The 144,179-nt window shown below is 45.2% G+C and overlaps 4 protein-coding genes across 7 annotated transcripts in view; 1 reads left to right on the forward strand and 3 right to left on the reverse strand.

The window, feature by feature from the left end:
* The first annotated feature begins 6,148 nt into the window (after positions 1–6,148).
* On the forward strand, positions 6,149–27,053 carry LOC144683628 (uncharacterized). Its single transcript, XM_078546841.1, has 4 exons — positions 6,149–6,490; positions 15,893–16,014; positions 23,345–23,569; positions 25,703–27,053. Exons 1-4 carry the CDS (start codon positions 6,400–6,402, stop codon positions 25,715–25,717), a joined length of 453 nt encoding a protein of 150 aa, XP_078402967.1. The 5' UTR covers positions 6,149–6,399; the 3' UTR covers positions 25,718–27,053.
* Positions 27,054–27,767: 714 nt separating this feature from the next.
* On the reverse strand, positions 27,768–80,363 carry klhl12 (kelch-like family member 12). 3 transcript variants are annotated; one of them, XM_078546837.1, is made up of 13 exons: positions 80,304–80,363; positions 74,203–74,382; positions 72,409–72,636; positions 64,679–64,832; positions 63,725–63,942; positions 61,942–62,091; positions 55,244–55,358; positions 44,759–44,865; positions 42,882–43,077; positions 39,712–39,870; positions 38,826–38,924; positions 36,386–36,572; positions 27,768–28,752 (listed from the first exon to the last, which is right to left on the reverse strand). In XM_078546837.1, the coding sequence occupies exons 3-13, from the start codon at positions 72,589–72,591 to the stop codon at positions 28,626–28,628; spliced, it is 1,695 nt and encodes a 564-aa protein (XP_078402963.1). In that variant the 5' UTR covers positions 72,592–72,636; positions 74,203–74,382; positions 80,304–80,363; the 3' UTR covers positions 27,768–28,625. The 3 variants fall into 3 exon arrangements, with proteins under 3 accessions (XP_078402963.1, XP_078402964.1, XP_078402966.1); XM_078546838.1 differs by lacking the exon at positions 80,304–80,363 and adding an exon at positions 80,129–80,282; XM_078546840.1 differs by lacking the exon at positions 80,304–80,363 and having other exon boundaries at positions 74,179–74,320.
* Positions 80,364–86,480: 6,117 nt separating this feature from the next.
* On the reverse strand, positions 86,481–112,735 carry LOC144683629 (adiponectin receptor protein 1-like). 2 transcript variants are annotated; one of them, XM_078546843.1, is made up of 8 exons: positions 112,612–112,735; positions 107,839–108,001; positions 102,264–102,383; positions 101,153–101,324; positions 100,126–100,312; positions 99,057–99,244; positions 90,846–91,039; positions 86,481–87,425 (listed from the first exon to the last, which is right to left on the reverse strand). In XM_078546843.1, the coding sequence occupies exons 1-8, from the start codon at positions 112,686–112,688 to the stop codon at positions 87,297–87,299; spliced, it is 1,230 nt and encodes a 409-aa protein (XP_078402969.1). In that variant the 5' UTR covers positions 112,689–112,735; the 3' UTR covers positions 86,481–87,296. The 2 variants fall into 2 exon arrangements, with proteins under 2 accessions (XP_078402969.1, XP_078402968.1); XM_078546842.1 differs by having other exon boundaries at positions 107,839–108,019; positions 112,612–112,733.
* Positions 112,736–132,016: 19,281 nt separating this feature from the next.
* Positions 132,017–144,179, reverse strand: part of mrpl16 (mitochondrial ribosomal protein L16) — a 12,557-nt gene continuing 394 nt past the window's right edge. Inside the window, exons 2-4 of the mRNA XM_078546885.1 lie at positions 140,403–140,474; positions 133,874–134,022; positions 132,017–132,525 (exon numbers count right to left, since the gene is read on the reverse strand). Coding sequence (XP_078403011.1) covers positions 132,040–132,525; positions 133,874–134,022; positions 140,403–140,474 — 707 coding nt within the window. The 3' untranslated portion in view covers positions 132,017–132,039. The remainder of the gene's footprint in view (positions 132,526–133,873; positions 134,023–140,402; positions 140,475–144,179) is intronic.

A 144,179-nucleotide genomic window follows, 5' to 3' on the forward strand; every position in this document is an offset into this window, starting at 1 on the left:
GAAATCAAACTGTCTTACATACAAAGATAAAAACAAAAAGCTAAAAGCTACTGCGGATGCTGGAAATCCAAAACAAAAATAGAATTACCTGGAAAAACTCAGCAGGTCTGGCAGCATTGGCGGAGAAGAAATCAGTTAACGTTTCGAGCCTTCATGGCCCTTCGGCAGAACTGAAGCATAGTTAGAAGAAGGGAGAAATATAAATTGGTTTAAGGTGGGTGGGGGGGGTGGGGGGGAGAGAGAGAGAGACATTGAGGGTGTGGTGATTGTGGAGATCGTTCCCTCCGGGACACCCTGGTCCACTCCTCCATCACCCCCTACTCCTCAACCCCCACTTATGGCACCTCCCCATGCCCACGCAGAAGATGCAACACCTGCCCCTTCACTTCCTCTCTCCTCACCGTCCAAGGGCCCAAACACTCCTTTCAAGTGAAGCAGCATTTCACTTGCATTTCCCCTAACTTAGTCTACTGCATTCGTTGCTCCCAATGCGGTCTCCTCTACATTGGAGAGACCAAACGCAAACTGGGCGACCGTTTTGCGGAACACCTGCGGTCTGTCCGCAAGAAAGACCCAAACCTTCCTGTCGCTTGCCATTTTAACACTCCACCCTGTTCTCTTGCCCACATGTCTGTCCTTGGCTTGCTGCATTGTTCCAGTGAAGCCCAACGCAAACTGGAGGAACAGCACCTCATCTTCCGACTAGGCACTTTACAGCCTTCCAGGCTGAATATTGAATTCAACAACTTTAGATCTTAAACTCCCCCTCCCCCCATCCCCACACCATTTCTTCCACCCCTCCCCCCTTTTTTTTTCAATAATTTATATAGATTCTTCTTTCCCCACCTATTTCCATTATTTTTAAATCTAAACTAAAACCTTGTTAGTCTTTCCACCCCACCCCCACTAGAGCTGTACTTTGAATATCCTGTCTTCCATTCTTAATTAGCACTTTTCTCAGACAAATATCACCACCTTCGACACCTCTTTGACCCTTTTGTCTGTGACATCTTTTGATTATCTGCTCATCTCCACAATCACCACACCCTCAATGTCTCTCTCTCTCCCCCCCCACCCCCCTCCACCCACCTTAAACCAATTTATATTTCTCCCTTCTTCTAACTATGCTTCAGTTCTGCCGAAGGGCCATGAAGGCTCGAAACGTTAACTGATTTCTTCTCCGCCGATGCTGCCAGACCTGCTGAGTTTTTCCAGGTAATTCTATTTTTGTTTTGTCTTACATACATATCAGTACATAGGATATACAGCATAGGAAACAGGCCATTCGGCCCAACCAGTCCCTGCCAGTGTGTATCCTGCACTCAAGTCTCCTCCCAACTTTCCTCATCAATCTTCGTAACCCTTTTCCCTCATATGCTTGCCTAACTTCCCCTTAAATGCATCTATACTATTTGCTTCAACCACTCTCTGTGGTAGCAAGTTCCACATTCTTAGCATTCTTTGAGTAAAGAAGTTTCTTCTGAATTCACAAGAGAAAACATTCTCTCTGTATCAACTCTAGCAAAACATTTCGTCAGTTTTAAGACGTCTATTAGGTAGACAGAAAAGAGATCCAGTCTGTCAATCCTTTCCTGCTATGTTTTGGAGCTCCTGGACTGTCTGCAATGCTACCTCTGATGGCAGTGGCTGTTACCAAATCTTTGCTTCACTTAAATCTTCAAGCTGAACCCATACAGATGCTGTGTGGGTTGCAAAGTTGGACAGGATGTCTTGACTAGCTCGGCTGAATTAAAGATATTAATGTGGGTTTCTACAATGTTACTGCTGCAGTGCTGTCTGTTCATCTATTCACCAGCAGAGAGTGCTGCAACTGCTTAGAAATGATACTGTTGTCTCTCCTGATGACACATTCCCCTGTGACACCCTATAGTGCAGTATCTCAAAGTAGGTTTCTATACGTGCTGACATGAATGAACATACTGAGAACAAGAACCTTGTCAAATCGAGATACAAGGCTGGCAGCCACCACGAAACATAATGGTTCGGTGAGCAAGGTACTCATCAATTATAAATAGAGATGCCACAGTGGCAGCTGTCACCAGTCACCAGAGACACATTGGAGATCTCTACCATTAGTGAGTTTCTGTATAATGTAGTGTAATTTGTAACATTCAGTGATGAAAAATTGCCAGAGAAAATGGAAGGTTTTTCCATGAGTAAAACTCAAGCAGACAGGAATCTTTACACCACTAATTGATTAATGATTCTCTGGGAAATGTGCAGGCCCTGGAAGAAGTCCTTTAATCATAGGGAAGGCAACCATAGTGGTAATGTCACTGGGCTAGTAATCCAGAGGCCCAGGCTAATGCTTTAGGGAAAACTGGTTTAAATCCCACAATGGCCACTAATAGAATTTAAATTCAATTAATAAATCTAGAATTAAAAGCTAGTCTCAGTAATAGTGACCATGGAATTATCGATTGTTGTAAAGTTCCCTAATGCCTTTAGGGAAGGAAACTGCTACCCCTTACCAAGCCTGGTCTGGCCTACATGTGACTCCAGACCCACAGCAATGTGGTTGATTCTTAAATGGCCTAGTAAGCCATTTAGTTGTGCTAAAAAGCCTAAAAAAGGAAATGAAACTGGATGGACCACCTAGGCATCAGAAAGGACAATGGCACACCCAGCCTGCTGACCCTGAAAAGTTAACTATATTAACATCTTGAGGCTTGTGACAAATTGGAAGAGCTGTCCCACAGAATAATCAAGCAACAGGCTGGTTGACATAGTCATTTGCACAGAATCATACCTTACAGACAATGTCTCAGACACCACCATCATCATCCCAGAAGTGGCGGCACAGTGGTACACAATCGGTAGGAAGTTGCCCTGCGAGTCCTCAACATTGACTCTAGACCCCATGAAGACTCATGGTAGCAGGACAAACATGGACAAAGAAATATCGTGCTGGTTCCCCCAAGTTGACGAATCAGTGCTCTTCCATGTTAAACACCACTTGGAGGAAGCACTGAGGGTGGCAAGGGCAGAGAATGTACTCTGGGTGGGGGACTTCAATGTCCATCACCAAGAGTGGCTCAGCAGCACCAGTGCTGGCTGAGTCCTAAAGGATATAGCTGCCACACTGGTCTGCAGCAGGTGATGAGAGAGCCAAGAAGAGGGAAAACCTACTTAACCTCATCCTCACCAACCTGCCTGCCGCAGATGCATCTGTCCATGACAGTATCGGCAGGAGTGACTACCACACAGTCGTTGTGGAGACAAAGTCCCATCTTCACATTGAGGTTACCCTCCATTGTGTTGTGTGGCACCACCACTGTGCTAAATGATAGATATATTTTGAACAGATCTAGCAACTCAAAACTGGGCATCCATGAGGCACTGTGGGCAGCAGATTCGCTGTAACCTCATGGCCTGGCATATTCCCCACTCTACCATTACCATCAAGCCAGGGGATCAACCCTGGTTCAATGAAGAGTTCAGGAGGGCATGCCAGGAGCAGTACCACGCATACCTAAAAATGAGGTGTTAACCTGGTGAAGCTACAACAGGACTACTTGCGTGCCAAACAGCAAAAGCAGCAAGAGATAGACAGAGCTAAGCGATCCCACAACCAACGGGTAGGATCTAAGCTCTGCAATTCAGTCACATCCAGTCGTGAATGGTGGTGGACAATTAGACACCAAATTGGAGGAGGAGGCTCCACAAATATCCCCATCCTCAGTGATGGGGGAGCCCAGCACAGCAGTACAAACGACAAGGCTGAAGCATTTGCAACCATCTTTAGCCAGAAGTGCTGAGAGGATGATCCATCTCAGCCTCCTCCTCGGGTACCCAGCATCACAGATGCTGGTCTTCAGCCAATTTGATTCATTCTACGTGATATCAAGAAATGGTTGAAGGCACTGCATAATGCAAAGGCTATGGGCCCTGACAACATTCTAGCAATAGTACTGAAGACTTGTGCTCCTGAACTAGCTGTGCTCCTATCCAGCTGTTCCAGTACAACAATAACACTGGCATCTACCCAACAATATCAAAAATCGCCCAGGTATGGCCTGTACACAAAAGGCAGGACAAATCTAACCCGGCTAATTACCGCCCCATCAGTCTATTCTTGATCATCAGGAAAGTGATGGAAGGTGTTGGCAACAGTGCCGTCAAGCAGCACTTACTCAAAAATAACCTGCTCACTGATGCCCAGTTTGGGTTCCACCAGGGCCCCTCAGCTCCTGACCTCAGTACAGCCTTGGTCCAAACATGGACAAAAGAGCTGAACTCCCGAGGTGAGGTGAGAGTGACTGCCCTTGACATCAAGGCAGCATTTGACCGCGTGTCAAATAGCCCTAGCAAAACTGGAGTCAATGGGGGTCAGGGAGAAAATCTTTCACAGTTTGGAGTCATACTTAGCACAAAGGAAGATGGCTGTGGTTGTTGGAGGTCAATCATCTCAGTCCCAGGACATCACTGTAGGAGTTCCTCAGGGTAGCATCCTCAGCCCAACCATCTTCAGCTGCTTCATCAATTACCTTCCCTTCATCATAAGGTCAGAAGTGGGGATGTTCGCTGATGATTGCACAATGTTCAACACCATTCGTGACTCCTCAGATACTGAAGCAGTCAGTATCCATTATGCAGCAAGACCTGGACAACATTCAGGCTTGTGCTGATAAGTGGCAAGTTACATTTGAGCCACACAAGTGCCAGGCAATGACCTTTTCCAACAAGAGAGAATCTAACCATCTCCCCTTGTCATTCTATGGCATTACCATCACTGAATCCCACTATTAACATCCTGGGGGTTACCACAGACCAAAAACTGAACTGGACTAGCCATATAAATACTGTGGCTACAAGAGCAGGTCCGAGGCTGGGAATTCTGCAATAAGTAACTCATCTCCTGACTCCCCAAAGCATGTCCACCATCAACAAGGCACAAGTCAGGCATGTGATGAATACTCTCCACTTGCCTGGATGAGTACAGCTCCAACAACACTCAAGAAGTTTGACACCATCCAGGACAAAGTAGCCTGCTAAACTGGCATCCCATCCACCACCTTCAACATTCACTCCCTCCACCACTGAGGCACAGTAGCAGCAGTGTGTACCATCTACAAGATGCATTGCAGCAACTCACCAAGGCTTCTTCGACAGTCCCTTCCAAACCCGTGACCTCTACCATCTAGAAGGACAGGGGCAGTAGATGCATGAGAACACCACCACCTCAAAGTTTCCTTCCAAGCCACACACCATCCCAACTTGGAAATATATCGGCTGTTCCTTCACTGTCGCTGGGTCAAAATCCATGAACTCCCTCCCTAATAGCACTATGTGTGTGCCTTCGCCACATGAACTACAGCCATTCATGAAGGTGGCTCACCACCACCTTCTCAAGGGCAATTAGGAATGGCCAATATATGCCGGCCTAGCCAGTTACATCCCACATCCTGTGAAAGAATAAATAAAACACCACAAATCCTGGGGCGAACTCGGTGAGGGGTGCGCTAAGAGAGCACTGGTTCCCTCTGACACTCTCCCTCTGGGATCGCAGACCATTCCCCTGGGATTCCTCTGACCCAGCCCCCTCCCTGCAGATCCTTCTGACCCTCCCCCTGGGATTCCACTGACCCTCCCCCTGATATCTCACTGACCTTCCCCCTGGGATCCCACTGAACCTCCCCCCTGATAGCTCACTGACTCTCCCCCCTGGGATCCCACTGTACCTCCGCCCCAGGATCCCCCTGTACCTCCCCCCTGGGATCCCACTGACCATCCCCCTGGGATCACACTGTACCTCCCCCTGCGATCGCCCTGTCCCCTCCCCCACCCCAGGATCCCACTGACCTTCCCCCCTGGGATCCCACTGTCCCTCCCCCCTGGGATCCCACTGTCCCTCCCCCCTGGGATCCCACTGACCCTCCCCCCGCCCCCCCCCCCACCCCAGGATCCCACTGTCCCTCCCCCCTGGGATCCCACTGTCCCTCCCCCCGGGATCCCACTGACCCTCCCCCCCCCCCCCCCCCAAGGATCCCACTGTCCCCCCCCCAAGGATCCCACTGACCCTCCCCCCGCCCCCCCGCCCCCCCCTGGGATCCCACTGTCCCTCCCCCCGGAATCCCACTGACCCTCCTCCCCCCCCCCCCCCCCAAGGATCCCACTGTTCCCCCCCCCCCGGGATCCCACTGTCCCTCCCCCCGGGATCTCACTGTCCCTCTCCCTGGGATCACACTGACCTCTACCCGGGATCTCTTCTGCCCCCCGTCCCCGGGCCCTGCGGCCTGTAGGCGGGGCGGAGGCGGCTCTGGGCCTGGGCTCGGGGCGCGGGGCGCGGCCTTGGTGCCGAGTTCCGGCCGGGAGGCGGCGGCAGGTTTTAGCTTCCTCGGGCGGTGCTGAGCGGCAGCTCCGGGACCGGGAGACACTATGAGGAACCTGGAGGCGAAAACCGCGGCCATCGTGGACAGACTGTTCGAGGAGGAGGAGAACTCACTGGAGACCGACTGCAGCAGCTCAGGTACCGGCCCAACCGAGCCCGGGGCCCCCGGGGGCTGGAGGGGGGAACCAGCCGGGAGAGAGTTCACCTTCCCGGGGCATCAGTGACCCGACCCGGGGCCAGAGACTGTCTCCGGATACCCCCCGGGGCGGGTCTCCGGATACCCCCCGGGGCGGGTCTCCGGATACCCCCATACCCTGGGGAGAGCCTCTAAATACCCCAGGGAGTGTATCTAAATACCCTGATAACCCCAGGATCATCTCTAAATTCCCCCAAATACCCCCATACCCCCTGACAAGCATCTCTCAATACCCCCATACACCCACGAGCATCTCTACATGCCCCCATATTCCCAGGGAGCATCTCTACATGCCCCCATATTCCCAGGGAGCATCTCTACATGCCCCCATATTCCCAGGGAGCATCTCTACATGCCCCCATATTCCCAGGGAGCATCTCTACATGCCCCCATATTCCCAGGGAGCATCTCTACATGCCCCCATATTCCCAGGGAGCATCTCTACATGCCCCCATATTCCCAGGGAGCATCTCTACATGCCCCCATATTCCCAGGGAGCATCTCTACATGCCCCCATATTCCCAGGGAGCATCTCTACATGCCCCCATGTTCCCAGGGAGCATCTCTACATGCCCCCATGTTCCCAGGGAGCATCTCTACATGCCCCCATGTTCCCAGGGAGCATCTCTACATGCCCCCATGTTCCCAGGGAGCATCTCTACATGCCCCCATGTTCCCAGGGAGCATCTCTACATGCCCCCATGTTCCCAGGGAGCATCTCTACATGCCCCCATATTCCCAGGGAGCATCTCTACATGCCCCCATATTCCCAGGGAGCATCTCTAAGTACCCCCATGTCCCCTTGCCCTTGGGGAGAGTCTCTAAATACGCCCATACCCCTGGGAGCGACTCTAAATACCCCCGTACTCCTGGGAGTGTCTCTAAATTCCCTCATATGTCTTGGAGCATCTCTAAATACACCCATACCCCATGATGAGCATCTTTAAATACCCGTATACACCCACGAGTATCTCTACATGCCCCCATATCCACAGGGAGCATCTCTAAATATCTCCCTATCCCTGAGTAGCATTTCTAAATACCCCATGCCTCCAGGGCATTTTTAAATACCCCATGCCTTCGGGGCATCTCCAAACACCCCCGTACCCCCAGGCGAGTGCCTCTAAACGCCCCCATACCTCCGGGGAATGCCTCTAAACTCACCCATACCCCCGGGGAGTGCCTCTAAACTCCCCCATACCCGCGGGGAGTGCCTCTAAACGCCCCCATACCCCCGGGGAGTGCCTCTAAGCACCCCCGTACCCCCAGGCGAGTGCCTCTAAACTCACCCATACCCCCGGGGAGTGCCTCTAAACGCCCCCATACCCCCGGGGAGTGCCTCTAAACGCCCCTGTACCCCCGGGGAGTGCCTCTAAACACCCCCATACCCCCGGGGAGTGCCTCTAAATGCCCCCGTACCCCCGGGGAGTGCCTCTAAACGCCCCCGTACCCCCGGCGAGTGCCTCTAAACGCTCCCGTACCCCCGGGGAGTGCCTCTAAACACCCCCATATCCCTGAGCAGCGTATCTAAATACCCCCATGCCTCCAAAGCATCTCTAAATACCCCCGTACCCTCAAGCGAGAGTCTTCAAGTACCCTGTACCCACAGGGAGTGTCTCTAAATACCTTCCTACTCCTGGGGAGTGTCTCCAAATAACCCCATCCCCCATGGGTGCTTCTCCAAATACATAAGAACTAGGAGCAGGAGTATGCAATTCAGCCCCTCGAGCCTGCCCCGCCATTCAATACGATCATGGCTGATCTCATTTCAGCCTCAACTCCAATTTCCCGCCCTCTCCCATAACCTTTCAACCCGTTACTAATTAAAAATCTGTCTACCTCCTCCTTAAATTTATTCAGTGTCCCGGCATCCACTGCATGCTGAGGTAGTGAATTCCACAGATTCACGACCCTTTGAGAAAAGTAATTTCTCTTCATCTCTGATTTAAATCTACCACCCCTTAGCCTAAAACTATGGCCTCTCGTTCTAGAATGCCCCACAAGGGGAAAGATCCGCTCCACATCTACTTTGTCTATCCCCTTTAGCATCTTATATACGTCAATTAGATCTCCTCTCATCCTTCTAAACTCCAGCGAGTATAGGCCTAAACTGCTCAATCTGTCCTCATAAGACAAGCCCTGCATCTCTGGAATCAATCTAGTAAACCTCCTCTGATCCGCCTCCAATGCAACTACATCCTTCCTCAAGTAAGGGGACCAAAACTGTGCACAGTACTCCAGGTGCGGTCTCACCAATGCCTTGTACAGTTGCAACAACACTTCTCTATTTTTATACTCTATTCCTTTAGCAATAAATGCCAAAATTCCATTTGCCTTCCTTATTACTTGCTGTACCTGCATACTGGCTTTCACCGATTCATGCACGAGGACACCCAGATCCCTCTGCATTGAAGCATTCTGAAGTTTCTCTCCATTTAAATAATAATCCGCCTTTTTATTCTTCCGACCAAAATGGATAACCTCACACTTATCCACGTTAAACTCCATCTGCCATATTTTGGCCCATTCACCTAACATGTCCCATTCCACCTAACCTGTGATTCTGTTCATATCCATTTGTAAATTTCTTATTTCTTCATTGCAACTTACTTTCCTACCTATTTTGGTGTCATTTGCAAATTTAGCTATAGTACCTTCTATCCCTGAATCCAAGTCATTAATCTAGATTGTAAATAGTTGGGGCCCAAGGACCGAACCCTGTGGCACCCCACTAGTTACAGCTTGCCATCCAGAAAAAGACCCATTTATCCCGACTCTATGCTTTCTGTTGGTTAGCCAATCCTCTACCCAAGCTAATATATTATCCCTAACTCCGTGTGATCTTATCTTGTGTATTAATCTTTTGTGCGGCACCTTATCAAAGGCCTTCTGGAAGTCCAGATATACTACATCTACAGGATCCCCATTACCCACTTTGCTTGTCACATCTTCAAAGAACTCTAGCAAATTAGTCAAACACGATTTACTCTTCATAAAACCATGCTGACTCTGATGGATTGCATTTTGACTTTCCAAATGCCCCGTTACTACTTCCTTAATAATGGATTCCAACAATTTCCCAACGACAGACGTTAAACTAGCTGGTCTATAGTTTCCTACTTGCTGCCTCCCCCCATTTATAAATACCCCCATACTCCCCAGAGAGTGTCTTTAAATACCCCCATACCCCCAGACAGTGTCTGTAAATACCCCTATACCCCCAGAGAGTGTCTCTAAACCTCCCTCCTTCTCGCCCTGCGGCGAGTCTCGAAACCACCTGCATTGGTTTCGGAAAATTGTGGGTTTTCAGAACCAACCTAACTGCAGAGCAGAGTTTCTGCCATATTTGGTTGCTACCACTTCCACCTTCAAGAGAAAATGTTATGCAGCATAATGAAAGAGTATCTGCAGAAAGACTGTATAGAGTGCAAATACTATCTCTTATGTTCAAGGAGGCCCGTAATCAAAATGGAACAGTTACCTTACCTTGCATGATTCTCAGTTCACTCCTTTTGCACAAGCACCTTCATGGAGCTGGCCCATGCATTGAGGTTAGTGTCAAATAAGGCCACCCTCCCTTGATGTCCTTCATTGTAGCAGGACCTCCAGTCAGTATCAAAGTGAGCAAATGTTCATATGTCTCTGCTTTGCCATTATGGATAATCAGCCTGCTCCTTATGACTGCATTCCACTATTATTGGAACAACAGCTCTTTAAGTGCTGCTTCCTCTGACAAAAGGAAATGTTTATATATATATATCACAGACTATACTGCACTATTTGTACATACAGACTCTACTGTGTGTGCATTTCTGCATGTGTGCTTGCGCTAACCGTTTTCTATTTGCGCTGCATTATTCATTCTGAAAAATAACTATTGTAAACATACAATGGGGGCAGAATAATTTGAAACTGGTCTGCAGTTCTGAATAATAGAAGGCAAGGCAGAATCCAGAGACCCAGAGAACCTACAAAAGTTAGTCACCACTGCCATTGACCGCTTCCTCCCAATCCCCTGATGCATTGTTGTTATAAACGTCTCAAGAGGACAGTTGATATTCTCAGGCTCACCAGCACTGGTCACTCTGTGCTCTTAAAGCAATAGCCCCAGTGAAACGAAGGCACCATCTGAGAGCTACCACTGTCACTAGGAATGCTGGACTTGTCCTGTGTACCTTTCTAGTCAGGGGAAGGAAAAACAAACCTTTGCAGGTCCCATGGCTAGGTGTGCTGTGAGTGAAACATGGCCAAAAAAAATGCAGTCTAGAAGGAGAAGACCAAGGCAGGAGAATAAGGCTGAAGACAGAGAGTACAGTGAAATTACCAGGGCTCTTGCCTCTTGTATCCATTATTTATGCCTTTCTGTGATTGGATACCTCAGAAATATGGCTCTTAACTGAGGAATTTTCTCAAGGGCCCATCCAATTAAGGTAACACTGCTTTCAGCCCTTTGAGCCTTGAGACTGCACGTGAAGGATGTAGAAAGTCATACAGCACATTGCGCCTCTCCCCCTGCTCAAACACTCTGTTTTTAAAGCACTCATATCCCTTGTTTCTCAGTGGCACTGATAGTTCCAGTGTGGATTCTAGTTCCAGCATGGGACAAGCATAGTTAAGATCTTAAGGGCAACTTGTGATGTGCAAACGTTCACCTCCCACGAACAAAAAAAAAATCTCCATGGTTCCTTTTGGCAAATCAGTTCAGTGATTGAAATCCCAAGACTGGTTTCGTGTATGGTTGCCTGGCAATTATTTTGGAGATTGCAGTCTGAGCGTCCAGACCCTGGCTTTCCCCTGTACTGGGAGAGGCTTCGCTTTACACAAACAGAAACATTTAATGTAGCAACCTGGAGCTGGAAATTACAAGGGATTCAAGATGTGGATTGGGAAGGATTCAAGAGTGAGAGCTGAGCAGTACCACAGATGAGTGACTGAGGTGGTCTTGCACAGTGGGGGCAAGATTCTCTTGGGTAACGCTACTTCGTGGGAAAGCCATAAGATTATGGAAAAGAGCTTGATTTAGGCACTTATACAGAGAAAGCTGGAAACAGAGAATTTGATTTTTGACGCATTAGAATATAATGTGGTATGAATACTTCCTGCTGTACAAACTGTTTATGCCATTTCTCCAAGGTCTCCCCAGATGTTACGGCAGACAGTTGCCTGAAGTGTTGTGTAGCCACATCTTTCCATATCCCATGATGCCCCTTTCCTTCAATCACCTATCCAACCTGTTCTTAAATGTTGATGTGATCTCCAATGCATTCCATAGTCTCATAGCCCTGCATACAACTGTTTCTTTAGCTCTCTTTCATTTATATCGAGATCCCATTTGAGCTAGACCACTTGGTCACTGGAAACAGTCTATATCTGTCAACTTTCCCATCCCTTCAAAATGAGGAGCAAACTCAAATATTTGAAATGGGCACTTGCCATCAGCACAGCAACACCAAGAGCAGGTCTTCTTTCTCCTTTCCAAAGGAGTCCACTCCTGATCAAGATGCCCAACTTCTGGAGAGTCTTAAGTGTCCTCCTGTGAGAGACTGGAGTTAGGAACTACCCCAGGGAACAACATAATGGATAGACATCTTGCCATAAAATGCAGTATTTCATTATCAGAGAGACTTTTATCCTATTGGAACAGAAACTCTGAAAAGGTGGCATGGTGTCTCACTGGAAATCTAAAGGTTCTGTCTTTTAAAATTAAAATCTTCTAATTGAAAACGATAAAAGAAATTAAAGTTAACCACCATGTATCATCTTTAATGTGAAGAATCAATAGAAATGTCCCTCGAGCCCTTGTAGAAATGTCTTCAACACCTGGACTTTTTTTATATTCATCCTTGGGATGAGCTTTGCTGCCAAGGTCAGTGTTTATTGCCCATCCCTAATTGCCCTTGAACCGCTGCAGCCCCTGTGGTGTAGGTACACACAGTGCTGTTAGTGAGGGAGTTCCAGGATTTTGACCCAGCGATAGTGAAGGAACAACGATATAGTTCCAATTCAGAATGGTGTGTGACTTGGAGGGGAACTTCCAGGTGGTGGTGTTCCCATGTATCTGCTGTCCTTGTCCTTCTAGATGGTAGTGGTCGTGGGTTTGGAAGGTGCTACCTAAGGAGCCTTGTTGAGTTGCTGCAGTGCATCTTGTAGATGGTACACACTGTCGCTACTGTGCATCAATAGTGGACTGAGTTAATGTTTAAGGCAGTGATCAAGCAGGCTGCTTTGTCCTGGATGACCTGTCACGACCACATGAGGAGGAGTAAAAATGACTCCCCTAACCTACCACTTCAAGTCTGGCCATAACAGGGATTTTTGTGAATTTAGCAAGGATGTGCTTTGCCAATACTGCAGGAGCCTCACTATATATGCTTTATAAAGAATTAGCCAAACAGATTTTCTGAGCTTAAACAAAGAATAAGATAAGTTTATTGATCCTACTTCCTGAATTTAAAAAAACTAGGTAAATCACAGCCACTATTCATACACCACATGCATTCTCTGGGCCCACACACACAATAGTACAGATGGTAAATAAGAGGATAGGCTTAAAGATGCTTTACATTTGTGAAGAAGATAAACAGTCGAAGAAATATATGGTTAACTGTCCTTTGGCTGATCTCGATGCAGTGATTCCATATTGCAACCATTTTGTTCAGTTCTCTTCCTGGGTGTAGTTGTACGGAGCAGACTTCGATGTTTTTATTCCCAGAAAACCTCAGTTTGCAGCAGATTTCTCTTCTCAGGGTGGTTACTTTGCAAATCCAGACACAATACTTTATAGAGAAAGATAGAGAGAAACAGATTCCTTGTAGCATTTCAGTTCAGCATTCTGATCTTTGCTTGTGATCTGGTTTGGTAAAACGGTTCTTAAAAGTGTTGCTGGCTGTTTATTCCAGAGGAATTCGATTACCATGTCTGCTATAGTCATTGTTTTGTAGAATAGCTAATTGCATTCTGATGTCTCAGAAACTTTTGAAGAGCTTCAAGATAGTGTGAAAGACAACAGGAGTTGGGGTCTTTTACACTCCTCAGGGGTATTTGGGTGTCTGTTCCCTTTTCATCCCATTTGGGTAGAATGCAAGTTGTATATTTTAGCTGGTTAGCAGCCCTCCATTGTCTTAATAGGATTACAGTATATTGTTTTTTTAAATCCAGCCACAAAAAGGAGAATTAGAATTTTTTTTTAAAAAGCACGTCCTCACCGAGGTGCCGAGCTTCTTGAGTGTTGCTGGAGCTGCACTCATCCAGGCAAATGGAGAATGTTCCATCACGTTCTTGACTTGGGCCTTGTGGATGGTAGCGAGGCTTTGGGGAGTCAGGAGGTGAGTTACTCGCCACAGAACTCCCAGCCTTTGATCTGATCTTGTTTACATGGCTTGTCCAGTTCAGTTCTGCTCAATGGTTATCCCCAGAATATTGATGGTGGGGGATTCAGTAGAGGTAATGCCGTTGAATGTCATGGGGAGGTTCTCCCTAGGCAGAGATGCTCATTGATTTCCTCGCACTTGTGTGCCATGAATATTATTAGCAATTTGTCAGTCCAAGCATGAATGTTGTCCAGGTCTTGCTGCATGTAGGCACGAACTGCTTCAGTGTTAGATGACTTGTTATTGGTACCGAACATTGTGCAATCATTAATCAACAGCCCCATTTCTGACCTTATGATGGAGGGAAGATCATTAAAGCAGCTGAAGATGGTTGGGCCGAGGACACTACCCTGAGGAACTCCTTCAGTGATGTCCTGGGGCAGAGCTGATTGACCTCCAACAACCACAACCATCTTCCTTTGTGCTAGGTATGACTCCCAGCCAATGGAAAGTTTTCCCCCTGATTCTCTGACTCGTTTTGCTCCTTGATGCCACACTCTGTCAAATGCAGTCTTGATGTCAAGAGTAGTCACTCTCGCCTCACATCTTGAGTTCAGCTCTTTTGTTCATGTTTGAACCAAGGCTGTAATAAGGTCAGCAGCTGAGTGGCTCTGGTGGAACCCAAACTGAGCATCAGTGAGCAGGTTTTTACTGAGTAAGTGCCACTTGACAGCACTGTAAATGACATCTTCCATCACTTTGCTGATGATTGAGTAGATGAGTGGAGAAGTAATTGGACGGATATTTGTCCTGGATAGATGCCAGTGTTATATCCATACTGGACCAGCTTGGCTAGGGATTGCAGCTAGTTCTGGAATACAAAACTTCAGCACTATAGCGAGATGATGGCCCATAGCCATTGCTATACCCAGTGCCTTCAGCCAATTCTTTTATGAAGTGAAGCAAATTGGCTGAAGATTGGAATCTAGGTTCCTGATCTCAGAAAGAGGCCAAGATGGATCGTCCACTCGGTACTTCTGGCTGAAGATGGTTGCAAATGCTTCAGCCTTGTCTTTTGCACTGAGGTGCTGGGCTCCCCCATCATTGAGGATGGGGATATTTGTGGAACCTCCACCTTCAGTGAGTTGTTTAATTGTCCACCACCATTCACGACTAATGTGGCAGGACTGCAGAGCTTAGATCTGATTCATTCGTTGTGGGATTGCTTGGCTCTGTCTATCGCTTGCTGCTTCTGCTTGGCATGCGTTGTAGCTTCACCAGGTTGACACCTCATTTCTAGGTATGCCTGGTGCTGCTCCTGGCATGCCCTCCTGCACTCTTCATTGAACCAGCTTTATGGTAATGGTAGAGTGGGGGATATTCTGGATCAGTAAGTTACAGATTGTGGTTGAGTACAATTCTGCTACTGCTGCTGATGGCCCACAGCATCTCATGGATACCCAGATTTTAGCTGCTAGATCTGTCCGAATCTATCCCATTTAGCACAGTGGTAGTGCCACACAATATGATGGACGTTATCCTCAATGTAAAAAAGGGACTTTGTCTTCACAAGGCCTGTGTGGAGGTCACTCCTACGTATACTGTCACAGACAAATGTATTTACAACTGATAGATTGGTGAGGACGAGCTCAAGTAGATCTTTTCCTCTTGTTGGTTCCCTCACGTGCCACAGACCCAGTCTAGCAACTATGTCCTTTAGGACTCGGTCAGTGGTGCTACTGAGCCACTCTTTGTGATGAACATTGAAGTCCATCACCCGGAGTACATTCTGTGCCCTTGCCATCCACAGTGCTTCTTCTAGTTGGTGCTCAACAAGAAGGAGCACTGATTCATCAGCTGAGTGAGGACAGTAGGTGGTAATCAGCACGAGGTTTCCTTGTCCATGTTTGATCCCATTTCTCTTCAGCTTTTCATGTTTTTATGTTCGTCTTTGCTCCAATGAATAACATAAGTAAACAGAGGAGGATTGTGTTTCTGGTTCATTTATAAGACATTTTGTACTTTGCATTCCAGAGGATGAGGATGTCCTCAACATAGCTCGCTGTCTGCGGAAACTCGGCGATGAGTACAATGAAGTGATTCAGTCACATGTGAAAGATCTTAAGCCAGAGTTTAATCAGCTGGTAACGGACCAGGTATGTCAGACTTCTTTAGAAATGCATGTTGAACCTTGATAGATGCAGTACATTTTGATGTTTTGCACACACAAGATACAAGCTACCACTGAAAGCTTGTTAAACTGGGATACAGTGTGTCAGAGAGGGTGGGGAGTTGGATGGGGTACAGTGTGTGTGTGTCAGAGAGGATGGGGAGTTTAACAAGCTTTCAGTGGTAGCTTATTTGTAGACTACTCGGCAGGTCCAAGTGCCATTTCGTCAGCATTAAATAGGTGTTACTTTCGTTCCTTCCCACTGACCACTTTCAATAATACAGAGCCCTCATACTAAACCCAATTATAAACCTCCGACTGAGTGTGAGCAGATGACAAACATTGTGTAACTACTTAACAAACCACCATCACCTCATTGATAGGAGAAGAAAGAAACATGAGAACAAGAAAATCTCAAGGAAAATTCTGAGAAAGAATTGGTGCTGCTTTCTATATCAACGAAAATTATTTTTTACATTAAAAGTAATGGATAATTGTTTAAACTAAGCAGTTAAAAGAAAATAATTTTTAAAATCGATACCATTTTGAATTTCTCTCACACCCCATCCAAATCCTCACCCTCTCTCACACACTGTACCCCATCAAACTCCCCACCCTCTCACACACACACTGTACCCCATCCAACTCCACACCCCCTCACACACATACGCACTGTACCACATCCAACTCCCCACCACCTCACACACACACTGTACCCCATCCAACTCCCCACCCTCTCACACACACTGTACCCCATCCAACTTCCCACACTCTCACACACACCGTACCCCATCCAACTCCCCACCCTCTCACACACACTGTACCCCATCCAACTCCCCACCCTCTCACACACACTGTACCCCATCCAACTCCCCACCCTCTCACACACACTGTACCCCATCCAACTCCCCACCCTCTCACACACACTGTACCCCATCCAACTCCCCACCCCCTCACACACACACTGTACACCATCCAACTCCCCACCCTCTCACACACACTGTACCCCATCCAACTCCCCACCCTCTCTCACACACTGTACCCCATCCAACTCCCCACCCTCTCTCACACACACTGTACCCCATCCAACTCCCCACCCTCTCACACACACTGTACCCCATCCAACTCCCCACCCTCTCGCACACACTGTACCCAATCCAACTCCCCACCCCATCTCACACACACTGTACCCTGTCCAACACCTCATCTTCTCACAAACACTGAACCCCATCCAACCCCCCACCCACTCTCTCTCACACACACTGTACTCAATCCAACACTCCATCCTCTCACATACACACTGCACCCCATCCAAGTCCCCACCCTCTCTCACACACACTGTACCCCATCCAACTCCTCGCCATCTCTCGCACACACTGTACCCCATCCAACTCCCCACCCTCTCTCTCACACACACACACGTGCACACACTGCACCCCATCCAACTCACCAACCCCTCTCACAAATACTGTACCCCATCCAAATCCCCCACCCTCTCACACACTGTACCCCATCCAAGCCCCCACGCTCTTTCTCACATGCTGTGTCCCACAGAACTCCCCACCCTCTCTCTCACACACTGTACCCCATCCAATTACTCCACACTCTCTCTCATACACACGCGGTACCCATTCCACACTGCACCCTCCCTCACTCACGCGGGCACACACACGCATTTATCCCATCCAACTCCCCAACGTGTCTCTCACACTGTACCCCATCCAACACCCCACCCTCTCTCTCTCACACTATACCCCATCCAACTCCCCACCCTCTCACACACACTGTACCCCATCCAACTCCCCACCCTGCCACACACTCCTTACACCATCCAACTCCCCAACATCTCTCACACATACTGTACCCCATCCAACTCCCCACCCTCTCACACACACTGTACCCCATCCAACTCCCCACCCCCTCTCGCACACACTGTACCCCATCCAACTCCCTACCCTCTCACACACACTGTATCCCATCCAACTCCCCACCCTCTCTCGCACACACAATCCAACACCCCACCCTCTCACACACACTGTACCCCATCCGATTCCTCCACACTCTCTCTTACACACACGCTGTACCCATCCCACACCGCACCCTCCCTCACTCACATGGGCACACACACGCATTTACCCCATCCAACTCCCCAACGTCTCTCACACACACTGTACCACATCTAACTCCCCACCCTCTCTCACACACTGTACCCCATCCAACTCCCTACCCGCTCTCTCTCACTGTACCCCATCCAACTCTCCACCCTCTCTCTCACACTGTACCCCATCCAACTCCCCACCCTCTCTCACACTGTACCCCATCCAACTCCCTACCCGCTCTCACACACTGTACCCCATCCAACTCCCCACCCTCTCACGCACACTGTATCCCATTCAACTCCCCACCCTCGCTCTCAGACACTAGACCCCATTCATCTCACCACACTATCACATCCAACCCCATCCAACTCATCACTCTGTCACACACACTGTACCCCATCCAACTCCCCACCCTCTCTTACACGCTGTACCCCATCCAACTCCCCACCCTTTCTCACACACACTGTACCCCATCCAACTCCCCATCCTCTCTCACACACTGTACCCCATCCAACTCCCTACCCTCTTTCTCACATTCTGTACCCCATACAAAACCCCAACCTATCTCACACACTGTACCCCATCCAATGTAACCCACCCAACTCCCCACCCTCTTAAACACACTGTGCCCCATTCATCTCCCCACCCTCTCTCTCACACTGTACCCCATCCAACTCCCCATCTTGTCACACACACTGTTCCCCATCCAACTCCCCATCCTCTCACACATACTGTACTCCATCCAACTCCCCACCCTCTCTGACACACACACACACACACACACTGTACCCCATCCAACTCCCCATCCTCTCTGACACACACACACACACACACACACACACACAGTACCCCATCCAACTCCCCAGCCTCTCTCACACACTGTACCCCATCCAACTCCCCACCCTCTCTGACACACTGTACCCCATCCATCTCCCCACCCTCTCTCTCACATTGTACCCCTTCCAACTCCCCACCCTCTCTGACATACACACACACACTGTACCCCATCCAACTCCCCACCCTCTCTGACACACACACACACACACTGTACCCCATCCAACTCCCCACCCTCTCTGACACACACACACACACACTGTATCCCATCCAACTCCCCACCCTCTCACACACACTATATCCCATCCAACTCCCCACCCTCTCTGACACACACACACACACACACACACACTGTACCCCATCCAACTCCCCACCCTCTCTGACACACACACACACACACACACACTGTACCCCATCCAACTCCCCACCCTCTCTGACACACACACACACACACTGTATCCCATCCAACTCCCCACCCTCTCTGACACACACACACACACTGTATCCCATCCAACTCCCCACCCTCTCTGACACACACACACACACTGTACCCCATCCAACTCCCCACCCTCTCTGACACACACACACACTGAACCCCATCCTGCTCCCCATCCTCTCTGACACACTGTACCCCATCCAACTCCCCACCCTCTCACACACACTGTACCCCATCCAACTCCCTACCCTCTCTGACACACTGTACCCCATCCAACTCCCCACCCTCTTTCTCACATACTGTACCCCATCCAACTCCCCACCCTCTCTGACACACTGTACCCCATCCATCTCCCCACCTTCTCTCTCACACTGTACCCCATCCAACTCCCCACCCTCTCTCTCACACTGTACCCCATCCAACTCCCCACCCTCTCTCACACTGTACCCCATCCAACTCCCTACCCGCTCTCACACACTGTACCCCATCCAACTCCCCACCCTCTCGCGCACACTGTATCCCATTCAACTCCCCACAGTCTCTCTCAGACACTAGACCCCATTCATCTCACCACACTATCACATCCAACCCCATCCAACTCATCACTCTCTCACACACACTGTACCCCATCCAACTCCCCACCCTCTCTCACACGCTGTACCCCATCCAACTCCCCACCCTTTCTCGCACACACTGTACCCCATCCAACTCCCCATCCTCTCTCACACACTGTACCCCATCCAACTCCCTACCCTCTTTCTCACATTCTGTACCCCATACAAAACCCCAACCTATCTCACACACTGTACCCCATCCAATGTAATCCACCCAACTCCCCACCCTCTTAAACACACTGTGCCCCATTCATCTCCCCACCCTCTCTCTCACACTGTACCCCTTCCAACTCCCCATCTTGTCACACACACTGTTCCCCATCCAACTCCCCATCCTCTCACACATACTGTACTCCATCCAACTCCCCACCCTCTCTGACACACACACACACACTGTACCCCATCCAACTCCCCATCCTCTCTGACACACACACACACACACACACACACACAGTACCCCATCCAACTCCCCAGCCTCTCTCACACACTGTACCCCATCCAACTCCCCACCCTCTCTGACACACTGTACCTCATCCAACTCCCCACCCTCTCTGACACACACACACACACACACACACACACTGTACCCCATCCAACTCCCCACCCTCTCTGACACACTGTATTCCATCCAACTCCCCACCCTCTCTGACACACACACACACACTGTACCCCATCCAACTCCCCATCCTCTCTGACACACACACACACACACACACACAGTACCCCATCCATCTCCCCACCCTCTCTCTCACATTGTACCCCATCCAACTCCCCACCCTCTCACACACACTGTACCTCATCCAACTCCCCACCCTCTCTGACACACACACACTGTACCCCATCCAACTCCCCACCCTCTCTGACACACACACACACACACACACACACACACTGTACCTCATTCAACTCCCCACCCTCTCTAACACACACACACACTGTACTCCATCCAACTCCCCAGCCTCTCTCTCACACTGTACCCCATCCAACTCCCCACCCTCTCTGACACACACACACACTGCACCCCATCCAACTCCCCACCCTCTCTCACACACTGTACCCCATCCAACTCCCCACCCTCTCTGACACACACACACACACTGTACCCGATCCAGCTCCCTGCCCTCTCTCACACTGTAACCCATCCAACTCCCCAGCCCCTCTCACACACTGTACCCCATCCAACTCTCCACCCTCTCTCACACACTGTACCCCATCCAACTCCCCAGCCTCTCTCACACACTGTACCCCATCCAACTCCCCAGCCTCTCTCACACACTGTACCCCATCCAACTCCCCAGCCTCTCTCACACACTGTACCCCATCCAACTCCCCAGCCTCTCTCACTCATTGTACCCCATCCAGCTCCGCATCCTCTCTGACACACACACACACACACACCGTACCCCATCCAGCTCCGCATCCTCTCTGACACACACACACACACATTGTACCCCATCCAACTCCTCATCCTTTTAAACACACTGTATCCCATCCAACTCCCCACCCTCTCACACACACACTGTACCATCCAACTCCCGAGCCTCGCAGAGACTCTGTACCCTCTCCATCTGCCCACTATGACAAAGACATACTCTTCTTAGAGTCAGATCATTTCAGCACAGGCAGCAAATGTAATGTATTTGATGGTAGTTATTGGACATTTGTCCCCATTGCTCCTTCACTTAGAGCAATTGATTTGCTCTTGATCAGAGACTGACATTTCATCGTCTTTGGAACTTGAACTTTATGGCTCTGGCTTTGCAAGCTGCTAGATACATCATGAGCTAATCATGTCATTCCTTATTCGGCCGTGTTGGTGAGACGAAGGGGGAATTAGCCTGTTATGATATTGCACAGTGGGGGTGAGGAGGAAGTGGCACACTGTTTTACGACATACAATTGGACTGTTCAATTCGACTGTGGAACATTAACCTCCTTCATTGGTACAGATTTTTGGATCTTTTAGGCAGATACTGTCCCATGCTTGGTGTTACCAGTCACTCCTGTACGGAAACCTTCTGTCCTCTATGGATCGCAGTTCTCTTTTATTGCTCAATATCTGTCAAACTTTAGCATGGACCAGGGATTATAACAGAGAACTCATGCCCCATATGCTGGCTGGTGTAATCTAGCACATCCCATCATGTGCATTCTCTGCTCTTTATAATTGGTGAACTGAAAAACATTCCAAATGAGAGATGACATCAAACCAACAACTGGTTTATTTCACTTTAAATACATGAATAATCAGAATACTGTTTTCTATGGTTCAGCAGTTCCTATGACTCCATGTCTCATGATAAAAATAGCAAGGCTGTAACTGTACTGATATTCTAGGTAAAGGTCAGCTATTTCCAAGCTAACTGGCTCCACATGTTCCTTGGATTAACACAGCCATTGTGGTATCTGTCTTCTGAGCCTGTTCTCAGGTCGGTATGTTTGGGATGGAGCCGGGTTGGTAGAAGGTGGTCTCTCAACCTGTTCCAAATTTGATCCATCCTTAGAACTATGACATGGTCCTTCGTTAGTCAATAAAGCTAGAAAGGTTGGCGTTTCTCAGAATGACCAGAGACTGGTATAAATGAGCAGTGTGCTTCTGGCCACTCCTAGGAACCATTCTATCACAGTGTGAAATGCTTGAGATTATGGGCAATGATCTTCCTTTTGTTTACCCATTAACATTTCAAATTACTATGGCGACAAAGTCAGAATCCATCTCCGATTGCAACAAGGTTGTCAAAAAAAATGGTGTATTTAACGTTGCAAGAATATTTTAAGAGAACAGCATTTAGTGTAGGCCATGCACTAAATGTAAAACCCAAGTATTACAGCCTTCTACAGGCTAATGATGATTACTTGAATGCAGGCTGCCCAGGCCCCATATCAAGAATGCTGTCCATCAGTCTCTCTCTCTTTCTCAAACACAAGTTCTTTTCAAAACTTTCCCCATTTCTTTCTCCTGCATACAGTAGATAGTCTCCCTGTGCATCCATTCTGTACTCATCACCCCGGGTGCACCAAACCCTCACAGCCCCTTTAGTCAAGATTTTATGTTTCATTTTGATGTGAAAGCAAAGCAAACAACACAAGACTGCATCAATTGAAAAAACAATGGGCAAAATGTGTCAAAAGAGCATGGAAAGAAGCATTGAAATAAAACTGGAGAGCTTAATTAAGGTGAAGGCAGGTCTACCTTTCAGGAATAGAATAGCTAGTTAGATTATCAAGAAATTATTCTAGATATCTCTTCATATCCAGGATGGATTTAGCTGTGCGGAGACCACCTGTTTGTTTTGATAACTCTTTAAAGGCAATTTCTAATGTTTCTTCAAGGGTGTTGAAGTGTTTTCCAGCATGGTCAGTCGGCTGAATAGCAATCCTGAACTGCAGACACATCTTCAACAGCTGGGTTCCGAGATGAACCTCCTGAGAATTGCTGTCGTTCTGGGTATGCATATTACTAAGGAAGTACCGGGATTGATTCCCAAGGTCAAGGCTGCCATGGTAACCTTCATCAATACAAAACTGCTGAGCTGGGTTCAAAGTTCAGGAGGATGGGTAAGTACAGTGTCCCAATATAGTGTTGGGTCACTTTTTCAATAGAGGTTGTTTTGCAATTTCAACACGTGTTTCCTCTTTTTGTGCCTGATCCTTTAGTTTGTCAAAAATCTGTTTGAGTTTCAGCTTTGGCTGAATGGTTCAATCCTTACGGACCAAGAACACAAGAAACAGGAGCAGGAGTAGAGCATTCAGCCCATCAAGCCAGCTCTGCTATTCAATACAATCATGGCTGATCTTGGATTTCAACTGTACTTCCCTGCTCGTTCCACATATCTCTTGATTCCCTGAAAGACCAAAAATCTGCCTATCCCAGCCTTAAATGTATTGAATAATGAAGCAAACACAACCCTGTGGGGTAGAGAATTCCAAAGATTCACAACGCTTTGAGTGAAGTAATTTCTCCTCAACTCAGTCCTAAATAATCGGCCCCTTATCCTTATCCTGTTTTAGATTCCCCCGACCAGCCGAATCAATCTATCAGCATCTACCCTATCGAGCCCTTTCAAAATCTTGTAAGTTTCAATGAGATTGCTCTCACTCTTCTAAACTCAAGAGAAAAAGGACCCAATTTCCTCCGCCTAACCATAGGACAGCCCCCTCATCCTTGGGACCAATGTAGTGAATATTTGCTGTGCCGCCTCCAATGTGAGTGTATCTTTTCTCCTGTATGGGGACCAGAACTGCGCACAGTACTCCATATGTGGAATCCTGAATCATCCTCTCTTGAACAGGTTATCTAGGCAGACACATTTGTGCCATATTGAGTGAGCACTGCACTATCAGAGGTGATATCTTTTGGATGAGATGTTAAACCTCTTGGAAAGACATTCCAGATTGGCACTATTCAAGTAAAAGCAAGGAGTTTTCTTGGTGACCTGGCTGACATTAATTCGTCAGTGAACATCACCCATAATAGGTTTTCTAGTCTTTACTTCAAGTTTATGGAAATTGGCTCTTCATTTCCCGATGGCAGTGACTGTGCTTCAAAAGTAATGAATTGGCTGTGCATGCTTTGGAACTTCCTAAAGCCAGCGGAGGACGAGTGCTATCATTGAATGCAACCTAATGTTCAGCTTCCATCAGTTAAACACCCAGTTAATGTGTACCTGCTTTTAAATAAAGACCAGTTCTACTGGTGTGTTGGGTTTGTATAGGCAGCATGTAACAGCCATACAGACAAGGTGGTCCCAGTCTGTGTCATGTTAGATATTATGAAATGGAGATAAAAGATGCTTCATTGTCTCAGGATTAGAGAAAAGGGAGGCGCTCACTCCTGAGGACTATCCACTCACTCACTCCTGGAATGGACAGGATTAATCCAGTTATGATGGCCCATGATGGTTCAATAACCTGTTTCTATTCACAGAATAAGAGCTATTTCTTGGGTGAGGTATCTGAAGGCAGTCAGCAGCTAGGGATTATATCCCAGCAAGAGGCAGTGAAGGAGATAAAACTAGAAGAAAAAAGCACCAGGGATTGGCTTTGAAACCCAAACAGTGTCAGCCATTCCCTAATTCACTCAATACCAAGTGATTGGACAAGAAGGCTATGAGGAGAGAGTGGGACAGTGGAATTAGTTTGAGATTAATACAGAGCTATGGGAGAGGGAGGACAGTGGGATTAGTTTGAGATTGATACAGGGTTATGGGGAGAGAGTGGGACAGTAAGCAGAGAACAACAAACTGGAGGCCAGCATTCTGGTTGCTGTCAGGTTTGTACTTGGAATTATTTGCTGAAGGGCTGAAACACAGCTGGGGTGAGGAAGGATTGGAGAAGGAAAGGCTAGAAGAGACCTGGACAGGTTACGGGTAAGATTTGGAGACCAAGAAGCTGTAATATTCTGGATGCTGGTGAATCATTCTGCTCTCTGCCCAACCTAAACTGGGGTGCAGTTAGTCTCTGATTCCTATCTGCAACAAGAACAAGACCATGCCTCATCCTGCAACCACATAGCTGGCTGACAGTGCAGAAGTTAAATACCAAACATTTCATTTCTACTCTGTAATTAGAGAGAAATGGGGCTGATTCATGTTGCAACAGATACAGGACTACCCAAGTTTGAACTAGAAAACTTGACTGGAATCTCTTGTGCTTTGTATCTGTAATTAGTTTTTTTATATTTCCTTTTAGGAGAAACTCTTATGAGCTGTGCCCACCCATCGCAATGGGTGAGGGAATGTCTGAGACAGATGAAAATTAAAATACTCCAAATACGATTTGACAATCAAGCTTGACAATGAAGAACATTCTACATCCCAAATGCCACCCTCCATTTTCAGTACAATCTCCCTGGAGTTAAATGGCTACCAAGCAATTTCACAACCTCCTGCTAAGAGCCTTGTGATGAGCAGATAGTTAGTCCGATGAGAGATTATGATGCCTTTCCCTTGGGGTAAGAGTAATGCACCTGCTGTATGTGCATGAGAGTAAAAAGGAAATTGTGAGTCAGCCCAGGAGTGAAAGTCACAGCATCTGCTAAACTGCAGCTACTGAAGGAAAGAAAACAAGTGACTGGGAGGAGTGAGAGCAACAAAATTGAATAACTGATTTTTAGCTTCTGTTCACATGGAGCCATTCAATGGATGACTTGGCATGTTTAGTGTTTGAACGGGTTAGTTAGATTTGGTAATGGTAAAGAATGGGTTTCGTTTGCTTTCAAATGCATAAAAGTAGTTGATGAAATTGTTTTTTCTCACAAAATGGGCTAGCTGACGTAAATTGACACTTTGTTTATGGTAAGAATTAGTCATCAGACTTCTGGTTTCTTCCAGATATCTCAAAATCTCAACCAATTTGGTTTTGGCATATCAAAAGCCACTGCCAATGTCAAACATTTTATTTGAATATCACGGTTGAAAGGTTCAGGGTTAGCCACCAAGAGTGAGAGCTATGATAGATTTAAGATATCAAGCTTTAGTTTTTATAAACCAATTCATCAAAGAAACCCATCTCACTTGCCACATTAATTGGAAACTTAATAGTGTCACCGTCTTGAGGCGGGGGAAGAGGCCACAGTACTGTCATGTGGGGAGGTGTGGGGAACTTAACATTATTACAGCTATCAAACCAATTTTCAATGTACCTCAAGGAAGTGTGCATCTTAGACCCCTCACATTAAAGACTCTACGTATTGCTATTTGAGGATGCCTGGTTAGGAAACCTGCAGTCTAGTGCTAGTTCAGTTTTCTGTGCACAGCCTTTTACAGTTCTACAGTGTTCTTGTCCCACTTCTCACTCAGTGTTTCTTAATTCAATATATAAACGTGAAGGGGCCTTGGCTTCCTCCCAGTTGAAACCATGCAGTGTTAATGGACTTGTTGCACATTAGAAGGCAGTGTAATCATGCTGAAAATTATTTGTAAGGAATGATCATGAATGTACCAGAGAGGATTAAACACTTTACCATGCACCTTGTCATTTTACAGAATTGAATGTGCAGACTGAACGCTGATGGCAGGAATAAAATGTTGCTGGATTGTTACTTGTAGGCGTGGTGTCAAAATCATTTAAATACCAGAAAACCAGTTTCTTTTCACCATTTATGTATGTGCAGTTCCTGTGTATTACTCAGCAGTTTTTCTATATTTTTTCCTTATTTAAAATTGTGGTTAGAAAGTAGAACTTGCTACCACGGGGAGTGACTGAAGCAAACATCATTTAAGGGGAAGCTAGATAAGCACATGATGGAAAAATGAATAGACCATGCTGGTACATTTAGATAAAGGGTTGGGACGAGGCTTGTGTGCAGCACAAACACCAGCAATGGACCTTTCGGGTTGGTGACCTTTCTGTGCTGTGCATTTTGTGATTCTATATAAAATTCCTTCCCTTAGTTTAAGGACAGGACAGACATCTTTGTACTGCACCTTGTACTCACATGGGTGTTGTTGCAAAAATTGTGCTTAGTGGTTTTTCCTATACCCCTCTCTCCAAGACTACAAGCATATCTCTGGTGGGGTCTAGGCTATATAATTGAGAAATGCTGCATAAATGCACTACCCTTGGGGTTATGCACAGGCTCTATCCTCTCTCACTGTCAGCAATGACTGAGGGAATTGGGCAAACAGAATGTGGAGGCACAGCAGCAAGTGGCTTCATAGTGTGAAGGAAGATAACACTCACATATGAGGAAAAGTGCTGGCACTGTATAGTCAGCTGCAATATGTCAAAGAATTAAAGAAAACATCACCTGAGCAAAAAATGTAGTTTTAATATTAAACACTTCCAATATCATTCTATTCTTCCTCTCAGGTACAAATTGCCATTAAAATACCCTTTCTGCCACAAGTTGTCTTATCAGTGACAGGCACAGGAGGGTGTATTAGTTCACTTTATCTGTACACAACTGTGGAAAATCACTTTATAAATAAAACACTGTCACTCAATGCTGGAAACATGCAAACTGGACAGTGCTCCCCATTGCTGAATCAGTAACACAGTAAAAATCAATGCTTCCATGTCAGTGCTGTCACTAGAATCAGTTAAAAATTTGAATGTCAGTCTTGGCTGGTGTTTGCAGAAAGCATTTTGATTTGCACAATGTTAGGCTGTTATTAATTGGTCTGTCACTAATATCGGAAGCAAGTCGAGGCGCTGAATTGACTGTAATATGCTAAAGCATACTAGTCTTCAGTGTTCTGGTACCTATATACTGGACGAGCCCAATCAAAACACATCAAAATCCTTTGGAAAGTTCAGGTTTGCAGTGACAGGATGACGTGGTACATCGGACAGTCACTCTTCCCATTTATACAAACAGTAAACACAGGTCATTCCTGTCCACACTGCTCTCTCTGTCTCTTTAGTGGGGACTGATGTAGAATTCAAACCCAATAAAATTTTTGAAATGTCTATTTCATTTAATCCAGGTTCTCAGCTGCAGAGCTTCAACTGTTTCTGTGCAAATTGTTGCTTGTTTACTAAAAGATTTACGTTTAGCTCCAAATATTGCACTTCAAGGAAAAGAGAAACAAACACCACAGCTGAAGGTAAAGATAAAGCAATGTTGAGACGCTTGGGTTTCGTTCTACGCTCTGTTCACAGCTGCTCCTCTTCACTTCTCGCGAAGCACACACACCCCAGCATCACAACGTTGAGTTCCCATTGAAGTGACCACATCCCAGCTGTCAATGATCGGGTCGTAGCACTCTATGCTGCTCAGCAACGAATTCCCATCATATCTGTCAATAATAAACCAGAGAACCTGAGAGATCCACTTCTAATCAACAGGATTTTTCTGTCAGGCCACTTAAAGACTGCTTTATGTTTCAGTTTTTTTCCATAAGACTCCAGTTAGGTGTGTAAGGTAGCCCAGACAGAGTCAAGTACTTTCCCAAGTAGCTGTCTGGCAGAAAGCCAATAGAATCACAGAATGATTACAGTACAGAAGGCCATTCACCATGTCATGTCTGCTGGCTCCCAAAGAGCAATTCACCTAGTCCCTTTTCCCAACTACCCCTGCAAATTCTCCCTTTTCAGATAATGATCCAATTCTATTTTGAATGCCTCAGTTGATCCTGTCTCTACCACACACTCAGGCAGTGCATTCCAGATCTAACCACTCGTTACGATAAGTTAAGCCAAGAACATCTGCCAACAGTAAATGGTACACTGTGATGCTGATGTCTTGGATTAGTAGCTGGCAGCAACTGCCATTTATACAGACCTTTATTTACAGCAGAAAACACATCCCTAAGTGCTTCACAGAGGAATAAATAAAACATTCACCAAGCCAAAGGAGGAGGTATTGGAAGGGGTGACCAAATTGCTTAAAGAGGTGGTTGAATGGGATTTAGTGCAGGATAGGATACAGGCAGCAGAGTTTTGGATGATCTGAAGTTTATGGAGGATGGCAGGCTGGCCAAAAGAGCTCTGTAAGAGTCGAATCTGGAGGGGAAAACAGCATGGCTGCGGATTTCATTAGCAGATGAATTGAAGTAAGGGCAGGGAAGGGTGATATTATGGAGGTGGAAGTAAGGCTGTCTTAAGTGATCGTAAGAAAGTATGAATTAGGAGGAGTAGGCCACTTGGCCCCTTGAGCCTTGAGCTATTCAATAAGATCATGGCTGATCTAATTTTAACCTCAACTCCATATTCCCACCTACCCCCAATAACCTTTCATCCCCTTGCTTATCAAGAATCTATCTACTTATATCTTAAAAGATATTCAAAGACTGTGTCTGAACAACCTTTCAAGGAAGAGAATTCCAAAGACTCACAACCTTAGAAGAAATTTTTCCTCATCTCTGTCTTAAATGGGAGGCCCCTTATTTTCAAACAGCGACCCCTAGTACTCGATTCTTCCACAAGAGGAAACATCCTCTCCACATCCACCCTGTCAAGTCCCCTCAGGATCTTATATGTTTCAATCAAGTCACCTCTTACTCTTCTAAACTCCAGCGGTTACAAGCCTAGCCTGTCCAGCCATTCATCATAAGACAACCCGCCCATTTCAGGTATTAGTCTAGTAAACCTTCTCTGAACTGCTTCCAATGCATTTATATCTTTTTTTAACTAAGGAGACCAATACCGTACACAGTACTCCAGATGTGGTCTCGCCAATGCTCTGTATAACTGAAGCATAACCTCCCTCTTGGATTCAATTCCTCTCACAATAAACAATAACATTCTATTACCTTTCCTAATTATTTGCTGTACCTGCATAATAACCTTTTGTGATTCATGCACTAGGACACCCAGATCCCTCTGCATCTCAGAGCTCTGCAATCTCTCACCATTTAGATAGTATGCTTCTTTTTCATTCTTTCTGCCAAAATGGACAATTTCATATTTTCCCACATTATACTCCATTTGCCAGATTTTTGCCCACTCTCCTAACCTATCTAAATCCTTTTGTAGCCTCCTTATGTCCTCTTCACAACTTACTTTCCTACCTATCTTTGAATCATCAGCAAGTTTAGCAACCATACCATTGATCCCTTCATCCAAATTGTAAAGAGCTGAGGCCCCTGCACTGATCCCTGTGGTACACCACTCGTCACATCGCCAACCAGAAAATGATCCATTAATGCCTACTCTGTTTCCTTTTAGCTAGCCAGTCTTCTATCCATGCCAATGTTACCCCATACGCCAAGAGTTTTTATTTTCCACAACAACCTTTGATGAGGCACCTTATCAAATACCTTCCGAAAATCTAAGTACAGTGCATCCAATACAGTTAACCCCCTTTATCCACAGCACCTGCTACTTCAAAGAACTCCAATAAATTGGTTAAACATAATTTCTCTTTCACAAAACCATGCTGAGTCTCCATAATTACCTTGAATTTTTCTAAGTGCCCTGTTATAATGTCTTTAATAATAGCTTCTAACATTTTCTCCATGACAGATGTTAAGCCATCTGGCCTGTAGTTTCCTGCTTTCTGTCTCCCTTTTTGAATAAAGGAGTTACATCTGCTATTTTCCAATCTAATGGAACCTTCCCAGAATCTAGTGAATTTTGGAAAATTAAAACCAACACATCAACTATCTCACTAGCCACTTCTTTTAAGACCCTAGGATGAAATCCATCAGGACCCGGGGATTTGTCAACCCACAGTTCCAATAATTTGCTAAGTACCACTTCCCTGGTGATTGTAATTTTCTTGAGTTTTATCCCTCCCTTCCATTTCTGACTTACAGCCATTTTTGGGATGTTACTTGTATCCTCTATAGTGAAGACCAATGCAAAATACCTGTTCAATTCATCTGCCATCTCCATATTTTCCATTATTAACTCCCTAGACTCACTTTCTATAGGACCTTATTAACTCTTCTTTTTAAAATATCTACAGAAACTCTTAATATCGATCTTTATATTTCTAGCTAGCTTTCTCTCATACTCTAATTTTTCCCTCCTTATTAATCTGTTAGTCATTCTTTGCTGTTTAATATACTCTGTCCAATCTTCTGACCTGCCACCCATCTTTGCACAATTATATGCTTTTTCTTTAAGTTTCATACTATATTTAACTTTTTTAGTTGACCACGGACAGCGGGTCCTCTCCTTGGAATTTTTCTTTCTTGTTGGAATGTATCTATTCTGAGTATTCTGAAATATCCCTGTAAATGTCTGCCACTGCATCTCTACTGACCTATCCTTTAACTTAAATTGCCAGTTCACTTTTGCTAGCTCTGCTTTCATGCCCTCATAATTGCCCTTATTTAAGTTGTCTTAACTTGTCTTAGACCCACTCTTCTATCCCTCAAACTGGACGTAAAATTCAATTATATAATGATCACTGCTACCTGGGGGCGCCTTCACCATGACTCATTAATTAATCCTACCTCATTGCACAACACCGAGTCTGGTATAGCCTGCTCCCTGGTTGGCTCCAGAATATGCTGTTCTAAGAAATTATCCCAAAAACAATCTATGACTTCATCATCTACGCTACCTTTGCCTATCTGATTATTCCAGTCTATATGTAAATTAAAATACCCTAAGATAATCGCCGTACCTTTCTGACAAGCTCCCACTATTTTTCTTTGATAACCCGTCCTACTGTGCGATTACTGTTAGGGGGCCTGTACACCACTCCCACAAGTGACTTCTTGCTGAGAGTATATGGAGTCAGAAGCTCAGCTCAAATAAGGTTTTAACCAATATGGTTCAGTCTGAAACAATGACTGGGGAGCAAGATGAAATGGTGGCTGAGGAACAGAATATGTGGAGTGAGCTGATAACAATGGAACCCTGTGAAGTGGTTGTTCACTGTATCATACAATGATTTCTGTACTAGGTTAGCTTGGTTAAACTCCAAATAGTGAGATAAAATAATGTCTGTATCTTACACAATACAGTCTGTAACCAAACACAAAATTTAAAAAATGCAAGACTTTTGATGATATGCAGATAGTGCAATTAATGTGTATATGGGCATTCATAAGGCGTTTGACAAAGTATCACATAATAAACTTGTTAGGGGGTCTTAGGGATGATGCAGATATGTAGCCAACAACTTAACTTGCAGTCAAATATGACATCAAGGGCGCAATTAGTCTGGTTCAGCCTCAGACAATTGCCCAGGGACAGAGATGGTGATGTTGGCTAGGGAACGGAGTTTGAGTGAGGGCCTAAGTCAATGGCTTCGGTCTCCCCAATATTTAGCTGGGACCCAATGACTAACCAACTAAGCAACAGTAACTAACTGTCACTAGCCAATAATTGTAATGGTAAAGAATTGTATGACACTGCAGTATTGATATACAGAATCCTAGGTTGAACTTCAATGATCCAGTGTCTTATGAAACAGCAACAAAGTTAGTGAGCCCGAGGTATTAAATGAAAGCATTCCTGACTTCATGCTATTCTTCAAATAGTAATCCTTCAGTGATAATGAAGCAAACGTCATTGAAAAAAAAAAGTAGAATAATTGCACAGAATTTACATGGTTCGGTAACATTGTGGTTTCACAGATTGCACAAGATTTTTTGGAAAAATACATGATTCAGTCAGGTTCCGCAATGTTTGAATCATTTGTTATTTAGTACTTAGCTTCAAAAAGTTTGTTATTTTGCACTGTATCACCTATGTGAGGCTAGGAATCCTGCAGCGAGTAACACACCCCCTGACTCCCCAAAGCCTGTCCACCATCTACAAGGCACAAGTCAGGAGTGTGATGGAATACTCTCCACTTGTCTGGATGAGTGCAGCTCCAGCATCACTCATGAAGCTTGACACCATCCAGGACAAATCAGTCTGCTTGATTGGCACCCCATCCACAAACATTCACTCCCTCCACCTCCTACACACAGTGGCAGCAGTGTGGACCATCTACAAGATGTACTGCAGCAACTCACCAAGGCTTCTTAGACAGCACCTTCCAAACCCACAACCACTACCATCTAGGACAAGGGCAGCAGACACATGGGAACACCACCACCTGGAAGTTCCCATCCAAGCCACTCACCATCCTGACTTAGAAATACATCGCCGTTACTTCACTGTCGCTGGGTCAAAATTCTGGAACTCCCTCCCTAACAGCCCTGTGGGTGTACCTACACCACACAGACTGCAGCGGTTCAAGAAGGCAGCTCATCACCACCTTCTCAAGGATAATTAGGGATATACAATAAATGTTAGCCTAGCCAGTGACACTCATCCTGTGAATGAACAATAAGAAAAACAATTTCAGGGATATAACTGAGTTACATTTCTCCCTACCCGAGAGCAAAAACTCAGCAATGATCTCTCCAGATATGTTGATGTGATTTGCATCTCATGGTTTCTATTACCAAGCTGTTTCATGGATCACAGGCCCAAATCATCCAATCAAGGTCAGAAACCCCGGTTCCAAAACTGATCAGACAAAAAAAATACCCACTTGACTTCCTCTCATTTACCTGAACAATCTTCCTGTGGAGGTCCTTCTAAACTGACTCAATGCAGGGAACCTCGGAGACATCAGCGAAGGAAATCCACGCAGAAGCCACACCCCTTTTTAAGGCACTAGCACCCGTATTCTTGTAAGTAAAGTGTCTAAATGTCCCAAAGCTTCTTTGAAAAGCTTCAGAGAGAAGGCAAGTGTGTGAGGAGATAGGGTGGGTAAGGAGATAGAGTAGGTATTGGGGAAATGGGTAAGGTGGGTGAGGTAAGTGGGTAAGGAGGTAGGGTGGGTAAGGTAAGGAGGTGGCTTGGTTAGGTAAGGGGAATGGGGTAGGGTAAGGTAGGTGGGTAAGGGGGTAGGGTGGTGATGTTGGGCCAGGTCAAGTTGGTGGAGTCGGTGGGGGATGGGACTCGGGTGGGGGAAGTTGGGAGGGTCAGTGTCAGTGATTGGGGTCAGTTGTACAACCCAGGTGTTGGACTAGGATTTTTGTTTCTAAACATTTCCTGGGTGACTCTCCAGGTAAGTCAGAACCATCCAAAATCTCCAACTCTAACTGAGGGTTGGAGACATTTTCAGAGGACTCTGGGAAGCAGATGAATTGCCCGTCGGAAGTTCAAGCTTACCAGGAAATTCCCAGAGTCAGTGCATTGGGACTTCTGAGGGATCCCATGGTGTATCTTGGGGTACGTCTGGTCTCCAACGATCTGGAGGCCAGAAGATCTGACCCTAGCGAATGCTCCTACAGTACATAATCTCAATACAGGCTGCAATGTTTTCTTCATAAAATGCAGGAAAACTATCTTTAAGAGCTAACTCGGTCACAGATTTTCCTGTGTTAAACATAACCACCAATACCCCACAACCTTCAGCCCCACTTCCACCTCATAACATTCATCGTTACTGTCTTTGCAAGTGGCTCAGCAGCATTACTGCGGGCTTGGTCCAATTAGCACTTCATTTGTGCTCAACTCAAAAACCCATCAAGGTGGTGCCTTGTGAGAGTTACAGCTTACTGTAAACAGGAATGTATAGCTGTTAGTTGGCTAGTGCTAGGAAACAGATAAAGCAGAAATATTCAATGTATTAAATCTGCTTAATTTGGAGTTTTCCTTCGATTAGAAAAAAACTCGGAGAAATGGAATAGCATCCATTATATGTATTTGATGATATTCTATTATTTTGTTTGACGCTTTATTATTTGCAGTTTGTCCATTCTGATCATTGCTGATTAAGTGCAGTTTATGATGGGATGAAAAGGACTTTTAACACCCTTTTTATTCTTTCATGGGATGTGGACATCACTGGCAAGGCCAGCATTTGTTGCCCATCCCTAATTGCCCTTGAACTGAGTGACTTGCTAAGCTGTTGCAGAGGACAGTTAAGAGTCAACCAGATTGCTGTGGGTCTGGGGTCACATGTACACCAGGCTGGGTAAGGACGGCAGATTTCCTTCTTTAGAGAACTTTAGTGAACCAGATGGGTTTTTACAACAATCGATGATAATCACCATTACTGAGACTAGCTTTATATTCCAGGTTTATTACTTGAATTTAAATTCCACCAGCTGCTATGCTGGAATTTGAACACATGTCCCTAGAACATTAGCCTGGCTTCTCACTAGTCCAGTGACATTATCACTATGCTACTATCTCCCCTGACCTACAAATGTTGCGGTGCTGCAGAACAGTAAAACAATGATCTGCACTTGATTCCATATGTGAGCTTCCAACCTTGCTGGACTCTCACAAATGGCAGTTAGGGTCTTCCTTGGAGCAAAGGAAGTGAAGTGCAAAGTGGAGCCAACCCAATCCATTGTTAAGCACTTCTGAGTGATGGCATTTCCAACAAAAGCAACAGTTGCATTTATACCTTGCAAGTAGCAAAATGCCTCAAAGGTGCTTCAAAGCAGTGTAATCAGACAAACATTAACTGAGCTAAGGGAGGAGATGGCAGCTAGAAAGTCAGAGAGGCTTAATGAAGGAATTCCAGAGTGTAGGGGCTAGACTGAAGCTGAAAGCACAGCCACCAATGGTGGGAGGGAGTGGGGAGAGACAAGAGGTCAGAATTTGAGGAATCCAGAGTTCTTAGATGATTGTGGAGTTGAGAAGGTTCCAGAATGAGGGAGGGGCGAAGCCAGAGGAATTTAAATATGATGTTACAGTTGCCAATGGTGGGGCAAAGGGACTGAGGGATGGATAAAAGGTCAGAAATGGAGGAACATAGATCTACTCATAAGGTGATACAAAGGCTGATGTATTTTCACATTCACAGATGCCATTAAATTGTATGGGCAGAAATCTGTGAGCTGACGAGTACAGAAGTGAGCAACCTTAGTTTATGTCCTCATTCAAAGTTACTTAATGCAATTTAGTATATTCATTCAATGTATTAATTACATCTTTCAGGAATTTGGCAAGAGCTGGTGGCTGATAAACAAAGTAGACTATATATAGAAAATGCAACGCTTTAATTGCAATCTGACATACCCAGCGATGGCATACAACCTCCCACGAAGCACTGCTGCTCCCACGTAGCATCGAGGAGTTGTCATGTTAGTTATCGTTACCCAAGAGTCTGTGCGAATGTTATAAGCTTCAACCGAGGCAAGGTGGGCGGTTCCATCAAAGCCTCCAACAACATAAATATGATCATTCAGCAAAGCCACCCCAGCTCCTATGTAAGAGTGAAGGAAAGATGTAAAATACATTTAAATTCTGCCCATTTCAGTTCTGTTCAACAGAAAAAGGATCAGAACAACTTCACAGAATTCTAAAAAAAAATTTAGCTCAGAATACAAGACACTAGATATTCAAAAAAAGACCACCAGCTCGGAATCACAATTCAGTTAGATTTCACATTCTATTGAAAAGGACAAAAAGTAAAAGTTTTAAATTAGGGAAAGGCCAAGTTTGCTAAACTGAGATGTGATTTGGTAAAAGTGGACTGGAAACAGATACTTGAAGGTAAATCATGTCAGGGCAGTGGGAGGTATTCAAAGAGCAGACAGAGAAGGTTTCCACAAAAAGGGTGGGACTGCCAAATCTAGACATAACCTCCCCTTCCCTACCTGTAGGACAGGTAGATAAGGTGATTAAGAAGTCATACATGTTAGTTTCCTTTATTGCCTGAGGCACAGACTAAAGAGCAGGGAGGTTATGGTAGAAATGTATAAAACACTAGTTAGAGCAGCTGGAGTACTGCATATAGTTCTGGTCACTGCAAGAGAGAGGGTATAGAGATTTACGAGCATGCTGACAGGAATGGAGAATTTTAGTTGAGGAAACACAGGATTGTTTTGTTGTGGGGTTGTGTTATAGGAACAGAGGAGGCTGAAAACAAATTTAATGGAGGTGTATAAAATTATGAGGGACCCAGATCGAGTGGATAAGTAGGAGATGAATACCCACGGAACATACATTTAAAGTAATTGGTGGAAGGATTAGAGGATCGATGAGAATTTTTTTCTAGATGGAGAGCATAAATTTTTTCCAGGGAGCCTGGAGCTCACTATCTGAAAGGATGGTGGAGGCAGAAACCTCAAAATGTTAAAAACAAATCTTAGCTATGCACTTAAAATCTAACCTATAGGCTACAGACTAAGAGCTGCAAAATGGGATTAAACCAGATAACTCTTTTATGGCTGGCACAGACTGATGGGCAGAATGTCCTTTCTGTATAGTAAATTTTCGGTTTCAGAAGACCATTATATAGGCTATGTATAACCCTTTTTCCCAACCCATGTTATTTCCTTAATAAGTTCTGCAAAGTTTCTCTTTGCTACTCCCAAAGGCCAATCAACAGGAGTACATAGTCTATATTACCATTCATCCTCAATTGGCTGTCATCCCAGATATAACACCAAGTTGTCCCAGCAGTAAGGTATTATCATGTTTCATTTAATGCTCTCCATCTGGGCCGATCTTGATTATACCATTTCTAACTAGATATTCATTCACTGTATTGTCTGACACAATGTTAGCTGTTTTAGCTGGAGGTCTGTGCCACTTATCTATTGCTATGGGGAGAAGGGGCAACCTCATCTCAAGTCTTGCATGACCAAGGCAGCTAAAGGCAGGTCTGCCAATGGTGAACTGAATAATTTGTTTCGATAAAGCTGTCAAATGTCCTTCAGATTTGTTCCCCTACATTTAGCTAGGTTATCTGACCGAGAACTTTCAGTAAGTGAGGTGAGTAAACACACTTCCAACTGTACTAACAGAGATAATACAGGTTTGAATACCTCATTTGGCAAGACTAGTGTGGCTACAACAGGTTGACATACACTATTCTTTCTCTGAGAAATAGGTTCAATCCTACTTTATGTACACATCTTTAATGAGATGTTCTTGGACAGTCTCAACCAAGGTAAAGATGAGATTAACCAAGCAATCTTACAGAGACACCAGAAGAATGGCAGAGTGGGAAAGAGAAATATGATCCCAATTGTGAATAGTAAGTGTTTAATCAGACATAGCTTCCCCCTTTTGATACCATTCAGTGACCACTCCTTGAAAGCATGCATGTAAATCAAGAGAACAGCTGTGATGCCCTCTGCAGTCTGATAGCCAGGTGATTCTCACCGTCAAGGCTCGTTTATGGACAGTACCAGAGAGATGCTACTGCCTGTGAAACTAAACCTACAGGACAAGACCTTTGGGAAAAAGAGAGAAAAACCCTAGAAGCTTTAGCTCAGGGTTCTGCTAAAGTGTCGACATTAATGTGCACTGGGACAGGGGCACAAAGCAAAACTTTTAAAAGGAGAGTATCTTGGCAACTCAATAACTGATCACTTACTGCACTTTGGAGAGGGGGACAAAATAGGAGATAGCTGTGCTGAAACCTTCAAGAGGCAAAACAATGTTTTACACAGTTACCCATAGTTAAACCAAGTATTCGAGCAGACTCCAGCCGCACATTCTTACCTACCTGAACGTTTGGTAGCCATCGGTGTGACATGTGTCCAGTGTCCAGTGTGTGGGTCATACCTCTCCACAGAGCTCAGGATATTAATCCCATCATAGCCACCTGGAATAAAATCAAGAGGATTGCAAAACCCAACTATAGGCAGAGTATCAAACTACATCCTTAAGTAAGCACAGAATCGTTTGAAGACAGGCTGCTAAAAGCATTGGGAAAAGGTTCTGAAATTCTAAAATTTAAGATGACAAAGAAGCTAAATTATTTTAAAGAAGGTGATCCCAACTATGAGCAAATAACCAATAGGGGAAGAGTGAGCAATATAAATGGCACTCAGGGAGTTAGGAGAGAGAAGAGGAGGATTTTACCTGACTAGCCTTCTTGAATTATGACAACATCACTAGTTGGCTCTGTTAGGCCCTACAGTGTGCTTTACCTTAACTTCCAAAAGTCTTTTGACAAGGTTCCACCTGAAAGGCTAAATTTGAAGTTGTGGGCAGCAGGGTTAACCCTGGAAGTGCATAGGAAAATGGCTGAAGGGTAGGCAACATGCTACAGTTATAGGAGTTACATTGGTGCATGGCAGGGGTGGGATGGAAAAGTGGGGAGATGAGTGAGGAGGAGGCATCAGGATTGCTGAGGTAGTTGGTTTCAGTCTGGGCAGGAACACTATAATTCATTTCAACGCTCTGGATCCAACTAAAACAAATAATTGGTTCCCAAAATCGCTACGTGACATTCAGATGAAGACTGAAGCTCACTGACAATGTTAAGGCTTACACATGGCTAATTGTCTCAGTGGACAATTTTAGTGAATATCTTGAACAAACAATGCATGACATAAAGAATAATTCTGATTAATGCAAGGGAAGCACAGTTAAGGATGTTCACCTACCAAGACAGTAGATGACTCCATTGGCCACAACAAGACCAGCCCCTTCTCGTGCAGTCTGCATGTCACCCAGCATACTCCACTGGTCAATATTTGGGTCATACCGCTCCATACTAGTGTGTCGTCTGCTCCCATCAAATCCACCTGCTACGTAGATCATCTCTGAAAACAGAAACATGACAGGGTTAGCAACAGAAGGAGGAGGCACTGACAGCCACCACTGAACGAACATTTGAAAACACTTATTAATCTTGCACAGTGTAACACAAGGATGGCGGGGGGGGTGGGGGGGTGGAGGTCAAGGCCAAGAGATGAAAGGGAGGTGGGGTGGGGGAGCAAGAGAGATGGGGGGAGAGAGAGAGAGATGGGGGGGGGGAAAGAGGGAGAGAGGAAAGAGGGAGGGGGGAAAGAGGGAGTGGGGAAAGAGGGAGTGGGGAAAGAGGGAAAGCAGGGGAGAGGGAAAGAGGGAGAGAGATTGAGAGGGAGAGAGTGAGCAGGAGAGGGCAAGAGGGAGAGGGCGAGAGGGAGAGAGCGAGAGGGAGAGAGAGAAAGAAAGACCGGATAGAGAGAGAAAAAAAGGCAGAAGAGTGAAGAGGAGAAAATGAGAGCGAAAGAGAGAGCAAAAGAGAGAGGGACAGAAAGAGAGAAACGGAGAGAAAGAGAAAAAAGAGAAAAAGGGAGAAGGGGAAAGAGAGAGAGGGAGAAAGGGGAGAGGGGGAGTGAGGGAGAGAAGGGAAAAGGGCCAAGAGGGAGGGAGTAGGAAAGAGGAAAGGGGAGGGAAAGAGGGAGGGGGAGGGAAAGAGGGAGGGGGAGGGAAAGAGAAAGAGGGAGGGCGAGTAAGAGGGAAAGGGAGAGGGTGTAAGATGGAGAGACAGAGAAAGTGAGAGAGAGAGAGAGAAGAGAGAGAAAGGGAGAGAGAGAGAGAAAGGGAGAGAGAGAGAGAAAGGGAGAGAGAGAGAGAAAGGGAGAGAGAGAGAGAAAGGGAGAGAGAGAGAGAAAGGGAGAGAGAGAGAGAAAGGGAGAGAGAGAGAGAGAAAGGGAGAGAGAGAAAGAAAGGGAGAGAGAGAGAGAAAGGGACAGAGAGAGAAAGGAAGAGAGAGAGAAAGGGGGGAGGGGGGGTGCAGTGGACAGAGTGACTGAGGTGGGGGAGGGAGTGAAGGAGGGTGGGGAGTGAAAGACTGAGAGAGAAAGCAGAGCAGGGAGAGAAAGAAGGGGAGAGAGAGAGAGAGAAAGAGGGAGAGACATAGAGAGGGGGAGTGATAGGGAGGTTGCAAGAGGAAGAAGAGTGATGGGACAGGAGTGACTCAATAGAATGGCAGTGAGGGGGCCAACAAAATGGGAGAGGGGTGGCAGGGAGTGCTACAGCCATTGTGGGTGCACGGGGAGGGGTGTGAAAGTGGGAAAAGAGGAACATGAATCATATGGACTGAACTAGCCATATAAATACTGTGGCTACACGAGCAGTCATAGGCTAGGAATCCTGCGCTGAGTAACTCTCCTCCTGACACCCAAAGCCTATCCGCCATCTACAAGGCACAAGTCAGAAGTGTGATGGAATGCTCTCCACTTGCCTGGATGAGTGCAGCTCCCACAACACTCAAGAAGCTCAACACCATCCAGGATAAAGCAGCCTGCAGATTGGCACCACGTCCACAAGCATTTGCTCCCTCCACCACCAAAACACAGTAGCAGCAGCGTGTACCATCTACAAGATGCACTGCAGGAACTCACCAAGGCTCCTTCGACAGCATCTTCCAAACCCACGATCACTACCGTCTAGAAGGACAAGGGCAGCAGATAGATGGGAACACCACCATCTGGAAGTTCCCCTCCAAGTCACTCACCATCCTGACTTGGAAATATATCGCCGTTCCTTCACTGTCACTGGGTCAAAATCCTGGAACTCCCTTCCTAACAGGACTGTGGGTGTGCCTACACCACATGGACAGCAGTGATTCAAGAGGGCAGCTCACCACTACCTTCTCAAGGGTAACTAGGGATGGGCAATAAATGCTGGCCCAGCCAGCGAAGCCCACATCCCCTGAATGAATTTATAAAAAAGTACTCCAATCTGAGACTCCAGCCTGTGCGATGAATTCTCATGGGCAGAGGATGGACAGCAGCCATTTGTTAAGGGGGTTTCCTTCCCAGTTGGGGAAGACAGGACGTTGATTCCTTTCTGTCAAGCTACATGAATCATGGCTTACGCGATGGAAAACTACTGCCAACCACCAGTGCTTTATGGAGCTGGTCAGGCACATTTGTCACCAATGTTTCACACGGCACTTATGCTCACACACTGGAAGTACAGATGGGAAAAATGGACCATGCATCTGCCACGGTGGGCAAGAGTGAGGCGGGAATCAAAAAGCGATTCATGAAAGCACAGGGTCAGATGACAAGATATTTTTATTCTTTCATGGAATGTGGACTTTTCAGGCAAGGCCAGCATATGTTCCCCATTCCTAATTGCGCTTTAACTGAGTGGCTTGCTAGGCTAATTTTAGAAGGCATTTAAGAGTCAACCACATCACTGTGGGTCTGGAGTCACAAGTAGGCCAGACCAGGTAAGGATGACAGGTTTCCTTCCCTAAGGAACATCAGTGAACCAGATGGGTTTTTATGACAACCGATGATAGTTTCATGGTCACCATTACTGAGACTAGCTTTCAATTCCAGATTTATTAATTGAATTCAAATTTCACCAGCTGTCATGGTGGGAGGTAAACCCTGTCCCCAGAGCATTAGCCTGAGCCTCCAGTGGCATTACCATTACACCACTGTCTCCCCTCAATAACGGTCTTGTAAATATTCTTGGTATGGTGCTTTGTGAGGGTATGTACCTCAGTATTGCCTGGACAGGGAGTGAGCCAATTACTTATTCACCAGTCATATTAACAATGGCTCACTTAATGGCCCACTGATTATTCTGAATGGCGAAGCCTAATTTCTACATTGTCAAGTGAGGAATTGTTCCCATTACAAATCTCTGACCTTTCAGCAAACCCCATTTCCCATCCCTTTCCCACATGGTGCACTGAAGTTATTGGGAAACCTTCCATCCCAGCCACCTCGTACATACATTCTGTGGTCCTTTTAATCAAGGCTGAAGTTTGCAAGCTATTGTTATTTTTAAATACTGTTTCCAGGCCAACACTGAAGCTGCCCCTCACCTCCAAGCGTTGTAGCTCCAGCCAGGCCTCGGCGCACATTCATCGGGGCTACCGAGTACCAGACACCATCTTCATCGGATGTGTAGTCCAGGCATTCTACCGAGCTGAGTCTGGAACGGCCATCATATCCTCCAATCACGTAAATCCGATCATTCAGCGACACCGTGGCCACATACCTCCGCTTCCGGGTGATACTCTGCAGGAAAAGGAGCAGGTGAAGTAAAACAGGAGTTGAAAATACTGCCACAGACGGCAGGTCAGTCAGCATCTATGGATAGGACAGTCAGACATTTCCATCGCTTACCCTTCTTCAGAGCACAAGTTCAAAAGGTTTACGCCTGTTCTCTCCCCAGATGCTGACTGATTGTTCTCCAGCATTTTTCATAGTTGTTTCAGATTTGAAACTTTATCTCTTGATTTTGTTATTGGTCATTTAAAAAAAAATCGCTGGTTTAAGCCTTTTTTGTACATCAAGAGCTGAAGAATGGAACTCTTTCCATTTCACACACTCAATATCAGCATTAAGTGTGCCCAAGTCAGTTATGGCACAGCCAGATAGGAAGTAAAGCTATCCTCTACTCTGTCTCAACCCCAGAATGCCACCAATTTTACATAACTTTCTGGGGAATTGCAAAGTCTCACCAAATTAGGCAAAGTATTGTGTTATAGGTGCCTGCTGATTTAGGACTAGATTGAGATTTGAAGGAAGGAATGAAGGAAAGAAAGGTGGAAAATACATCTATGTAACACATCTCACAATCAGAAATTCTGAAGAGCTTTACAACCAATTAAGTACTTTATGAAGTGTGATCATTTTTGTAATATAGGGAAATGTAGCGACAAACCTGTACAAAGTAAAGTCCCAACATAAAGTGACAACGACCAGAAAATCTGTTTTACTGATGTTTATTACAAGATAAATATTGGCCAAGACATAGAGGAGAACTCCCCTGTGCTTCTTCAAAACAGTCAGTATCAATGCAGCACAGAAAGAGCCCATTCAGCCTATCAGTCCTTGCTGGGAAATTCTGGCATTTCTGGGATTTAAGATTAGAACCTTTAATCCAGTGCCTTAAGCCAGTCAGCTACTCTACCACATAAGTACCATGGGATCTTCTACATGCCCCTAAGGAGGCAAGTTTGGCTTCAGTTTAATGCCTCATTTGAAAGACGGCACCTTCAGCAGTACAGCATTCCAACAGAATCACAGAATTTTAATGGCACAAGAGGCAGCCATTCGGCCCATCGTTTCTGCACTCCCTCAGTACTACCAATAATGTCAGCCTACATTTTATGCTCAAGATTTGTAATGACACTTGAACTCACAACCTTCTGACTCAGAGGTAGGAGTGCTACCCACTGAGCCACAACTGGCACTTAAGGGAAAAGCCACCTTCTGCTGACATTTTTGTTAATATATTATTCATTATCATGTTGAGGGCATTGTGTGTAAGGTGGGCATTTACTGCCCATCCCTGTTTATCCTAAGATGGTGGTGGGCTTTCTTGGGTGGTTTGATACGGAGTTACTTAACTATAGGTCACTTCACAAGGGAGATAGGAGTCAGCCATTTTGGTGTAAGATAAGAGTTACATATGGTTAAGGAGAACAGGCTTCCTCCCTTCAAGGACATTAATGAATCAGTTGGTTTGTTAACAACAATCTACAGCAGTTATTACAAGATATTATTTAGAGATCACGCCTAGTAATTTTCTAGTGAGCTCACATCAGCAATGGAAGAGGATCAGCCAGATTTCTCTGTAGCTTGTCCAACAAATTCCTGCTGCTGGTGTAATTTGAATCCTCATCATACAAGGGAAACGTAATTCACAGCTGATGCTGAATGGAACAGGCCACAGGTTCAAACAACTACTCACAGGCAGGAAGCTCCACTCCTGAGACTTGGGATTGTACTTCTCCACAACGTCAATTGGGGATTGTTGGCTCCCGAACCCTCCAATCACTAACAACACCTCATTGGCTCCTACAGAAATAAGTATAGTCAGAATCTGCACATTCAGCACTTGCCTCACATGAAATGACATGGATTTCTATAGCACCTTTCACGACCTCTGGACACCTCAAGGTGCTTTTCAGCCAATGAGGTACTTTTTAAGTATAGCCAATGTTGTCATGTAGGAAATTAATTCAAAATGATCACAAATATTTCTTAGCGGGGAGGAGGATGAGGAGATTCCAAATGCAAGGACAAAGAAAGACAAAAGATACCCAACTCCTATCTCTTCCTGAAGAACTTGAGTCCTCCCTGTACACATATGGAATTAATTGTTTAATATCAAAAGAGAATTAATATTTTCATTTTAGAAGGCTCTACATTTTGTTGCAACAAACATTTGCTTCCCCTTTCTCGTGGGCCAATCTAGAAATCTTTAACATCAAGTTGTTTAAAAAATGAGCTGATCGCATGTGCAATTGCTTGTGGTTTGTCTGTGCTGAGGAGTGTGGCTGTGCTGTGATCACTAGAATGGAACTACTTTTAACCTACTTTAAGACTCAGATACTCCCTGTGGAGAAATGCATGGATTACACATCATGAGGCCAATTAGAGGCTAATTGCTGCGGGAAGTTTCTGTAGATTGGCAGCTAGCTCTAGTAAATCCCCAGCTTTTGCACTTTCAGAGGAGGCCAGTTTACTAAGGTCAGAAAAACTTGCAGGAAATGACTAGCTCTCATACTTTTCATACTTCAAGCATGACAAAGATGCACTATGAGCAGTATTTCTGTTTTGTTTTAGAACAAAGGGGTGTTATTAGCGGCGTGATGTCGAAACCATAACACTTATAGGAAGTGTACATCAAGAGTTGATAGATTAAGAAACGTGAGGGAGGGAAGGAATGATGGTTGTCAGATAACAAGTGCAGTTTGGATGAGGTAAAAACAGATTTAAAGATACCTGTACAGCTCCAAGTTCTTCGCTTATAATTTTTAAATACACTCCAGGCAGTCAGAAAGATGTGCAGCAAGCTATCTATTTATAACTATATCAAAATACAGAAATAATAGGAAACCCCTGGGTATATTTAAGACACCATATTTTATAAAATATTAAACCACTTACATGTGGCTTGTTTTAAAATAAGGTGCATTCAACTTTGTTACAGAGCCAACTTAAGGCACCAAAATGGCAAAAAGTGAGCACTATAAACTTCAGAAACCTATCAAACCATTTACATGATTTTTTTTTGCTTGAAAGTAAGTTAAACTCTGCTGCGTTGAGGAAACAGGCTCTTGGGCAGCCAAAGCTGAACAGCAGTATTCAGAAAGAAAGACAATGCCATCAGGTGCAAGAGGGCTGAGGGGCAAGGTATAGGAAGGGTGTGATAGTATAACCCATAAGTAATGTAAATTCATGTTCTTTTAGGCACTAACAAGTGTCATAATGTACAACATAAATCATGACACAATGTAAAAGTTCAGCATAGGATGTGCACACAGTCATAAAAAATTTAATACGAGGAAATTGTCCATAGTTTTGGCTACTGTCAGCTGATTAATTTTCACTGAATAGGAAAAGGGATGTTATTAGCAGTGTGACGTCAAAACTGGTGGAGTTGTTGCAGGACACTCTGCAACTTGCTCAATACAGCAACCTGGTGGCCAAAACTAGCATACACATCATGACATCTGACACAGCAAAATTCATACAGAAAATATTGGCAAGGGCAGGACTAAAAATTGTGACAATAGATAGATTTGTGGACAGTAATATGTACCAATACAAGATTTTTGATGACATAGGGAGAAAGAAAGTATTAGCAGCTCTCCTTTGCTAAGGTCTTGAATACTGAAGAGGCTACTGGGTGTATCCGAATTAGGGAAAGGTGGGAGGATCTGCAAGCTGGGGTGGCTCAGTGGACTGAGGAAGACAGAAGGACCTGGCAGGTGATCCTGGGGAGTGCATGTGCCAGCACGTAAAATCCCAGGGTCTGCTAATAACAGGAAAGGGGTCCTAGGTTACCAGAGGGCAACAAGAGATGAGAGGCAGAATCATGGGACAATCAGTCCATGCGTGTAGGAGAAAGGATCGTGAAACCCTGCACATTAGCTAATCAGATGCTAGAAATTTGGGTTCACATGGGAACAGAGGTATGTGACAGAAAGACAGCATGCAAAGTTGAGTGTGGGTGCATATGTTCTGTTTTATTAACATTAGAGGCAAATCTTCTGATAGCATTGCTCATAGCAAAGCGAAGGATATAATAACACTGGAGAGTGGAAAGGTGCTGGGCTTAGCAGTAGTGTGATATAAAGAAATAAAAGACTTGCATTTATACATCACTTTTCACAGCCACCAAATATATCAAAGTGCTTTACAGCCAATGAAGTACTTTTGAATTGTAGTCACTGTTGCAATGCAGGAAATGCAGTAGCTAATATGGACTCAGCAAACTCCCACTAAAAGCAATGTGGCCACATGCTGACTGAAGGACAAATATATAATACATGAGCAAGAACTGCACTGCTCTTCTTCGAAATAGTGCCACAGGATCTTTTACAATCACCCACGCAGGCAGATGGGACCTCGGTTTAACATCTCATCCAAAAGACGGATATTGAAATAACAACAGGAACCTGGAGTTTGCCAGCAAGGGAGAGGTTTGTAGCACCAACCACACATCTCAAATATATATACCATATCCTATTCACCTGCTCACCTTTGATTCAATGAATTTGCTCAAAGCTTTAAATGTAAAACAAGGCCTGAAGTTGAAATAATCTCTTGGTCATAAAAAATGGGGGATAGAAATCCTTTGGATAATTAAAAGCAATTAACAAGAAGATTATGAAGATTATTCTGTTATCTTGGATGTATTACTGAAAGCTTGCCTAATCATCAAGGCTAATGAAAACAATCTTAAAGGAGATCATGCGAGTGATATAAAGTGTGAATCTAGTGTGAGAAAGACGACCCAAAGTATAACAGCGACAAGTAAAATTCCAAGCTTCAATACGAATGAAATAGAGAGGGCAGGTATTCAGATCCTCCAGTCAGATTTTCAGGAGCTAGGTAGGAAGTTAAAAAGTAGGACTTCAAAGGTAGTAATTTTAGGATTACTCCCACTGTCATGCACTAATGAGAATAGAAATAGGAAGATAATGGGGATCAATGCGTGACTTGAGGCATAGTGCAGGAGGGAGGGCTTCTCATTCTTGGGGCGTTGGGACCAGTTCTGGGGCAGAGGCACCGTTTCAAAAGGAACGGGTTGCACTCAACAGGATTGGGACAAATGTCCTCGTGGTGGGGTTCGCTAGTGTGGCTGGGGAGGATTTAAACTAAATTGGCAAGGGGATAGGCACCATCATATAGAAGTAGAAAAGAGGAATAAGATGCATAAAGGAGGGAAAGTGTTGGATAGTATTAGAAAAGGAAGTACTACCATATTAGGTAGGAGCAAATTGAAAAGGACTGCAAGGAATTGAAAAGCAGGTTTAGAATGCATGTATGTGAATCCACAAAGTGTGATGAATAAGGTTGATCAGCCACAAGTAGAAATGGTCATGTGAAAAAACTGTGTGGTAGCAATAATGGAAATGTGACTTAAAAATGACGAGGACTGGACACTTTATATTCAAGGATACAAAGTGTTTAGAGAAGATAAGGAAAGAAAAAAGGTGAGGTGGCAGAGAAGGCTGATGAAGGGAACACAATGCATTTTGTCTATATGGATTTTAAGGAAGCGTTTAACAAAGTACCACATAAAAGGCTGCTTAACAAAATTGAAGCTCATGAAACAAGAGGTTCAGTGTTAGCTTGGATAAAAAAGTTAGCCTTAGGGCAAAAAACAGCAAGTCGTGGTTGAATGGTTGTTTTTCCAGACTGGATTATGGCATACAGTGGATTTTCCCAAGTGCTAGGATCATTGTGTTTTTTTGATATATATATATATATATAAATGACTTGGATATTGGAACACAGAGTAAAATTTCAAAATATGCCTATGATACCAAACTTGCAGGAGTGACAAACAGTGAGAATGATACCAACTGACTGCAGTAGAGACACAGACAGACTAGCAGAATGGGCAGGCAAGTGGCAGATGGAATTTAATACAGAGAAGTGAGAGATGATGTATTTTGGTAGACGAAATAGGGCGAGGCAACACAGACTTAACAGCACAGTTCTAAACAGTGTGAAGGGAAATAGGAACTTGGGGAGGTCCATGTAACAGATCTTCAAAGATATGTTAGAATCATATCTCTCAAGACTGAACTTTTCTTTTACAAAATGGAAGGACATGGCATGACCTGGGATTTTTTTAAAGGTCATAAGTTCACAAGCAGGCCTCTTCTAAGAAATCACCTGACCTATATGGTTAACTCCTTGAGAACAAGTTGTTTGTTTGTTTGAACTGCAAAGCACTTTACTTAATGAAAAGCTGGGAGGCAAAAGAGGTAGTCACAAGGGAGAGAGGGAAAAAAAACTTAAATTGTGAACTTGCTTATTTTGAAGGCAGTTTTGTTAGAGAATAAGCTGAGGAAAGAAGGCTACCTTGACTGGCTCCCTCTCTCTCTACCTTGCCTACAATTGTGTGTAGCTATCAACCAGTAGCCAGAGAACCCTCATCTGAGTGTAACCAGTCTGTATTTGGACCTGCAAAGCTGAGACCAGCGGTGAGTACCAGGCATCCATGGGGACCAGTGTCCTGTCTTCACATGAGAGAAGTCCAGGTCGACAGCATTGAGACCCTGTGGACTTTATCCTTTATTTTATAACAGAATCACAGAATCTCACAGTGCTGTAGGGGCCCTTTGGCCCATTGAGTCTGCACCGACACATGAGAAACACCTGACCTACCTACCTAATCCCATTTACCAGCATTTGGCCCATAGCCTTGAATGTTATGATGTGCCAAGTGCCCATCCTCCAAAGCCCATCTCTGCAGAGAGACTCTTATCTGTTTGTCCTTTGTTTGTGTGTGTGTGTTAGGGGAATTCTTTAGGAAGAGATAGTTATACTTCCCGATTACAATTGTGAGTTAACCAGTACTTGCAAACTTGTTAAAAGTCTTGTTTTAAAATAAATGAATCATTCTGAGTTTTTGAAAGAAGCCTGGTCAGAGTCTCTTTTCTTCTGGGTACTAGAGGTACAGGTACACAATTAGCCATTTTGGTGAGAAAATTAAACATTTAAATTAATGGTACAGCCTGCGGAGTAGTGGGGCTTGATAATTCACGCACTCCTCCCATCCCTGTCATAACAAATGACAGGACACATTCATAGGATAATTAGCAAAGCATGTGGGATTTTGGGCTTCATAAATAAAGGTATTGAATACAAAAACAGCAAAGTTCTGCTGAACTTTTATAAAGCTCTTGTTAGGCCACAATTAGTGAGTATTGTGACCAGTTCTGGTCACCAGACTTTAAAGACAATGTAAGGTCCTTGAAAGGGTACAGAGGAGATTTACCAGATTGGTTCTATGAACGGGAGAATTTAGTTACAAGGTTAGAGGGGAGAGACCGGGATTGTTGTTCTTGGAGGAAAGGAGATTGAGGGGAGATTTGATAGAGGTGCACAAGATTATAACAGGTTTCGATAAGGTGGATAAAGAAAAGCTGGTTCCATTAGCTAATGGCACAAGGTCTAGAGGACACAGATTTAAGGTTTTGGGCAAGAGATGCAGGAGCATTGTGAGGAAGACCATTTATTTTTACATAGTGAGTGGTAATGACCTGGAACTCCCTGTCCATGAGGGTAGTAGAAGCGGAGACAATCTATGATTTCAAAAGGAAATTGGGTGGGCACTTGAGAAAAATAAAACTTGAAGAGCTATGGGGATAGAGCTGGGGAATGGGACTGATTGGATTGCTCTGAAATGAGCCAGCATGGAATTGATGGGCTGAATGGCTTCCTTCTGTGCTGTAATGACTCCATGACTATGAAACTGAGCATGAGAACTCCATGGAACCAGCAGAACATTTATTATTCAAAGAACTCTCGGAAGAAATGGAATCCAAATATAACAATGCCATTCTAAATGCATTATACAGGAGAGGATATCAAAGTGCATCTAGAGCTATTCTGTTAAATTAATACCATGACAACTGGGTCCATTGGAAGATCAAATAGCAGCATTCACCTGGAATAATCCAGCCTCGCGAGGGGCAAGTATCAATGGTGCCTTTCTCCCAAAATTTTTCTCATATGTGGAAAGTAGAAAAGGCAACTTCCATATGAGAACCTGTGCTCTTCACGATCAGAATCTAATCACAGAATTTTAAAGGCACAGGAGGGGGCCATTCAGCCCATCGTGCCTGTACTGGCTCTCCAAATGAGCATTATGACCCAGTGCCATCGCCCTGTCTTTTCCCCATACCCTTTCTGTTCAAATAATCATCAAATGCCCTCTTGAATGCCTCGATTCAACCTGCCCACACCCAACTTCCAGAGAGTGCATTCCAGCCCCAAATCACTGCTTGTGTGAAAAAAATCTTTCTCGCATCACATTTGCTCCTTTTGCAAATCACTTTAAATCTATGCCCTCTCATTCTTGATCCTTGTACAAGCGGGAACAAGATTCTCCCTATCTACTTTATCCAGCCCCCTCATGATTTTGAACATCTCTAACAAATCTCCTCTTAGCCTTCTTCTCTCCGAGGAGAATGGTCCCAACCTCTCCAATCTATCCTCATAGCTGAAGTTTTTCATCCCTGGAACCATTCTTATAAACCTCTTCTGCACTCTCTCCAATGTGTTCACATCCTTCCTATAATGTGGCGCTCAGAATTGTACACAATATTCCAACAGAGGTCTAACGAGTGTCTTATATAAATTCAGCATAACTTCCCTGCTCTTGTACTCTATGCTCCTATTAATAAAGCCCAGGATACTATATACTTTATTAACTGCTCTCTCTACCTGTCTTGCCACCTTCAATGATCTATGCACATATACACCCAAGTCTTTCTGCTTCAAAATTTCACCCCTTATTTTATATTATCTGTCCATGTTCTTCCTACCAAAATGCATCACCTCACACTTCTCCGCATTGAGCTTTATCTGCCACTTATCTTCCCACTTCACCAACTTGTCTATGTCCTCCTGAAGTTCCACACCGTTCTCCTCGCAGTTCACAACACTCCCAAGCTTCGTATCATCTGCAAACATTGAAATTGTCCCCTGCACACCAAGATCTAGATCATTAATATATATCAGGAAAAGCAAAGGTTCCAATACTGACCCCTGGGGAACTCCACTACAAACTTTCCTTCAGCCCGAAAAATATCCACTGACCATTACTCTCTGCTTCATATTTTCAGCCAATATTGTATCCACGTTGATACTGTCCCTTTTATTCTATGAGCAATAACTTTTCTCACAAGTCTGTTGTGTGGCACTGTGTCACATGCCTTTTGAAAGTCCATGTACACCACATCAACAGCATTACCCTCATCATCCTTTTCTGTTACCCCTTTAAAAAACTCCAACAAGTTAGTTAAACACAATTTCCGCTTTAGAAATCCATGGTGGCTCTTCCTTATCAACCCATATCTTTCTATGTGACTACTAATTCTATCCCGAATAATTGTTTCTAGAATCTTGCCCATCACTGAAGTTAAACTGACTGGTCTCTAATTGCTGGGCTTACCCTTACAACCTTTTTTAAACAAGGGCGTAATGTTTGCAACTCTCCAGTCCTCTGGCATCACCCCCGAGTCTAGGGAAGACTGAAAGATTATGGCCAGGGTCATATTCACATTCATCTGCTGAAAGTGTAGTCAGTAATTCAGGTGCTCCTTGTGTAAGATTGCCTCACCATTAATTTAAAAAGGCCTGGTGTGGGTTGAAATATATGGGAAATAGCATTCTGCAGAGCAAACAATCCTCTTGCTTATTGCAGTAACAAGTTTCCAGAGTATGTTGCATCCCACTGCATCTCAGAGCGAAAGTAGAATACAGTATCTGTATAACAGACAGCTGAATACATGTACCAGCTGTAAATGCAAAGGCACAGATTACCAGCTTTGATCATAAGAAATGTTAAGAAATATAAGAATCATAAAAATCATAAAAACAGGTGCTGGGGCTCAGAGCTTGATGAACAAGTTGTCACCATTCTGAATTATTGGTAACAAGCTCCTCCCAGTCATTAATGTCAATGCTGCTGCACTTCAAGGAGAGTTTGAGTGTGTCCTGGAAACATTTTCTTTGTTCTCCCTTGGAACATTGGCCATTTGAATATTGAGGAAAAAAACTTGGCAGGGAAGACACTTTTTGGCTATCCGGAAACAGTCCATTGAAGTTGATTTTGCAGGAATTTTGCCTGAATGCATGTCAAGCTGGCTGCAAGAAGAGCACTAGCATTTGTTCGACGGTCCTCCCATTGAATCCAGGGGATATGGCAGAGGCATTGCTGATAGAATTTCTCTAGTGCTCATACGAGTCACTAATACACAGTCCAGGTCTCACTGCAATAGAGGAGTGTGGTAACGACAAATGCTCTATGCACTAGGCCATTTGTTGACTTGGAGGTTTTAGCTGTCAAACATTCACTGCTATAGTTTCTAGAAGAATGAATTTGCACAGCTGATCTGGTGTTGCATCTCGTCATCAATGGTGGCCTTTTGAGAGAGGTGGCTGCCAAGGTATGGGAAGTACTCAACATATTACATTGTCTCTCCTTCAACATGTATGGGAGGTGGAATGTTTGGCTGAGCAGGTGTGGACTGACAGGTGAGTTTTGTTTTGGCAACATTCAAGGACAGTCCAAGTTTCTTGTGTACAGAATTGAAGGCATTGAGAGTGGCTTGCAAATCTGGTGCAGAGTGGAAAACAACACTGCAGTCATCTGCACACTGTAGATCATGTATATCTATGGTAGTCAGTTTAGTTTTGGCAGGGAGGCGACTGAGGTTAAAGAGTTTTCCATCTAGATGGTATTTAATACTCACATCAGAGGGCAGTTGATCTTTGAAGAGGTGAATAGCTACTGTCAGGTAGATTGTAAATAGTATGGGGGCTATCAAGCAGCCCTGCTTGACCACGGTTCGGATTTTGAAGGTGTCTGTTTCAGATCTTCCATTCAAGACAGTTGCAGTCATATCATCATGAAGCAATTGCAGGATTGTGATGAGGTTTCTTGGACATATAAATCTTTGGAGCACAATTCACAGAACCTCATGACTTACTGAGTCAAATTAAATAATTGATTGAAGCACTGCATTGTACTTAACTTTAAGCCATAGAATGAAAAGAGGAAGGATTTTATTATATAGGGAAAATACTGTGGGTGCTCGAGAACTGAAATAACAAAGTGCTGGAAAAACTCGGCAGGTCTGGCAGCACCTGTGGAGAGAGAAACAGAGTTAACATTCTGAGTCCAATGTGACTCTTCTTCAGAACTCCGAAGTTCCAAAGAAGAGTCACATTGGGCTCAAAGGATTATATTTTTTTCAGCTGAGTACAGTCTGACAAAACCAAGTGATTTAACTGGCCTGTTTTGTGATGCCTACTCATTGTCGTTTGGTGGTTTTTCCTATGTGAAATATTTTTAATTGGCTCAAATATCCTATTGACTAAACATGAACTGATCGGCATTTTAAATAAATAGTGGTTTTGTCCTGCAGACCTGGCACCTTGAGAATCGTGGGCATGCAATAAATGATATCTGCATTCCTCTAATTCTGGCCTCATGAGCATCCCCAATTTTAATCATTTCACCACTGATGGCTGTACCTTCAGCTGTGGGATTGCAGCCTACTTCCTCTCCACCTCTCTTTCCTCCTTTAAGTGGCTTGTCAAAAACTACCTCTTTGACCAAGTTTTTAGTCATCTGCCCCAACATCTCCTAACTTTCTATATTTTACGCTGTCATGATCAAGTACAGTTTAGGTAAGGCGTGAACTAAGTATACAGTAAAGCTTCCTGTATATTGTTCCAACCTCAAAACAAGCACCTATGTAATATTTCTATATTCCACACCCGGTGCCCTTGAGGTCTTTCTGATTAGCTTCTCAATTTAGGATCCATTATTGACATTTCGGCAGCTTTGAGTGCCTTGGGTCTGTAAGCACTAGAAATTGAGTTGAGAATATAAAGGTATTTTACTTAGGATATTCACAGTCAAAGGAGAGCAGACCGTCATGTCATATGACTAGACTAAAATGGAATCAAGACTGGGATGAAAAGACAACGTGAACTATCCAGTCCATCTCAGACTGGGGCGAACTTAAGATCGTTGGAACCCCACACAGGACAATCTGAGACAGCATCACACTGATGGAGTACAAATTAATGTACAGGTCAACCTTACTGTCCCTCACTTTCTAGAATGATCTGTATACAAGGAATAGACTCCAACATGAATGCAAGAACTGCCTATCCTTTCACCAACACTCACCCAATCTCGGCCTGGTCCTGGGGCTCTGCATCTGTGTTCGGATTTCTGGTCTCAGGTGAAATTTCTTGGCTTCATCCACCAGATCTCGGCATTGAAGGCTATACCGAATTAGGGGCTGGAGAAAGAGGGAAAACTCTCAACCAAAGCTAATGGCTGTTCAGAAAACAATACATTCCCATTTTTACATGCTCAGTTATGTAAGGTTTCCACTCCACCATCCCACAGTATGAACCTGGGATCAGCACATAACAAATTAATGTGAAAAATTCATATCCTGGAACTACTGACACCACTGCTGAAAAAAGTGCAGATTAGTAATTTCTCGGTACAATACTGATTTTTCAGGATGCAGATGATTCAACTGAACCCCTAAATCCATATAACCATAGGAATCATACTTAACCCAAGTACCAGGGGAAACATGTCATTCAATCAAAAAAACCCAAGAGGTTATACTAATCGCCTGGCAGCTCATTTTAAAAAGAGACGGCCATGGAAAAATGCCTTTTCTTAAGATTCAATGTGCTGCTCTTCAATATTGTGGACCTAGTGTGAAGCCTCTCAACTGTCTCTCCTTTCCATATTGTAAAGTAATTTTGCCTGTCCTCATGCTCCCAACCTACTGACACTCAGCAGCATCCCATTCATTTAGTGGAAGAAACTTCAGAGCATGATAACATCTTGAGGCCCATCAAGTCCGCTCCACTCTGAATCCATATCGTGGGCTCCTCCTACTCACTCACAATTCTCTCCCTAGTCATTAATTTTCAACTTTAAGGAACACTATTTTTGACTCTTATATAACCCTCAATTCTCCCTTCTTAATGAATATCATTCAGGTCTCTTTGAAACGGGCTCCAAAACCTCAAACCTGTGCAGTTAAGAAAGATTTTACTATTCTTTAACTCTGTACAAACATTATGAATTTTAGATTTAGTCCCATATTACTGCCCAAGTAACATTTGTGGTCCTTCCTCTTCATTCAATCCCTCTCCCATTACCCCCCACAAGATCTCCAGTGGATGTGAAAATTGTTTTATTAATGAAAGTAATTTCTTTCTATTTCACAATGTATTCAGCAAATGGAATTCTCCAGGTGTAGATTTCTTGATATGGTTGGTTTCGACACATACACCTTGAAGGATTTCCACATGTCATGAACCTGACTAACCAAAATAAGACTCCTGATCAGATGCACCTTCAACGTTTGCCAGCTCCCCAATGCTACATGTCCACACCCATATACTTTGACTGTGTACAATCTGTCAGCATCCAAGACTCCGTTGGCTATCTCCAGAATGAGGTTACTTTTAACTGGTATCTAGCCAACCAAAGACGTTTCTCCCTGATGGATTCGTAAGGGCAGAAATTGAGCACCTTGGTTTCAGTCTCTAAATTTGCTTTGATCTGTTCATAGTCTAAAGCTCCAACTTTAACCTAACCTGCCGTGAAGTTAAACCTGAAGGATTCCCTTTGCTGAACATACTGTAAAACCAGGCATCTGGTCCAAACCCACTCCAGTCCAGTAAGGTGGGTTAGGCTAAAATCGGAGGTTATGCCTTGGGAATGTTACTGGGCCCAAACCTCTAATAATCTCAATAGAGAACACAAAGAACATTGCAGAAATTAATCAGGAACCAAGGGCCTAATGAGAGTGAGGAACTTAAAACCAAATACTAGTGAAGAAAAAGTACTGGAAAAATTAATAGGACTGCTGGAACTGATGGGCTACACAGTAGGGTTTTACAAGAGGTGTTTGCAAAGGTAGTGGGTGCATTGGTTTTGATCGTGCTGAATTCCTGAGATTCTAGAACAGTCCCTTTGGATTGAAAGGTAGAAAAATGTAACCTTGCTATTTAAGAAAGGAGGGAGAGAGAAAACAGTAACTACAGGCCAGTTAGTCTGACATCAGTAGAAGGAAAATGCTAGAATATATTATTGGGAAGTGATAATGGGACACTTAGAAAATTACAATATGATTAGGCAGAGTCAACATAATTTAATGAAAGGGAATCATGTTGACAGGTCTATTAAAAGATTTTGAGGGTGCAATAAGCAGTGTAGATAAGGGAGTCCTGTGGATGTAGTATATTTGGATTTTCAGAAGGCATTCAATAAGGTGTCACATAAGAGGCTGTTACAGGGATCATGGGGATTGGGGGTAATATATTAGCATAGATTGAGGACTGGTTAATGGAAAGAAAACAGAGTGTGAACATACAGAGTAGCAGGTTGTAACTAGTGAGTGCTGCAAGGATCAGTGCTTTCGCCTCAGTTACTTACAATTTATATCAACGAGTCAGGTGAGGGCACTGAATGTCAGAGTCACTACAGCACAGAAGAGGCCATTTGGCCCACTGAGTTCATGCTGGGATATACCCAAGCTTACTGACAGTACAAAGTTGGGTAAGAAAGTAAGTTGTGACGAGGACACAAAGAGGCTGCAAAGGGATATGGATCAGTTAATTGATTGGGCAGAGTGTATAATATGAGGAAGAGTGAAATTATCCATTTTGAGAGGAAGAATGGAAAAGCAAAATGTTCATTAAAAGGCTAGAGATTAGTAAATGTTGTACATGAATCACAGAAAGTTAATATGCAGTTACAGCAAGTGATTAGGAAGGCAAATGTTCTTTTTGACATATTTGTCCTTGGGGTGTAGGCATTTCTGGCAAGGCCAGCGTTATTGCCCATCCCTAATTGCCCTCGAGGTGATGGTGGTGAGCCTTAATTACAAGGGTTGGCACTATAAAAGTAAGGAACTCATACTGCAATTAGATAGGACAGGCATAGACCATTTAGCCCCTCCATCTTGTTCCACCATTCAATCATGGCTGATCTGAGACCTAACTCCATGAACCCACCTTTCCCATACATCCTTTAGATAACAAAAATCCGAGAGCTTAATCCGAGATGTAAAATCTACAATTGATCTAGCTTCAATTGCCATTTATGGAAGAGAATTTCAAATATCCACCACACTTTGTGTGTAGAAGTGTTTCCTAATATAGGACTTTGGCGAGACCATACCTGGGGTACTGTGTACAGTTTTGATCTCCTTATCAAGAAAGGATACACTTGTTTTAAAGAGAGTGCAACAAAAATTCATTAGGCTGATTCCTGGGATGACGGTGTTGTCCTAGGAGGAGAGATCAAGTAGAAGAACCTATATCTCTAGAGTTTAGGAGAATGAAGGGTGATCTCATAGGAATGTATAAAATTCTTAGAGGAATGATGCTGAGAGGCTGTTTCCCCCTGGCTGGAGAGTCAGGAGCTGGGAGGTCATTAACTCATGACAAGGGATCACCATCATTTAGAACTAAGGTGAGGAGATATTTCTTCACTTGGTGGATTGTGAATCTTTGGGTCTGTCTACCCAAGAGGGCTGTGAATGCTCAGTCAACATGTCTATTTAAGACTGAGATCAATACATTTTTGGGCACTTAGGGAATCAAAGGATATGAGGATTGGGCAAGAAAGTGGAATTGGTGTAGAAGGTTAGTAATGATTTCATTGAATGATGCAGCAGGCTTGATGGGGCATACTGCCCACCCTTGTTCCTATTTATATTCTGTGTGTCTAAAGTCTCTTTCAATTGATCGACAAAGCTCGCTAGTACTTTCTATATGGGCCCAAAACCTCCATCCAGTATTCTACTGCCACTTCATGATAGCATAATATCCTACAAGGGAATCAAGGGCAATGGGAGACAGGCAGGAAAGTGGAGTTAAAGCCACAATCAGATCAGTCATGATTTTACTGAATGGCAGAACAGGCTCGATGGGCTGAATAACCTACTCCTATTTTGTTATGATCTAGTGATCTAAGCTCTTCCTAACCCCTGCACTTTCAATGATTTAAAATCAAGGCTCTTCTAACAATCTTTTATCTCTTACTTAAACACAATCCTTTCCAGATCTGTAGAACTTCTGTGGAAAAAAATGAAGGACTTTTTTCTAAGATTTAGCTTGATATTGGCTATTTTATGATGTCTTTGCATATAAGGGATTTAAAAACTGGCCTCACTCACTAAAAAGTAAATTTTCAGCTCATTCATGTTACATGTTATTGCAATAATTATTCGAATCCAGGGGGGCTTGAAGCCATTCAATTCAGATACAGTCATGCTTTGTAATTTGTTCAAATACATGTTTGATTGGAAGCTCTTGACAACTATTTAAATTCTTGATGCCCCACTAAGGATATTTATCAGCCAGTTATTATTTTAAATTAGTTCATGTGGACTTTCAAAGAGGGAAAGTAAAGAGTCTATATGGAGTCTTTGAAGATTTTAGAAAAGTGTTCAGCTCTTTGAAAGCTCCAGACAAACTATCCAATATGAAAAACAAGTAGGATCATGAATGCATTCAAACCATTATACAAACTATCAACTATCAGAATATTAAATAACCTAGGTAAATTCCCGAGTTGGTGAGATAAAAGAGTTAAAAAAAGACGCATTATGTTTGAGAACTTAATTTTAGTCTTACCAAATTCCCTGTGTCATTGCTCAGTGTGTCAGAAGGTAAAAGTGTGGTGGGTTCGGCTGATGTAAGAAGAAACTGATTTTAAGAGCACTAGTTGCTACAATAAGTTTTTTTTAATAATTATAGGCAGGGCCTGTGGTTAACATTGTTAACAGTGAAACAAAGGACATACTTCATGTCTCAACCTCTGATATTCCTGTATTGTTACTTGCCTATTTCTCTTCACTCATCTCACCTTGGTATCTTTTGCTTTTCATTTGTTGTGCCTGTCATCTTGTTTCTCTTTTTCCTTGTCATCTTTTTCAGATTTTCTGTCTTGTTATTTTGTCTCTTGTTCTTTCTCTGATGCTCCTAAATGATATCATCCTCTTTCCTCCCTGTCAACTCCCAGCCATTGTCTTTAACTCTACTCAGCTCCAATCTTCCCATCCATGTCCCTAATCCTCCACATCAGCACTCACCCATCTTCCTCCTCATTTGCCAAACTGCTCTCTCCCCATCTCCCTTCCTACACTTAGCTGCTTAGTCACCACCAATACTGTCCCCACCCCATCCCATTTACCTGCTACTTCAATCCCACCTTCACCCTAAGACACCTTGCCAATCACACTACCTGCTAGAATTTCACCTGCCTCTCATTATGCGCTGACTCCTCCCCATCAGTTAATCATTTGTTTTATTCTTTAAAGCACTGACTGAGCCCCAAACAGAATATAAAACAATAAGCAGTTTACAGAATGCAGCAGCATTACAGGGATCAGGACTGTAGCCTGGAAAGGACAAAGATTCAGGTGGTGGGAGAAAGAGATGCAAGCAAGTAAGGACAAGGTAAGGGTGGCAGGACAAACTAAGTAGGACCAGGGTGGGGGTGACAGCAAAGGTAAGTAGGCAAACAGGTTCAAGGAGCTTTGCAGTGCGGAGAATTGGACAGGGAGACTGAAAGGTAAGGACTATACTAGGAATACACAGCTACTATAGTTTATAGGTTAGCAGTGAAACTCAAACATCACACTTACTGCTGACGGAAAGCTGCCAGAGAAACGTCAGTAAAGTGCACATCACAGGCAAGACTTTTAAAGTTACTAGTCGATTGCCCATGGTGTCACATGGAGGGAGTCAAGATTCAAGGGCTGCACAGGCTTGAGAAGTTTTATCATGGTGTTCCCAAACACTTAAGAAAACACTCTGAAATAGCAATAGCAAAAGATTCTTCGGTAACAGGAGATCAAATAATAATGTGAAGAGGACACTCAGTAGAGGGCATACCTCAGCCAAGTTGTGTTAACTTCACATTATTACAATTACACAGCTCTTCCTTGGGGCTTTTCCTTGCTGGGTTGATGCTCTGTAACTACAAAGCTGAAAGAATTTTTTTTTTATTCAGAGCTTCCATCTCACTGAGAAGGCTTCTATCCACATCCAACAATCTGTTCTGCAAACTTTGCTCAAATCGACAGCTGTGACAAATTCTACCACAGAAGCTGAGACAATTCACAACATCCTAAAACAATCAACAACATTCTAAATAAAACAACCCACAGCATCCTTTAAAAAAATCAATTCGCCTTAACTCCCAGTGTTAAAATTCCAGGATTTGGATCCGCATCTTCACCAAAAACTAATCAGTTCTTCCTTGGGCTATACCCTACATGTGCAACAAGTTTCGTTGAAATCCATCCATTAATTTTTGAGATATATTGTTTACAGACAAAAAGGCTAACAAACAGGGGCAAAAACATTACCCCTGCCCATCTTTAGTGGCAGGGGTAATAAACTGAAGTTAGATTAGAACAGAATTTTTTGTATACCTTATAATCAAAAGAGGAAAAAAAAATCCATAGAAACCAACACAAGCCATGTGCATCACAGCACAGATAGTACCAATGAGCACTGTAGCACAGCAAAGTAAGCGCTGGTGAATGAATAAATTTATAGAGCATCAGACGCCAGCAAATTAATAGAGCAAGTGTCACCAGTGAAATAAACGGAGAAATGGGCAACAGTGAACTAATGAATTCATTGAGAAACAGGCACATCAGCACACCAATAAATTAATGGAGTGGGGATTCTGGAACAAAGGAATAAATATGGAGCACGGATAGTTTTTAATTACTGGAAATATGTTTTTAACCAAAAGAAAGCATGTAGTTAGTTGCCTCCCAGAACATTTGAGTTACAAGTGATAGCAATCTATTTGGAAGAAGTACATACCTCAGCATCAATTACATCTGTAATGTATCTTGGAGTGAGCAATGGCATCCGGACATACTGCAGCAGATCTGGTAGAAATTCCTCTCGTTCCTTCTTAGAGTGTTTTACCCAGTTTAATACTGCTTCAAACACTGGTTCCTCTGAATCCACCTAGAACAACAGCAGGTCATCAGAAACCAGACAGCCATCCACTGTACTATAGGGTACTGGTCCTATTATGCCACACATATGAACTCCCAATTCAGATAACAATTAGAACTCCCAAACCAGCTAGGTGACAACAAAGGGGGTTGGGGCAGGGTTGCTTAAGCTACTTTCCTCTCAGTCGTCAAGAACACATCACAAAAATATTCAAACGCCCTGATGGCTGCATTACTGCATTCCATTGCATATTAAATTGAAATGTGTTTTTATCCTTACAGTACCCAATAGTAATTTTGGGCATTCATCAAATTTTACTGGTGCACCTCCTATAGCTTAGCCCACAGAAAGTCGAACAAACTTAATTTCTTTCTGAGTGCATTAGTGATGCTGCAGATGTAGGTGTGGAGACCTGCAGCTTTTGAAGTGGCATCTGGTGGTAGAAGCCTGCAAACGCAGGCATGGGGTAGGGTGATGCATATTTAATATATTATAGATTTGTATTTAGCGCCATGAATCTAGTGAGTGATCAGTGCCCTAACTCATTGCTAAAAGGATTTCAAGATGGCAGCCAGTTACCTGTGGAAAAATATTTGCGTCAAAATTAATGTGTGGTTACAAAACAAATTGGTATCTGTGATGCATTGCTGCATCTAGATTGCAATAACATCCACAATTAACCAGGAAGGACTATCGTGCTTCAGGCTCAGGTTAACCCATTCACCATCATGGGCAGTTGGAGAAGGGGGAGTATTCCGAAATCCCAGCTACAAGGAATTCTAATTACCTTTGAACATTTTGTTTCTTACTCATTTTTATCAATTTTCAAAGAGCTATTTTATAGAGTTATTGAAATAAAACAGATGAAGCAAACTAGTTTATCCATGCAAGATTTACTCAGTTCCTTCTGGTAGTTGGCCTCACCAAATCCCACACTCAGAGGAGTTTGTTCCGAGTTCGCCAGTCTCAGGGCGGGATGGAAGCAGAGGTGATGTAGTTAGATTCAAAGATTCCTAGGAGGGAGAACCAATCACTGGCTAAGTTCTAGAATCATGTTCCAAAGTAGTGCAAGGCTCTTTAAACAAAATTCTACTCATCACGTCCCATTCTTATAATCACTCTCATTAAGTCCTAACTTCAAGCCGGGCATCATCTAATAGCAGAGGTGTCAGCTGTGGCTCAGTTCACAGCACCCTCGCCTTTGAATCAGAGGGTTGTGGGTTCATGTCCCACTCCCGGAAACCAAGAACTGTGATTGTACTCGAAAGAGTTGCAATCTGTGACTGTTGATAACTCGAAAGAATCTAATAGTTTCAATTAACTCCTCTTTTATCCTCTCCAACCTCATTGACACTGTGCATCATCAGTTACAATCCTTGACCTCGGTCTCTCAATGATAAAGAGATGTGCACCCCACCAAGTGCCAAAAGAATGTGGTGAATGTTAAGAAATTTTCAACTTCTTGTGCATAATTATTGCATCACATCAATACTCATTATCCTCCAAGCATTTTAGAAGAGACAGAAACTCCTGAAAACAGGTAATGTCTTCAATTTTAAATTTTATTTGCCCCTCCTTATCATGGGCTGTGTGATGCAACAATCGGCCTTTGTACATTCTCCCCAAGTGGCTGAGACCTCACCTGAATCTCATCACACCGAATGAGTTTTTCCACTTCCCCCTTGTTCAGCAGCATGAATTCCTCATGTTGGACAACTTCTGGAAAATTCTTCTGACTGAAAACTTCTGCTGCCTGCATCAGATCCACACAGCTGTGAGTCTCTGCAAATTCCTGGATTCCCAAACAGTTGGATGGGTCTAACTGGCTCTCCAAGAATTCACAGCAAGCCTGCTTCACACCTAGTGAAAAATACACACAATCTGTACACAGAAATTGTTATTTGTTTAATGCTGCAATTTTACATCACCAGCAGCATCCGCTGGATGAGAAATGAAGACTGAGGTTTTAGCCATGGTTCAGTGCTAGCATTCGCCTCAAGAATCAGAAGGTTGTGGATACAAACCCGATACCCGAGCCTTGAGTGCATAACCCAGTGTAGTACTGAGGGAGTGCTGCACAGTTGGAGCTGCTGGACATAAATCAAACATGAAACTGAGGTTCTGTCCATCTTCTCAGGTGAATATACAAGAACCCTAGTCACTCAGAATTCTCATTTTGTCTTGGTCAAAATTTATCCCTCAACCAACATCACTAAAATTGGTAATTGCTTCTTTAGCTCATCGCTATTTATAGGACCTTGCTGCAGGCAAATTGGTCACCAGGTTTCCTAACCTTGCAAGAGTAGCTATACTTCAGAAGTATTTCATTGGCTGTAAAGTACTTTGGGACATCCTAGGGTATCAAAAGCACCACGTTAACGTAAGTTCTTTCTTACGAAAAAAGCTGTCTTTTGTGCTCCACATGCAGTATTGCTGGAGCAGCAATGTAAATGACTGCCATTTGCAGAGCTTCACAGGCCTAAGGTGGGATGATTGTTGATCTTGTGTAGCATGGCAATACAGTTCTGCAAGGTGTTTTTCACAACACTCAGCGCTGGACTGTTCCAAGAGCAATGAAACTGAGAAAAGAACTCACCTTTCAGCTGGAGGAGACAGGCTGCAGGAAGCAATTCTTGAACATTTTCTACAGTGACATGGACAGTTTCTGTATATACAAAATCCAATAGGATCTCCATGGTGGAAGCAGTCAGACCCTGAATATCAATGTTAGGTTTACCTTTCTCCGAAAGCTGCAAGGAAAGAAACAGTGGCACAATCACTTTCCAGGAACAAATTCAAACATTTTTTACTTCCACTAGAGGTATACTTACCTATCAGACATCACAATGTAACCAAATTTTGTAACATATACTCCCCAAACACGCCCCACCATGCAACGATACCCTCGCCCTACCCTGTGTCGACACACTCCCCACCCCCTCCCACCTTGCAGTGACACACTTCCCATCACCTCGCCCCAAACCCTGCAGCGACACATTCCCCATGTGCTCACCCCAACCTGCAGCCACACATACACCCCCTCCCCCACCACTCTGAGACGATATACTTGACACTCACCCCACCCTGTGTGGTCAGGTCTCCGTCACACTCGCCCGAACCTCACAAGCGATCTGACACACCTACACATAAATGGCCATGAACATCAATGCAGTAAAGCACGAATGTAATGTGACCTAACCTAGTATTGTGATACTAAACATTCTCAAAGCTTTATCTCTGGTCACTTAACACTTGCTACAGGCACACTTGCTCAAGGGTTCCCGATCCTCTCCAGGCAAACAGTAATGACTATGTGAGGACTATGAGGAAGCAGTAGGAATTCTCAAAACAGGGTGGAGTAGAGCTCAGGAAAACAAATTCGAGCCAGCAGCTGAGGAACCCTGACATGTTTTCCTGGAGAAACAAAGAGACTGGACTAGGAAAAGAAAAGCACCTGTTTCTACGGCTGCCTCACTGCTTGTGGAGACGTATTACAATTCCACAGAGATAGAATCAGTAATTCAGCAAGGGAGAGGTTAAATACATGTTATTAGCAGTATCTTGTTTTTAAACTAGGTAATAACAGAGCTACTATTAGAAAGAGGCGTTTAAGTGCAACCATTAACCTAGTCATTCTGAGGCACATCCTCATATTTAGAATGTTTTTTTTTGAAAGGAATCAAGCATTCTTTCTCAACCAGGAAAAAGAGTTCTCAGTGCAAATGCCTGCAGAGGATTGATCACCAGTATATTTACACAGTGACAACTGCGATTCTCCATTACATGGGAAGCTGGTTTTGAGCTGAAATTAATTAATCTCTACCTCTCAGCTGAGGAATCAGTACTCCTGGGTGATGAGCACCACTTGGAAGAAGCACTGAGGATACCACCACCACCTGCAAGTTCCTCTCCAAGTCACTCACCATCCTGACTTGGAAATATATTGCTGTTCCTTCACTGTCACTGGGTCAAAATCCTGGAACTCCCTCCCTAACAGCACTGTGGGTGTACCTACACCAGATGAACAGCAAATGGTTCAAAAAGGCAGCTCACCACCACCACCTTCTGAAGGAAAATTAGGGACACATTTAGTTTTGCCATGAACATTCCAAGAACGCCTAAAAAATGTCCAGCCCCCAGAGTGGCTCAGTAGCACTAGCTCCTGATTAAACTGGCCAAGTTCTAAAGGACACAGTTGCCAGGCTGGGCCTGCAACAGGTGGTGAGTGAAGCAACTTCTTCCTCACCAATCTTAATTGTGGCAGATGCATCTATCCATGACAGCATTGGTAGGAGTGGCTACCACACAGTTCTTTGAAAACTAAGTCCCATCTTCACACTGAGCATACCCCCCATCATTTTGTGTGACATGATCACCATGCTAAATGGGATAGGTTCAGAAGAGATCTAGCAGCTCGAAACTGGGCATCCATGAGGTGTTGTGGGCCATCAGCAGCAGAATTGTATTCAATCGCAATCTGGAAACTGGAGCATATCCCTCACTGTATCATTACCATGAAGTTAGGGGATCAGCCTAGGTTCAATGAGGAGTGTAGGAGAGCATGCCAGGAAAAGCTTCAAGCATACCTAAAAACGAGGCCAGACTGGTGAAGCCATAACACAGGACTACATGAATTCTAAATAGCAGAAGCAACATGCAATAGAGAGAGCGCTAAGTGAACCCACAACCAATGGGTCAGATCAAAGCTCTCCAGCCCTGCTACATGCAGTCATGAATTGTGGTGGGAAATTAAACAAAGAACATGAGTAAGAGGCTCTATGGACACCTGGCCAATTCAAATAAAAAGGCAGCACCTAATATTGACATTTTAAAAGTCACAGAGCAGCAAGTAGGTGATTGGATGGTGAGTTTTACTGTTGTCTTATATTTCTCTAATTTAGGGCAATGGGCTAAACTAAGCTTTTAAATTTGATAAATTTTAAATTTGGTAAGTTTTAAGTCAGCTTAAGTCTGAGTGAGTCTTAAATTTTATTCCTGGTGAGCTTAGTTAGTAGCCCAGTAAAAAGAGACGTAGCAGAGCACCTCAGTCCTGTTGAATGTACATCCTGTGCCATGTGAGAACTCAGGACATTTCTCGTGTCCTGGACAATCAAAGGTGCAGGAAGTGGCATCAGCTGGAGGAGCTCAAGCTCTGGGTTTCAGATTTTCTGGAGGTGATCATCCTTTAGCTTAAGAGTGTAACAGAGGGGAAATGTGTCAGACAGTCAAGGAGATCCAAGCAAGTAGTGCAGCAGTCTCCTGAGTGCATCTCATTCTTTAACCAGTATTCAGTTCTGAACAGCAGTAAGGACAATGGTTTCTCTCAGGAATACAGATAGGACCAAGGTGATGGCACTATGCGTAACTCAGCTGGACGGGGAGGAGGGTCAGAAAAGTAACAGTGAGAGGGGATTAAACGGCCAGGGGAACAATCAGGTGTTGCTGCAGTCACAGAAGTAATTCCAGGAAGGAATGTTGCCTCCATGGTGCCAGGATCAAGGAGTCACTGAGCAGCTGCAGAGCACTTTGAGGGAGTGGGGGTGGGGCTGAACAGCCAGAGGTCGTGGTCCATATCAGCACCAATGACATAGGTATAAAGAGGGATGAGATCTTTCCAGCAGATTTCAGGGAGCATGGAAAGAAATTAAAAAGTAGGACCTCAAAGGTAGTAATCTCCAGATTATTCCCAGTGCCACACACGAGTGAGTACAGAAATCGGAGGAAAGCTGAATACATGGCTGGGGAGATGGTGCAGGAAGAAGGGCTTTAGATATCTGGGATATTGGGACTGATTTTGGGGAAAGTGGGACCTGTCCAACTAGATGGGTTGCACCTTAGCATGATTGGGGCCAATATTTTGGCAGAGAGGTTTAAACCAGCTTGGTGAAATGGGAACCTGAGCATAGATTCAGAAGGGAGCAAAACAAATTTGGAAATAGTAGTCCGAAAATTAGTAAGCAAGAACGGAAGATCTGAGAAACAAAGGCTAGAAAACAGACACTGGAGTTGTTCAGTGATTAACGGTATATACTTCATGCCAAGAGTGTAGTGAGTAAAGCAGTTGGACTGAAAGCAGGTAGACACTTGGAGGTATGATATTATAGTCATTACTGAAACATGGCTTGAAGAACGACAGGGATGGCAGCTCAACATTCCAGGTTCAGGGTTTTCAGACATGATAGAGAGGGGGAATAAAAACAGAGGGAGGGGAGAATCATTATATTGGTTAAAGAAACAATTGTGGCTGTGAGGCAGGATGATATGCTAGAACGAACATCAAATGAGGTCCCATGGGTTCAACTGAGGGACAATAAAGGGGTAAACACATTGCTGGGGGTGTATCATATCAAGTCCCCTCAGGATCTTATGTTTCAATATCACCTCTCATTCTTCGAAACTCCAATGGGTATAGCCCAGGCTGTTCAACCTTTCTTGATAAGATGAGCCCTTCATCCCAGAAATGAGTCAAGTGAACGCAACTGGATAATCACAAGGATCAGATTAAATGTATCCCAGACTGCTGGGAGAAGAAAGGGAAGAAATAATGGACGTTCTGACCATCTTTTCGCAATCCTCTCTGGATGCAGGCATGGTGCCAGAGGGCTAGATGATTGCTAACATTGTACCATTGTTTGAAAAGGGATAGATCAAATAAATAATTACAGAGCAGTCAACCTAACCTCAGCGGTGGACAACTTATTGGAAAAAATTCTGGGAGAGTCAGCTAGTAAAACACAGATTAATAAAGGGCAGTCAGGAAGGATTTGTAAAGGGTAGGTCATGCCTGACAAACTTGAATGAATTTTCTGAGGAAGTAACAAGGAGGGTCAATGAGGGTAGTGTGTTTGATGCCTACATGGATTTTAGTAAAGCTTTTGACAAGGTGCCACATGGCAGGTTAGTCAGAAAATTAAATGCTCATGAGAAAGTGGCATGTTGGATCCAATATTGGTTCAATGCAGGAAGCAAAGTGTAATAGTCAATGGGTACTTTTGTGACTGGAATGCATTTTCTAGTGGGGCTCCACAGTACTCTGTGTTGGATCTCTTGCGGTTCATGATATTAATGATTTAGACTTAAATGTAGGGGGCATGATTAAGAAGTTTACAGATGGTACAAAAATTGGCCATGCGTTGATAGTGAGCAAGAAAGTCGTAGACTGCAGGAAAAAAAATCAATAGACGGTCAGGTGGACCGAGAAGTGGCAAATGGAGTTCAATTCAGAAAAGTGTGAGGTAATACATCGGGGAGGTCAACCAGAGAAAGGAAACCTAACTGAATTATGATCACTACCACTAAAATGCTCTCTCACTGACAGCCCTTTCACCTGTCCAACATTATTTCCTAAAATCAATGGTTGCCTTCTGTGTTCTAATTGTACTATGGTTTTTTGTACAACTGACAAAATTGCAGCTCAACCTATGCCAGAAGGATGACAGAAAGGAAGGATATGATTTGATCTGTTTGAACAGTTGTCAATAGCTAAGCACACCATTAACCGTGTAAGTGCACTGGTTGGGTTTACACAACTCAGGCTGAGCTTCTCAATGGGTTATCTTGGCTATGTTTACTGGAACTCAATGACGAAGGGACAATACCCAAAACGATGGGTGGAATCCTCCTGGTTCCACAGATACAGGTTTGGAGGCAGCACTGGGAGCAAAATCTGAAGATAGCACATCGGTTCGGCTCCCTGATGTGTTTCCACCTCCAAGCAATCTTGCTCGTAGATGGCTCCCCCAATACGCCTGAAGCTCGGCAGGTGGCTGGAGGCAGCCTCCCAACGGCATTCCAGGGGGACCATCAATGCCTCCTATAAATCCCTTAATTCCAGAGCCATAGAATCACAAGCAGTCCTGTGCAGGGACGGCCCCTCCACAAATATGGCCTACCAACTCTGGCCATTCTTCATTTTTGTATTTTAATAGGACTTCAGAGAGGGTATCCGTTTTGAGATGCCCTTGCTGTCCACCACGTGCTTTAGCAGTGCTCATCTCTGCCAATGGACATGCTGGCTGGCCACATCTCCTGGCCCTCTGATTGGGACTCCCTCCCCACCCTCGCTGCCTGGGAACCCACCTGCCACCTTTAATTGGACAATGAATGTTGCCTCATAACTGGATATATTGCGAGCCACATGGCCAGCTGACATCATCAGGGTTGAAACTTGCTTTTGGTCTCAACAGCAGAAAAAATTCAGAGGTGCTAAGTTTCCATCCAGTAACTGTTTCTTTCTCCATTGCTAGACTTGCTGAGCATTTACAGCTTTTTAGTTTTTACTTCAAATTTCCAGCATCTGTAGTCATTTCCTTTTGTTCTCATCCCTTTACTATGGTTTTTCAATTAAAAATAACTTGCTTTGTAAGGGGCAAGCAGTTTGAATTAGAAGATCAAGAAAATACAAAATGACATCCATTCTTTACTACATGTCCCACCACTGGAAAATTGAAATTTATTTATTTACATACCCAGGCACCACATGCGATGAGACCAACCTTATTTCCAATAAAAATCCAATAAAATCAAATAAAAAGTACGCACAATCTTAAAACTAGGAACATAAGAAGGAGCACAGGAACAGGTGAAGGCCATTCAGCCCTTTGAGCCTGTTTCATCCTTAAATTAGATCACTGCTGATCTGCATTCAACTCCATTTACCTACCTTGGTTCTTTAATACCCTTGCCCCTCATCTTTCTGATGAGACATTAAATTGAGATTCTCTCAGGTGAACTTCAAAAATTCTTCGAGTTAGTTGATCTTTGACTGGAAATATTAAAGTGTATCAGTCTTTGAATATTTTTAAGGCAGAGGTGGACAGATTCTTGGTAAGCAAGGGAGTCATGGGTTATTGGGAGTAGGCGAGATGCAGATTTGCGGTTACTATCAGATCAGCCACAATCTTATTAAATGGTGGAGCAGGCTTGAGGGGCCGAATGGCCTACCCCTGCTCCTTGTTCATATGTTCATAAAGCCTCTGTGGAGGGTGTACTAGGAACTTGACTGAGACAACCCAAACACATTCCTGTAGGACTCTTGAGAGCTTATATAGAGGGAATTTCCTCCCACCTCTGGCTGAACTTAAAATCAGATCTCAAAGCTGAGAGTGCTTCCCCAAAATGTAATATATGATTCGACATGGGCTTCATAAATAGGGGCATATAATAAAAATGCAAGGAAGTTATGTTAAATTTGTTTAAAACGCTGGTTGAGCCTCAAGTGGAGTATTGTGTCCAATTCTGGGCACCACACAAAAGCTATGATGTGAAAGTGTTTAGAGAGGATGCAGAAAAGATTCATGAGAATTGGAGATTGGAGAAGTTGAGCTGTTCTTCTTGGAGAAGGGAATATTAAGAGGAGATTTGATAGAGGTGTTCAAAATCTTGAGGAATCTGGACAGAGTGGATAGAGAGAAACTGTTCCTATTGGCAGAAAGATCCAGAGCTGGAGGACACTGAATTAAGGAGATTGGCAAAAGAAGCAATGTCAACATGAGGAAAATCTTTTTTATGCAGCAAGTGGTTAGGATCTGGAATGCACTGCATGAGTGAGGTGGAGGCACATTCAATCATGGCTTTTGAAAGGGAAGTGAATAATTATCTGAAGGGAAAATATTTGTAGGACATTGGGGAAAAGACAGGTGAATTGCTCTTGCAGAAGACTAGCACAGACGCAATGGGCCAAATGTCTTCCTTCTGTAACCATTCTATGATTCTAACAGAAATTTTCAGTTGACTTAGTCTCAACAGCTTTTTGGGGGAAGAGAGTTGCAGTTTTCCAATTTAGATGTAGGTTGGCCATTCAAGAATGAAATCAAGAAATATTTTGTCTCAGAGTGTAGTGGGAATCATCAAGGAGACTGAGAAATCCAGAACTGTCATTCAAGAGTTGTTGCAACAAGAAATGTTTTGCTACAGGAAGTAATTGAGACAGAGACCATCATATTGAGGGAAACCTGGAAAAATGTATGAAGTGGCATAGCAGGATAGTAAAATTAGTTTTGGATTGCTCTAACACAAAATCGATGGGCCAAATGGCCTCCTTCTGAATTCCAATAGTTCCATGCTGTAGGCCAGTCACTAGGAGCATGCAAGTTGACTGTCCATCCAGCCTTTTCTTACTTGGGGAAGTAAAAGTTATGGATAAGCCGTAGTACACAGCAGTGACTCTCTTGCTTGGGACTAATTGATAATGCTGATTAAATAGCCCTAATTTAAGGAGCCATAGTCAATAAACTGACAAACATTAGTATTGCTGTGAAGAGGAAGTGAACATGTTTCCTGACTGATCTTTAAAGAAAGAATTACAATGGCAGCTTGCCAGCTTACCTCACTGGTGAACATGGCACAAAAGTAATCGCTGCAAGCGGCCAACACAATACGATGAGCAGGAAAATCCTTGCTGTCAACTCGCAATGTGACATCGCACAGGGTGTTACTCTTCCTCAGAGAGTTCATAGTGTTGAGAATTGACTTGGCATGTGAGTTGGTCATTATATCCCGAGGAGCCATGTTGAGCCTTCCTAAGCCAATGAAGAGAAATCTAGTCGCCTACAGCTGGATTTAAATTAGACCAATAATACATTATTGAAAGATTAGGAAAATGTATCTTCTAATATTTAATACCTTCTTTGAAAAACTTGAGGCCATAAGGTTAAATAGATTTTAAAGCATTTTTGATTAAAGACAATATTTGACAAATTTGCATTTGACAATACTACCTGACAGACCATTAACATGTGTCTAGAATGCCCACATTTCTCCTCAGCTCCCTGTTGTGATTCAGTCTGTTTGCTACCCTAGTTTGCAATTTCATTCATTGTGTTTTGACCTTGAGGCCTCTTTCCATTCCATAGATACTGCATCACACCGACTGTTCACGAATCTGCTTATCGGCTATCCCAAGCGGCCCCCTTCACCTGCATTCAATTCCAATTATTGGCCATCCAAACTACGGCTAATCCATCGAGGCTATCCTACCCACAGCATCAATCTCCTTTCTTAAAAGCTGCTGCACTGAAAATCAGATGCTCATTTCTCAAGATATTATTTCAATCTTGGGATTAGTGCATTTTGGTACCAAGAGTTAAGATTGTTTTTTGTTGATAAAATCCAATCAACACAAATCTAAACAAGCTGGCAGTTCTGCCTGCTGGCCTCCCTTCTACGACGCAGCAAAATCTTCTCTGTATCTCTGTCCATTGTCACCATAACTCTAACCCAACCAACAAGTCATAAGATCTCAGTCACTCACTACCTCTCAACCCAAGATTCTTACGGTGCCACTCTTGACTCAATGGTAGCATACTCACATCTGAGTCAGCACGGTGTGATTTTAGTTTAGGCTGGTAGTTAGGAACTTCTGCACTACAGGAGGTGCCGTCTTTCAGATAATTCGTTAAACCAGGGCCCCTCTCAAATAGACTTAAAAGATCCCATCCCATTTGAAAAGGAACCTGATCCCAGTGTTAACCAACTAAAACATTCAGGCCCTGTCTGAAGAACATGGATTTAACCCAAAAACCGACACAGTGCATCCATTTTACATCAACGTTTCCTACGTGCAAATTTCCTTCTCCAAAGTAGGAGCTGCCATGTGTGAACTTCTGGTTATAGGTAGTTCACACCAACCTGTCTAGCTTAAACAGAATGCCTGTCTGTTGCAACCACTTTCCAGTGACAAACATGGTTTAATTGCCAACTTTTGATTCTATTCCACTCAGATTTGTGCAGGAACTGCAGATTAAACACATTGCTCCAATTCTGAGCATGGACTTAAAGCTTATTCAGTCCCAACTGTTTTATGATGTTTGTGCTCTAAATTCAGGATCTCCTCTGATGTCTGAGAAATTGAGATTAGATCAGTATTAGTGCATTAAACTGAATGGCATAAACTTATACTCTGCTGTCTGTGGCGCTGCAGTATTAAACAATGCAGTGGAAGTTTGGACGGAACCCTTGCAATGCTGAACAGCACTAAATCAGTCTGCAGTCTGATCATTGCAACACTGAAAACAATCTAGATTGCAAAAGCAGGTTTGATAATACGGTTTGCAAATGTTATGGAAAATGCTGAAAGGAACTCATATTTGTCCTTACGTCACAGAGAGAATTTATTCTTACATTCGCTTGCTGAACCAGAGTTACCAGTACATTCGACAAGCCATGGGAGAGTTCCAGACTGCCACCCGCCAGCACCATATAATTACTCCCAAGCCTTTCCGTTCTCCCAGAACTGAGCAAAGCTAGCTCCACAGGACTTCTCTCATTTCAATCGTTTTCAACCATATCCAGTCATATCACCTGGAATATTAATAAAAGGATCAATACTGTAAATCGATTAATTTATCAACAACTGCATTTTCGCTGCATCTGCACATCCCGAACCTCACAAAATATAATTTACTGTTTCAGTATTTGTTACAGGCCTAGTAAACCAAGACAAAGTGACAAGCCTGCTATTGGCTTCCACTCCATGTGGGAGGAGACATATCTCTACGAACAGCTGGTGGCACCGACCAGGAGCCTGTACCAGTAATTCAGCCATGCACTGTGTAATCATTCGATTTAAATAGGACATGGGAAAACAGTTGCACATTATTCTTGTCTAGACTTCAGTTGCTGGGTCAAAATCCTGGAACTCCCTCCATAACAGTACTGTGGGTTCAAGAAGGCAGCTCACCACCACCTTCTCAAGGGCAATTAGGGATAACCAATAAATGCTAGCCTAGCCAGTGATGACCACATCCCATGAATGAATTTAAAAAACTTTGCAATGGGGTGGCCAATGAGCTGAGTTTTTCTTTTAACTGTTTCTACCTCTCTGGAGTACTTTCACATTGAAGGATGTATATGCTGATTTGTTCAGCTCTGTCTGGCATGTTAACAAACCCTGTGCTGCCCTAGCATCAATGTTTGTGCAACAAGACCAATATTTTATCATTTGGTGGCACATAGTGTGCCAAGAGTCTGTAATCACACGAAACAGTCTGCAGGCTTAATTCACTCATTGCCTACGGGTAACCAAGTTTAAAGGTCACCCTCCAGGTGCTTGTCTTAAACTGCCCCTGCAACCTTCTCTAACCCTCTGTTCCAACTCCCTCCCTCAACCCACCAGCACTGTCAGAGTCTTCAACAAGATCAGGCCCAGCCTTTGAACTCTGTCTCTAAACCCCTCCATCTTACTCCCGCTGACTCTTTCAAATCTTCATCAGGACATGTTGACATTCTGTTCTGTCATATACACCTGCCCAGCATCAATTTCCCTTCCGTGAATCACCTGTCTCCTCTACAAAAGGCACCATAGAAAATGTGAACAGTGGCAGCTGTGTTGCATGACTCTGGCCTTTTATGCAACAACCAACGAAGCGCCAATAGCAGAGCAGACACCTGCTTGAACCCACTCTCTGGAAATCTTTCCCCAAGCCAAACATTTCCACTTTAACCTCGCTCATGCTTCCCCCATCTAACTCTTTCTCCATCTGCTGCCTGCTTCTCCCCTTTATTTGGTTTACAATGCTGTCCCTCTATTTATTAATTCTTGCTGTTATCATTCTCTCCCTTTATGTGCGAATCTTCTCTCTTGCTGATGTATCTAACTTCCTAAACAATAACAGAAAATGAATATTGAAAAAAAGGGATAAAAAAGGGGGTGTGAGGATGGAGGAGAGAGTTCATGGTCTGAAGTTATTGAACTCAATGTTAAGTCCAGAAGGCTGTAAAGTGCCTAATCGGAAGATGAGGTGCTGTTCCTCCAGTTTGCGTTGGGCTTCACTGGAACATTGCAGTAGGCCAAGGACAGACATGTGGGCATGAGAGCAGGAATGGGTGTTGAAATGGCAAACGACAGGGAGGTCTGGGTCATGCTTGCGGACAGACCAAAGGTGTTCCGCAAAGCGGTCACCCAGTCTGCATTTGGTCTCTCCAATGTAGAGGAGACCACATTGGGAGCAGCGAATGCAGTAGACCAAATTGAAGGAGGTGCAAGTGAAGCGCTGCTTCACCTGAATGGAGTGTTTGGGCCTTGGACGGTGAGGGGGGGGAGGAGGTAAAGGGCAGGTGTTGCATTTTCTGCGATTGTATGGGAAGGTGCCGTGGGAGGGGGATGAGGTGTTGGGGGTGATGGAGGAGTGGACCAGGGTGTCCCAGAGGGAACGGTCCCTACGGAATGCCGACGGCGGGGGGTTAAGGGAAGATGTGTTTGGTGGTGGCATCATACTGGAGTTGCCAGAAGTGGCAGAGGGTGATCCTTTGAATGCGGAGGCTGGTGGGGTGAAAAGTGAGGGCAAGGGGGACCTATCATGGTTCTGGGGGAGAGAGGAATGTGTGAAGGCAGAGGCGCGGGAGATGGGTCGGACGCGGTTGAGAGCCCTGTCAACCACAATGGGTGGGAAACCTCGGTTATGAAAGTAGGAAGACATGTCAGAAGCGCCGTTTTGGAAAGTGGCATCATCGGAACAGATGTGACAGAGGCGAAGGAACTGAGAGAATAGGATAGAGTCCTTACAGGAAGCAGGGTGTGAGGAGCTGTAGTCGAGGTAACTGTGGGAGTTGGTCGGAATGAGAGGACTCCTCTACATTGGAGAGACCAAACACAGACTGGATGACTGCTTTGCAGAACACCTTTGGTCTGTCCGCAAGCATGACCCAGACCTTCCTGTCACTTGCCACTTCAACACCCCATCCTGCTCATGCCCGTATGTCCGTCCTTGGCCTGCTGCAATGTTCCAAAGCTGCAATGCCGCAATGAAGCCCAATGCAAACTGGAAGAACAGCATCTCATTTTCCGATTAGGCACTTTACAGCCTTCCGGGCTTAACATTGAGTTCAATAACTTCACACCGTGAGCTCTCTCCTCCATCCTCACCCCCACTTTTTATCCCCTTTTTTCAATATTCATCTTCATTTTTTAATTATTTTTTATCCATTTATTTTTATTTATTTTAATTTTTATTCATTGTTTTATCCCCACCTTTTATCCTATTTTCGATCTTTTTTTCCCACCACCGTACTCTTCCCCCCACCCCGCTTCCACAAGGGCCATCTGTCACTTCTTCATGTGGTTCTTTGCAGAGTGCTTACCCTTGTCCTGCTATTATCACATTCTGCTTTCTGACCTTAATGCCACCATCAGCACCTCCTTTAGCCAGTACCACTATCATTAACACCCCTTTGTCCTTTTGTTCATGACATCTCTGGCAATCTCTCCTTTACCTCCACCTATCACTGGCCTTCTATCCAGCTTCAGCTGCCTCACCCCCCTTAGACAGTATAAATTTCATCACATTTTACTTCTCGTTAGCTCTGAAGAAGTCATACGGATTCAAAATGTTAACTCTATTGTTTTTTTCTCTCCACAGATGCTGTTACACCTGCTGAGTTTTTCCAGCATTTTCTGTTTTTGTTTCAGATTTCCAACATCCGCAACATTTTGCTTGTATCGATCTTCCTAGTTTATTTCCACATCCCTCCTGGATTCCTGATGTACTTCCTCCTGTTGGTCCCCCAATGTTTATTTCTTGCTGTTTCCCACCTCCCTGATTTACTCAACCCTATTTACCTCCCTCCCATTTGAAACCCCCAGGTCCATTCCCTACCCCTCTCCGGCACCCCCCCCAAAGTCCGGGGTTCATTCCCCCCTCGCTAGCCACCCCGCAGGTTCACTACCCCACAGTCCCACCACCCCCTACTAAGGTTATTCCCCCCACACCCTTGGGTTCATTCCCTGGCCCCCCTCAGGTTCATTCCACCCCGCAACCAGGGCTCATTTCACTAGTCTCCCCTCCCTCCCCGGGTTCGTTCCCCCCCACACCACCTCAGGTTCATTCCACCCACCCCTACCCCTCCTCGGGGTTCATACCCTCTCCCCCACATTCTCCGGGTTCGTACCCTCCCTCGTCCCCCACCCTCTCCTTCCCCGGGTTCATACCCTCCCCCCACCCTCTCCCTCCCCGGTTCATTCCCTGCCCCCCACCCTCTCCCTCCCCGGTTCATTCCCTTCCCTACACCCTCTCGCTCCCTGGTTTCATTCACCCCTCCCCTACTGGTCTCCCGGGGTTCATTACCCCCTCTGCCCCCAGCTCTCCGCGTTCATTCCTCCCCACCACCACCCCCCCTACCTCAGGGTCATTCCACCCACCCTCCCCGGGTTCATTCCCTCCCTGGGTTTCATTCACCCCTCCCCTACCGCCCACCCAGGGTTCATTACTCCCTCCCGCTCAGGTTCATTCCACTCACCATCCCCCCCTCCCCAGATTCATTGCCCATGGAAATCCACTCCCTCCCCAGGTCCATTCCCGCCTCCTCCCTGCCAACCCTTTCACTCCCCAGGTTCAACCTTCTTCCCCAGCCCAGGTTCAAACCCCCTCCCCCCACTCCCTGGAGTCATCCCCGTTTCCTTCTTGCTTTCATTCACCCCTCCCCTACCGTCCACCCAGGGTTAATTCCCCAGCTCTCCCTCCCTGGGTTCAACCCCTCTTCCCACCCCTACACTCCAGGGTTCAACCCCCATTCACTGTCCCCCCCAAACCCGGGGTACATCCCCCCCTTCACACATCCCCCAAACCCCGGGGTCCATCCCCCATTCATCCCCCCAAAACCTGGGGTCCACTCCCCCTTCACCCCACAACCCCTGGGGTCCATCCCCTCTTCACCCCCTCCAATCCCGGGGTTCATCACCCCCTTCACCCCCCCCAACTCTGGGATTCACCCCCCCCCCCTTCACCACTCCTCCCAACCCTGGGGTTCACCCCCCTTTCACCACGCCCCCCCACTTCCCCAACCCCGGGGTTCATCCCCCCTTCACACCCCCAACCCCAGGGTTCACACCCCCCTCCCTCCCGACAACCCCAGGGTTCACCCACCCCCAACATCACACCCCCCTTCCCCAACCCAGGGGTTCATCCCCCTTCACTTTCCCCAACCCCAGGTTTCATTCCCCCTTCCCCAACCCCAGGATTCATTGCCCCCTTCACCGCCCACCACCCCAACCATAGGGTTCATCCCCCCTTCACCCACCCCCCCAATCCCCAATTCCAGGTCTCCTCCCCACCTCAGGCCTCATGCCCCCTTCCAACACCCCCTGGGGTTCAATCCCCCTCCCGGGGTTCATCTCCCCATCAGTCCACCCCACCCCCCCACGGGCTTAACCACCGCCCCCCCCCCCAGGTTCATCCCCTCTTCCCTCTCCCCCCACCATGGGTTCACACCCCCTTCCCAATGGGTTCATCCCCCTTCCCTCTCACCCCCATGGGTTCTTCCCCCCTTCCCTCTCAACCCCATGGGTTCTTCCCCCCCACCCCCATGGGTTCATCCCCCCTTCCCTCTCTCCCCCCCCCCCCACGGGTTCATCCCCCCTTCCCTCTCTCCCCCCCCCCCACGGGTTCATCCCCCCTTCCCCCCCTTCCCCCCCACCCCCACGGGTTCATCCCCCCTTCCCCCCCCCACCCCCACGGGTTCATCCCCCCTTCCCCCCCCCCACCCCCACGGGTTCATCCCCCCTCCCCCCCCCACCCCCACGGGTTCATCCCCCCTCCCCCCCCCCACCCCCACGGGTTCATCCCCCCTCCCCCCCCACCCCCACCCGTTCATCCCCCCTTCCCCCCCACCCCCACCCGTTCATCCCCCCTTCCCCCCCCACCCCCACCCGTTCATCCCCCCCTCCCCCCCCACCCCCACCCGTTCATCCCCCCCACCCCCACAGGTTCACCCCCCCCCACCCCCACAGGTTCACCCCCTTCCCTCTTCCCCCCCAACCTCCATGGGTTCATTCCCCCCTTCCCTCTTCACCACCACCCCCCCCCCCCCAAACCGGGATTCATCCACCCTTCACCCCCCACACAACCCAACCCAACCCTGGGTTAATTCCCCCTTTCACCCCCCCGCCAACCCGGGATTCATTCCCCCTTTGACACCCCCAACCCTGGGTTCATTCCCCCTCTGACACACCCACCCCCTTCCCCCCCAACCCGGGGTTCATTCCCCCTTCCCCCCCTCCTCCTTCCCCTTCTTCCTACGGGTTAATTCCCCTCTATTCCAGGGGCCCACTTGCCTGTTTTCTGCTTTACCCCTTCCCGGAGCCGGTGCTGCCCTCGGGCTTCCCCCACCCGCTCTCCAGGACTTTTTCCACCAGCTCCCTCCTCACTCCCCGCGGGTTGAGGGGATGGGAGTGGTGGTGTTGAGGCCCCGATCTCTCCCACCCCTCCCCCCTCGGAACCGCCGCTTACCGTCCGCCAGCCGCCCACTGGACTACAACATCCACAATGCACCGCCTGACGCATGCGCACGTAGCTGGGTGCCGGGTCACGTGGTAGCTTCCCTGGAGACAGAATGGAGCTGAATCCTGGAGCTGGGAATCAGATAGGGATGGAGGTATGGGCTAGACTTGCGACCAGGGTTTAGGGACGGGCTGGATGCTGGTGTTGGGGCATGGGAAGTGGTGACAAGGTACAGGGAAGGGGGTTTGTTGTTGGAGGATGGAGGGGGCTTGTGGAGGATGGGGCGGGGTGCCACTATTTCACAAACATCCATTAAATGACAGGGGGAGACACTTTGGTTAATCACCGGAGGTGAACGAGAGCTTGAACAAATAAAAAAGCTGCAGAGATTTCATAGTAAATAGAAAGCCAAACCCTAGGCAGTAGCAAGGGACAAAAAAAACTCTTTCTTGAGATATGAACATCACTGGCAAGGCCAGCATTTGTTGCCCATCTCTCATTGCCCTTGAGGCCAATTAAGAATTGCTGTGGTAAAAGCAAAAAACTATGGATGCTGGAAATCTGAAACAAAAACAAAAATACCTGGAAAAACTCAGCAGGTCTGACAGCATCTGCAGAAGAGTCTGGTGAAGAGTCATACGGACTTGAAATGTTAACTATATTCCTCTCCGCAGATGTTGTCAGACCTGCTGAGTTTTTCCAATAATTGCTGTGTGTCTGGAATTGCGTACAGGCCAGACCAGGTAAGGATGGCATATTTCCTTCCCTAAAGGGACATTAGTGAATCAGATGGGATTTTATGACAATCAATGATAGTTTCATAGTCTCCATTACTGAGAGTAGCTCTCAATTCCAGATTTTATTAATTGAATTTAAATTCCACCAACTACCATGGTGGGATTTGAACCCATGTGCCCTGCACACTAGCCTGGGTATCTGGATTACTAGTCCAGTGACATTACCACTACACCACCTCCTCTTAAACTTGTATTTATACTGTGTCTCTTGGGATCTCAGGATGTTCCAAAGTAACAAGAACTAAACATTTTTGAATACTTGCTATTGAAAAATGTGGGGGCCACTTTCCTTCAGGAAGGTTCTGCAAGCAAGCATGTGAGAATGATCAGATAATCTATTTTTTAATAGATGTTCGACAGAACATGGGGAGAATTCCCCTGCGCTGCTTTGAAAAGAGTCCATGGAATCTTATTTGGTTTGGAGAATCTAGGCATGCAATAGAAGAACTTTCTTTGACCCATATGCAAGATTCAGAGCCATGTTGAGACCAATTTGTTGCAAAAAAGAGGAAATGGATGCAGTGAGAGATGGCTTGAGTTTAACCAATCTCACATCAATATCTCTTGTACTCCCAAATTTGTCTACTCTAGTCTTCCACCCTACAGGATGTTGCTCCTGCTGATGAGCTACTTGAATGATCCCTTACTTCGGTCTGTTTTTGATGCTCTCATTCTTTACAATCGCCAACATTCACCCCTTTGAACCTGAAGATCTGAGACCTCCTGGCTTTAGTGGACCAGATGCATAATTGGCCCAATCTTTGCTGACACATCTGGTTGAAGCTATGCTTCTTAGTCCACAGCCAAACACTTTGAATACTTCAGGGTTATCCTCAGGTGCAAGAACAATCCCAGACTCCTCATTGACAAACAGTCTCCCCTGAACTCGCATACCCTGCGTCACAGCAGTGACTACATTTCAAATACACTTCATTGGCTGTAAACCACTTTGGACAATCCTTGAGATTGTGAAAGGTGTTATATAGTCATTTGGTAGTACAGAACTTGAGTATTGCTAAAAAAGAGACACGTTGAAGCTTTTCGTCTTGCACTCATCAGGACACTTTGCAAGAATATCAATATAAGGGGAAAACAACAATTTCTCTTTTTCTAGCAATGTTATATAAATCACGATAGGGTTCCCCTTCTCTTCACCTTCCACCCCACCAGCCTCCATATTCACAAATCATCCTCTGACATTTTCGCCACCTCCAGTGTGATGTGACCAACAAACACACCCTTTTAGCATTCCGAAGGGACCAGCTCCTCCATGATACCCTGGTTTACTCTTCAATTATTCCAAACACCCCTCTGCACCCTATTGGCATAGTCCTATACAAGCACAGGAGATGTAACAGCTGCCCTTTTACCTCTTCCCTTCTCACCATCCAGGGCCCCAAACACTTCTTCCAGGTTAAACAGCAATTTACTTGTACTTCTTTCAATTTAGTATACTGTACTGGCTGCCCATGAGGTAGTCTTTTCTAAATTGGGAAGACCAAACAGAGTGTGTGGTCGCTTTGCAGAACACTTGAGTTCAGTCCACAAGTGTCTGCTTCTGATCACTTCCCACTTTGCTTCTTTAATCCATTTCCACTTTGATCTCTGTCCTCAGCCTCCTACACTGTCCTAGTGAAACTCATTGGAAGTTTGAGGAACAGCACCTCATCTTTCAATTGGGACTTTACAGCCTTCCAGCCTCAACATTGAGTGCAACAATTTCAGATCATAACCAGTGCCCCCATATTTTCATACAGCAGTTGCTGATGATGATTCTGCTTGTCATTTTCAGCTCCTCCAGACCCACCTTGTTTCTTTTCTGTTCCATTACCACCATTTAATCATTTCTGCCTTCCACCCAATTACAGACCTCCCCTTTTGTTCTTTCCTCTCCTTTCCCACCCCTTTCACTGCCTCTGTACTTGCTTAAAACCTATTACACCTCTAACTTTTCCCAGTTCTGATGAAAGGTCATCGACCTGAAACATTAACTTTGTTTCTCTCTCCACAGACACTGCCTGACCTGCTGAGTATTTCCAGCATTTGCTCTTTTTATTCTATATAAATAGAATTCTTTCATATTTTTATACCCATCTTTAACACCAAATTTAAAAAGCTATTTTTTAACTCTTGAATATTGGGACATGTTCAGTTACCTTAGATGGTTGTGCCTCCCCTGATCAGCTATTCTTTAACCTCATGTTAACCAAATGTTGCTCTGTAGCTTCTCCCTCACGTTATCTCCTGTCCTCATCAAACTCATCTCCTCCATGAGAGTTGTCTCTTGGTCCAATTCCTTACCATACAACTACCTCTCCTTAATCCAGTGGTCATTGACATCACCAGTGGTTCCCTTTCCTCAGGGTTTGTCCCCCCAACCTTCAAAATTATCACTTCCCTGTCCAAAAACCATACCTCAAATCTTTGTCCTCTAGAACCACTGCACTCTGCCTAAACTCATTTTCCTCATTAAAGTCCTCACTTGTATTTATGCCACTCATCCTTTGCCCATGTCTCCCACAGTTTCTCTTCAAATCCAGCTTTTGCCCTACTCGAATCACCAAGAGAGCCCTGGCCAAGCTCAATAATAAGTTCCTCTTGATGGTAACTTTTGTGTCCAACCCCTCCTTGTCCTCTGTGACTTTTGGTATGGTTGACCACTTTGCCCTGCTCCACTGCCCTTGATATTTTACACATTTAACTATCCCAACATAGTCAGAATATTTCCTTCTTACCTCCATCCCCCCAGACTAATGAGTTGGAAGAATCCCAAGATTCTTTCACTGGTTCATTCCTTTTCCTCTTCTCCATGTTGCCTCTTAGCAACGTTCTCCACTGGCATGGGGTTAGCTTTCACAACCAATGCTGGCCATACCTTGCTCTACCTCTCTCTGCCACCATCTATTCCTCATGACAATGATTTGTGGTCAAACTACTCGTCTGACATCAATTCATGGATAAGGAAGAACCTTTTTCCAATTTGACAGGGACAAGATTGAAGCCATTCTGATCAAACTCTACTAAAACAGTAAATCTGTCTGATTCTATTCTCTTCCCCAGGCTCCCAGCTCAGGCTGAACGTACAAGTGCAAAACCTTGGTATACCGTTAGACCAATCTCCAATCCAGCCCGTCACTAAGATCACCAATTTCTATCTCCACATCACTACCTCCATCTTTACCTCTCCCCACTGCTAATGAGACTCCCTCTATGCTTTTACCAATAACAAGCTGCACATCCAAGGTAATAATATGAAGCACTTTGAGATGTTTCTCTATTCACCCCATCTCCACAGTGGGAGTCTCAGCTCTATTCTCTGAAAATTCCTCCCTAAGCCCCTTCAATGCATCTCTTGGGCTGGTTTCGATTGCCTGAAGGGATCAGAGGAATTTTCCATATTGATTTCCTTATCGTTCCTGGGCTTTTCTCTGATTTTTGCTTTCTTCTGGATGGTACGTGGCTACTGGGAGTTAGGATCAGACATCATTACTACAAGCTAAGCTTGATGTACCAGCTGATCTTTTCCTGCCCGTATTTTCTATTTGTTTATATGTCATCTGGTATCCAGGAGTGAAACTCATGGATGGGTTGTCTGTCTATGAAAGCCTGGGGTAAAAAGTGGAAAGTATGCCTGGAATGTGGCATTGGATTTGGATGTCTATAACATCAGTGTGCCTGGCACATCACAAGTTGCTGAAGGCATATGTTCCTCACATAGCTAAGTGACAACATCTCGTGTTTGGGAATGCAAAAAATGGGAAATAGCATGCAGAGGTTGGGTATGAAACATGTGTCTCTATGTAGCGGGCCTAACTGGGTTCCAGAGTTGCTGATGCTCCATGTTCAATTGGTGGTTCCATCAAATAGAGATGGGGTTTGGTGCGTGTTCATTCTGTGGACAATGGGATGCTGGCTATGCAATTGCCATATCACCCCTTGAGCAGTTCCTGGTACCAGCTGCCTTTCTAGTGAGTTCATACCCACCAGCTGGCAGTTATCTAATACCAGTTACAATTCTCCTTTGCTTCCAGATGGTTAACCTGATGACGACTAATTGGAAACCAGTTGATCATCTGTGGCATACAGTGATCAAATACCCGAGCCTGCAGGAGAGAATGGTCATTGACCAGCCAACTGGGCTCATTAGGAGGACCTGGAGGAGTAAATGTGTCACTTGAAGACATGATTCATGAAATTCTGCTCCAGTGAATCCACCCAGTTAGATGTAACAGGAAATTTACCAGAACAGTCCCCTAGTAAGCTGTGCAATTTGAACTGATTAAACCCCCAGCTCGAAACCTTGTTCATTATTTAGGGTCCAAAGATCTTGGCTCTCGTCAACCTATGCCTAGGTTGTTTGAGAATTTATGTGCATGTTTGGGTAAAATGTGTCTCCAAATGAGATAGACAGAAGCTGTCCCTCTAGCTTGGTTAGGAAATTCCTAAAAACGGTGATGGTTTTCCATGCATATGAACACCCAGCTAATCAAAAAACACAAATCTGTTTTCTACTGTGCTTACTGGTACTGAACTAGCAAAGTCCATTTGGGAAACAAACAGATGACTGGTTGACAATAAATGTTGGGCCAGACCCAACTGTGTCAAGAGATGTTTGAAAAGTTGACACTGCTGGTTTGGAGAGCTATGGCTGCAAATGTCAAAGATTTCCCATCCTCTGATGTGTAACTAGCTGTACATCAACAGCTGGTAGTTATTGTTACACTAAACGTTTGCTTCCGAGTGAGTTCCAGCATGGGGAGCAGTAATGATGTTTTCAAAAAATTCATTCTCAGGTGTGGACATTGCTGGTTAGGCCAGCATTTATTCTCCATCCCTATTTGCCTTTCTCAAGGTGATGGTGAGCCACTGCCTTTAACCACTGCAGTCCATGTGGTGTACGTACACCCACAGTGCTGCTAGGAAGAGAGTTCCAGGATTTTGACCCAGTGACAGTGAAGGAACAGTGATATATTTCCAAGTCAGGATGATGTGTGGCTTGGAGGGGAACGTGCAGGTGGTAGTGTTCCCATGTGTCTGATGCCCTGATTCTTTTAGGTCGTAGTGGTCGCAGGTTTGCAAGGTGCTGTTGAAGGAGCCTTTGTGAGTTACTGCAGTGCATCTTGTGGATGGTAACACTGCTGCCAGTTTGTGTCAGTGGTGGAGGGTCTAGCTGTGGAAAAACAGGGCTGAAATTTGTAGTTTAATAGGTGAGAGGTGTCTGGGCTCGCGGGTGCAACACTTCTCTTTCCATTTTTGCCTCTGACACAAACACCATCTCACTTGTGTATAGCATGGAAAAAAGGGCAGAGCTAAGTGCTCCCCCATCTCAGGCAAGCATCAATCTCCAAGGATCCTGGAAATAATCTCAATTTACCACAACAAAAACAAGAATGTTTAGTCAGGTCTAGACCAATCTTTTTATTGCAGGATACAGATCACTCATCAATATCAGTGCATCTATTCTAGCACTGCCTATATACAACAGAACAGCCCCTCCCCCCAAGATTTAACTTAACAATGCCTGTGAAGAAATGTACATGTCTATAAAGGCAATCAGAAAACCCCTTAAAATAAATACTGTGTTGCAAGTACATGACTGAATATAAAGTGCCCGCACATCAGAGCTACCATACTGCTAGGTTTAATATCTCCACGCTCTCCCACACTTACAGTCACAGTCCTCACTAACAGATTTTGGCGACTGAGGGAGAAGAGCTGAGCAGAATGAGTGACATAACATAATCTGAAAGTGCTCAGTAAGCCAGTGTTCACCAGAATACTGCCGAGGATTACTCCAGCCTCAGACAGGGCAGGGGCTTCCCATTAGTCGGAGTACGAACTGGTCATGGTGTTACGAGGCCGAGTTTATTGTGTGTGTGGAAGAGCTGGCCATCAGGAGCTCCCAATGTCCCCAGTGTTACTACCTCTTTGGGGGCTCTCAGACAAAAGTTACTGTGACTGGGGAGAGGGGGGGGAAAATCACGCTAACATTTGCTCAGCCTCTCTCTCAGCAACTCCCCCGCTCCCCAACTCTCACCCATTTCAAATGTTCACTGATGAAAGAGGCTGTCCATTTTGTTTCTGAGGTGAGGGAGGGCAAGAAAGGAACATTAATTTGTTTTGAAAAATAAAAGAAAATGAAGAAAAGACTTTCAATGCACTTTAGGCCTTGTTGGTAGAGAATTCTCTACAGTAGTCCCACGTCTCAGAGCAATGAATCATCTGTGCAACCTCCCTCCAGCCCATATCGAAACTCCTGTAGGTTGGAAACGCCATGGAAGTGAACAAAGGCTGCAACTACTACCAGGACATGAAATAGCTGGTGTGACTGGAACTGGGTAGAGAAAAGGAAAAGTGTTGGTTAGTAATGCCCAGACTCAGCATGGGGAAGGAAAGGCTGGTAGCTGCATTGATTGTTTACAGTCAACTATTCAAAACAATCTAGAAAGAACTTGATTTTCTATAGCACCTTTCATGACCTCAAAGTTCATAAACCAATGAAATACTTTCAAAGTGCAGTGAGATATAGGAAACGTGGCAGCCAATTTGTACACAGCAAGCTCTCACAAACAGCAATCCGATACCCAAGCAGGTAATCTGTTTTTCAGTCTTGATTTGAGGGATAATTATTGGCCAGGACTCTGAGAAGAACAAAAGTAAAATTCTGGCAATCTGAAATAAAAACAGAAATGCTGGAAATGCTCAGCACATTTGGCAGCATCGATGGAGGAAGAAACAGAGTTAACGTTTCATCACAACTGTTTTGACCTGAAATGCTAACTCTGTACCTGCTGAACCAAGGCTAAAACAAACAAAATTGATTAAAAACAAAGTGTAGGGTTCACTTATTGCCTCAGTGGAACAATCCAGCAAGTAGCTGATCCATGGCAATCAGATAATTCCACAGTTTGATAGCAGATCTGTGCAGGGATAATGGATCCACACTACAATTGCCTTTAGCATCTGTGAATTTAATAGTTACTTGGTAGTACAGAACTTGAGTATTGCTGAAAAAAGACATTTTAACAAAGCTTTTTGTCTTGCACTCATCAGGACAATCGCAAGAATACCAATGTCAGGGGAAGCAACAACGTTATACTGTATGAGAGAGTGCTGATTGGTTGGCAGGTAGACACTGATTGATAGAGGCGTTGCCATAGATAATGCACCAGTTGATGGTGACTGATAGTTAACTGCCAAGCATTGTTTGAAATTTTAAACCAGGCAACTTGATTCTAATTGGTCAAGGCATTGCCCTGAGGAATGAACCAGCAAATGGCTGTCACTTATTTTGCTTAGCTGAACAGGCGCAACATGTGTACATGTTCTTTCTGCCTGCAAAGAAAAAGGCCCTGTGTTTTAATATATGTAGCTTTCAGTACACGCAAATGCACCACACTGCAAGCCCAACTGACAATCTTAAATTGGTTGTCAGCGTAATTTTTAGCACACTGAGGATTACTTAGCAAATGTTGTCCAATCACAGAAATCACATCTAACGTTGGACACAACTCAAAAGTTACTGTGACTGGGGGCGGGGCGGGGTGGGTGGGTGGGGGGAAATCACGCTAACATTTGCTCAGCCTCTCTCTCAGCAACTCCTCCACTTCAAGTGTTCACTGACAAAAGAGGCTGTTCATTTTGTTTCCGAGGTGAGGGAGGGCAAGAAGGGAACATTAATTTGTTTTGAAAAATAAAAGAAAATGAAGAAAAAACTTTCAACGCAAACACGGCCTGGTTGGATACGGTCTGTACCTTGCCTGTTGTGAACAGCGGCTGGGACATGCTGTTTGATACGTTCCGCCAGTCTTAGGGACATACAGCCCGCATACCCAGCATCACATTGGCACTGAAATTCATATACCATATTACTCATTTGTGAGATAGGCAGAACGTCTTTTTGACTCAGTGGCAGCATCCTGTTAGTGGTCAATACCACTCATGTCGCTACTGCATAGCAGCAGCATGAAACAGCTAACTTCACCTGTTGTTCAAGTTTTTGAGATATCTTGCCCTTCTAGAGTAATCCGAGGTAGACTGGGCACTTTTCAGGGCCGAAAGTGACGGCCTTAGGCCTGTTCATGAGTTTGCACGATTTACAGTGCATATATATGGGCTGCCCAAGACACACAAAAGTGATGTCCCTTTTCGCCTCACCTTATCTATGACCAGTTCCGCACAGCATGAATTGGCCAAATGGTTGAGCAAATAGTTACAACCAATTTTGAACAAGTGTTCTACAGACACAGTGAATGATTCCTTCACATTTGCGAAGGCCGTACAGGACTTGCATATCAATAGCAATGCTATGTCTATCTGCTCATTTGACATTGCTAGCCTATTCACTAATGTTCCACTTAAGGAAGCCATGGATTTTTGCGCTGCAGCACTATATCATAGTGATCTAAACCCGCCATCATCGCGTGAATCAGTATTCATTGAGCTTATGAACTCGGCAACTTGCTCAGTTGAGTTCAGTTTTAACAACACCATGTATGCCCAAATAGATGGTGTTGCCATGGGATCCCCTCTAGGCCCAGCTCTCGCAAACATCTTTGTTAGATTCCATGAGAAACCCTCTCTTCGATAGAATGACACCTAACCACCTACCACTTACGTATTTCTGATATGTGGATTATACATTTGCTATATTTAAATCCGTAGCAGCATGTAATAATTTCCTTGCGTGTCTTACTGGGCTCCAACCTGCACTCAAACTCACCTTCAAAATGGAGAAAATGAACTCCCTTCCTTGACGTACTAGTTGAGAAGTCTGCCAGGGGGCTCTCTGCCACGGTTTACCGCAAGCCCACCTTCACTGGTCAATACACGCACTGGAATTCTTACAGTTTCACGTGCTATAAAATTGGCCTTATCGGCAACCTCGTAAACAGGGCCCAAGCCATTATGCAAGCTTGATGCTGAAATAAGGCACATTAAAGACATCCTGTGAGAGAATGGTACCCTGATCAGATCATTTCGCGCTGTATATTGCACAAACTCATGAACAGGCCTAAGGCCCTCACTTTCGACCCTGGAAGGTGCCCAGTCTACCTCAGATTAATCTAGAAGGGCAAGGTATCTCAAAAATTTGAGCAACAGGTGAAGTTAGCTGTTTCACACTGCTACTTTGCAGTAGCAACACGAGTGGTATTCGCCACTAACAGGATGCTGCCGTCAAGTCAAAAAGATGTTCTGCCTATTATACAAATGAGTCATGTGGGTATATGAATTTCAGTGCCAATGTGATGCTATGTATGTAGGCCAAATGTCCCAAAGACTGACAGATTGTATCAGACAGCATGTCCCAGCCACTGTTCGCAATGGGCAAGTTACAGACTGCACCCAGCCAGCCTGTGCTTGCAAAACTCAAAACAGTGTCCAACATTAGATGTGATTCTGCGATTTGACAATTTTGCTAAATTTTCCTCACTGTGCTAAAAATTACACTGACAACTAACTTAAGATTTTCAGTTGGTCTCGCAGTGTGGCACATTTGCATGGACTGAAAGCTAGATATATTAATACAGGGCCCTCTTTGCAGGCAAGTGATGCAATACCTACACTCAGTGCCAACCTCAATACTGAAACTAAGCTTACAATCCAAGGTGAATTTGACCAGCCTCTGAATGCACCAATTTGACTGGAACCTGTCACTGACTGGCGTCTGGGGCAGCTCAGAGCTTGCTGATCTGGGCCATGTCGGCTCCAGTAACAGGGTAATAACTGGTTGAAGAATTGAGCTGTACATTACCCAGATATCACATTTGCCGGGGAAGAATCGTTCTGGAATGCGAGCAGCGTATAAACCAGCCCCAGTGATGTACATCGCAGCCATCAGGAAAAACCAGCCCATCTGTCCAACAGTCGTCGCTTTTACAAAACCTTCAGCGATGGTGAAATGTAGAGTGGGGACAATACCACTCAGGCCAAGACCAAGAAACACACCTGGAGAAACCAATGGAAGAGGAGTGAATACACAATACACTGCACACACACTGACGTCAACAATACGTGCTGTATGGCCGTGCGCACCACAGGAAATCCCGTCCATGCACAGATTCACCAACCCCTTATATCATCATTGTGCATGCAAAGCCTCTGCCCGCTAGCCCCCCATGGCCCCTTGCCACTCACTCTCATCCATTCGCTCCCTCCCACTTCCTCTCGAGCCCCTTGCCACTCCCTCCCACTTGCCCTGCAACTCGTCACTTCCTTCGTCACTGGCTTGCTTACCCCTGCTCACTTGCTCCCCGCTCTTCTCGCTTCTCCTGCAGCCCCTTGCCTTTCCCTTCCCTTCCAGTTGGTCCAGAAGCGAGCCAGAAAAGGAAGCAGTGAGGAGCCGAGGCAAGGGAGTGGAGGATGTGAGGAACCAGTGACGGGAGCAGTGAGGGGCCACATGGGAAGTCAGACAAGAGAATGGGGAATGTAAGGAAAGAGCGAGGAGAGTGGTGAGGGTCTGTGGGAGAACTAGAACAGTGTTGGATTTTTTTTTACCACCTTTGTTCATTTTAATGCAGACAGCTGTCTGGGATGTCGCAGGTTCTTCGTTGTATCTGCACATGTGCAAGCGTGCTCTCCCTAGTGTTGCGGCACAACTAAATGTATTGAATTATGGATGTGAAGCTTGGAGTGTTGGGAAAGAGGAAGAAAAGAAAATCAACAGCATTGAAATGTGGTGCTTAAGAAGGATCCCAAGGATAAGCTGGGTAGAGAAACGAACTAATGAAATACGGAATTAGGCCAGAAGAACAAGAGTTCTTTCAAATAATATCAAAAAATGATAAATAGAGTTCTTCAGATATGTGATCTGTGTGGAAGGATTGGAGTGCCTAATCACCACCGGATCAAAAGACCAACAAAAAGGAAGCAGCTAGACAACATTAAAGCAGCGCGTCCAACAATGCAATCATCCAGTGTTGCTATAATCTTTAAGTTTGGAAGACCATGATTGCCTGAGTTGTTTGGCATGGCACTTGGGTGACAACTTCTAATCAGTCTTAACGTCTAATTTGTACATGTGTGCAACATAGTAACCTTAAAATCTTTATCGTTTATAAAGGGATCTGAATCTTGCACTGGCCTTGTTGTCATAGTGCATTCTTGTGTCTGTTCAGCACCAAATTGGTGGCAAAAATAAAAAGGCACTTTTAGAGCTCCAGGGAACTGGTCATTACATTCTAGTGGGCAGTGGATGTACAAACGTATGAAAATGACAGACAAAAGACCCGCTGCTCCATCAAGCCTGTTCTACACCATGATGGGTGGACAGAACTGTCGTTAATCACATTCTTTTGCCACCTCTCACACGCACTCACATCCTTTCAACATTCCGGGGGTTAGCATTGACCAGAAGCTGAGCTGAACTAGCCATATAAATACTGTAGCGACAAGAGCAGGCCAGAGGCTAGGAATTCTGTGACGAGTAATTCACCTCCTGACTCCCCAAAACCTGTCCACCATCTACAAGGCACAAGTCAGCAATGTGATGGAATGCTCTCCCCTTGCCCGGATCATTGCAGCTCCAACAACACTCAAGAAGCTTGACACCATCCAGGATAAAGCAGTCCCTTCCAGAAACATTCACTCCCTCCACCACCGATGCACAGTAGCAGCAGTGTGTACCATCGATAGGATGCACTGCAGAAGCTCAGCAAAGGTCCTTAGGCAGTACCTTCCAAACCCACGACCTCTACCAACTAGAAGGACAAGGAGAGCAGATACATGGGAACACCACCACCTGGAAGTTCCCCTCCAAGCTGGAAATATATTGCCGTTCCTTCATTGTTGCTGGGTCAAAATCCTGGAACTCCTTCCCTAACAGCACTGTGGGTGTACCTACACCACATGGACTGCAGCGGTTCAAGAAGGCAGCTCACCACCACCTTCTCAAGGGCAACTGGGGGTGGGCAATAATGCTGGCCTAGCCAGCGAAGCCCACATCCCATGAATGAATAAAGAAAAAGCTATTTAAAATGTTTGCTTTTCTTAACTGGGAGCCAATAACAGTCAGTTAGCACAAACATGATGAATGAACAGGACTTGATGCATGTTAGGATACAGGCAAAGTCTGGGATGAGCTTAAGTTTGGAAGGTGGAAGATAGGAGATTGGTCCAGAGTGTGTTAGAATAGTCAAGTAGACAGGTAACAATGACATGAATGAGGATTTAGGAGCAAATAATCTGAGGCAGTGGCAGAGTCATGCAATGTTACGGATGCAGTAATAGTGATGGTGCAAGTGCGGTCAGGAGCTCATCTCAAGGTCCAACATTACACTAAGATTGCAAACATCCTGGTTCAGCCTCAGACAGTTGCCAGGGAGAGGGATGGAATCGGTGGCAAGGGAACAGCCAATGGTTTTGATCTTCCCAATATTTAGTTGGAGAAAATCTCTGCTCATTCAGTACTGGATGTCGGACAGGTGTCAGAAAATTAAGAGAGATTGGAGGATCGAAAGTAGAAGTAGAACTGTTGTCAGCGTACATGTGGAACTCAACATTGCATTTTCGGATGAGGTCACAGAGGGGCAGCATTTAGATGAGAAATAGGAGGTGGCCAAGGATAGATCCTCAAGGGATACAAGTAGTAACAGTGTGGGAGCAGGAAAAGAAACCATTGCAAGTGATACTCTAGCTATGATTAGACAGATAAGAATAGAACCAGGCAAGTGTAGTTCCACCCAGCTGGACAATAGTAGAGATGCTTTGGAGGAAGTTGTGTGGAGTCAACTCTGTGAAAAGCTGCGGACAAGTCGAGAAGGACAAGGAGTCCCAGTCATATAGGATGTCATTTGTGACTTTGATAACAGCCATTTAAGTACTGTGGTAGGGGCAGAAAGCTAATTAGAGGGTTTCAAACATGTAAGTTCAAGAAAGATGGGCACGGATTTGGGCGATGGCATTACTTTCTATGACATAACATACACAGACTGTGCACACTACAGACTACGCACACTACCCACACACGGACTGTGCACACTACAGACCGTGTACACTACCGACCGTGTACACTACCCACACACACAGACTGTGCACATTACAGACCGTGTACACTACCCACACACACGGACTGTGCACACTACCCACACACACGGACTGTGCCCACTACAGACCGTGTACACTACCCACACACACGGACTGTGCCCACTACAGACCGTGTACACTACCCACAGACGGACTGTGCCCACTACAGACCGTGTACACTATCCACACACATGGACTACGTACACTACCCACACACGGACTGTGCACACTACACACAGTGTACACTTGTCATGAAGCTATTAATGTATATAATATTTTAGAAAATATTTTTCTTTTAAATTAGAGGTTTAGACTGTGGGTATGTCTTAATTGGATTATAGCCAGCTAGTCTGGGTGCTTTGGTATGTACTAGTTTTGAGATGTAAGAGAGATAGCGTGCATTTGCATTTTTTGAATGGAACGTTCAAGAAGTAGGGTGAAAACTTGACACCTTTCTAGCAGCTACCAAGCCATATGTTTAGATTACTAATAAAATTGGTATAATGAATGGGGTTTCATTGTTAAGAGGTAAAGTTCAAAGAGACTGGTGAGACAATGAGAATTTGAATTCAATGGTGGTAAGTATAACTTCAGTAGTTTTCGGGTGTGCTGAGCAGGGGCAATGTAAGATCAAAAGGCAGCTGCAAACCTCCAACTGGCTCCACAGTGAAAAGAACCTCATCTTGAATTAGGTGAAAATGCTTTTCCTGGTGTTTGGTTATGGGTTGCTGTTGCCTTAATGTAGATTAGTTTGGGAATTTGTTAAAAGTTATGATAGTAGTAATTTGTATATTTTAACCTGTGTAAATTAATAAAATGTTTCATTTAGTTTAATATAAAACCTCGACAACTAGTGGTCAGATTCCTGAGTTTAGAGTCGCATCTCAAACATAACACTTAACATTATAGGTTATGACAGTTGTTTAAAGTTTCCCTCTGGGATTTTTTAAATAACTCCACTTTACCAACTACCCGCACACATGGACTGTGCACACTACAGACAGTGTACACTACCCGTACACATGGACTGTGCACACCACCCACACACATGGACTGTGCACACCACCCACACACATGGACTGTGCACACAACACACCACATGGAGTCATAGAGGTCTACAGCACAGAAAAAGGCCCTTCGGCCCATCGAGTCTGCACCGGTCAAACAAGTACCTAACTATTCTAATCCCATTTTCCAGCACTAGGCCCATAGCCTTGTATGCCATGGTATTGCTAGTACATTCAAATACTTCTTAAATGTTATGAGGGTTTCTGCCTCTACCACCCCTTCAGGCAGAGTTCCAGATTCCCACCACCCTCTGGGTGAAAAAATTCTTCCTACATCCCCTCTAAACCTCCTGTCCCTTACCTTAAATCTATGCCCCCTGGATATTGATCCATCCGCCAAGGGGAAAAGTTCCTTCCTGTCTACCCTATCTATGTCCCTCATAATTTTATACACCTCAATCATGTTCCCCCTCAATCTCCTCTGCTCCAAGGGAAATAACCCCAGTCTATCCAATCTCTCCTCATAACTAAAACTCTCCAGCCCAGCCAACATCCTGGTAAATCTCCTCTGCACTCCCTCTAGTGCAATCACATCCTTCCTATAATGCGGATTCCAGAACTGCACGCAATACTTTGGCTGTGACCTAACCAGCATTTTATACGGTTCCAGCATAACCTCCCTGCTCTTATATACTATGCCTCGGCTAATATAGGCAAGTATCCCATATGCCTTCTTAACCAACTTATCTACCTGCCCCGCTACCTTAAGGGACCGGTGGACATGAACACCAAGGCCCTCTGATCCTCGGTACTTCCCAGGGTCCTACCGTTCATCATGTATTCCCGTGCCTTGTTTGTCCTGCCCAAGTGCATCACCTCACACTTATCCAGATTAAATTCCATTTGCCACTGATCAGCCCATTTGACTAGCCCGTCTATATCCTCCTGTAATCTAAGGCTATCCTCCTCACTATTTACCACCCCACCAATTTTCGTGTCATCCACGAACTTACTGATCAACCCTCCTATATTCAAGTCTAAATTGTTTATATATACCACAAACAGCAAGGGACCCAACACCAATCCCTGTGGAACCCCACTGGACCCCAGTCACAAAAACAGCCCCCGACCATTACCCTCTGCTTCCTGCCACTCTACCAATTCTGGATCCAATTTGCCAAATTGCCTTGGATCCCATGGGCTCTTACCTTCGTTTTATCAGTCTCCCATACAGGACCTTATCAAAAGCCTTGCTGAAGTCCAAGCAGACTACGTCAAATGCATTGCCCTCATCTACACACCTGGTCACCTCTTCGGAAAATTCAATCAAATTGGTCATACGTGACCTCCCCTTAACAAAACCATGCTGACTGTCCTTGATTAATCCCTGCCTCTCCAAGTGTAGATTAATTCTGTCCCTCAGAATTCAATAGTTTCCCCACGACTGAGGTTAGACTGACTGGCCTGTAGTTCCCTGGTTTTTCCCTTCCTCCCTTCTTGAATAATGGTACCACATTGGCTGTCCTCCAATCCTCTGGCACCTCTCCTGTGGCCACAGAGGTATTGAAAATTATTGCCAGCGCCCCTGCTATCTCCTCCCTTGCCTCACTCAACAGCCTGGGATATATTTCATTCAGGCCTGGAGATTTATCCACTTTTAAGCCTGCCAGACCACTTAGAGCCTCCTCCCTTTCTATGCTAATTTCTTTAATTATATCATAGTCCTTTTGCCTGATTTCCATACCCACATCGTCCCTATCACTTGTGAACACTGACACAAAATATTCATTTAGAACCCTACTTACGTCTTCCGGCTCCACACACAAATTACCACTATGGTCCTTAATGGGCCCTACTCTTTCCCTAGTTATCCTCTTACTCTTAATGTACTTGTAAAATAACTTTGCATTTTCCTTTATTTTACCTGCCAATGTTTTCTCATGCCCCCTTTTTGCTCTCCTAATTTCCTTTTTAAGTTCCCCCCTACACATTCTATACTCCTCTAGGGCTTCCGCTGTTTTGAGCCCTCGGTATCTGCCATAAGCCTCCCTTTTTCTCTTATCCAATCCTGTATATCCCTCGACATCCAGGGTTCTCTGGATTTGTTGGTCCCACCCTTTTTATCTTTACTGGAATATGTTGGCCCTGTACTCTTCCTATTTCCTTCTTGAACGAGTCCCACTACTCTGACGCAGATTTACTTAAAAGTAGCTGCTCCCAGTCCGCTCTGGCCAAATCATATCTGATTTTATTAAAATCAGCCTTCCCCCAATGTAGAACTCTGATTTCTGGCCCATCCTTGTCCTTTTTCATAACAACCTTGAATCTAACGGAGTTATGATCACTATCTGCAAAATGCTCCCCCACTGATACCTCTACCACTTGCCCGGCTCCATTCCCTAAAATTAAGTCCAGGACCACCCCCTCTCTTGTAGGACCTTCTACGTACTTGCTTAAAAAGCTCTCCTGGATGCATTTTAAGAATTCCCCTCCCTCTAAACCTATCACACTGTGACTAACCCAGTTAATGTTGGGAAGTTGAAATCCCCCACTATTCCTACCCTATTATTTTTACATTTCTCTGAAATTTGCCTACATATCTGCTTTTCTATTTCTCTCTGACTGCTTGAGGGTCTATAGTACACTCCCAGCAATGTGATTGCTCCTTTTTTGTCTTTAAGTTCTACTCATATGGCTTCATTTGAGGAGCCATCTAAGATGTCATCCCTCCTTACTGCTGTAATTGATTCCTTGATCAATATTGCGATAGCCCCTCCTCTTTTACCTCCTTCCCTGTCTCGCCTGAAAATGCTATATCCTGGAATATTGAGCTGCCAATCCTGCCCCTCTCTCAGCCATGTCTCTGTGACAGCAATGACATCATACTTCCATGTGTTAAATTGCCCTTAACTCATCTGCCTTATTCCTCAGACTCCTTGCATTAAAATAAATACCATCCAACCTTGCCAAACTCCCTTGTGCCTTAACTGGTCTATAATTTCTATGCCTTCCAGGCTCATTTGCTCTCCCTTCTAATTTTGGCTGTGCATCTCCCCCTGCTGAACCTCCTCTCAGGATCCCATCCCCCGACCAAGTTAGTTTAAACACTTCCTAACAGCACTAGCAAACCTGGATTGTGCACACAACCCACACACGGACTGTGCACACAACCCACACATGGACTGTGCACACTGCAGACAGAAATTGAACATTTCACTGTACACAATACATATGTTGATTGTACATTATGTTGTGCGTGCACTGTAATATGCAGAATCAACAACAGTGCATGCTACACAGATTCTGCACACTACACTAAGTATAAAATGACTATGCACATTATACTCCACACAGAAACTGACACAAAAACAGAATTACCTGGAAAAACTCAGCAGGTCTGGCAGCATCGGCGGAGAAGAAAAGAGTCGACGTTTCAAGTCCTCATGACCCTTCAACAGAACTCTGTTGAAGGGTCATGAGGACTCGAAACGTCGACTCTTTTCTTCTCCGCCGATGCTGCCAGACCTGCTGAGTTTTTCCAGGTAATTCTGTTTTTGTTTTGGATTTCCAGCATCCGCAGTAGTTTTTTGTTTTTATCTCAGACACTGACACGTCAGTTATCAGATATACAGAGCCATGTAGCAAGATGGCAGGTGGAAAATACTGGGAGAAACAAAGAATTTGATCAAGTGTGTGGTTTCTTTTGTAATTAGCTATGACATTAGTCGCCCAGCCCATATTATGAATGATACACACAGCTGAAGAAAGAAACAAGTCAGACCTAGTGTGGAGGCAATGTTACTGGTTGTCATTTCTGCCATTAACATCCAACCGTATGGATCAGAAAGCTGATTCCAGTGAAGCTGATGAGATAGCTGAAGCTCTGTTTCTCTAACCCTTCTTTCCCATTATACTGACCGTGACAAGATTCTCACCTGCTCTTGTTAGTCGATGTTTGGGAGTTGCAAATCGATCCCACTGAGCAACAATGATGGCTGATATTCCCAGAGCACAAACGATGCCCAGGTAGATGAGCCGGGGCTGGGGGGAGCAGTAGAAGGAGTAGTATAACCAGGGTACGAAGCTGCCCATGATAAGCAAGGCGATTCCAGAATAGTCCAGTCTAGAAACAAAGAGCAAAGACATGAAAGGCAGAGCAAAACTGATTGAACATCCCAGCGATATGTCAGCACGTGAATGACAAACATAACAACTTTCACTTATATAGCACCTTCGGTGTAGTAAAATATCCCAAGGTGTTTCATAGGAGCGTTATCAAACAAAACTAGACTCCAAGTCGCATAAGGAGATATTAGGACAAATGACTAAAAGATCAAAGAGGTAGGCATTAAGGAACATTTTAAAAGGAGGAGAGAGAGGCAGGGAGGTTTAGGGAGGATATTCCACAGTTTACGGCTGAGGCATCTGAAGGTATGGCCACCAATGACAGATGTGCAAGAGGCCAGAATTGGAGGAGTGCAGAGATCACAAAGGGTTGTAGGACTGGAGGAAGTTACAGATTTACTGGGGGGTAAGGGCACGAAGGGATGTAAAAACAAGGGGGAGATGTTGGAAATTGAGCCGTTGCTCAGATGAAAGGCAGTTTAGGTCAGTGAGCACATACAGCAAAATGACAGAACATACCAGCAATACATCAGCCTGTGGAGAACATTTATATACCCCACAAATGAGAGAATATAGTAGGAATACATCAGCCTGTGGAGAACATTTATATACCCCACAAATGAGAGAATATAGCAGGACTTTGCACTCAGTTCTGTCAGTGACCCAATGTAGAACCACTGTAGTACTGGAGTGGGTTCCCAATCTGTCACTCACCAGATATATTCCAGAGAACCACCAGCTCACCTCACTGACCAGTGTAGGTCATCCTGAGTTATGACCCTGTGCACACGCAGCCCTCACCCAAGCACAGGGTGTACGTTACTTCACACTAGAACCCTCACCGTTGCGTTGTGCAGGATCTGAGTCCCCTATACTCACTTGGAGAAGGTTCTGGAGACTTTCTCAGAGTGACAGTAGACCGTGTGGAAGAGCCAGGAGAAGCTGAGGCAGAGAACAGCTCCCAGAAAGAACATGCCGAACACCACCTTCTCCTGCAGAGGGGCCATGAAGTACATGTTCGGTCTCAGCAAGGTCAGGATTCCCAAACACAGGAAGAAGACAAAACCTGTGAATGAGCTGCAGTTAATAAAGGTTCATCGACCAGTACACCCGACTAGAGAGCTGCCAGAGGCATATCCATCAGCGTTAAAACAAATCTAGTTTGAAAACCTCTCTCCCATGCACTCACTCACGCATTGATTGACACTTTCATCCACACTGATGCTTCATTCCCATCAGTGGGTGAGGTTTACCGAATCGGACTGCATAAATCTCCAAGCACTCTCAGTCTCCATTGTCCGTCTCATCCCTCCCCACTTGGTTCCCTCTCCCTCTTTCCTTATTCTCCCTAACATAGGTTTACTTCCCTCCTTCATTCTCTCTCCCCTCAGTTCCCTCCCCCTCCATTCTGCCTCTCCTTCCTCATTTTCCCTAACCTTGGTTTACTTCCCTCCTTCATTCTCTTTCCCCTTGGTTCCCACCCCTCCCCCATTCTCCTTTCACTCGGTTATCCCCTCCCCCATTCTCCCTCTCCTGGGCATCTCCCTCCCTATGTCACCTTTCTTTCACTGTCGCAGGATCAAAATCCTAGAACTCTCTCCCTAACAGCATTGTAGGTGTACCTACACCACATGGACTGCAGCGGTTCAAAAACGCAGCTCACTGTCCCCTTCTCAAGGGCAATCAGGGATGGGAAATAAATGCTGGCCTGGCCAGCAGCATCCACATCCCATGAAAGAATAAAAAGAAAGGTGGCACTAAAAGGCTGTACTCTGACTAACAGCATGAAGCCGATTTTAAGGTGCACTTAATTTATGGACAGATTAATAAGGAAGAGGAACTAAAATCAAACATCTAAGTTACAGAGGGGGTAATAATGCAGATGTGAATTCCTTCTTTTTCTTACCCAGCAGATGTGTCCAGATGTTCCCCGTCTCTGTGTGGATCCTAAAGATACTCTTGAAACAGGCTCGGAAGGATGGCATAGGTGGCCTGTGACCATACAACAAATAATCATTGTCCTTCAACCAATCTGGGAGCACGTCATAAGGGATCACTCGCCAACGACCTTCCCAAACCTGCAACACAGGATAATGGTTATCACTGGCACCGGTTATCTCCCGCACCCGTTATCAGACCCTCCAGTTCTCACACGCTCTGGTTGTCACTGGCTCTGGTTTTTACCCACACCAGGTATCACTGTGCTTGCTACGTTTTAGAATTGTATTTTTAAACCACGCCTTAGAACAGACAAACCGATAATCAGAAACACAGTTGTCATCAGCCCTTTCCATGGAGAATGCATCACAGGCAAACATCATCACCCTCACATTTAGTAGGGCACCACCCATTTCATTACTGAACAAGGCTGTGAAGGGATTTAGATACTGAGAAGGATCCTGAAATGGATGTATTGAGCAACAGGAACTGGTACAGGTCAATGTGAATGAGACTAACAGGTGAATGGCCTTAGCGTGGGTAGGGTACATGGAGCAGGAGATTTGGAGACTCGAAGGCTAGCAAGGAAATTAGTAAAATCTGGAGGTGTTCAATAGTGTACAATGTTTTGGTGGTTGATGGCCTGATGTAGGGACAACAGGTAATCTTTTGAAGGTAGATAAAGTGACCGAGAGCAGATCTTAGCAGGGACCGCGGAGGTGATGGTGCGCAGAAGGGAGAAGCAGCCATTGCTGGAGGTGAGCTTGCAGCATTCTGGATTGATATAACTGGAAACATGTACTGACAGTAGCATGGAGCTAGGTGACAGATGGTTGGAAGGGATGAGTGTATTGAGCGAAAGGTCGGGGAGGGATAATGCACTAAGGGCCACTTTGGTACTGTGAGAAGGATGGAAACTAGACTGAATGAATTCAAGTTGGGAGTTACAATGTGTTATGCATACCGTGGGGCATAGAACGTGTTACGGACACCATGGTGTGCAGAACGTGTTATGGACACTACACAATTAGAATAGTGTTACTGACACTACACTTCAATAGTGTGTTACTGAGCTGTACCTTGTACACAAACTCCTCCATCTTTTCCATTGCATGGTGGGCCTGCAGAGGCAGGGTAAGGACTCGCACTTCCTCTTCCTCCTCATGTTGTGTTGTAGAGTCTGTCTGGAATTCCATGCCCTACAGAGTAATAGCAGTGTCAGTCAGTGGGTGATCTGGAATCACTAACGTTCTGCGACTGAACCCAACTGTGTGCTTCACAGTTAAACACAGATTCTTATCTATTGGTTTCTTTCACTGTTGTTCTGCTGTTGTCTCCTGTATGCACAGACCCTCACTGGGAACTGTAACACTTGTGTCACATCCCTCCAGCACCTTGCCCAAGGAGCCTCTCCCCTCCTAGACTGTAAGTGTAACAGACTGCAAACCATTGCTGAACCTGATCCTAGCCTCATTTAATATCCGTACAGATTGTTCAAATGATTCCCTGGATAATGAATAGAGCAGGAGCCCCGGCTAATATTTTGGCTCCCTATCACATGGGCATTGAAAATCACTGGCTGCTCCCACTCAGATCAGCCAATACAGAAATCCAGCCTGGAAGCCTTGCTCCTGCAGGCTCAGTGCTAATGTCGAGGATCAAGGACTGAATCATGAGGGGAACAGAAATATTTTAAATAAATTGTTTAATGTTTCTAGTTCAAGAGCAGCAGCATACCCACAAAAGCCAATTTCCATTTTAACTTGAAGGACACTTGTCTCTGATTCAGATTGTCATAGGTTTAAACCCAACTCCTACACAAAGTTAAGACTTACACTTCAAGGCAGTAGAAGAGATTGTTTAAGTTTCAGCCGTTTTTGGATTGAGACATTAAATCAAGGCCCTTTCAGGTTGATGTAAAAATCCCTGAACATTTTACTCAAAGAGCTCTTGGTGTCCCAGCCAATACTAAACACTCAACCCCCACCAATACTGGTCGTTTATCAGATTTGTTCTTTTTGGGATCTTGCTGCGTACAACCATTTACATATTTGCCTGCAAGAAGGCTTGCACTGACATAGTGCCTTTCACAACCTCAGGACTTCCCAAAACACTTTACAGCTCATGAAATGTAGTCACTGTTGTAATGTAGCAAATGCAGTTACCAATTTATTCAGAGCAAGCTCCCCCACAAACAGTAATGTGATAGGAACAGATTAACTATTTTTTCAGCAATGTTGATAGAGAGATAAATATTGAGCAGGACACTGGGGATAATTCCCCTGATGTTTTTCAAACTGGCACCATGGGACCTTTTATGTCCACCTGAGAGAGAAGACAGGGACTCGGTTAAACGTCCCATCTGAAAGGTGGCACTTTTGAACAGTGCAGCACTCCCTCTGTACTGCTCTGGAGTGGTAGCTTAGATTTCATTCTCAAATTTGAGTGGGCCAATGATGAGTAGATAGCAGGAAACGTGGATATTACAGGGTCAGCCAAAGGACAGTGTAACCATAACAGTTCCTTCTAACCGATGTTGATGTTGGTGGAGATTCTCTACTTCCTTATAGTCTCTGCTTAGACTGAAACTGGTGACAGATCTGCCACCTCTCTCATTAACACTTACATGTGCACTGAGCCTGTTTAAACACCCCACGCTTGTCTCAAAGTAACACTGCATCCTGGTGCACCAAATGCCGACTATGGCAGCACCTGTTTAGGTCAGCCCCAACCTTTCTGAATTACCATAGATGCTCGTGTAAAAGTCAATCTTGCGTAAAAGGTGACCACATGTTTCTTGGCCTAAAAAGCCCTAATTTTTCATAGACCTTGTGTAAAAGTCAACCTTAGTTTTTCAGGGAATCAAAGCCCAAAAATTTCTGAACCAAGTATAATGCTGGAGATGTTAATGATTTGATTTAAGTGTAAGTGTGTTAATACTAACAAAAATGAGTACCGGTAAATAAATGTTTAACACATTTATACGTTTTAAGTTTTGTTTTTATTAATTAAATATTAAAGAATGACAATGAACACACAATAACCCCTCAAAGAAATTACACCTGTCAACCCCATCAACCCCATGATGCTTGGCCTAAAAAATTGGTCTCAAAAATCCAGTTTTTCACAGAATGGTTACAGCACAGAAGGCCATTCACCCAGTTGTGTCTATGCCGGCTGTCTGAATGAGCAATTAACTTAGTGCCATTCCCCTACCTTCTCCCCGCAGCCCTGCATACTCTTCCTTTTCAGATAAGAAATCTAATTCCCTATTGAAGATCTTGATTGACCTGTCTCCATACACTCTCAGGCAGTGCATTCCGGATCCTAACCCCTCGTTGCATGAAAAAGCTTTTCCTCATGTCTCCCATTGCTTCTTTTCCCAATTGTTCTCAATCCTTCCACCAATGGGAACAGTTTCTCCCTATTTACTCTGTCCACACCCCTTTTCTACACTCTCTCCAATATCTTCACAATACTCCAGCTGAGGTACAAAAGATTCACGAGAATGGTTTCAGGGTGGAGGAACCTCATTACGTAGATAGATTGGAGAAGTTGAAACTGTCTTCCTTGGAAAAGAGAAGTTTGAGAGGAGATTTTATAGAGGGATTTAAAATGCTGAGGGGTCTGGACTCAGACCGAAAAACATTCATTAACCACTACTTTCTATTTCCTGTCACTCAGCCAATTCCGTATCCATGTTGCTACTGTTCCTTTTATTCCATGTGCTCTAACTTTATCAAATACCTTTTGGAAGTCTATATAAACCACAACTATAGTATTACCCTGATCAAACCTCTCTGTTACCTCATCAAAAAATTCAAGCAAATTTAAAAAATTAAAAATAAACACAATCTGTCCTTAACAAATCCATGCTAGATTTCCTTATTTAACCCACATTTGTCCATGTGACTATTTTGTCCTGAATTATCATTTCTGGAAGTTTCCCCACCACCAAGATTAAAGTGACAGGCCTCTAATTGCAGACCTTATCTTTACACCCCTTTTTTGAACAACATTTGCAATTCTCCAATCTTCTGGTACTACTCCTGAGCCAAAGAAAGACTGAAAAATTATGGCCAGTGCCTCTGCAATTTCCAAACTTATTTCCCTCAGTATCCTTGGATGCCTCGCATCTGGTCCTGGTGCCTTATGAACTTTAAGTACAGTCAGCCTATCCAATACCTCTGCCTTATCAATTTTAAACCCTTCAAGTGTCTGAATAACCTCCTGTTTCACCATGACCTGCACAGCATCTTCTTTCTTGGTAAAGACAGGTGCAAAGTATTCATTTAATAGCTCAGTTATGTCCTCTGCTCCGTGCTTAAACCCTCTTTTTGTTCCCACTCCATTTTACCACCTTTTTACTATTTATATGCCTATAGAAGACTTTGGGATTCTCTCTTATGTTGGCTGCCAGTCTCTTCTCAAACTCTCTCTTTGCTTCTCCCATTTGCTTTTTAACCTCCCCTCTGAATCTTCTACATCAATTTTTTTTTTTATATGCTCATGGAATGTGGGCATCGCTGGCTAGGCCACTATTTATTGCCCATCCCTGACCACCCTTGAGATGGTGGTGGTGAACTGCCTTCTTGAACCTTTGCAGTCCATGTGGCGTAGGTACACCCACAGTGCTGTTCGGGAGGGAGTTCTTGGATTTTGACCCAGCTACAGTGGAGGAACGGCGATATAGTTCCAAGTCAGGACAGTGAGTGGCTTGGAGGGGAACTTCCAGGTGGTGGTGTTCCCATGTGTCTACTGCCCTTGTCCTTCTAGATGGTAGTGTTCGTGGGTTTGGGAGGTGCTGTCTAAGGAGCCTTGGTGAGTTTCTGCAGTGCATCTTGTAGATGCTGCCACTGTGCGTCAGTGGTGGAGGGAGTGAATGTTTGTGGATGGGGTGCCAATCAAGCGGGCTGCTTTGTCCTGGATGGTGTCAAGCTTCTTAAGTGTTGGAGCTGCACTCATTCAGGCAAGCGGAGAGGATTCCATCACATTCCTGACTTGTGCCTGACTTGTAGATGGTGGACAGGTTTTGGGGAGTCAGAAGATGAGTTACTTGTCATCGGATTCCTAGCCTTTGACCTGCTCTTGTAGCCACAGTATTTATATGGCTAGTCCAGTTCAATTTCTGGTCAATGGTAACCCCAGGATGTTGATTTTTTTGAAAATTCATTTACGGGATGTGGGCTTCGCTGGCTGGGCCAACATTTATTGCTCATCCCTAGTTGCCCTTGAGAAGGTGGTGGTGAGCTGCCTTCTTGAACCGCTGATGTCCATGTGGTGTAGGTACACCCACAGTGCTGTTAGGAAGGGAGTTCCAGGCTTGTGGGGGATTCAGCAATTTGGACATTGACTGCTTCAGAATCTGAGCGGTCAGGAATGGTGAACATTGTGCAATCATCAATGAACATCCCCACTTCTGACCCAATGATGGAAGGAAGGTCATTGATGAAGCAGCCAAAGATGGTTGGGCCAAGGACACCATCCTGAGGAACTCCTGCAGTGATTTCCTAGAACTGAGATGATTGAACTCCTCCAACCACAACCATCTTCCTTTGTGCTAGGTATGATTCCAACTAGCGGAGAATTTTCACCCCGATTCCCATTAACTCCCATTAGTCTCAGTTGTATTATCCACCTGATATCTGTCATCAGCACACTTTTTCTTCTTCATCTTAATCTCCGTCTCTTTTGTTATCCAGGGAGCTCTGCCTTGCCCTACCTTTTCCCCTTGTGGGAATATTACCTTGACTGTGCCCAAACTCTCTCTTCTATTTCTTCAGTTTTGCCTGCCAACCTTTGATTCCAATTGATCTGGGTCAGATCTACTCTTACCCCATTGAAGTTGGCTTTCCCCCAGTGAATTATTCTAACTCTTGATTGTTCCTTGCCCTTTTCCATAGCCAACCTAAACCTTATGATACAATGATCACTGTCTCCTAAATGTTCCACTACTGACACTTGATCCACTTGGCCCACCTCATTCCCAAGAACCAGATCCAGGAATGCCCTTGTCCTCATTGGACCAGAAACATACTGTAGAAAATTCTCCTGAACACACTCTAGGAGCCCTTGTTCCTCTTTGCCCTTGACACTACCACTGTTCTAGCCTATATTCGGATAATTAAAGTCCCCATTATAACTACTCTATAATTCTTGCACCTCTCTAATTCCCTTGCAAATTTGTTCCTCTTAACATGAGTATATACAGTAATATACTTTCTCCTTCCCTACACATCACATGTCTCTTTGACATATTGGAGGAGGTGGATTCACGAAACAGAGGTCCAGGGACTTGATAGGTGGGAGAGCAAGATATCAGGATCTCTGTCCCATAAAGTGGAGCAAATGTATAAACACTAACTGAGACAGAGGCCACAGATATTAAAACACATTTAAATGAGATGCCACCAGGCACAGCCATTCTCCACACTGGGGTGTCCTCCTGCTGTACATACATCAACCTCAATGAGAAAGCTTTCAGTTTCTGAGTATAAACTGTCATGAGTTCAAGGGTGCAGTTTAATGTCAGCCTTGGGATGATAATTATAACTCAAGGCAACTTCATGTTTGCAGTTTGACAACATTCAAATACTGAGAATACAGCTTTGAAATTCTCTCTCGCCTCCCTGCCCCTAGGCCTCCAGTACTTACTGTTGCTGAATCTCCCCCAGCCTGGGACTCAGTCTTCTCCTCCAGCAGTTCAGTTAATTCGACATCATTTCTCTGGCTGACACTGCTGGAGTCTCCACGTGCTTCACTCGGTGATCTCTGGGCAGGCATGGATGTGGCCTTCTTCTTTGCAGCCTGGGAAAGGCTAGAACAAAACATCAAACTAATGTAATGAAGAATCAAAGGATAGTATGAAGTCCTGCCACATCTGCTCCTCCTACAGACCATGTACAATCTACTCTACATGCACCCTACCCCACCCATTTAATATCCATCTATGCCCACTACTTAAACCTTGACATCCCAACCCTACACAAACAACAGCACATTGAGATCAGGGACAAGGACGTGGCTATTTCAGCCACTCAGTCAGCGTCAACCATTTGCAGTAGGATTAACTATTTCAGTTACTGAGTAAACCTTAACTATGTTAATGCTTTCCTCAGTCCCATAGCATTCATATCTTTGTTTTCAACTCCTTTCAGTGCCTCACTCCACCCTATCTCTGCAACCTCCACCAGCCCTACAACTCATGGAGATCTCTGTGTTCCTGCAACTCTGGCCTCCTGTTTCCTTTTCCCCACCATTGGCAGCCATAGCTATCTGAGCCTTCGCTCCGAAATTCCTTCCCTGAACTTTTCTCCTCTTTTGAGAAGCTCCTTAAAACCTACATTTTGACTGAGCTCTTTTGGCCACTTGTCCTCATGTCTCCTTTGCCTCAGTGGCAATACTTGTCTGATTATACCCCAGTGAGGCACTTTGGACCTTTTGAATGGTAAAGTCCCTATAGAAGTGCAAGCTGTTGTTGTAAAAATATCAATGGTCAGTTTAGAAGCTCTCTCACCCACAGATTGCGCTCTCTCCTCCAATGATCCAGTTTTATCTCCATCCCACATTCACTTCCTGTTCTGTCACCCTCATTAATCCTCAAGTCTCTTTCTGCCCAGATCCCAGGCTCCCATCAATCCCCTCATCTGTTTGTGTATTTTTAATGAAAGATATCAGGGAATAAGAAATAGGAACAGGAGTAGGCCACATACCCCTCAAGCCTGCTCCACCATTCAATTAATTCAAGGCTGATTTTTGACCCCAACTGCATTTTCCTGCCCATGATCCCATGATTCCCTGAGACCAAAAATCTATCACAGCTTTAAATATATTCAGTGTGGAGCATCCACAACCCTCTGAGATAGAGAATTCAAAAGATACACAAACCTCTCAGTGAAATTCCCCCTCATCCCAGTCTTTAATGATCGACCCCTTATCCTGAGACCCTGTTCCCATGTTCTCCAGCGAGGGGGAAACAACCTCTCAGCATCTATCCTGCCAAGCCCCTCCAAAATATTATGTTTCAATGAAACCAAATCTCATTCATCTAAATTTCAGAGGACATAGGCTCACTTTACTCAATCTCTCCTCGCAGAACCACCCTCTTATCCCAGGGATCGATGTAGTGAATCTTTGCTGCACTGCCTCCAAGGCAAATGTATCCTTCCTTCGATAAGATGCACAATATTCCAGGAGTGGTCTCACCAAAGTTCTGTGTAATTGCAGCACGACTTTCTTACTCTTCTGTACTCCAATCCTTGCAATTCTCAATCTCTCCCTTTTGCTTTTCTTTGATTTTTCTCCTATACATTTTGATTTATCCTGCTCTCTCCATTGATCTTCAGAATCCTCTTCCTTCACCCCCGATACCTCTCCCTCTCTCCATTCACCCCCGATACCTCTCCCTCTCTCCATTCACCCCCGATACCTCTCCCTCTCTCCATTCACCCCCCGATACCTCTCCCTCTCTCCATTCACCCCCGATACCTCGCCCTCTCTCCATTCACCCCCGATACCTCGCCCTCTCTCCATTCACCCCCGATACCTCGCCCTCTCTCCATTCACCCCCGATACCTCGCCCTCTCTCCATTCACCCCCGATACCTCGCCCTCTCTCCATTCACCCCCGATACCTCGCCCTCTCTCCATTCACCCCCGATACCTCACCCTCTCTCCTATTCATCCTTAATATCTCTCGCCCCCTCCATTCATCCCCGATATCTCTCTCTCACTCCATTCATCCCTGATGTTCCCCTTTCTTATTGGTCCCATGATCTTTCCCTCTCAGATTGATCCCCAATATCTCTTCCTCTTTCGTATTAATCCCTCTTAGTCCCACTGGCCCCCGGATCTCTCTCTCTCCCATTGGTCCCGATCTCTGTCCACCAATAAAACCCTGGACCCTTACCATTGATTTGCCTCTTAACTCCATTCTCGCTCAGTTCTTCAGTTTATCTCCAATCTCACTCCACATTATCTTAGATCACCCTCTCATTTACAGCTAATTTCTCCCATATATCCCTGATCTCTCTCATTCATTGATTCGAAGGTGTCCCTTTTCCACAGGTGTCTCTCTCCCTGCCAACCCCAATATCTCCAATCAATCTCCTTCCCTCTCCACCCTGTGCCCTCTCTCTCTCCCCTCCCTCCGCCTCTGCCCTCACTCGCCCCCACCCCCTGCTCTCCCACTCCCCCAACCCTCTGCTCCCACTCTCTCCATCCCCTGTTCTGTCTCTCCACCCCTTCTCTCTCCACCCCCCTCCCTGACTCTCTTCCCTTCTCCACCCTCTGCTCTCTCTCCCTCTCTCTTTCTGCCCCGTGCTCTCTCTCTCTCTCTCCACCCCCTGCTTTCTGTTGTGCTCCCTCCCTTTCTCCACCTCAATCCCCTTCTCTCTGTCTCACCCACATCACCTGCTCTCTCTCCCCATCTCATGCTCTCTCTCCATGCCCTGCTTTCTCTCTCTCCCTCTCTCCACCCCACTGTCTCTCTTCCCCCATCCCCTGCTCTCTCTCTCCCAACCCCTGCTCTCTCTCTCTCTCCCCCTGCAATCCCCAGCTCTCTCTGTTTCCCCCCAATCCCCAGCTCTCTCTCTCCCCGCCAATCCCCAGCTCTCTCTCTCTCCTCCCCAATCCCCTCTCTCTCTCCACCAATCCCCTGCTCTCTCTCTCCTCCCCAATCCCCTGCTCCAACTCTCGCCCCGCCATCACCTGCTCCGTCTCTCCCCCTCCACCCCCTGCTCCGTCTCTCGCCCCCCCACCCCCTGCTCCGTCTCTCCCCCCCGTCCCCTGCACCGTCTCTCACCCCCCGTCCCCTGCACCGTCTCTCACCCCCCGTCCCCTGCACCGTCTCTCACCCCCCGTCCCCTGCACCGTCTCTCACCCCCCGTCCCCCTGCTCTGTCTCTCACCCCCGTCCCCCTGCTCCCTCACTCACCCCCCCCGTCCCCTGCTCCCTCTCTCACCACCGTCCCCTGCTCCCTCTCTCACCCCCGTCCCCTGCTCCCTCTCTCACCCCTGTCCCCTGCTCCCTCTCTCACCCCCGTCCCCCTGCTCCCTCTCTCACCCCCGTCCCCCTGCTCCCTCTCTCACCCCCCCGTCCCCTGCTCCCTCTCTCACCCCCCCGTCCCCTGCTCTCTCACCCCCCCGTCCCCTGCTCCCTCACACCCCCCGTCCCCTGCTCCCTCACTCACCCCCCCGTCCCCTGCTCTGTCTCTCACCCCACCGTCCCCCTGCTCCGTCTCTCCCCCCCGTCCCCCTGCTCCGTCTCTCCCCCCCGTCCCCTGCTCCGTCTCTCCCCCCCGTCCCCTGCTCCCTCACTCTCCCCCCCGTCCCCTGCTCCCTCACTCTCCCCCCCGTCCCCTGCTCCCTCACTTTCCCCACCGTCCCCTTCTCCCTCACTCTCCCCACCGTCCCCTGCTCCCTCTCCCCCCCGATCACCTGCTCCATCTCTCCTCCCCCCCCCCATCACCTGCTCCATCTCTCCACCTGTCTCTCCACCTCCCCCCCCCATCACCTGCTCCGTCTCTCTCCCCCCCCCCCCCACCCCATCACCTGCTCCCTCTCTCACCCCCGTCCCCCTGCTCCCTCTCTCACCCCCCCGTCCCCTGCTCCCTCTCTCACCCCCCCGTCCCCTGCTCCCTCACACCCCCCGTCCCCTGCTCCCTCACTCACCCCCCCGTCCCCTGCTCTGTCTCTCACCCCCCCGTCCCCTGCTCTGTCTCTCACCCCCCCGTCCCCCTGCTCCGTCTCTCCCCCCCGTCCCCCTGCTCCGTCTCTCCCCCCCGTCCCCTGCTCCGTCTCTCCCCCCCGTCCCCTGCTCCCTCACTCTCCCCCCCGTCCCCTGCTCCCTCACTCTCCCCCCCGTCCCCTGCTCCCTCACTCTCCCCCCCGTCCCCTGCTCCCTCACTCTCCCCACCGTCCCCTTCTCCCTCACTCTCCCCACCGTCCCCTTCTCCCTCACTCTCCCCCCCGTCCCCTGCTCCCTCACTCTCCCCCCCGTCCCCTGCTCCCTCACTCTCCCCCCCGTCCCCTGCTCCCTCACTCTCCCCACCGTCCCCTTCTCCCTCACTCTCCCCACCGTCCCCTGCTCCCTCTCCCCCCCCGATCACCTGCTCCATCTCTCCTCCCCCCCCATCACCTGCTCCATCTCTCCACCTGTCTCTCCACCTCCCCCCCCATCACCTGCTCCGTCTCTCTCCCCCCACCCCCCATCACCTGCTCCGTCTCTCCACCCCCACCCCCCATCACCTGCTCCGTCTCTCCACCCCCACCCCCCATCACCTGCTCCGTCTCTCCACCCCCACCCCCCATCACCTGCTCCGTCTCTCCACCCCCACCCCCCATCACCTGCTCCGTCTCTCCACCCCCATCATCTGCTCCGTCTCTCTATTTGCCGCGCTCGCTCCGCCTCCCCCTCTATTCAGTTTTACCTGGCTGTTCTCCGGCCTCTTGGCTGATCCAGGTGTCGGGCCCGGGCCACCCTCGCCTCCCGGTCCGGTCCAGGCATCAGGTCTGCTTCCCCCGGCAGAACCACTTCCGGGTCTCTGTGTACTTCCGGCTTCGCGGCATTCATTGCGTCGTGACGTCATCGGCAAAGCTCACCTCGCGGTTATTGGTAAACACCAAAAAATTGCGGATGCTGGAAATCCAAAATAAAACCAGAATTACCTGGAAAAACTCAGCAGGTCTGGCAGCATTGGCGGAGAAGAAAAGAATTGTCGTTTCGAGTCTTCATGACCCTTCAACAGAACTGAGTATAGTTAGGAGAGGGGTGAAATATAAGCTGGTTTAAGGGGGAAGTGAGGGTGGTGGTTGTTGGGACAAGTAAGCAGTGATAGGAGCAGGTAATCAAAAGATGTCACAGACAAAGGATCAAAGAGGTGTAAAAGATGGTGATATTATCTAAGAGAATGTGCTAATTAAGAATGGATGGCAGGACACTCAAGGTACAGCTCTAGTGGGGGGTGGGGTGGAAAGACTGACAGGGCATTAAAGGTATATGTTTAAAAATAATGGAAATAGGTGGGAAAAGAAAAATCTATATAAATTATTGGAAAAAACAAAAGGGAGGGGGAAGAAACGGAAAGGGGATGGGGATGGGGGAGGGAGTTCAAGATCTAAAGTTGTTGAATTCAATATTCAGTCCGGAAGGCTGTGAAGTGCCTAGTTGGAGGATGAGGTGCTGTTCCTCCAGTTTGCGTTGGGCTTCACTGGAACAATGCAGCAAGCCAAGGACAGACATGTGGGCAAGAGAGCAAGGTGGGGTGTTAAAATGGCAAGTGACAAGGAGGTTTGAGTCTTTCTTGCGGACAGACCGCAGATGTTCTGCAAAGCGGTCGCCCAGTTTACGTTTGGTCTCTCCAATGTAGAGGAGACCGAATTGGGAGCAACGAATGCAGTAGACTAAGTATAGGGAAATGCAAGTGAAATGCTGCTTCACTTGAAAGGAGTGTTTGGGCCCCAGATGCAACGGAGGCAAAGGAACTGAGAATGGGATGGAGATTCGCCTCCGTCGCATCTGTTCTGATGATGCTACCATCAAAAACAGTTCCTCTGACATGTCCTCCTTCTTCCTTAACCAAGATCTTCCACCCACGATCGATGACAGGGCCCTCAACCATGTCCGGCCCATCTCCCGCGCATTCGCCCTCACGCCTTCTCCTCCCTCCCAGAAACATGATAGGGTCCCCCTTGTCCTCACTTATCACCCCACCAGCCTCCGCATTCAAAGGATCATCCTCCGCCATTTCCGCCAACTCCAGCATGATGCCACCACCAAACACATCTACCCTTCACCCCCCAGCGGCATTCCGTAGGGATCGTTCCCTCCGGGACACCCTGGTCCACTCCTCCATCACCCCCTACTCCTCAATCCCCACCTATGACACCTCCCCATGCCCACACAAAAGTTGCAACACCTGCCCCACCCCCTTTCCGTTTCTTCCCCCTCCCTTTTGTTTTTTCCAATAATTTATATAGATTTTCTTTTCCCACCTATTTCCATTATTTTTAAACATATACCTTTAATGCCCTGTTAGTCTTTCCACCCCACTCCCACTAGAGCTGTACCTTGAGTGTCCTGCCATCCATTCTTAATTAGCACATTCGTTTAGATAATATCAACACCTCTTTGATCCTTTATCTGTGACATCTTTTGATTATCTGTTCCTATCACTGCTTGCTTGTCCCTACAACCACCCCACCACCCAACTTCTCTCCCCCCACACCACCCCCCACCTCAAACCAGCTTATATTTCACCCCTCTCCGAATATTACTCAGTTTTGTGAAGGGTCATGAGGACCCGAAACGTCAACTCTTCTCTCCGCCGATGCTGCCAGACCTGCTGAGTTTTTCCAGGTAATTCTGTTTTTGCCACGGTTATTGGTGGTCACTCAGCTTCTGACGTCCAGTCTGGTCACTCTGGTTATTGGTGGTCACTCAGAGTCTGACATTGTCCAGTCTCGTCACTCTGGTTATTCGTGGTCACTCAGAATCTGACATTGTCCAGTCTGGTCACCCTGTTTATTGGTGGGTGCTCAGCGTCTGACGTTATCCAGTCTGGTCACCCTGGTTATTGGTGGTCACTCAGCATCTGACATGGTTCAGCCTGATCACTCCGGTTATTGGTGGTCACTAAGCATCTGACATTATCCAGTTTGTGCACTCTGGTTATTGGTGGTCACCCTGGTTATTGATGGTCACTCTGGTTATTGGTTGGTGCTCAGCGTCTGACATTGTACAGTCTGGTCACCCTGGTCATTGGTGGTCACTCAGCGTCTGATATTGTCCAGTCTGATCACTCTGGTTATTAGTGGTCACTCAGCGTCTGACATTATCCAGTCTGGTCACCCCGTTTATTGGTGGTCACTCAGCATCTGACATTATCCAGTCTGGTCACCCTGGTTAATAGTGGTCAATCAGCATCTGACATTATCCAGTTTGGTCACCCTGGTTATTGGTGGTCACCCTGGTTATTGGTGGTAACTCAGCATCTGACATTATCCAGTTTGATCACTCTGGTTATTGGTGGTCACTCAGCATCTGACATTATCCAGTCAGGTCCCCCTGGTTATTGGTGGTCACCCTGGTTATTGGTGGGTGCTCAGCATCTGACATTGTCCATGTCTGGTCACTCTGTTTATCGGTGGTCACTCTGGTTATTGGTGGTCACTCAGCATCTGACATTGTCAATGTCTGGTCATTCAGGATTTTGGTGGTCACTCAGCATCTGACATTGTCCAGTCTGGCCACCCTGGTTATTGATGGTCATTCAGTGTCTGACATTATCCAGTCTGATCACTCTGGTTATTGGTGGTCACTCAGCGTCTGACATTATCCAGTCTGGTCACCCTGTTTATTGGTGTTCACTCAGCATCTGACATTATCCAGTCTGGTCACCCTGGTTATTCGTGGGTGCTCAGCGTCTGACATTATCCAGTCTGATCACTCTGGTTATTGGTGGTCATGCAGCATCTGACATTGCCCAGTCTGGTCACCCTGTTTATTGGTGGTCACTCAGCGTCTCACATTATCCAGTCTGATCAATCTGGTTATTGGTGGTCACTCTGGTTATTAGTGGTCACTCAGCATCTGACATTATCCAGTCAGGTACCCCTGGTTATTGGTGGTCACTCCGGTTATTGGTGGATGCTCAGCGTCTGACATTGTCAAGTCTGGTCACCCTGGTTATTGGTGGTCACTCTGGTTATTGGTGGTCACTCAGCATCTGACATTGTCCAGCCTGAGCACTCTGGTTATTGGTGGTCACTCTGGTTATTGGTTGTCACTCAGCGTCTGAAATTATCCAGTCTGATCACTCTGGTTATTGGTGCTCAACCTGGTTATTGGTGGTCACTCAGCTACTGACATTATCCAGTCTGATCACTCTGGTTCTTGGTGGTCACTCAGCGTCTGACATTATCCAGTCTGGTCATCCTGGTTATTGGTGGTCACTCAGTGTCTGAGATTGTCCAGTCTGAGCACTCTGGTTATTGGTGGTCACCCTGGTTATTGGTGGGTGCTCAGCGTCTGACATTGTCCAGTCTGAGCACTCTGGTTATTGGTGATCACTCTGGTTATTTGTGGTCACTCAGAATCTGACATTGTCCATGTCTGGTCACTCTGTTTATCGGTGGTCACTCTGGTTATTGGTGGTCACTCAGCATCTGACATTGTCAATGTCTGGTCATTCAGGATTTTGGTGGTCACTCAGCATCTGACATTGTCCAGTCTGGCCACCCTGGTTATTGGTGGTTACTCAGAGTCTGACACTATCCAGTCTCGTCACCCTGGTTATTGATGGTCATTCAGTGTCTGACATTATCCAGTCTGATCACTCTGGTTATTGGTGGTCACTCAGCGTCTGACATTATCCAGTCTGGTCACCCTGTTTATTGGTGTTCACTCAGCATCTGACATTATCCAGTCTGGTCACCCTGGTTATTCGTGGGTGCTCAGCGTCTGACATTATCCAGTCTGGTCACTCTGGTTATTGGTGGTCACTAAGCATCTGACATTATCCAGTCTGGTCACCCCGTTTATTGGTGGTCACTCAGCGTCTGACATTATCCAGTCTGGTCACCCTGGTTATTGGTGGTCAAACAGCGTCTGACATTATCCAGTCTGATCACTCTGGTTATTGTTGTTCACTCAGCATCTGACATTGTCCAGTCTGGCCACCCTGGTTATTGGTGGTCACTCTGGTTATTGGTGGTCACTCAGCATTTGACACTGTCCAGTCTGAGCACTCTGGTTATTCGTGGTCAGTCTGGTTATTGGTGGTCACCCTGGTTATTGATGGGTGCTCAGCATCTGACATTGTCAAGTCTGGTCACCCTGGTTATTGATGGTCACTCTGGTTATTGTTCGGTGTTCAGCGTCTGACATTGTCCAGTCTGGTCACCCTGGTTATTGGTGGTCACTCAGCGTCTGACATTGTCCAGTCTGAGCACTCTGGTTATTGGTGGTATCTCTGGTTATTGGTGGTCACTCAGCATCTGACATTGTCCATGTCTGGTCACTCTGGTTGTTGGTGGTCACGCAGCGTCTGATATTATCCAGTCTGATCACTCTGGTTATTGGTGGTCAACCTGGTTATTGGTGGTCACTCAGCTTCTGACATTATCCAGTCTGATCACTCTGGTTATTGGTGGTCACTCAGCGTCTGACATTATCCAGTCTGGTCACCCTGGTTATTGGTGGTCAAACAGCGTCTGACATTATCCAGTCTGATCACTCTGGTTATTGGTGGTCACTCAGTGTCTGACATTGTCCAGTCTGAGCACTCTGGTTATTGGTGGTCACTCTGGTTATTGGTGGTCACTCAGAATCTGACATTGTCCAGCCTGAGCACTCTGGTTATTGGTGGTCACTCTGGTTATTAGTTGTCACTCAGCGTCTGAAATTATCCAGTCTGATCACTCTGGATATTGGTGGTCAACCTGGTTATTGGTGGTTACTCAGCGTCTGACATTATCCAGTCTGATCACCCTGGTTATTGGTGGTCACTCAGCATCTGACATTGTCCAGTCTGAGCACTCTGGGTATTGGTGGTCACTCTGGTTATTGGTGGTCACTCAGAATCTGAAATTGTCCATGTCTGGTCACTCTGTTTATTGGTGGTCACTCTGGTTATTGGTGGTCACTCAGTGTCTGACATTGTCCAGCCTGAGCACTCTGGTTATTGGTGGTCACTCTGGTTATTGGTTGTCACTCAGCGTCTGAAATTATCCAGTCTGGTCACCCTGGTTATTGGTGGTCACTCAGCATCTGAATTATCCAGTCTGGTCACCCTGGTTATTGGTGGTCACTCAGCATCTGACATTATCCAGTCTGATCACTCTGGTTATTGGTGGTCACTAAGCATCTGACATTATCCAGTCTGGTCACCCCGTTTATTGGTGGTCACTCAGCGTCTGACATTATCCAGTCTGGTCACCCTGGTTATTGGTGGTCACTCAGTGTCTGACATTGTCCAGCCTGAGCACTCTGGTTATTGGTGGTCACTCTGGTTATTGGTTGTCACTCAGCGTCTGAAATTATCCAGTCTGATCACTCTGGTTATTGGTGCTCAACCTGGTTATTGGTGGTCACTCAGCGTCTGACATTATCCAGTCTGGTCACCCTGGTTATTGGTGGTCACTCAGCATCTGACATTATCCAGTCTGGTCACCCTGGTTATTGGTGGTCACTCAGCATCTGACATTATCCAGTCTGATCACTCTGGTTATTGGTGGTCACTAAGCATCTGACATTATCCAGTCTGGTCACCCCGTTTATTGGTGGTCACTCAGCGTCTGACATTATCCAGTCTGGTCACCCTGGTTATTGGTGGTCAAACAGCGTCTGACATTATCCAGTCTGATCACTCTGGTTATTGTTGTTCACTCAGCATCTGACATTGTCCAGTCTGGCCACCCTGGTTATTGGTGGTCACTCTGGTTATTGGTGGTCACTCAGCATTTGACACTGTCCAGTCTGAGCACTCTGGTTATTTGTGGTCAGTCTGGTTATTGGTGGTCACCCAGCATCCGACATTGTCCAGTCTGATCACTCTGGGCATTGGTGGTCACTCTGGTTATTAGTGGTCACTCAGCGTCTGACATTATCCAGTCAGATACCCCTGGTTATTGGTGGTCACTCCGGTTATTGGTCGGTGCTCAGCATCTGACATTGTCAAGTCTGGTCACCCTGGTGATTGATGGTCACTCTGGTTATTGGTGGTCACTCAGAATCTGACATTGTCCATGTCTGGTCACTCTGTTTATTGGTGGTCACTCTGGTTATTGGTTGTCACTCAGCGTCTAAAATTATCCAGTCTGATCACTCTGGTTATTGGTGGTCAACCTGGTTATTGGTGGTCACTCAGCATCTGACATTATCCAGTCTGGTCACCCTGGTTATTGGTGGTCACTCAGCGTCTGACATTATCCAGCCTGATCACTCTGGTTATTGGTGGCCACTAAGCATCTGACATTATCCAGTCTCGTCACCTCGTTTATTGGTGGTCACTCAGCGTCTGACATTATCCAGTCTGGTCACCCTGGTTATTGGTGGTCAAGCAGCGTCTGACATTATCCAGTCTGGCCACCCTGGTTATTGGTGGGTGCTCAGCGTCTGACATTGTCCACCCTCGCCACCCTGGTTATTGATGGTCACTCTGGTTATTGGTGGTCACTCAGCGTCTGACGTTGTCCAGTCAGGTCGCTCTGGTTATTGGTGCTCACTCTGGTTATTGGTGGTCACTTAGCATCTGACATTGTCCAGTCTGAGCACTCTGATTATTGGTGGTCACTCTGGTTATTGGTGGTCACCCAGCGTCTGACATTGTCCAGTCTGATCAATCTGGTTATTGGTGGTCACTCAGCGTCTGACATTGTTTAGTCTGATCACTCCGGTTATTGGTGGTCACTCTGGTTATTGGTGTTCACTCAGCGTCTGACATTATGTAGTCTGATCACTCTGGTTACTGGTGGTCACTCTGATTATTAGTTGTCACTCCACGTCTGACATTATCCAGTCTGATCACTCTGGTTATTGGTTGTCACTCAGTGTCTGAAATTATCCAGTCTAATCACTCTGGTTATTGGTGGTCACTCTGGTTATTGGTTGTCACTCAGCATCTGATATTGTCCATGTCAGGTCACTCTGTTTATTGATGGTCACTCAGTTTATTGGTGGTCACTCAGCATCTGACATTATCCGCTCTGATCACTCTGGTTATTGGTGGTCACTCCAGTTATTAGATGTCACTCAGTGTCTGACATTGTCAAGTCTGGTCACCCTGGTTATTGGTGGTCACTCAGCATCTGACATTGTCCAGCCTGAGCACTCTGGTTATTGGTGGTCACTCAGCATCTGACATTGTCCATGTCTTGTCACTCTGTTTATTGGTGGTCATTCTGGTTATTGGTGGTCACTCAGCATCTGACATTGTCCATGTCTGGTCACTCTGGTTTTTGGTGGTCACTCAGCATCTGACATTGTCCAGCCTGGTCACCCTGATTATTGGTGGTCACTCAGCATCTGACATTATCCAGTCTGGTCACCCTGTTTATTGGTGGTCACTCAGCGTCTGATATTATCCAGTCTGGTCACCCTGGTTATTGGTGGTCACTCAGCGTCTGATATTATCCAGTCTGGTCACCCTGGTTATTGGTGGGTGCTCAGCATCTGACATTGCCAGTCTGATCACTCTGGTTATTGGTGGTCACTCAGCATCTGACATTGCCCAGTCTGGTCACCCTGTTTATTGTTGGTCACTCAGCATCTCACATTATCCAGTCTGGTCACTGTTTATTGGTGGTCACTCAGCCTCTGACATGGTTCAGTTTTTCAGCCTGGTTATTGGTGGTCACTAAGCGTCTGACATTATCCAGTTTGGTCACGCTGGTTATTGGTGGTCACTCAGCGTCTGACATGGTTCAGTCTGGTCTCCCTGGTTACTGGTGAACACTAAGCATCTGACATTATCCAGTTTGGTCACGCTGGTTATTGGTGGTCACTCAGCGTCTGTCATTGTCCAGTCTAGTCACCCTGGTTATTGGTGGTCACTCTGGTTATTGGTGGTCACTCAGCATCTGAAACTGTCTAGTCTGAGCACTCTCGTTATTGATGGTCACTCTGGTTATTGGTGGTCACCCAGCATCTGACATTGTCCAGTCTGATCACTCTGGTTATTAGTGGTCACTCAGCGTCTAACATTATCCAGTCTGGTCACCCTGTTTATTGGTGGCCACTCAGCGTCTGACATTATCCAGTCAGGTCCCCCTGGTTATTGGTGGTCACCCTGGTTATTGATGGGTGCTCAGCATCTGACATTGTCAAGTCTGGTCACCCTGGTTATTGATGGTCACTCTGGTTATTGGTCGGTGTTCAGCGTCTGACATTGTCCAGTCTGGTCACCCTGGTTATTGGTGGTCACTCAGCATCTGACATTCTCCAGTCTGAGCACTCTGGTTCTTGGTGGTCACTCTGATTATTGGTGGTCACTCAGCATCTGATATTATCCATGTCTGGTCACTCTGTTTATTGGCGGTCTCTCTGGTTATTGGTGGTCACTCAGCGTCTGACATTGTCCATGTCTGGTCACTCTGGTTTTTGGTGGTTACTCTGCATTTGACATTGTCCAGTCTGGTTACCCTGGTTATTGGTGGTCACTCAGCGTCTGACATTATCCACTCTGGTTATTGGTGGTCACTCTAGTTATTAGATGTCACTCAGTGTCTGTCATTGTCAAGTCTGGTCACCCTGGTTATTGGTGGTCACTCAGTATCTGACATTGTCCAGCCTGAGCACTCTGGTTATTGGTGGTCACTCAGCATCTGACATTGTCCAGTCTGGTCACCCTGTTTATTGATGGTCACTCTGGTTATAGATGGGCGGTAACTCAGCATCTGACATTGTCCATGTCTGGTTGCTCTAGTTATTGATGGTCACCCAGCATCTGACATTGTACAGTCTGGTCACCCTGGTTATTGGTGGTCACTCAGCGTCTGACACTATCCCATCTTGTCACCCTGGTTATTGGTGGTCACTCAGCGTCTGACATTATCCAGTCTGGCCACCCTGATAATTGGTGGTCACTCAGCGTCTGACATTATCCAGTTTGGTCACCCTGGTTATTGGTGGTCACCCTGGTTATTGGTGGGTGCTCAGCGTCTGACATTGTCCAGCCTCGTCGCCTTGCTTATTGATGGTCACTCTGGTTATTGGTGGTCGGTCACTCAGCATCTGACATTGTCCATGTCTAGTCGCTTTAGTTATTGATGGTCACTCAGCGCCTGACATTGTCCATGTCTGGTCGCTCTGGTTATTGGTGGTCACTCAGCGTCTGAAATTGTCCAGTCTGATCACTCTGGTTATTGGTTGTCACCCAGCATCTGACATTGTCCATATCTGGTCGCTCTGGTTATTGGTGGTCACTCAGCATCTGACATTGTCCAGTCTGATTACTCTTGTTATTGGTGGTCACTCAGCGTCTAACATTGTCCAGTCTGGTCACTATTGTTATTGGTGGTCACTCAGTGTCTGACATTGTCTAGTCTGAGCTCTCTGGTTATTGGCGGTCACTCTGGTTATTGGTGGTCACTCAGCATCTGTAATTGTCCATGTCTGGTCACTCTGGTTTTTGGTGGTCACTCTGGTTATTGTTGGTCACTCAGCACCTGACATTGTCCCGTCTGAGCACTCTGGTTATTGGTGGTCATTCTAGTTATTGGTGGTCACTCAGCCTCTGACATTGTCCAGTCGTACCACTCTGCTTATTGGTGATCACTCAGTGTCTGACATTGTCCAATCTAATCACCCTGGTTATTGGTGGTCACCCTGGTTATTGGTGGGTGCTCAGCGTCTGACATTGTCCCGTCTCGTCACCTTGGTTATTGATGGTCACTCTGGTTATTGGTGGTCGGTCACTCAGTATCTGACATTGTCCGTGTCTAGTCACTCTAGTTATTGATGGTCACTCAGCATCTGACATTGTCCATGTCTGGTCGCTCTGGTTATTGGTGGTCACTCAGCATCTGACATTATCCAGTCTGATCACTCTGGTTATTGGTGGTCACTCAGCATCTGACATTGTCCATGTCTGGTCGCTCTGGTTATTGGTGGTCACTCAGCGTCTGACATTGTCCTGTCTGATCACTCTTGTTATTGGTGGTCACTCAGTGTCTGACATTGTCCAGTCTGAGCACTCTGGTTATTGGCGGTCACTCTGGTTATTGGTGGTCACTCAGCATCTGAAATTGTCCATGTCTGGTCACTCTGGTTATTGATGGTCATTCTGGTTATTGGTGATCACTCAGCACCTGACATTGTCCAGAATGAGCACTCTGGTTATTGGTGGTCATTCTGGTTATTGGTGGTCACTCAGCATCTGACATTTTCCATGTCTGGTCACTCTGGTTATTGGTGGTCACTCAGCCTCTGACATTGTCCAGTCGTATCACTCTGCTTATTGGTGATCACTCAGTGTCTGACATTGTCCAATCTAATCGCCCTGGTTATTGGTGGTCGCTCTGGTTATTGGTGGTCACTCGGTTTCTGATATTGTCCAGTTTGACTACTCTGGTTATTGGTAGTCACTCTGTCTGACATTTTGCACTCTGGTCACTCTCTCAGCTGATTTATCGTTCTTGTGTGAAGCGATTGTCTTGTTTGAATCAGTGACTCAGTGCATACGAAATATGAGCAGAAGTTGGCTATTTGGCCCCTCAATCCTGCTCCACCATTCAATAAGATCAGGCTGATCTGTTTGTGTTTTGAATTCCAAATTCCCATCTACTCCCGATTACCTTTAATTCCCTTGCCAAACAAGAATCTATCTACCTCTGCCTTAAAAATATTCAATGACTGTGCCTCCACCGCCTTCTGAGGCAGAGTTCCAAAGTTGCACAACCCTCTCAGAGAAAAAAATTCTCCTCATCTCTGTCCAAAAGGGTGACCCGTAATTTTAAAACAGTGGCCCCAAGTTCTGGACTCACCCACAAGAGGAAACTTCCTTCCCACGTCCACCTTATCAATACCATTCAGGATCTTATATACTTCAATCAAATCACCCCTCACTCTTCTAAACTGGAAACAAGCCCAGTCTGTCCAACCTTTCCTCATAAGACAACCCATTTATTCCAGGTATCAATCTAGTAAACCTCCTCTGAACCACCTCCAACACATTTACATCCTTCCTTAAATAAGGAGATCAAAACTGAACACAATATTCGAGATGCGGTCTTACCAATGCCCCGTAAAACTGGAGCATAACATTCTTACTTTTATGTTCAATTCCTCTTGTAATAAAGGATAGCATTTCATTAGCTTTATTAATTACTTGCTGTACCTGCATAATAACTTTTGTGACTCATGCAATAGAACACTTAGATCCCTCTGCACCTCGGAATTCTGCAGCCATTCTCCGTTTAAGTAATACTCTGCTTTTTTATTCTTCCTACCAAAGTGAACAACTTCACATTTTCACACATTATACTCCAACTACCAGATCTTTTCCCACTCACTCAACCTACCTATGTCCTTATGTCCTCATCACAACATACTTTCCTACCTATCTTTGTTTCATCTGCAAATTTTGTGACCATGCCTTTCACTCCCCTCATCTAAGTCATTGATATAATTTGTAAAAAGTTGAGGCCACAGCACGGACCCCTGCGGGACTCCACTTGTCACATCCTGCCAATCAGAAAAAGACCCATTTATGCATACTCTCTGTTTTCTGCCAGCCAGCCAATCTTCTATCCATTCTAACATGTTACCCCCTACACCATAACCTTTGGTGTGGTACCTTATCAAATGCCTTCTGGAAATCCAAGTACAGCACATCTACAGGATCCCCTTAATCCGCAGCGCATGTTACTCCGTCAAACAACTCCAATAAATTGGTTAAACATGATTTCTCTTTCACAAAACCATGCTGACTCTTCCCGATTGTCTTAAGTTTCTCTAAGTGCCTGGCTATAACCTCCTTAATGATTGATTCTAACACCTTCTCCACAACAGGGGTTGGATAGGCTGGGGTTAGTTTCCTTGGAACTGAGGAGGCTGAGGGGTGACCTGATTGAGGTGCACATGATTATGAGGGACCTAGATAGAGCAGACGGGGATGCCGTGTTTCCCCTAGCGCTGAGGTCAATTACCAGGGGGCACAGATTTAGGGTGATTGATAGAAGGATTACAGGGGATATGGGGAGGGACTTCTTCACCCAGAGGGTGTGGGTGTTTGGAATTCACTACCTGGTATGGTGGTGGAGGCAGAAGCCCTCAGCTCATTTAAAAGGCACCTGAATCTGCACCTAAAGTGCTATAGCCTGCAAGGCTACAGACCGGGTGCTGGAAATTGGGATTAGAAAGGGCAGCTCGGTTTTTTAAATTTTTCTTTTTCAGCTGGCGCAGACACAATGGAACTTTTCTATGGTTCTAACAGACATCAAGCTAACTGGCCTGTAGTTTCCTGTTTTCTGCCTCTCTCCCTTATTAAATAGAGGGTTATATTTGCTACTTTCCAGTCTGATGGAACCTTTCTAGAATATAGCGAATTTTGGAAAATTAACACCAGCGCATCAACTACCTCATTAGCCACCTCTTTTAAGACCCTAGGATGTAGTCCATCAGGACCCAGAGACTTGTCAGCCTGTAGCTCCATCAATTTGCTCAGTACCGCTTCCCTAGTGATTGTAATTTCACCAAGTTCCCCTCTCCCTTCCATCTCCTGATTTATAACTATTAGTGGAATGTTTTTTGTATCCTCTATAGTGAAGACAGAAGCAAAATATTTGTTCATTTCATCCATCATTTCCTGATTATCAACTATTAACTCCCCATTCTCACTCTAGAGGACCAACACTCACTTTACCTACTCTTTTCCTGTTTACATACCTGTAGAAACTCTTGCTGTCCGCTTTTACGTTTCTAGCTAGCTTCCTCACATACTTTAATTTCTTTCTCCTGATCAACCTTTTAGTCATTCTCTGTTGTTCTTTATATTCTGACAAATCATCTGAACTGCCACTCAGCTTTGCACAGTTAAATGCTTTTTCCTTAAGTTTGATGCTTTCCTTAACTTCTTTAGTTAACCACGGATTGTGGGTCCTCCCCTTAGAATTTTTCTTCATTGTAGGAATATACTTATTCTGAGTATTCCGAAATATCCCCTTAAATGTCTGCCACTGCTTCTCTATTGATCTTTCCCTTAACCTAGTTTCTCAGTTCATTTCATCTAGCTCAGCTTTCATGTCCACATAGTTGCCCTTATTTAAGTTTAAAATACTAGTCTCAGACCCACTCTTCTCCCTTTCAAACTGGATGTAAAATTCAATCATATTGTGGTCGCTGCTACTAGGGATGGCTTCACTCTGTGATCATTAATTAATCCTGCCACATTATACAACACCAAGTCTCATATAACCTGCTCTCTGGCTGGATCCAGAAAGTGCTGCTCTAAAAAAAACTATTGAATGCATCCTATGAACTCCTCATCCAGGCTACTACTGCCAGTCTGATTTTTTTCCAGTTTATGTGTAGATTAAAATCACCCATGATTATTGCTGTCCCTTTATCATAAGCATCCAATATTTCTTCGTGTATGCTTTGTCCTACATTGTAGTTAGTTAGGGGGCCTGTAGACCACTTCCACTAGTGACTTCTTTCCCCTACTATTCCTTATCTCCACCCAAACCGATTCTACATCCTGATCTCCTGAACCAAGGTCATTTCTAACTATTGCACCAATGCCATCCTTGATTAAGAGTGCTACCCTCCAACTTTACCTACCTTCCTGTTATTCTTGAATATCGTATACCCCTCAATATTCAGGACCCAGTCCTTATCATCCTGCAGCCACATCATCATAATGGCTATCAGATCATATTTATTTACTTCAATGTGCACTGTCAATTCATTTACTTTGCTATGAGTGCTACGTGCAGGTACAGAGCCTTTAGTTCTGTCTTTTTGTTATGTTTGTAACATCTAGTCTTGACTATTGGTGTATTCTTAGGTTTTATCTCTGTCCCTTCTGCTATTCTATGACCCTCATTTCCCATATTACTATCGTGCTATGTTAGAGTCTATTATAAAGGATGTAATAGCAGAGCATTTAGAAATGCATAATATAATCAAACAGAGTCATCATGGCTTCATGAAGGGAAAATCATGCCTGACAAATTTATTAGGATTCTTTGAGGAGGTAACAAGCAGGATAGATAAAGGGTAACCAGTAGACGTAATATATTTGGATTTCCAAAAGGCATTCAATAAGGTACCACACATGAGGCTACTTAATAAGATGAGAGCCCATGGTGGTAGTATATTGCCATGGATAGAGGGTTGTTGGGATAAGGGGGGCATCTTCAGGGATAAGGGAAATGAATGTACTATCACCAAGTTTGCAGATGAGACAAAAATAGGTGGGAAGGCAAGTGGTGAGGATGACACAAAAAGTCTACAGAGGGATATAGACAGGTTAAGTGAGTGGGCAAAAACTTGGCAGTTGGAATATAATGGAGGAAAATGTGAGGTTAGGTAGGATGTAAGGCAGGAAGAATAGAAGAGCTGAATATTATTTAAATGGAGAAGGGCTGCAGAAAGCTGCAGCACAGAGGGATTTGGGGGTCCTCAAGCATGAATCCCAAAAAGCGAGCATACAAGTTCAACAGGTAATAGGGAAGGCAAATGGAATGTTGGCCTGTATTTCAAAGGGAATGGAGTATAAAAATAGGAAGTCTTGCTAAAACTATACAAAGCACTAGTTAGACTATACCTGTGAACAGTTTTAGTCCCCTTATCTAAGGAAAAATATACTGGCATTGGAGGTAGTCCAGAAAAGGTTCACTAGGTTGATCCCAGGCATCAGAGGGATTTTCTTATGAGGAGAGGTTGAGTAGGTTGGGCCTGTACTCATTGGAGTTTAGAAGAATGGAAGGCGACCTTATTGAAACATATAAGATTCTTAGGGGGTTTGACAGGGTAGATGCTGAAAGGTTGTTTCCCCTTGTGAAAGAGTCTAGGAACAGAGGCGTAATCTCAGAGTAAGGGGTCGCCCAGTTAAGACAAAGCTGAGGAGGAATTTCTTCTCTCAGAGGGCAGTGAACTTGTGGAATTCTTTACCGCAGAGGGCTGTAGGAGCTGGGTCGTTAAGTATATTCAAGGCTGAGCTAGACAGATTTTTAATGAGAAAGTGAATCAAGGGTTATGGGGAGAAAGCAGGACAATGGAGTTGAGGATCATCAGATCAGCCATGATCTCATTGAATGGTGCAGCAGACGCGTTGGGCTGAGTGCCCTACTTTTGCTCCTACATCTTATGGTTTTATGTCCCAGCATGGTTCAGGTGTAGACCGTCCCAATGGTACAGCCCTCACTTTCTCCAGTACTGATGCCAGAGCCCCACGAATCAGAACCTACTTCTCCCACACCATTCTTTGAACCATGCATTCATCTCTTTAATCTTATTTTCCCTATGCCAATTTTCACGAGGCTCAGGTAATAATCCAGAGATTAACATGAGAATTAGGAACTAGAGTAGACTATTCAGTCCCTCTAGCCTGCTCCGCCATTCAATAAGATCATGGCTGATGATCTTGTGTTTCAATTTCCACATTCCCATCTAACCCCGATAACCTTTAACTCCCTTGCCTAACAAGAATCTATCTACCTCTGCCTTAAAAATATTCAATGACCCCGCCTCCACCACCTTCTGAGGCAGAGAATTCCAAAGTCGCACAATCTCAGAAAAAAAATTTCTCCTCATCTTTGTCCTAAAAGGGCAACCCCTAATTTTAAAACAGTGCCTCCTAGTTCTGGACTTGCCCACAAGAGGAAACATCCTTTCGACGTCCACCTTTGTCAAGGACATTCAGGATCTTGAATATTTCAATCAAATCAGCCCTCACTCTTCTAAACTCCAGTGGAAACAAGCGCAGTCTGTCCAACTTTTCCTCATAAGACAACCCACTCATTCCAGGTATCAATCTAGTAAACCTCCTTTGAACTGCCTTCAATGCATTTACATCCTTCCTTAAATAAGGAGACCAAAACTGCACATAGTATTCGAGGTACAGTCTCACCAATGCCCTATATAACTGAAGCATAACATCCTCACTTTTATGTTAATTCCTTCTCATAATAAAGGACAGCATTCTACTAGCCTTTGTAAATACTTGCTGTACCTGCATACTAACTTTTTGTGACTCGTACTCGAACACCTAGATCCCTCTGCGCCTCGGAATTATGCAGAACTATTACCTTTGAGGTTCTGATTCTTAATTTGGTACCTAGATTCTAAGACTGACTATGCAGAACCTCCTTCCTTATCCTAACAATGTTGTTGGTACCTACATGGGCCATGACAACTGGATCCTCCCCCACCCACTGCAAGTTCCTCTCCAGCCCCGAGCAAATATCCTGAACCCTGGGGTCAGGTTGGCAACACAGCCTTCTGGACTCTTGCTCTTTGTTGCAGAGAACAGTGTTAATCTCCCTCACTATACTGTCTCCTACTACCACTACATTCCTGTGTGTTCCCCCCACATGAACGGCTTCATGTACCATGGTGCCATAGCTAGCCTGCCCATCCACCTTGTAGACCTCACTTTCATTCACACAGGTTGTGAGCACCTCAAACCTGTTTGACAGTTGCAGGTCTAAGACTCCTCTACCACTAGCTGCTTGGTCCCTTTATCTGCATCACTCACGGTCACATCCTCCTGTCCCTCACTGCTGACCAAAACAGACAACCCTATTCTAGGAGGCATGACCGTCTTCTGGAACAAAGTGTCCGGGTATTTCTCCCCCTCCCTTACGTTGCAGTGTCTGTAGTTTGGCTTCCAGATCAATAATCCTGATCTAGAATTCCTCTAGCTGCTTCCTCCCTGAAGATGCATTCTATATTTTTAATACTTAAAAAAAAAATTATTTTACAGGATGTGGGCACCGCTGGCAAGGCCAGCATTTGTTACCCATCCCTAAATGCCCTTGAGAAGGTATTGAGGAACAGCCTTCTAATAATCGCTGCAGTCCCTGTGGTGTAGGTATACTCAGCGTGTTGTTAGGGAGGGCGTTCCAGGATTTTGACCCAGCAACAGCAAAGGAACGGAGACATAGTTCCAAGTCAGGGTGGTGTGTGGCTTGGAAGGGAACTTGCAGGTAGTGGTGTTCCCATGCATCTGTTGCCCTTGTCCTTCTCAGTGTAGAGGTCGCAGGTTTGGAAGGTGCTGTCAAAGGAGCCTTGGTGAGTAGCTGCAGTGCACCTTATAGATGGGACACACTGTTGCCACTCTGTCAGTTGTAGAGTGAGTGAATGTTTAAGGTGGTGAACAGGGTGTCAATCAAGTGAGCTACTTTTGTCCTAGATAGTTCAAACTCCAATACAACAGCTGCTGGAATTTAAATTTAACTAAATTAATTAATAAATCCAGAATTAAAAGCAAGTCCCAGTAACGGTGATCATGAAACTATTGCCGTTGTTGTAAAAACCCATCTGGTTTAATTCATATCTTTTATTGGAAGGAAACCTGCTGTCCTTACCTGATCTTGTCCAGATGTGACTTGAGACCCATATACGAACATACAAATTGGGAGGCGTAGGCCACTTGGCCCCTCGTGCCTGCTCCGCCTTCAATAAAATCATGGCTTATCTGATTGTAACCTCAACTCCACATTCCTGCCTACCCCTGATAACCTTTCACTCCCTTGCTAATGAAGAACCTTTCACCCCCTTGCTAATGAAGAATCTATCTAGCGCTGCCTTTAAAAATATTCAAAGACTCTGCTTCCATCGCCTTTTGAGGAAGAGTTCCAAAGACTCACAACCCTCAGAGAAAATATTTCTCCACATCTGCCTTAAATGAGCGACCCTTATTTTTAAACAGTGACCCCTAGTTCTAGATTCTCCCACAAGAGGAAACATCCTCTCCACATCCACCCTGTCAAGACCCCTCAGGATCTTAAAGCTTTCAATTAAGTCATTTCTTACTCCTCTAAATTCCAGTGGATACAAACCTAACCTGTCCAACCTTTCCTCAAAATAACCCACCCATTCCTGGTATTAGTCTAGTAAAAATTCTCTGAACTGCTTCCAATGCATTTACATCTTTCCTTAAATAAGGAGATCAGTACAGTACACAATACTCCTGATGCGAGCTCACCAGTGCCCTGTACAACTGAAACTCTTTCGAGTTATCAACAGTCACAGATTGCAACTCTTTCGAGTACAATCACAGTTCTTGGTTTCCAGGAGTGGGACATGAACCCACAACCCTCTGATTCAAAGGCGAGGGGGCTATGAATTGAGCCACAGCTGACAATTCCCCTCATAATAAATGATAACATTCTATTATCTTCCCTAATTACTTGCGTAACTATATACTAGACTTCTGCGATTCATGCACTAAGACACCCAGATCCCTCTGAATTGCAGAGCTCTGCAATCTCTCAACATTTAGATAGTAAACTTTTTTATTCTTCCTGCCAAAATGGACAATATCGCATTTGCCCACATTATACTCCATTTGCCTTTTCTTTGCCAACTCACAACCTAAAAATGTCACTTTGTAGCCTCCTTATGTCCTCTTCACAATTTACTTCTCTACCTATGTTTGTGTCATCAGCAAATTTAGCAACCATTCCTTCGGTCCCTTCATCCAAGTCATTGATATAAATTGTAAAAAGTTGAGGCCACAGCACTGATCCCTGTGGCACACCACTTGTCACATCCTGACAACCTGAAAAAGACCTATTTATGCCTACTCTCTGCTTCCTGTTAGCTAGTCAATCTTCTATCCATGTCAATATATTACTACCCTACACCATGAGCTTTTATTTTCCACAATTACCTTTGACGTGGCACCTTATCAAATGTCTTCTGGAAATCTAAATACAGCATATCCACCAGTTCCCCTTTATTCACAGCACATGTGACCCCTTCAAAGAACTCCAATAAATTGGTTAAACATCATTTCCCTTTCACAAAACCATGTTGACTGCCTGATTGCATTGAATTTTCCTAAGTGTCCTGTTATAACATCTTTAAAAATAGCTTCTAACATTTTCCTTATGACCGATGTTAGGCTAACTGGCCTGTAGTTTCCTGCTTTCTGTTTCCCGCTTTCCGTTTCCCTCCCTTTATGAATAAAGCAGTTACATTTGCTTTTTCCAATCTAATGGAACCTTCCCCGAATCTAGGGAATTTTGCCAATATGGCTGACTCTTAACTGCCCTCTGAAATGGTTTAGCAAGCCACTCAGTTGTGTCAAACCACTACAGAAAAAAATTGCAGGTATTCTGACACAGAGCCAGTTATCCAACTAAAATAAATATAAAAACAAGGAATATTTTGCCAGATTTTTTAATCTTCACACACGATTAGGAACACGTGATTTTCCACAGAATTTGCCATGATATTTTAAGTCAAACGGGCTCAATACTTTGCGGATTCCCATCATGTTCATGGTTGCAATTCTTTCAAAGGTCCAGGGATTCTGATTGTTTTTGGCCTTCTGCTCATCTTCCTTCATCAGCTCCTCCAAGTGTTTCTTGCTGATTGCCTTTGCAGGAAATGGCAATTTTTTGGCAACTTCTGACAGAAAGGGCTCTACCTCCTCAAACGCACACTTGCCTCCAAACTCCACTACAATCCGGCCATACTTGACTGGGGTGACATAGTGATCGATAGCCCCTTTCCCACCACCCATTCTCTGACCTAATCCTTTGCGTGTAATGGGTTTATATGGAGGATTTACACGCCAGCGAGCAAACATGGTCTTGGCATCCATCTGTCGGTTAATGGTGAGGCGCATCATTTCAAAGTGACCCCAGTGAAGATAACCACCTCCGAGAGCCTGCAAAGAGGAGGGGAAGGGTGCAGGGGAGGAGACCAAGGGTGGGGCCAGGGGGGATAGGAGACACCGAGGGTTGGGGGGGGTGGGGGGTGGAGAGAGACACACAGAGGGTGGGGACGGGGACGGGGAGGGGTACGGGTGGAGGCGGGGGGAAGGGGAGACCGGGGAGGGGAAAATGAGGAGAGGAATGAATAGAACATTGGAGTTACAATTAATTTTTGACAGAACATTTTGTTTTGGTTTGTTACTCACACATTGTCTGTATTGAACTGTGTTGTGCAAGGATTCAGGTTACACACATCAGGTTGTGCTTCAGCCAGCATTCTCTGCCCAAGTGAGAACACCCAACTTGTGGTCTCACAGTGATCTGAATGGACATCAGCAAGAGCTCAATGCAGTTTGAAATGTTAATAGTAGCATGCCTAGGTTACACATAAACTATGAACCTACCGAATACAACACAGTGCAACTTCCAAATCTATGGCCAAATGTATCTCACTTCGTGATTCCAGTTTCTCAACCCTACCTTTTGCAAGGGTATCATAATTTACTTCTTACTAGTTGGGTAATTTCAAGTTACGAAATTTGTTGTATCATTTGTTATTTTGCTTTTACAGACGGATGCATTTGGAATGAAAGAATTCCATATTAATTCCATCACACTCAGGATTTCTTTCCTCCAATCCCAGTTCCTTTGTCAATCCTCCATATTACATAAAATGTACACAGTCCATGCTGCACACACTGCAGTCAACTGCCAGAGCCAGTATTAGCAGCTCACTACTTATCACTTTAAAGATTTTGGTCACATGTAATGTTGCAGCTTATGTTGAAGATAACAAAAGTGCACAGAGGGTGCCTTTTATTCATTGTACACCCCTTCTTCATCCATATGGAAGAAAATGCCCATCCCAGATACTTCAACATGTTTTATCGTCATCTTGGAGACACATTTGTTCCCGCCCAAACGGCTCAGATGACATCAGTTCCAGGCTGGGTCCAAGAGTGACTCCCGACAAACTAAGGGCAGGGACAGGAAAGACAATTTCACACTTGCTGTGGACTGACCAACTGACCCTGGGGAAGCGAATTGTGGAATACAGATTTCCAAGGCTGGTAATTTAGCTCTCCTAATCAAGCAGCTAAGTCACACGATCGACTCCCACAGCTGAGCTCCTGTAGACGCCCAGGGATTCTCCCCATGATTGATGCCACCAGGGCATTCGGGCAGACAAGGGGACTATACTGGGGGTCTCAACAGCAATAATCAAACCAATTTTTAGTTATACACTTAAGAAAAGTTTAATAGCTTTTGAGATCACCCAGTTGGGGAAATGCAGATACTTACGACAATGCCATACTGTCCCCAGGTGAGCGTATTAGCCCGTTTTGCTGGTCCACGGATGTCTCCCAGCCTTTTCATCCAGCGCCTGGGCTTCTTGTAGTTGGGGACTTTGTTAACGAATTTTAGCTTTGGCTTCTCCGGAATGGTCACATCTGAGAAGAGAAACCCACAGGCTTCAACCAACCATCCCGACGACTCACTGCACCCCAGCAAATATTTATATTCAGAAGCCTGTGCCTTCCTTTCACAAAAAAATGTTTCCTTGTATAGCTCATTTGAATACAGAAAAGGTTCTTATATTACACAAGAGGGGTCTGTAAAATGTTTTAAAGAGGGGAAGTGCTCAGATGCAAAAAGGCTGAGAACCCCTGTGCTATATTACAAAAGTGCCTAAACTTCAAAAGTAATCATTGATTGTGAAGCACTGTGGGATATAATAATGTTGTGAAAGGTGCCACATAAATGGAGGTCTTTCTATTGAAGGAACATCAGTGTACACCTGTAAAGGGCGAGATGTGCTCAATAACTACTGTTTGGGGCACAATACTGGAATTTTAAAAGGGGGCGGGGGGGCGATGACGTGGTGGTAATGTTACTGGGCTAGATATCAGAGGCCCAGGCTACTGCTCTGGGGACATGGGTTTAAAAGCCACCACGGCAGCTGCTGGAAGTTAAATTCAATTAATAAATCTGGAACTTAAAAGCCGGTTGATTGTCGTTAAAAACCCATCTGATTCACTAATATACTTTAAGGAAGGAAATCTGCCGTCCTTTACTGCTCTGGCCTACATGTGACTCCAGCCCCACAGCAATGCAGTTGACCCTTAAATACCCTCTGAAATGGCCTAGCAAGCCACTTAATTGTACTAAACCTCTAAAAGAGTTAAAAGGAACGAAACTGGATAGACCATGCAGCATCAACCTAGGCACTGAAAACCAACAATGGCACACCCAGCCATGTCGACCCTGCAAAGTCCTCCTTACTAACAGCCTGTGGCAAAATTGGGAGAGCTGTCTCACAGTCTAGACAAGCAACAGCCTGACATAGTCATACTCACAGAATCATACCTTACAGACAATGTCCCAGGCACCACAATCACCATCCCTGGATATGTCCTGTTCTACGGGCAGGACAGACTCAACAGAAGTGGCGGCACAGTGGTGTACAGTCGGGAGGGAGTAGCCCTGGGAGTCCTCAACATTGACAACAGAATCACGAGGTCTCATGGCATCTAGTCAATCATGGGCAAGGAAGCCTCCTGCTGACCACCACGTACTGCACCGCATCCCCCGCCCCCAGAGGATGAATCGGCACCCCTCCATGTTGAAAACCAATTGGAAGAAGCAGAGAGGGTGGCAAGGGCACAGAATGTACTCTGGGTGGTGTCTTTAATGTCCATCACCAACAGTGGCTCAGTAGCACCACTAATGACCAAGCTAGCCAAGTCCTAAAGGACATAGAATCTATACTGGGTCTTCAGCATGTGATGAGGGAACCAACAAGATGGAAGAACCTTCTTGACTTCGTCCTCACTAATCTACCTATCACAGATCTGTCCATGACAGTATCGGCAGGAGTGACTATCTCACAGTCCCTGTGGAGATGAAGTCCCATCTTCCTATTGAGGATACCCTCCATCGTGTTGTGTGGCACTACCACTTTGCTAACTGGGATAGATTTTGAACAGATCTAGCAACTCAAGACTGGGCAACCATGAGGGCCTGTGGGCCATCAGCAGCAGCAGAATTGTACTCAAACACAATCTGTAAACCCTGGTTCAATGAAGAGTGCAGAACGGTGTGCCAGTAGCAGCACCAGGCATACTTAAAAATGAGTCATCGACCTGGTGAAGCTACAACACAGGACTACTTGAACACAAAAGAGCGGAAGCAGCATGGGATAGACAGAGCTAAGCGATCTCAGAGCCAATGGATTAGATCTAAGTTCTGCAGTCCTGAATGATGGTGGACAATTAAACAACCAACTGGAGGAGGCAGCTCCACAAATAACCCATAATCAATGATGGGACAGCCCAGCACATAAGTGCAAAAGACAAGGCTGAAGCATTTGCAACAATCTTTAGCCAGCAGTGATAAGTGGATGATCCATCTCGGCTTCCTCCTGAGGTACCCACCATCACAGAAGCCAGTCTTCAGCCATTTCAATTCACTCCACCTGATATCAAGAAATGACTGAAGGCACTGGATACTGCAAATACAATGGGCCCTGACAACCTGCCGGCAATAGTACTGAAGACTTAAGACTCCAGAAATAGCTTTGACCCTAGCCAAGCTATTCCAGTACAGCTACAACACTGGCATCCACCTGGCAATATGGAAAATTGTCCAGGTATATCCTGTCCACAAAAAGCAGAGCACATCCAACTTGGCAAATTACACCCCGCCACCTCACCACCCCACCCCATCAGTCTTCTCTCGATCATCATCAAACTGATGAAAAGTGTCGTCAACAGTGCTATCAAGCAGCACTTACTCAGCAATAACCTGCTCACTGATGCTCAGTCTGAGTTCTGCCAAGGCCACTTGACTTCTGACCTCATTACAGCCACGGTCCAAACATGGACAAAAGAGCTGAACTCAAGAGATGAGGTGAGAGTGACTGCCCTTAACATCAGGTTGAAGTCATACTTAGCACAAAGGAAGATAGTTGTGATTGTTGGAGGTCAATCATCTTAGACCCAGGACTTCACTGCAGGAGTTCCTCAGGGTGGTGTCCTGGGCCCAACCATCTTCAGCTGCTTCATCAATGACCTTCCCTCCATCATTAGGTCAGAAGTAGGGATGTTCGCTGATGATTGCACAATGTTCAGCACCATTCGCGACTCTTCAGAAACTGAAGCAGTCTATGTGCATATGCAGAAAGGCCTAGACAATATTCAGGCTTGGGCTGATAAATGGCAAGTAATAAGCAATGACAACAATGACGATCGCCAACAAGAGAGAAGTTAACCATCGCCAAGAAGAGAAAAACTAACCATCTCCCCTTGGCATTCAATGGCATTACCATCAGTGAATCCCTCAATATCAACATCCTGGGGGTTACAATTGACAAGCAACTGAAATGGACCAGCCATATAAACACTATGGCGACAAGAGGAGGTTAGAGGCTGGGAATTCTGTGGCTTGTAACTGACCTCCTGACTCCCCATAGCCTGTCCACCAGGAGTGTGATGAAATACTCTCCACTTGCCTGAATGAGTGCAGCTTCAACAACACAAGCTCGACACCATCCAGGACATAGCAGGCTGCATGATTGGCACCTGGTCCAGTACCTTAAACATTCACTCCCACCACCAACGCATAGTAGGAGTAGTGTGTACCATCAACAAGATGCACCCCAGCAGCTCACAAAGGCTCCTTTGACAGCATCTTCCTAACCCTGACTCTATCACATAAGATAAGGGCAACAGATGCATGGGAACATCACCACCTGCAAGTTCCCCTCCAAGTCACACACCATCCTGACTTGGAACTATCACCGTTCCTTCGCTGTCACTGGGTCAAAATCCTGTAACTCCCTTCCTAACAGCACTGTAGGTGTACCCACACCATGTGAACTGCAGTAGCTCCAGAAGTTAGCTCACCACCACCTCCTCAAGGGCATTTTGGATGGGCAAGAAATGCTGGCCTAGCCAGTGATGCCCACTTCCTGTGAAGGAATAAAAATAAAATTTAAAGCAAGTATGTGGTGAATATGCATGTGGAAAATGCTTGAATAGGTGACACACACAAAAATGAAGAAACATGGCACTAGAACAAATGAACCTGCCTAGAAGGAGAGCTATCTTGGAAAAGGAAGCCAAAAATAGGAGTAAATCAACATTTATTTGGATTAGCAGCTGTTACCCAGGCATTAGTCCTGGGAGCAGATTTGTTTTCTATTTATATAAACAATTTGGACAAAACCACAAGAGGAATAATACTGATGTTCAATGCTACCAAATTAGGCAACAGTCGACAGAGGGGATTTAGGAGGACAGATGATAGGTTATTGGAGTGGGCAGCTAATTGGCAGGTGCAGATCAATGCTGACATGTGAAAAGCAGCCCATTTTGGGAAAAAATGTTGAAAGTATACCCTACACCTTACAACTGGTGAAGGATGAGAGAAATCTAAAGAACATAATTCACGCTGTGTTAGGGCAAAATGAATTGCAAAACACATGAATATTGGTTGTTTTCATACATGTGTTTGAAGAGGGTGTTGCTGAAGCTGGTAAATATATGCCCTCGGGTTTTGGCAGATGTGCCAGAATTTCAACCCACATAATTATTTCATTTATGCCCAGCCCAAAGCAAACATTGCTTGAGTCTAGGCCAGGGGTATTAGGGAGATGACTGATACATTCAGCAGCCCGAGTTACAGTTGATGCAGCCAAGCCAAAACAGGTCATTCCAGCACGACAGAGGACTGAGCTGGGGCACCATTTCCCCTGCCACATGGAGCCTCCTTGCAAAGCGCCGTTACCTTGTTGGTTTTTATATTGTGCTTCTCACCTAAGGTGTATAGAATTAAGACAATTTTTTTTAGTTATTGATTCTCATGGTTAAAAAAGCTCAAATAGCACATTCAGAATAATTTATCATCTCGCCTATATTAGAAACAACCATAAAACCTGTTCCTCAAATCAATCATTATCTATAACCATGCTGTAGCAATACTACTAGAACAGCTTTATCTAAAGCACATTGATGTTTCCTGTGCACATTGATGTTTCCTGTTAAAACTATAGAGTGCAGCATAATAATTAGCTTTTTATCCCACAGTAAAAACATGGCTCTTCATAATAATGCCATCCAACTGGAAAAGCTGGGAGCCACAAATGAGATGCTAAAAGGACCAGATGCGGCTTCAGAGCCACAGGTTACAGGCAACTAGACTAAGCAGTGAGCACCAAAAGGCTATTCACCCAAGTGGTCCAATCACAACCGAGTTTGACTGCGCGCTCAGTCAACATTATACACACTCACTCTGCAGCTGCAACACTCGGTACCTATGGTTGGAATTACAACAGAAACAGAACAAACTGTTGAGCCCAACCCAGTAAGAGTTGGTGTTTATCCTCCACATGAGCAGCAATCTAAATTGCATGTGCTAGCCCTATCTCTTTAACCCCCTCTTTCCTTCCACTGTCGGAACTAATTTTCAAAATTGACATGGTCCTTTTCAACCACTCACTCCGATAGTGCATTCTACAGCCTCATAATCCCCCTGTGCTTTGTCCTAATTTCTTGTATTTAATCTTAAAACATCTCCTAATTTTCTATCCCTCAAAAAAGAAAACAACAGTTCATTTTGATAGCACCTGTGCAACATTAGCATGTTCCAAAGTGACTTACAGCCCATTAAGTACATTTGAAGTGTGACCACTGTTATAATGCAGGAAATCAGGCAGCCAGTTTGCACACAGCAAGCTCTCACAAACAGCAATGTAATAATAATGAGGTTCAGTGATGCTGATACAGGAATTGACTGTGTCCTTGACCAACATCACATACTCTGCAGCTTGATTAGCAAGTTCACAAGGCTAGGACAATGGGGGAAAGATTTTGAACTCTGTTTCAGAATAAAGCCACGGGATCTTTTGATTTACTACACAAGTCAAAAGTCAGGAGTGTGATGGAATACTCTCGACTTGCCTGGCTGAGTGCAGCTTCCACAACATTCAAGAAGCTCGACACCATCCAGGAAAAAGCAGTCCGCTTGATTGGCACCACATCCACAAACATTCGCTCCCTCCACCACCAATGCACAGTGGCAGCAGTGTGTACCATCTACAAGATGTGCTGCAGGAACTCACCAAGGCTCCTTAGACAGCACCTTCCAAACCTAAAACCCCTACTATCTAGAAAGACAAGGGCAGCAGGTAGATGTGAACACCACCACCTGGAAGTTCTCCTCCAAGTCACTCACCCTCCTGACTTGGAAATATATCACCGTTCCTTCACTGTCGCTGGGTCAAAATCCTGAAACTCCCTCTCTAACAGCACTGTGGGTGTACCTACACCACATGGACTGCAGTGGTTCCAAAAGGCAGCTCACTACCAACTTCTCAAGGGTAATTAGGGATGGGCAATAAATGCTGGTCTACCCAGCAACGCCCACAGCTCATGACTGAATTAAAAAAAACCCTTAGTGGAATTTGAAACCAAGACCATCTGACTCAGATGCAAGAATGCTGCTATGGCTCGCCATTGGAAACTGGTATCAGGAGCTGCAACCCTGGCCACATTTTTAAACTTCCTTAGTTCAATGAATAATTGTAGTGCCCCAAAATACTGCCCAATTTAAACACAGTTTCAACAGTCGAACCAGCAACTTACGTGGCTCAAAACAATACTTTGTGGTGCACTTACACACCAAGCTATCGGGAGAGCAGCATTAATATATCCACTACTCTGACAAGCAAATGATTTTTTTCTTTCCTATCAGGTACACCTGCTGCTATCACCTTCACTACAACCTGCCTTACAGAAGGGCAAAGCCTGGGGCAAAGTTTCTTCAAACTCACCATCATAACTGGGAGGATGCTCATATGTCTTCAGTCCAACAGTGAGAACCTTGGTATAATTCTGATATGGGCCTGTAATGAATGTAGATGTTATTGAACATGGAATAATCACATAATAAGAATGAAATAATAACATCCATTGATTAGGAGGTTCCTTGACGTTTTTTAAGACCATAAGACATAGGAGCAGAAATTAGGCCATTCAGCCCATTGAGTCTGCTCCGCCATTCAATCATGGCTGATAAAGTTTCTCAACCCCATTTTCCCGCCTTCTCCCCGTAACCTTTGATCCCCTTACCAATCAAGAACTTATCTATCTCGGTCTTAAATACACTCAATGACCTGGCCTCCACAGCCTTCTGTGGCAATGAATTTCATAGATTCACCACTCTCTGGCTAAAGAAGTTTCTCCTCATCTCTGTTCTAAAAGGTCTTCCCTTTACTCTGAGGCTGTGCCCTCAGGTCCTAGTCTCTCCTACTAATGGAAATATCTTCCCCACGTCCACTCTATCCAGGCCTTTCAGTATTCTGTAAGTTTCAATCAGATCCCCCCTCATCCTTCTAAACTCCATCGAGTATAGACCCAGAGTCCTCAAACGTTCCTCATATGTTAAGCCTTTCATTCCTGGGATCATTCTCGTGAACCTCCTCTGGACCCTCTCCAGGGCCAGAACATCCTTCCTGAGATACGGGGCCCAAAATTGCTCACAATATTCTAAATGTGGTCTAACCAGAGCCTTATAAAGCCTCAGCAGCACATCCCTGCTTTTATATTCTAGTCCTCTCGAAATAAATGCCAACGTTGCATTTGCCTTCCTAACTACCAACTCAACCTGCAAGTTAACCTTAAGAGAATCCTGGACTAAGACTCCCAAGTCCCTTTGCACTCCAGATTTCTGAATTCTCTCCCTATTTGGAAAATAGTCAATGCCTCTATTCTTCCTACCATAGTGCATGACTTCACACTTGCCCACGTTGTATTCCATCTGCCACTTCTTTGCCCATTCTCCTAACCTGTCCAAATCCTTCTGCAGCCTCCCCGCCTCCTCAATACTACCTGTCCCTCCATCTATCTTTGTATCATCTGTAAACTTAGCCAGGATGCCCTCAGTTCCTTCATCTAGATCATTAATGTATAAAGTGAAAAGTTGTGGTCCCAACACTGACCCCTGCGGAACTCCACTAGTCACCGGCCGCCATCCTGAGAATGACCCCCTTATCGCCACTCTCTGCCTCCTGCCAGACAGCCAATCTTCTATCCATGCTAGTACCTTGCCTCTAACACCATGGGCTCTTATCTTACTGAGCAGCCTCCTGTGCAGCACCTTGTCAAAGGCCTTCTGGAAGTCCAAGTACATAACATCCATTGGCTCTCCTTTGTCTAACCTACTCGTTACCTCCACAAAGAATTCTAACAGATTTGTCAGGCATGACCTCCCCTTGATGAAAACATGCTGACTTTGCCCGATTTTACCATGAACTTCCAAGTATTCTGAAATCTCATCCTTAATAATGGACTCTAAAATCTTACCAACAACCGAGGCCAGGCTAATCGGCCTGTAATTTCCCGTCTTTTGCCTCACTCCCTTCTTAAACAGGGGGGTTACATTAGCGATTTTCCAGTCCTCTGGGACCCTCCCTGACTCGAGTGATTCCTGAAAGATCACCATTAACGCCTCCACTATCTCTTCAGCTATCTCCTTCAGAACTCTGGGGTGTAATCCATCTGGTCCAGGTGATTTATCCACCTTCAGACCTTTCAGTTTTCCTAGCACCTTCTCCTTGGTAATGGCCACCGTATTCACCTCTGCCTCCCGACTCTCTTGAACTTTGGGGATGTTACTCCTGTCTTCCACCGTGAAGACTGACGCAAAGTACCTATTCAGTTCCTCCGCCATTTCTTTGTTCCCCACTACTACTTCTCCAACGTCATTTTCCAGCGGCCCAATGTCCACTTTTGCCTCTCTCTTACCCTTTATATAACTAAAAAAAATCTTGCAATCTTCTTTTATATTACTGGCTAGTTTACCCTTATATTTAATCTTCTCCCTCATTATTTCTTTTTTAGTTGTCCTCTGTTGGTCTTTGTAGGCTTCCCAATCCCCTGGCTTCCCACTGCTCTTTGCCGCATTGTATGCTTTCTCTTTAGCTTTTATGCTGTCTCTGACTTCCCTTGTCAGCCATGGTTGCCTCGTCCTCCCTTTAGTATGCTTCTTCTTCCAAGGGATGAATTTTTGCTGTGTCTGCCAAATTACTCCCAGAAACTCCTGCCATTTCTGTTCCACTGTCTTTCCTGCTAGGCTCATCTCCCAGTCAATTCTGGCCAGCTCCTCCCTCATGCCTCTGTAGTTGCCTTTATTCAACTGTAATACCGTTACATCAGATTCCAGCTTTTTCCTCTCAAATTGCAGGGTAAATTCTATCATATTATGGTCACTTCCTCCTAAGGGTTCCTTCACCTTAAGCTTCCTTATCAAATCTGCCTCATTACACATCACTAAATCTAGAATTGCCTGTTCCCTAGTGGGCTCCACCACAAGCTGCTCCAAAAAGCCATCTCGTAGACATTCCACAAATTCCTTTTCTTGGGATCCACTACCAACCTGATTTTCCAAGTCTACCTGCATCTTGAAATCCCCCATGATCACCTTGCCTTTCTTACACACCTTTTCTATCTCCTGGTGTATCTTGTGCCCCACATCCTGACTACTGTTCGGAGGCCTGTACATAACTCCCATTATGGTTTTTTTACCTTTGCGGTTCCTCAACTCTACCCACACAGATTCTACATTGTCTGACCCTACGCCATTTCTTGCTATCGATTTAATTTCATTTCTTACTAACAAAGCAACCCCACCCGCTCTGCCAACCTGCCTATCTTTTCAATAGGATGTATATCCTTGGATATTTAGCTCCCAGTCCTGAACCCCTTGCAGCCATGTCGCCGTGATGCCCACCACATCATACCTGCCAATTTCAATCTGCGCCACAAGCTCATATACCTTATTTCGTATACTGCGTGCATTCAGATACAACACCTTCAGTCCTGTATTTCCTGTCCCCTTTCTTATTGTCGTCCCTTTATCTGATGTGCTTGAAGTTAGATTCCTAGCCCTTTCCAAACACTCTGTCCTATTTTGTGTTCTGGAGACTTTAATAACCTCTCCTGGGTTCTCCTTTCTTTTCAGTTTTTTCATAATTTTCCATGAAGTTGAATCCACCCCCCACATGCTAACCTGCTGCTTTGTTTCCCATTAGTCATACTTCTTGGAGTTTTACCCTTCCCTTCACTTTTCTCCAGACCATATACAAAAGATACAAGGCCAGAGCGTGTGGAATACAATAGCAAACTCAACCAAATGTCACACCAGCAAATGTTGTTGACACATGTGATTCAGAATAATTGCTCTTATAATATACAGTATCTGGTTTTCTTCAGTAAGCCTGCAGCTTAAACATAAGAGAAGATAGTGATTTCACCAACAGTCACAGCATCAGAAACAAAAACAAAAATACCTGGAAAAACTCAGCAGGTCTGGCAGCATCTGCGGAGAGGAACACAGTTAACGTTTAGAGTCCGAATGACCCTTCAACAGAACAGGGTCATGAGGACTCGAAACGTTAACTGTGTCCCTCTCCGCAGATGCTGCCAGACTCTGCTGAGTTTTTCCAGGTATTTTTGTTTTTGTTTTGGATTTCCAGCATCCGCAGTTTTTTGCTTTTAGCCACAGCATCAGATTTGGTGCAATAACCAACAGCAAATTCTGAGCATCAAGA

This window comes from Cetorhinus maximus, chromosome 8 (assembly GCF_964194155.1).
Source record: "Cetorhinus maximus chromosome 8, sCetMax3.hap1.1, whole genome shotgun sequence".
Classification (NCBI taxonomy): domain Eukaryota; kingdom Metazoa; phylum Chordata; class Chondrichthyes; order Lamniformes; family Cetorhinidae; genus Cetorhinus; species Cetorhinus maximus.

Excerpts from the sequence above, each read along its gene's own strand:
- LOC144683628 (XM_078546841.1), top strand. The coding sequence starts at position 6,400 with ATGAGGAACCTGGAGGCGAAAACCGCGGCCATCGTGGACAGACTGTTC. Across the intron at positions 6,491-15,892 it reads GACCGACTGCAGCAGCTCAG|AGGATGAGGATGTCCTCAAC; the intron begins GTACCGGCCCAA and ends TTTGCATTCCAG. Across the intron at positions 16,015-23,344 it reads ATCAGCTGGTAACGGACCAG|GGTGTTGAAGTGTTTTCCAG; the intron begins GTATGTCAGACT and ends TGTTTCTTCAAG.
- klhl12 (XM_078546837.1), bottom strand. The coding sequence starts at position 72,591 with ATGGCTCCTCGGGATATAATGACCAACTCACATGCCAAGTCAATTCTC. Across the intron at positions 43,078-44,758 it reads AGGAGTGGAGCTTCCTGCCT|AGTATCACCCGGAAGCGGAG; the intron begins GTGAGTAGTTGT and ends CTTTTCCTGCAG. Across the intron at positions 39,871-42,881 it reads TGGAGCTACAACGCTTGGAG|AGATGATCTACGTAGCAGGT; the intron begins GTGAGGGGCAGC and ends TTCTGTTTTCAG.
- LOC144683629 (XM_078546842.1), bottom strand. The coding sequence starts at position 112,688 with ATGCCTGGACCGGACCGGGAGGCGAGGGTGGCCCGGGCCCGACACCTG. Across the intron at positions 102,384-107,838 it reads CTGGGGGAGATTCAGCAACA|GGCATGGAATTCCAGACAGA; the intron begins GTAAGTACTGGA and ends ATTACTCTGTAG. Across the intron at positions 99,245-100,125 it reads GTCTCCAGAACCTTCTCCAA|ACTGGACTATTCTGGAATCG; the intron begins GTGAGTATAGGG and ends CTTTGTTTCTAG.